The 141,997-nt window shown below is 43.3% G+C and overlaps 3 protein-coding genes and 1 long non-coding RNA gene across 11 annotated transcripts; 2 read left to right on the forward strand and 2 right to left on the reverse strand.

Annotated features, from left to right (window-relative positions):
- The first annotated feature begins 4,323 nt into the window (after window positions 1-4,323).
- Window positions 4,324-5,939, forward strand: MIXL1 (Mix paired-like homeobox). Its single transcript, XM_037405691.1, has 2 exons — window positions 4,324-4,899; window positions 4,970-5,939. Exons 1-2 carry the CDS (start codon window positions 4,588-4,590, stop codon window positions 5,366-5,368), a joined length of 711 nt encoding a protein of 236 aa, XP_037261588.1. The 5' UTR covers window positions 4,324-4,587; the 3' UTR covers window positions 5,369-5,939.
- A 2,123-nt stretch (window positions 5,940-8,062) lies between these two features.
- On the reverse strand, window positions 8,063-48,063 carry LIN9 (lin-9 DREAM MuvB core complex component). Of its 6 annotated transcripts, none has more exons than XM_037405755.1 (15): window positions 47,961-48,063; window positions 38,476-38,508; window positions 37,385-37,479; window positions 33,589-33,693; window positions 31,534-31,667; window positions 27,385-27,510; window positions 22,480-22,637; window positions 21,219-21,352; window positions 20,103-20,222; window positions 19,828-19,929; window positions 15,044-15,124; window positions 11,519-11,644; window positions 10,973-11,155; window positions 10,765-10,862; window positions 8,063-9,458 (listed from the first exon to the last, which is right to left on the reverse strand). In XM_037405755.1, exons 1-15 carry the CDS (start codon window positions 48,037-48,039, stop codon window positions 9,353-9,355), a joined length of 1,680 nt encoding a protein of 559 aa, XP_037261652.1. In that variant the 5' UTR covers window positions 48,040-48,063; the 3' UTR covers window positions 8,063-9,352. The 6 variants fall into 6 exon arrangements, with proteins under 6 accessions (XP_037261652.1, XP_037261651.1, XP_037261656.1 ...); XM_037405754.1 differs by lacking the exon at window positions 47,961-48,063 and adding an exon at window positions 45,336-45,535; XM_037405759.1 differs by lacking the exon at window positions 47,961-48,063 and adding an exon at window positions 41,081-41,167.
- Window positions 48,064-53,512: 5,449 nt separating this feature from the next.
- On the reverse strand, window positions 53,513-118,758 carry PARP1 (poly(ADP-ribose) polymerase 1). Of its 3 annotated transcripts, none has more exons than XM_037405386.1 (24): window positions 118,663-118,758; window positions 92,060-92,214; window positions 83,064-83,226; window positions 82,125-82,243; window positions 80,836-81,050; window positions 75,252-75,348; window positions 73,527-73,643; window positions 72,388-72,564; window positions 71,803-71,944; window positions 70,118-70,258; window positions 69,188-69,430; window positions 68,102-68,170; window positions 67,214-67,346; window positions 65,496-65,691; window positions 64,083-64,211; window positions 60,717-60,800; window positions 59,792-59,914; window positions 59,233-59,361; window positions 58,392-58,490; window positions 57,691-57,843; window positions 57,298-57,425; window positions 56,856-56,917; window positions 55,833-55,947; window positions 53,513-54,344 (listed from the first exon to the last, which is right to left on the reverse strand). In XM_037405386.1, the coding sequence occupies exons 2-24, from the start codon at window positions 92,075-92,077 to the stop codon at window positions 54,263-54,265; spliced, it is 2,934 nt and encodes a 977-aa protein (XP_037261283.1). In that variant the 5' UTR covers window positions 92,078-92,214; window positions 118,663-118,758; the 3' UTR covers window positions 53,513-54,262. The 3 variants fall into 3 exon arrangements, with proteins under 3 accessions (XP_037261283.1, XP_037261284.1, XP_037261282.1); XM_037405387.1 differs by lacking the exon at window positions 118,663-118,758 and adding an exon at window positions 116,771-116,859; XM_037405385.1 differs by lacking the exons at window positions 92,060-92,214; window positions 118,663-118,758 and adding an exon at window positions 86,971-87,160.
- LOC119156062 lies at window positions 87,833-94,299 on the forward strand. The gene is made up of 3 exons (XR_005106962.1): window positions 87,833-88,041; window positions 91,526-91,638; window positions 92,682-94,299. It is a non-coding gene; the product is annotated as an uncharacterized LOC119156062 (long non-coding RNA).
- Window positions 118,759-141,997: the final 23,239 nt, after the last annotated feature.

Consider the following 141,997-nt stretch of genomic DNA (forward strand, 5'->3'; position numbering starts at 1 on the left):
CATTGGGAAGACCTGATAAACCTCTAAAAGCATTCAGAGGCTGTAAAGAGCTTTGTCACAGTGACTAGAAGCAATCACAGGGAAATTAAGCATTCACCTAAAGATTTCCTCTTAGGCAGAATGCAAAACCCTCAAAACCTAAGCCTAGCATGCATTAATGATCTTTGCTATCGGGGCCCTGCTAAAGGAGCTGGAAATTATACAGCATTTTCATGCCAGCAGAAGCTCTGGAGCAAATGTAGTTATGTATAAAATCATAAAAATGTGTCTGGTCTGCAATTAGTTTTATTTGTGAGATAGTTATACAGGCATTGCTTCTTCAATATAGCTTAAACTTAAGCTAAGTCTTAACTGCAAAAATGTGGGTTTGTTTTTTCTTAAACTTTCTAGTTAAGGAAATCGGGGGTGTGAGACCACTGTTCCCTTTTTGGTCAGTCTCCCAGTACAAGCTTTGAACCTGCTGGCCAGTTTCAATTAAAAATGATGTAGGAATCGAGATCTCCAAACTACCAGGTCTTTGCAAGTTTAGTCAGGTAGACAAGAGACCACTAAATTTGTGCTACTAAAAGCTTCAGTCTTGGGTTTAGACACCAGAGAATTCACGTTAAAGACAAAAATAATAAGCTTTGCTGGAATGAAAAAACCCTGTGCAAGAGCTGTCTCCCTGCAGAGTCCTAGAAGGAACGGAGTGCTGTGACAAGCCAGAGGAGTTTGAACACAGCGAAGGCCGTACCAGTGGTTACAAACCACTGCGCAGTGAAACCCCTCGTGCCTCATCCCCTCTGGGACTGAGCAGCAGAACTGCTCGCATGTGTTAGTTACCTAAAGGGGTGCGTTTGTTTTGGCAGCAAAGACACGACTGAATGTCACACTGCCGCCCACTCTTGCCATGCATTCTGAGATGCTTCCCAAGCCCCGGCTCCTCTAGTCACGTAAGGCAGGATCTTAATCTGCACGTTTAAAAGATGATGTTGTGGCCCCCAGCAGCCTGAGGGAAGCTCCCTGGCTTGATATGCGAAGGGCTAAGTAGCCAGCAGGCCAGCAAACTCTGCACAGGGCCCATCTCCCCTTTCTACTCCAAAACTTACTGTTTCAGAGCCTGTCTTATCCTCGCTGGATGCTCAGAGCTGGCAGCGGTGACATGATAGCGTGTTCTCCACCTGAAGCTTTTAAAACTGTGTTCTCATTGCAGGTGCAAGTACATTTCGCATTGTGAGAGCCCCTCGGCACAGGCACCTCAGTGTAGAGGTACCCCCAGCATGGACAAAAGCACAAGGAGTTTCTCTTGAGAAATAGAGCGAAGGTCACTGTGAGCAGCTCCTGAAGCAGGCAGTAAGCTCTGCTATCCGCACAGGTAGCCTGCTCTTCCCTCGGAGGCAGCTACCTCAATTTTCACCATCTCCATTTCAAATAGCAAGCCACTCCTGGACTTATTGGCTCTGTGTCTTGAGGGAAGAAGTAAAAATCCCCCTTTGTGCCTAGACAGGACACAAATAAAAGCAAGTATGCAAAATAGGAAGGGACGAAAGTCTGATTGTCTTCCTAAATGCCTCCAGCCCTTACCCAGGTATAACTCCATGCAGATGCTGGCACCGGCGAGGCACTGGAAACCTCCTTGTCAGACTACAAGGGGCACAGCAGGATGCAAAGCTTCTCGCTAGGGAGGGGAAACTCTGCCAAATCCAGACACAGTGCTTTTTTCTTGCTGCAGGAGGCATACTGCAGTACCTCGCAGGCATTGCTTTTAGCACGTCGGTGGGATGACACTCTGTGGGAGCTGCAGAGAGGTGTGCCAGCGTTGGGAGGGGGGAGAACTGGCAGAAAGCAAAGAGCTGTCTTTCATGCCGTCCTGCTTGCCTAGGAGGAGGCAAAAGCCTCCTACTCTGATCTCCAGCTAACAGCACACTCCTTTACGATTAGAGAGCACCGTCCCCCTTGCCTTTCTGCAACGTTAGATCCCTTTCAAACCAAGCCAATACAGCAGGGCAGCCACCAGGATCCCACAGAGGAAATCAGCGTGTGATGCTTTGAGCAACGGGAAAGGGAAAATAAGATTCCTGGGCTCTGGTCTCGCCCCAGAATTGCTCTGCTTTCGTGTCCAGCACATACTGCTAGTATGCAGAAGAGGACTCATCACCAAGATATGTCAACCCGCCCAATTAGCCAGCCAGCCCAGGAAAGGAAAGCGGAGGGAGCGGAAGTAAACAGTGGCCAGCACCAAAGGTGTGTGGTCAGGCAGCGCGGCCAGGCCTGCCCACGGCTGCCTCAGCCGCTCGTGCGTAAGCTGCAGGAACGTCTGCTAGAAGATGCAACCATCTGCAGATGGGTGATGTGGTGACTGAGCGTGAACCCCATAGCCTGAAGCCCATGTGTGCAAATACTGGCTGCATTAAGGGCACCGACTGCTTTGTCCACGTGGTTCAGTCACAGTAGCACAGGTGTTCCCAGCCCGTTTGATAGAGCTGCAAAACACAGGCTTCCTTCTCCCTTCGCAGAACCGGAGGTCAAACTGCACCCATACACAAGATGTACTGCAATGAAGTTTAGCGTGCAGAAGTTATGTTTCCTCTACTGTAACATAATGGACTTTTTTTTCTCTTTTTAATAGTCTAGGAATATTACACCCGTATCTCTTAATAAAAGCTTCCAGGCCTGGGAAACATCTCCATTCATTTCCTCACCAGGGGAAGCACGTTAGGTGCTGTTACAAGATCCCTATTGGAACACCTCTGGTACTGTAAAGTGCAAGGGAACTGAGGCGGCTTTTGGCCCACAGAGATCAAAGAGCCAGCCCATTTCCAGATTTATGAGTTGGGAATAGGTCTGTTAGCTCCCAGTACTCACTCTTTCCTGAGTATGGATTCAATATACATTGATAAAGCCGTTGCCCTGATGGGAAGTCTGACACGGAAAACCACCATGCTCCTGGGCAGCCTGTCCTTTTCGTCCCCATCTAGCTCAGCGTCACATCCAGGTGGTGGCAGCCCCAGATGGGATTCCCCAGTTTCCCTCCTGCTCCACCTGGCAGTGCCCTGTTGCTTGTACAGCTGTCCCAGGGTTGCTGGTGACCCATGGGCGAGGAATCCCAGATCTGGATAAAAATAATAACCGTTACTGTACAGTGAATTTAATTTGGACTAGTTCCCTGATCACACTGCATGGACTCGCACGTGGCTTAGCAACCCACTCAGCTACTAGGAAAGCAGCAGGATGGGGGTGAAGAGTGGGGCGCCTGCGGTGCCAGCAGCTACTTGAGCCTGGGGTGCTGCTGCTGTGAGTGGCACGTGTACATGTGTGAGAATAACATGTTTCCCTGAAAAGCCGCATGCTCTGTCTGGCGCACTTAATCCACCTCAACCAAATCCTAGGAACTAAAGTCAACATCCCTACAAGGGCATCATTCAAAGCAGGATTAAATCCTTCAGAAACCTAAAGGATGTCACATCTCTATCCTGCATTACACAGGAAAGAAACCTCTGCTCACGCTTTTCAGCAAACATTACGCAACCTAAAACAGAGTAAAATAGTTGTCACGTAAATGTAATATGGACTAATTCTCTTTTGGTGCCACCTGTGGCATCTTCTAAATCTGTACAGAGTCTGCAGAGTAATTCAACCCTCCCCAAGTCTTTTATTAAAAAACTGAAAATAAGGCTGCCCAGGCTTTCTAGATCACCGCTCACCTGCGCCCTTCCACACCAACGTGCCCTCCCATTATGCTGCTGACGGAGAATGTGCCCAGGGCTCGTGTCTCTGACCAACGGCTACAGGCTGCGATTTCGGGAACAGATGACCTAGAAACTTCATGAATGACAGCACCTGGATCGCTGCGTGCGTAAAAGCAAAAAGGTACAAACACTTTAGGAATAAAACCTTCAAAAATGGCTTTTAACAATCAAGACACCGATTTTTGTACAAAGTCATTTTGCACAGGAGACAGTCCTGTGGATGTTACCAGACGGTAAGGCCAAAGGAGGACGGACCCTTCCGAAGGTGTATCCTGTTGGGGCGCACAGGCAGCGTTCTGGCGTGAGGCCTCCTCAGTTACGGCAGCAGCATTGGGCTGGCGAGTGGGTGGGAAAGGTGATGGCTCCAGCGCCTGCCCCTGCCCCGAACGAGCCGCTGGGGCCCTGCAGGTGCGGTTAACCCGCATCTTAAGGAAGGTATTTCTGCAGCAGCCGCCGGCGCAGAGGCCATGCACCGGCCGCACAGCCCGCAGCCAAGCGCCGCAAACGGGGCGGCCACGGGAAGGGGTAACTCGTCTACCTGGAGCCTGACGCTGTGCGAGACCCCTCAGCGGCAAAGCGGGCAGGAGCTGGCCGACCCCCCTCCCCGTGCCAGCCCCGGTGCTGCACCGCGTCCAGGAGCGCCCCAGCGGCGGGCCAGGCCCCTGCGGGTGGCGACCTGCCCCCACCGGCCTGGCCCAGGGGCACGCGTGGGGCCGGGGCGGGCTGCGGGGCGCGGCGGGGTGCCCGCAGCCCCCTGCCCACCTGCCCACGGGGCCGTGCCGCCGCCCCCGGATCCCCCGCCCCCCGCCCCGGCTATAAAGGGCGGCGGGGCGACCCGGGCCCCTCCTGGCCCGCTGCCATGGCCGCGCTGCGCTTCGGGGGGCCGCCGGCGGAGCGACCCGCCTTCCCCGCCGGCAGGTGGGCGGGGGGCGGCGGGGGGCCCGGGCCGGCCTCGCCCGCCCTCAGCGCGCTGCCCCCGGCGGGCCGGGCCGGGGGGGCGGCGGAGCCGTCGGAGGGGGCGCCGGCGGCCTCGCAGCGTCGTAAGCGGACCAGCTTCACGGCGGCGCAGCTGGAGACGCTGGAGCTGGTCTTCCGGGACACCATGTACCCCGACATCTACCTGCGGGAGAAGCTGGCCGACGCCACGCAGATCCCCGAGTCCCGCATCCAGGTGAGGGCGCCGGGCCGCGCCGCGCCCCCCGGGCCGCCCCCGCCCGCCCTCACCCGCCTCTCTCCCCCAGGTCTGGTTCCAGAACCGGCGGGCCAAGTCCCGCCGCCAGCGGGGGCCGCCCCGGCCCGGCCCCGCGGAGCCGCCGCCCGGCCACCCGCGGCCGCCCCGCTTCGCCGCCCCGCAGCGGCCCCGCTACGCGCTGGCCCAGCGCCTCCAGCCCAAGGAGGGGGGCTCGGGCCCCTACGCGTGGCCGCCGGCCGCCGCCTTGCCCCCCGGCCCCGGCGGCTGCCTGCCCGGCCAGCCCGGGGGCGCCCCGGCCGCCTGCGTGGCGGGGGGAAGGCCCTGCCCGCCGGCCCGCGCCCTCTGCGGCCAGTACTCGCCCGTCTCGGACGCCGAGGACACCAGCGGCTACTCGGAGTCGGGCTCGGAGTGGGAGGAGACGGGCCTGGGCGCCTTCTGCGCCCTCTGAGCCCCGGGGGGGTGTCAGAGCCCCGGCCCCGCCACCTCACCCCGGCTCGGCCACTGTTGCACTTTATCCGGTAGTAACTGATTTTTACCTATTTATTGGAGGAAGATACAGGTCAGCTCCGTCAGCTGCGGGCATCTTTGTACACTGTATGTAAAGATTCCCATATGCGGGTTTTTGTATTTCTATTTAACCTTCTTTAGCCAAAAAGCTAACCAAATCCACCGTGGGGGTGGGTCTTGGGAAACTTGGGACAGTTGGGGTGGTCTGTTGGGACTTTTTGACTGAGGAGGAAAAAAAAATAAAGGTTTACATTTTTGCTTTACTCGTGTGCGTACCTGGGACAGGGTTTCTTACCCCAGCAGGGTAAGGGGCCATCCCCCATCCCAGCCGCAGGTTCTTCCCTGGAGAGCTGGAGGACAGGTGACACCAACTGCCTTAAGCCTTTAGATCTGCTCTAAACAACCACCCCCATCCCTGAAGGAAAACGCAAGTTCATGGCGCGAGGAGCACAGCCCCAGACCCTTGTCCTGCTCAGACAAAGGCCTCAACTCTGCCGCTTCAGCCAAGTTTAACCACAGACAAGTGGGAGTGTTTTGTGAGGGCGGTAAAGGTGTTTTAGCTTTGAACTCGAGTGTTGGGGACTACACCGAGGCTGTTACATGATAGGAGTGGGCTGAATGGCTCTCTACTGAGGATGAATATGGAATCATTTAGGTTGGAAAAGACCCTTAAAATCATTCAGTCCAACCGTTAACCCAGGACTGCCGAGTCCACCGCTGAACCATGCCCTGAGCACCGCATCTGTACGTCTTAAGTGTCTCCAGGGACAGTCGCTCCCCTGGGCAGCCTGTTCCAGTGTTTGACCACCCTTTCAGTGAAGAAATTTTTCCTAATATCCAACCTACGCCTCCCCTGGCACAACTTGAGGCCGTTCCCTCTTGTCCTGTAGGCTGTTACCTGGGAGAGGAGACTGACCCCCGCCTGCCCCCAGCCCCTCAGCATCCCTCTGGCCGTGAGGGGCCCAGCATTCAGCACGGGGGGGGACAATCGCTGGCCCCGCTGGCTCTGACACTAGCCAGGGCACTGCTGGCCTCCTTGGGCACACCAGGGGCAGTCAGTGAGCCCTGGGGACACCCCTGTGCCCAGTGCCAGCGCGTTGTGGCTCCGTGTGCTTTGTGCCCCATGCAGCACACGCCCAGCTGTCCACAGTCCTTCCCTCACCTGCAGAGTGGGTCACCCTGTCACAGGAGCAGGTCAGGTAGTAACAGAAGCCTCTCCTGTAATTCAGTCAATGAATTTATTAAGGAAGGATAATGTCACTATATATTTTGAGGATAAGGCCAATTCTTCCCGCCTACAAAACAGCCTTGCAGAGCCCATTCCAAGACTCCAGTTATAGAAGAGCACCCGAATGCCAGGAGGCTCCGATGGTTTGGAAGCACAGAAAAAGTGACCCATGCACTGGCAGCAGAAACACCCTGTATGAGCAGCCGTGTCCCACAGAATAAGGTTACCAACGCACTAAATCCCTCAGTCACCCTGTAACGTACCTGTGCTCGCAAGGTCTGGGACAGCTGCACCTCAAGCCTGTAAGGGTGGGGCGCAGGGCAGGGTTGCAGATTCATACTCTCCCTCCAAAAACCAGAGCCCCTCTTGAAAAAAACATAAAGCAAAACCCACCCACCCACCCACCACCAGGTCCCGTCCGCCCCAAGTGGGCACCGGTGCCCAAGGAGCTGTTGCGTTCGGGGTTGGGAAGGCCCCTGAGGAGAAGCACTTACATGAGGCAGCAGAAAATGAGACCACCAGTTCCTGGGGGTGCAGCGGGAATTCAAGGGTACTGACTGAAGCCAAACGAACTCATTCTACTCCTGCAGCCTTAAGTTGCAGCAGTTGCAGAGAGTTCTTCAGATTCCCACTAGGCTTAGGCCACGTGCAGCTGAAGCAGTCCTATTTGTTACTGTATTTCACCAAAACTGAGCACCATTAGCTCTGACCCAACACATCAGGAGAAACGTGGCCCCTGGAAGGAGTCAGGGATGTACGCCCACGTTGCCTGCAGCAGCTGGCCCAATGACATGTGAAAGCACACAGACAGGCTTATCACAAATCATGTATCTTCCTGTTATATGACATAACCCTGCAATGATTAAAAAAATCCCCCATCAACACAAAACATGTTGGAAAGAGCACACTGAAGAATCTACACGTAAAAACCATCACACCGATGGAATTGGAGTCAAGATGGGAGTGTGGTGGTTGAAACAATGTATTCTGTGTCCCGCAAGAAATAAGTTTGTCAGGAAAAGCAGGTTCCAAATCCTCTTTGCCGAGCACCATCCATGGTAGTGGTATCTGCTGGTGCCTACAGCTTCCCTCCCCCTCAGTTTGGGATGCTTGTTATCGACAGGGCAAAGTTAGCCTCCTGCTGTCAGATGGTAACACCACAAAATAACGGGTAACATAATCACAAAAGCAATTGCAAAGGCCACTACAAGATTCTATTGCACTATGAGAGGTAAATTTCCACAGGTGAGTCAGCAAAATTAGCATTCAGCATTATTTTTAATATCCCTTGCAAAGTTTCAAAATACCTTTTAAAACAGCTACTCACCTTGTCCTTACAATGTTTCATTTTCAGCAATTAACTTCTGTTGTTAAAAAAAAAATGACCTGAGACCATCTGCAAAAGAGTTTGCATTTCTGTGAAATATATCAATTCTCATAGGTCAATTTATTCAGAGTTACAAATTTCATTGAGAATAAAAGATTTATGCATTTCTCTTAATTAACAGAACAAGTTTAGCTAAATATAAACTCTGCACTAAAGTTTTGCAGTGGCACAATACCAACACAGAATACAGAAGCATCTTTAAACTATACAAAATTTTAAAATTGAAAATAAACCTGTTTACATATCCTTTATACATTAACATATAAAAAACCTCATTTAATGAGGCATCTAAAAGAATCAAAAACATCTCTACAGCTATCTCTGAAAATTCATATCTGGAAACAATTCATTACACAGAAGCTTTACAAGACTATTTAAACAAACCAATACACACTTTTTACAAGATTAACATTCCAAAAGGTACTCATAGGCAGGTTGTCACTTTTCATTTTTGCAGTTTATCTCACTGGTTATCTTTACTTATAAAAATCTTCATATTTATATATGTTGGGTATTGTTGGATAACCAGTAATCTAATTTAAAAGTTGTGCAAAACAAACAAAAATTTGGAAAAACAGTATGTTTAACCAGTCGTTTACATAAAATACCAACTAAAGCCTCTTTCACCCTGTTTGAAGGGAAGAAACCATAACCAATCTTTTTCCAGAAAGTTACCAGTTACATTTTTATATTCCTTCATTATAGTCCTTCTATAAGTTATGATAAATTAAAAGTTCCAACAAGACATTGACTGATCGATGGACCTGCCCAACATCCTCAGCTTTACAGCTTCTGTCCATACCCTGCTGCTGCTTCTCCAGATGAGGAACACTCAGCCTGCGTTGTCCCCGCGCCACCCGAAGGCAGAAAAGGCGACTCGGTGCCTCGGCAGGGGCAAGCTTTACATGACAAAGACCTGCCGTGTGGCTACTCATTTGAGCCATTTCCTCTTCATCACTTCTAACATACCAGGACAGCCAACAGCAAGAGGTGTGCAGAACTCATCTGAAATTTTAAAAACTAACTTCAAATTATAGGAAAGTATGTTTTCAAGTTTATTATAATAAATGCAATCACTATGAGATTACCAGTTAGCAAAACTACTGTATGTGAATAACAAATGGAGAAATCTAATGTAACGCTGGCCAGTAATGCTGGTTTTCTTGAGAAGCAGATATAATATATTTCAAAGGGTCCTTTCCGAGAGGTTTTCTTTTCCCTTATCTTCTGGCAGTTAGGATATTTGGTGAAGCCTATATAAAGGAAGAGGATTTTCCAGAACTACTTGCTGTACACTTGAAAGAAAGTTTTCAGTCTCTGTTGGTGTTATTAGCTGCAAAAGCATGTAAATTTCCCATCTGGCTCAGACCACTCTGAATATGTGCAACATGGATCTCAACATTATTCTGAAAACAACTACAGGAAGAAAAGAAGAAGAAAAAAAGCGTTAAACCTCACATTGAAGAGTTGTGTCCGAATATTTCTACAGTGAAAGTCAAGGTATGAACACAGCCGATACAAAAATTCAGAGGAATTGGAAAGTAGTAATACTAATGCAACTTGATTGAGACAAATGTGAAAATAGTATTTGCACAAGCACTGGACGAAATCAGCAGTTACTGACTCGGGTACTTTAAAGAAGACTTTAACATGACCAGAGTTAATGAAATTAAAATATTATGAAGAGATGCTAAAATGCCCTGAATAAGTACAGTGAAATGGAAACATCATCATCTTCTTAACAATGTACACCAGCCTTTAGCTGAATCCACTCCAACATGCAATTTGCAGTGTTGATTATCGTGAATTTTCACTAATATTCGGGGTTTATTTTCCGTTTTACTAATGAAAAATGCTATAAACCAGCATTTCTCAATAATAGTTTTTAAATCAGAAGGCCATCCTACTATCTTTGCAAAAAAAAAAAAAAACCAAAACCAAAAAACAAACTCATGTGTGCAGCCTCCCATTATTATGTAGCAATACAAGTACAGAGGATATAAGGAAACACTTAGCATTCAGGTATATTTTCTAAATTATGTAATTTAGCAGCATTATAATTATAAAAAAAAAATAAATCCTGGTCACACATTGCTGGAGGCTGCAGTGTACTCCAGATGAGTATTACCAAATTCTTGCTATTTTTATAATGCCTCCTCAGGCACCTGCTTGTGACAACTGTTAAAAAATGGCCCATCTAGACTAGATGGGCTTTGACCTGGCACAATATGGCTGTTCTTCTGTTCCTCAGTTTAAAATATTGCTAATGGAAGCTGGTCAGAAGCTATAATTGTCTCATGTGCCAACTTTTGATATTTACAGACAAGAGGTTGAGTAACTGTGTAAAAAGAATACTGAAATTGTACTGTTCTGTGGTTTAAAGAAATTATTAGTGGGATTTCAAAGTCTGAAAACGTTCTAAAATAATGTATTAGTTGTCATAAATGACTGAAGAGGAAGAAAGTCTAGTTGTTGCTGCATCAGTTTAGCACTTTGTTTCATTTTTTTAAAAAATCAGGTTACTTCACTAATAAGTTCAAACAGAAAACTGCTAGTTTCACTCCCTTTAAGAAGCTCTCTTTTAAAGAGGACCATTCCTGTAAGTAAAAGTTACCAGATTAAAACCCTTAATTATAATCATTGCTCAGCTTTAAAATACAGTAAGAATTGCTTGCTGGCACAAAATGTGTAATTAAGAATTAAATATTCATAAAAGTAATACCTGATATTTGAGGAGTCTATTGAATTCTTAATGTCATTTAATGAATCTGTTAGTGATTTAAATTCAAAGGAATTCAGATCACCTCCTTCTGCTAGACACTGTAGGAGAAGAAAACAAAAAGTGTTCTCACAGTTTGGCACAAAGAAACCGGCAGAGCTTTAATGCTATGCATTTTACAGGAGAAACTATTTTTTTGCAAGTATTTTACCTTAATTTGCAGTAATATTGCTGTAAGTCTAGAGATAAGATCAGTTAAATTTTCACTCTCAACACAAAGCTGTCCTGTTGTCGAGGAATTCGCTTGCCTGACGATCTCCTGAGCCTCCTCTTCACACCTGCGCCTCAGGTCTGTTGGCTGGTCAGCAGGCTGGAGGCCCTGGTCAGGAGCAAGCTGCATAGACAGAATGAAGAGAAATGAAGAATGAAGATCTCTTTTGCATTGGGTGTACGTGTGAAATGACAAACTATTTCAAAGAGAGTTCACAGGTACGTAGTAACACAGGGTTTTTTCTTCCTTTACAAACACATATGTCTATTTCAAAACTGGCCACTGGCATCAACGGAAGTGTCTACGTTCCAGTGAAAGAAACAGAGACAAAGGCTGAGGCAGAGAGAGAAGGAATCCGACAGCTACTACTAGTTTCATTTCAAAGTGACCCCCACCTACACCCTATTCCCAGGAAATTCTAATTATTTTTTTGTACTTAGGTTAAGCAAACCCAACAAGTACATAGTGATTCCAGCAAAACCTTACCTCATAACAATACTGTTGAACTTTATGCAAAACTTTATTTAAGTCTTTGTTTAGTTGCTCTAGATCTAGCACAATAGTTGCATATCTCCTCTGAAACTCGATGCCTATTGGCATAGAATAGGATTTCTGTGGAAAAGACAAAGCATATTAAAGTTAATGCGATACTGTACATTTATATCTCTTGAACTCATCAAAAGGAATTTTCACTTGAAAATAACAGAGAGATTTGAAATCCCAATGTTTTATAGAAAAACGTTAACATACAGAATATTAAAATGTAAGTATCGCTATTTAAAACTCCAAGTGACAACTGTGTAGTAACTACTATGCTTTTATTCTCTTTATAAAACACCATGATACCTGTGGTGGTAAATGCTACAGTAGAAGACGGTGGCCTGACCTGCTGATTTCTGCAGGGGTTGGTTAGGGCTTCTCTCTACTGTATGAACAGAAACCTGCCCTGTCAGAAGGAGAACAGGACAGGACAATATGGCCACAACCACCTCTGCTGCAGGATGGGAGGCGCAGTTGCCTAGTAAGTTAGTGGTCACCTGAGGATGACTCAGTGCTACGTACCCTTTGTTACAGCTAACAGTTGTGCCAAATAAGGAAGTTAGTAGAGCTTACATATGGTACCTTACGTATTTTGGGTAAGCACAATTTTCCACAAAAAATAAATGCCACAATAGAGTACTTTTTTCTTACACTGTTTTCAGAATGTGTGATATTTACGATATATTATAAAATTTCCTCCACAAATGGCCTCTTGCAAGATAAGCTGGATGTATTTCCACTGCTTCTCAGCCACAAGTCTGAGATACAGGTACCTTGTGCAATCAAACCTGTGGCTATAGGTTTTACACCATGAGATAAAGCAAACTGCAAAGTCAAGAGCCTCCATCAGGAGGATCCAAGTCAAAAACTCAAAAGCAAAGTTTCAGTTATCAGTTCAGTTCAGTTCCCATTAAACTTAATCACTGAAATGATCTCCAGGGATTTACAAGCCTGAATACCAGATTAATAGGGCTTTAAACTAACACTGTAACTTCAACATTCACCTAAAAGCAAACTGGAAACCAGCATAAATTTGACATACTTCCTGTAGCTCTGGAATGTAAGGGAAAAATGGGAACTTTCAGATCATCTTCGGTGAGCAGCCCCCCTAGAGCAGACTGTACTACTCCAGGTTAGCTGTGAAAGCCACAGACAATTGCGAATTCTCCATCAGAGACGACAGGCTAAGGGCATTCTATACTAGTGACAATGAAAGACATTTTTCTCAGCACTAGCACTGGTTCTGATCAGGGAGCAATCCAAGATCTGGGAACACTGACAAACAGCTGAACAGGCAGACAAAAGACAATGGCTTTCAGAAGATGGAATCAGGTAACATCTTTGTCACTGGCATCTACATGCTTCTGTGGAACAACCAGCACCACCTTTACCTTGTCTTTATCACAGGTTAAGTGAAAAAATGAACTACCCATCCTTTTTGTTTAGATTTTTTCATCCAAATGGCTATCAGAAAAGTGTTTACTGTTTTATGTACACAGTAGCTTGTTTATAGCCTGCAAGCAAGCTAGTATAGTGATGTCAAGACGCTTACCTACTAATAAGCTGTCCTTTCAGAAAAATGAAATAGAAAATGTGCAGCTGTGTGTACTAACAGCACCTCTGAAGGTATCCCCTGCCTCAGGTAAGCTTATTATTATTGCCAGATAATAATGGACTACATTCAGTAGCAGTTCTGATTTTGGTCAGTTCTGTTTATTTCTATATTGGATCAGTCGTTAAAAAGTCACCATAAAATGATTGGTTTAAACCAAACAGTGGTGTTACTCTAACAATTATCAAATCACAATTGAATTAATTATTATTAGAGTCTGAAAATGAAACTATACTTCAATGAACTCAAAAGATTTAATTTTCTCCATGTTCAGGTGTGTTACTGATGTTCAAGTGGGCTGGTGCTGGAAAAAGATTCTTGTTCAAAGAAAACACATTTTAAAGGAGAAACAACATATACTCAGCAGCACAAGCAGAGATGGGATTGCCAAGGGACAAAGAGGATTAGAAGACAGGCTAAGAATATGGCCCAATAGGAAGGTATCACATCCTCTATTTTTATCAGGACAGCCTTGAATAGTTACAGAGGTTGCTTTATGATTGCTGGTTTGCAAAGGAAACATCACAAGGGAAGAAACTGAAAGTATCTCAAAGTCCTTATCTAGGCTACAACTGAGCTAAAATATATCAAATTTAACGTTTATTTCTAGATCCCCTTCTTCCCTGTTGCTTTTTCGCTCTTTCAATTTTGTGGAATAAGAATATAAAGGAAAATAACAATACAGTTAATTTATGACTTAGTAGCGGAGCGACATGTTAATATCTGGATTCTTGTCAGAGGAAAGCTAATGTCATTCCTATGGATTTCCTTATATATGCAAAAGTACTAATATCTCAGTAAAAACAAAATGTTTTTTAGTTTGTTTTAGGAAGAATTCCTAATTTTTCAGTATCAGAGTTACAGGTTGCAATGGTGTGTCTTAATCCTGCTTCTTTTTGCATCTATTTTAATTATTAATATGCAAATTTAAAAGACAAAACATTTCATGCGCAGGAAAAAGAAGAATTAGTAATGGAAATGATAACAAGGTTTTGAAGAGCAGCATTGCAGCACAATAGAAGAAAATTACAGAAACATAGGGATGGGGCAGCAGGAAGCAGAATAACAGAACACACATGTGCACATGATCACTGAAGGGACAAAGAGGGAAATCTCACCACAATAAATCAAATCCGTCAACATTCAAATATTTAAAAAAAGCCCAGCTTTCTGGTTTCAAGAAATAAAAAGGACTCCTCTTCCCCTCCACAAACCTTTAGGCTTCTGTCTGTACGTTGTAGAGACAACTGTCTGAATGGATGCTAGCAGAAGGTTGAGACTGAGAGCTTTCCACTTTCAAGTTGATTGAAAGACAGGGGTGGTAAAAGAGGCATTCTTATCATTTTGATTTACTGACTGATGATTAGATAAAGCCTAGCAAGAAAAACTATTCTGCTCCTGCTAATTATGCTGTAGCTGCTCTGGTATTGTAATTTTAAATACCGGTCAAGGGCACTCAGAGCTTTATATAGAAAATCTCTGAAATGAGTTATTGTTTTAGCCAGAAAGCTAAATAAGTACTTACCATCTGCAAAATAAAATTATGATAAATATTTTACCATATAAACTTATACCTGAGATTCTCCAAGTACATAGTATTTCCTTACTTTACATGTCAACAGACATATGTTCTCAATGTTAACATTAATCAGTTTCCAAAGCATAATGCTTTCAAAGGAGAATCGTATTTGAAACAACTGACTTCTCTGGATTGTCTTTAAAAAAAAAATAATAAAAATTTCACATCATAGAAAGTGATAAAATATAGATTTTATCTAGACTCTAGTTTTAATTACGTCTACTTGCATTAGCTGTTAAAGCATATCCTGTTTTAAGAATTGAAAAGAGAACACTCTCACCAGCTTTTCTGCTTCTGTATTCATTTCTCTCAATTGTTTGATGTGTTCCTTCTTGATCATAAGGATTTTCGATAACCTGGTCTAAAACAAAGGAACTATTTTTAGAATGAATAGGTCCTTAAGCAGTTTTGAAATGCTATAGAAATTCAAGATAATAAAATGTGTGTTTCTTTCATCATTTTAAAATACATTTCTCGGTTGTTCCTCAAGTTAAGATGCAGAAAAAAATTTAATTAAAATTAAATGATGGATTTTCCAGAGATTCTTAAAGCATTTTCAAGTACCCTAGATTGGAGAATGCTAAAATCCACCAGCTGAAATTCCCTGTAGGAAGACTAATATAATTTATGGCCAGCTAGAGGCTGAAGAATCAAGAATCTTCTTTTTATGCAGCCTGAAGGAAAGCAAAGGGTGGTACCACCATGTGCTGCAGTTCCTATCGCTCACCTTACCCACACCTTTTTCCCCCCCACAGTTTACAGCTGTGCTCTGGACCGACACCAGCCCTCTGCGTACACTCCTGCAGTAAAACCTGGTACAGAGCCTGGGTCTATTTTATACAGAACAACTCTGGGCTTTCCATTTCCCTCTTTCATCATGGGAATACCCTGTTTCTCCTGCCCTTGGGAACTAGCAGTCTGAAGCGGAAATCACTGGGAGCGCTCTCAACACACACATCACTCCTGAAACCATTCATACTGCCTAGGGCCCCGAGAGAAATCCTAGCTCAGCTACAAACAGCAAGAGTTTTATTACTCATGTAAACTGAACCAAGATTTCAGCTTTGACACATTTCAAAGGGGGTTAACTCTGCATCCTAGGAGTGGAACGTGGGACTGGGAGGAAGAGGGACTCCTAGTTCAACATGTCTGCTCATATATAGTCCCCTTTACTGATTTTCAAGTTCAGTCTTAACACAGCCAGGTTTCTTGCCCTCACAAGTCCTAATGGAAAATTGTTCCAGGACCTCTTTCAGCTAATTATGAATATTCTTGGAATTTCCATGTTAAACGAGTTCTTGTTCACTTCACAGTAATCTGTTCTGCCAAAGCCGTTTTTCAGTTAAATACAGCCTCTCCTCTCCCTCTTTGTATTTATCCCTGTTTATTCAGAGACGGTAAACACATCTCTTCTCCACTGTTCCTTCACCAGACTAATCAAAACCCAAGCCTTTCCAGTCTCCTCTCCCATAAAAGGCTCTCCATCTCCTGAACTTTTGTGGCCCTTTGTGTGTCTTTTTTCTATTCACTATCATCTTTCCTGAACGTGAGCAATGGGAAGAAGCCTGTACCAGTATTTCAAGTAACAGATCTGTAACTAAACCTGTAAAATGGCATCAATACATCTCTTTCTGCCACTCATACTTGGCCAGATGCATCTCAGGACTGGATGGCAAGCCATGGTCAGACTCACAGAGGCGATAATTGGAAGGTTATCACTATTCCAATTGCAGCTGCTCATTTCTGTCCTTACGCCGTCCCCCTGATGCTTGTGCTGAGCCAGCACTTGCATTTTTGCAGCTATGTGAAGAACCAATCCGGGAACCGATAACAACAAAACAATGAATTCAGAAAAGGCAAGAAAAAAAAGTTTTAAAACTGTTACTTGTGGGCTGGATTTTCTCTCTGATCTAGTTTCTACCACCTCACACGAATGCTCATGCTGGCAAAAACACACCTGGGAGAAAGGAAAGCATTGTGCACCATCTGCCCTTGCTGCCAAAAAGTTACTCGTCAGGCTCTGCTGTCATCGCCATGCAGCAGCTGCCTAACAGGTCTAAGTCCTTCTCCCTCATGAAGGTGGTGAGTCCCCAGCTTAATGTAGAATATATTATTTGTTCCCAGAACTTGCAAGCTATTTGGTGCTTAACATCTACTTTGATGTCCAGACATACTCCAGGCTACAGGGCCCACATTTTCCATGAGCTTGGATTTTGTATTATAGTCACTCTATTCCCAGACATAGCCCAGTGATCAAGATAATCTGATTCTTTCTACACGAAACTCTGACCTTCCACTGTATCTGTGGTATCTACCAGCTTTCTCTCATTGGTACATTTTGTTAAATAGTTTCCCATTTTCATTTGCCAGTATCATCAGCAAATGCTTCCACTCAGTTCAACCTTATTTTCCTTGAGAAATTCTTGCCTAACAGTTCTATTTTCAGCACAACTCATCCTGTTTACTGTTATAATTTATAGTTCTCACTAAACTGGAAATGAACTTTTAGTACAATGCATTTCCACATTAAAAGACACGAAGGAACAACCCAACCAGTATGTTTAGATTCATACTTCAGATTTCATTTTTTTCAGTCAAAAGGCTATTTAGAAGAACACAAGCAGTTCAAACTAAAGTGTGCAATAACTTACTATGGAACATTTTCAGAATTTTCATAAGCAGGAAACAGTCAAAAATCCAGCATCCAATTGCTGATTTTCCCAAAGTCCCAAAGTTTACTTACAACTGCAAATTATACATAAAGAGAATATCCCTAACATTTATTTGTCAGTGCCTGCATGTGATTTTGGCTACACTTTCTTTTGTTCCAAATTAATTTCAAACCCCATAAAAAGAGAACTAAGGGGATGGGTTGAAATCTTATTCAAGGTGTGTTGCATTTTCCCCGTTTTGTCCAAAATAAAGTTTTCCCATTAAATTGTTTATTCATGGTATCACAAATAATCGCCAGGCAATAGCTCTCCAGAAAGTTTTTTCTGAATCAAACATTTTCTGACCATTTACTTCCTGAATCACCATTAAATCACAATGAGGGCTTTGACATTTTTACTGTACCAGTGTATAACAAAGGCTACAACATCTTTAACAGTCACCTTTAACATAAAAATACATCCGGACTGGTGAATGCAGTGCAATCAATAATCAGTATTCACCACTCACGTGTATTTCACAACACCAAATATTTCAGTACCATCCTTAAACTTCCAATAAAAAACTTGATGCTTAAAATGCTTAAGATGCTAGGCTTAAAAATAAAGCACAGTCCCTCTATAAATGTTTTTTTTTAAGCCTCATGATTCTTTAGCAAAAAGCTGGATAAAGTATTAAGTTGCTCATGTAAACAAATGCCAAAAATCTGTGGCTTGATTTTGTTCAAAATATTTCAAAAACCTTCAAGCAAAAATGCCCTTCAAGGGCATGTAGTGACATGACAGGGGATAGTGGTTTTAAACTGAAAGAGAGTAGATTTAGATGAGCTGTTAGGAAGAAATCCTTCACTGTGAGGGTGGTGGGGTGCTGTAACAGGCTGCCCAGAGCAGCTGTGGGTGCCCATCCCTGGGGGTGTTCAAGGCCAGGCTGGACGGGGCTGGGAGCAACCTGGTCTAGTGGAAGGTGTCCCTGCCCATGGCAGCAGGGTTGGAACTAGATGATCTTTAAGGTCCCTTCCAACCCAACCCATTCTATGGTTCTATGATTAAAAATACCTATTAGTGCGCTATCTTTGTAAAACGCCACCATTTGTAATACAAACAAGAGGCCTATACTTTTAAAACTCAGATTTCCTTATAACTAGTAATATACCATGAAACCTGACTAAGAAATCACACATTTTCAGATTTAAAATACGGAAGAAATATCATAAACTGATCAACTTGACGCACTAAACAGTTGTAAATCTCAATACACCTTAGCGTATACACCTCAGCGATCATGCTTAGCGACTCAAGTAGGATAGCTGCAGATACCAGTTTTGGTTATGCTGCTAAACTGTATCTTTTGTGTATTTCATTTTTTAACATAATTAATCTTATGGCAACTGCATTTGTTTTAATTTTTCTTAGCTAAGCTAAGATGCCAAGCCACTTTTTTCAAAATCAGCTTCATGCACTAAGTTTCCTCTAAAAACCTGAATAGATCATTCTGTCCAATAAAATTAATATACGTTGAACGGCCAAAATATTAGTGTCTCATGCGAGCTACAGACACAATTTGATTCTTTTGATCAATTACATACACTCTGAAAGTTGAGAAACTTTTAGCAATATTATTTCCTGGTTCTTCGTATGTTAAACTCTGACCATTCCAACTTCCTTTAGCATGTTCAAAATAGCTTTCATTGTTAAAGAATTCAATCACAGATCTCAAGCTAAGCCAACGTGAGCAATTATGTTCTTCCATCATCCTGAAAAGTAGCATGCTTTGATGAGTTTTGATATTCAATGAATCTCAGCTTCCTCACATTACTTGTCTGTGCTCTTCTGAACTGGTGGACAAAAATCACTTAGGAACTGAGGAATTATTTCATAAAGATATAGTCAAAAATAGTTTTCTTATTTATAACCTCTATGTTTGCTTTCAGGGAAAAAGAGTGCTTCTTTTCTTCTCCAAGAGGGTAGGTCATTACAGAACATAAAATACAATATATGATAATGCACATAGGCAAATGTTCTCTGTGTAATGCAAGTATATTTTAAATAAAATAAAAAAAGCCTTAACACAGTACAAAGTTTACAGGTAGAAACAATATCTTTTTTTAGACCATCTGGTAGAGCTGGGAAAAATAAAGACAGACTTCTGGAAACATAAGTTCCCCCTGCGGTCTCAAGAGCAGCATATTTCAAAACTTATGAACAAGTGAGAAAATTAAGAAGGATTGGGGTGGGGCAATAAACCCAAATATTTTTAACATATTTTCAAAAGTTATTTTGAATATCACCATATCTGTCATAAATCAACAGAAGGCCATTTCGCTGCAGAAGAATTAGAAGAATAAGCACAAAAGGACAACACACAACAAAGTTAAGAGCTGCAGTTAACACTTACCACTTGAATGAGGAATTCTACTGGAAAGCCTCCTAATGTTTCGCTATCTGTGCCTGAAATTTTGTTTTTCCACGAAGATTGTCCTAATAAAGGATCACTGTCCTATACAAGAAAGAACACTTAATTTAGTAGCTTATTTTTAGAGGGATTTGCTAGAATTTTTGTCTTGTTGAATAACCTCATAAAATTAATCTCAAAAAATGTTTAAGGTAACAGCTTCAACATGTATCAGAAAATATTTCAATGATTAATACTACGTGAAAAAAGTAACTTACTGTAATTGGAGACTGGAGTGAAGGTGTATAATGCAATCGGGGAGGGGTCATAAAGAACCTTGAAGGCCGTTGTTTCTGTCCAAAGGCAGCAATTGGCATGGTTTCATGAGGTTCATTGCTCTGTAAGACAGGAACAGGAAGGATATACTTCAGTTGTCAGATTAATTTTAAACACCTTTTGGAATACTTAATTTATTTCTGGAATCTGGACTAGCCATACCCATCCATGCCCCAACCCAAGAACATTAAAAGACTGACATTTTGCTTTTGGGTTAGCAGGAACTTCAAAACCATATTCTATTGCTGGAGTTTTCAAAGTGTTATGGCATCATATCCGATAAAACCTGCAAGAATATTTCCAAAAATTCTATTGACAAATTGCAGACAAATAACTGGAGTTCAGCGGGGCTCCAAGATCAGATTATGAGAGAGACTAGACAAATTATGGGCCCTTGGTAGATTCAACACTACACAAGATACAAAAGAACGTGAAGTCCTCTGAAAAGCTTGCAGTCTAGGTCAGACTGTTGGGCAGGAACAATTCTGGGAGCTCATTAATTGGTATAAGAGCCTATGAGCTAGGAAATACTCCCAAATTGTTTGACCAGAGCAACACCCCCACAGGTAGCTTCATTACCATAAGAAGCTTAAAAACCAGGTTCAATCAACTCATCATACTTGCTGGCAACTACCACAGGCCTTTCCAGATTTTGGGAAGTTACAAAGGGCCAGGTTTTCTTTAACATTTTCTGCAAATCCTGGCAGGATCCCATAGCAGAATTTTTTTTGGATCTTACGCTACTCATTATATTTCTTCATACTAAACTCAGACTATTATAATAACCTGTAATAGTAGGTCTAGTAAATTATTCTAGCCCGAGCCATTATGTTTGTATCATAAAGGGTTATCCCGTTCTATAAAAACATAAACAGTAGAAGCTCATTCCCCCAGAATTTCCCATGCATCTGTTATGCTTGTTTCTAATCTATGACAATACTACCTGCATGTAATATTTTGAATTGATTTATTTTTGATTAAAGCATACAATTGTAGATTTTTTAATTTCATTTTGTTTTTCATTACAGCTATTTTAAGATTGTGTCATTAATACTTACAAGAACTTCATAATCTGGGACTGTGTGTGTTCCAAGACCTGCCCTGTCAAAAGTCACTCTGTATGTAGCATTGAGAGTATCTACAGCATCTATCTGTCCAGTGAACAGTCCATCATGGACACCTCGCAAACGTGCTTAAAAAAAAATAAAAGAAAGAAAGAAAAAAAAAAAAGAACAAACCAAACATTATAATGTTCTAATACTATTGAGAAAAATAAGCTTAATACACCTTTTGCAAGTAACCCTTTATATGTACGTTTTAAACCCACAGATTAAAGGGGGGGGGGGGAGGAAGTAAAACCAGGAAAAGAATTGTATACAATAGAAACACCACCCAAATTTTTGTCAAATTTATCTTTGCAAGTCAAGTATTTCCCAAACCTAATTCTTAGCACTACACTTATGTCTAAGTAAAACACTATTTAATACCCAATACCTTCTGATAGACAGATTTTGCAGGCAAAAGTCAATTTCCAGATGATTTTGCATACCATTTCTCTTTGATCACTTCCACTGATGACTGCATATTTAGCAAAAGACAATGAGGAATGCAGCTCAAGGATACAGCTCTAGGAGAGTGAGGAGAAGCAGTGTTGTGCATGCCTGCTCTTCAGCAAGAATTAAGGGCACTGTTGCTGAAGAATGCAAAAAGCAATGAACGGTAGCGGCTTTAGTGGGAGATACCATGCTTAAGTGAAAAGCATCTGGATCACAAACAGACAGGATGGAGGTTTAAAGTTTTTATAAAATCAGACAAAACTTGTGGAATGTTTTTAACAATATTCCTTCCTCAGTTACGTGTAAATTTTTTCAGCAGGCAATGTCATGTTTAGTATATATGTCCAACTACACTGCAATATCAATCGTGTGTCTGTTTCAAAACTGATGTATTTATGGAAAAACAAAGGACAAGTTTTATATTAGGTTAGATTTTAAACTGTTAGACAGCACTCAGCTCTCTGCATTTAAGCATCTCTCTCTCTAAGATTTGTCAGATATACTAGACATAAAAAAAACATTTTAAAAATCCTACAATCTGAACAGCAGAAATAATGAATCATACCAAGTTTGTACCTCAAAACTGTATCACTGTTTTAAAAATACTAGCTAATCCTCACAAGCACCTTCTCAGTGAGCTAACAAAAAAAATACATTTTTTAATGTTTTAAATTTAACTATGTGCACCAAGTATATTACGATTTACTAAAATCTTTGCAAAACACTTGGCTGTTTTTTTCTTTCTTTGTTTTTAAGGAATTACCTGTAACTTTTGTTCCTATTACAAGCGGTAATGGAATTTCTTCTGGAAGATCTTTGAACTGTGAAATATCTGCAACTTTCCGCTGCTGCAAAAGTCTTATTTTCTGCCGTTTCTGTTTTAATGCTGATCTCTCTTCCTCAAAGAATGCAGAGGAACACCTATGATACAATTAGGTAAAATTTTACTTAAATTCAGCACTGAAAACATACATATGTGAAGAGACATCAAATAAACAGGCATAGTTTACAAATCAGTGAGGGACAATGAAAAAACGTGGGGTGAAGTGTTCAAGACAAAAGGATTCTGTTGAATGGATTTAGAGAGTCTTACTCTCCAGAATTATTGCTCCTAAAATAACAGTTTATTTAAAAATACTAGTCAGGAATGCTAGTTGTTGCATTAGCATATCAGAAGAGCACAACTTTTTGTGACTTTTTCTGCTTATAGGGATCCACCTGGTGTCACAACAAAGCTAAAGCAGTCCCACATCCAGCCTACTCTGAATACCAGTTCAATGCATGTAAGGACTTACTGTGAGGTCCCTGACTGCCATCACTTAATGATACGTAGTACGTCCCTTCCACATGTGCTCATTAGCTCAATTAAACAAACTTAGTGTGAAAGAGCACCAGACTCAGAACATAAAAGGGCACTTCTCTGTCTCATATCTTTGCATCTGTGCAGAGTACAACTCAGCCACAAAATCTCTATTATGCAGATGAATTGTCTAGAGATCAATCATAGTAAAAGTACAAATTTGTTTAAACTTGGGTTATTGTGTAAAATCAGATAATCTCTATAGCATCCCCCATTTTGGGGAGGTCTTAAAATATAATCTAAAAGATGAAAGACTTACTCCCAAGGTCCTTACTTGGTTTTATTCTTTTTCACTTTTAACCTACTGAATAGGCATGCTGCATGAGAGAGATGCTGAAAGCATAAAGACATTAAGGACTTGATCTTATCTCTCATTAGTTATTAAAAAAAAAGTTTTATCATTCTTGTGTCAATGAAAGAAATTTAAAAAAGGAGTACAGATGCTACTGTAGCAGAATTAATTAATTGCAGAAGCAGTTATTTATCAAATGATTTACTACCTTTGTTAATTGCTTCATGCAGTCAAATGCAATTTAAACAAATTCTGTGGAACTCATAGTTATATATTGATTACTGATCAATAAAAAGTCCTATTTTACGAGGTTATTTTAGAAGACACTGGCAAGTCCTGCGCTGGTTCCCTCTTCTACACTGCAAATTATTTTCTGGTTTAAATCCCTTCAAGGTCTTCCTCAGTTATTTATCTTTCACTCAGTACTGAGCAGACAGCTCCTATTTCCCAGTCTGCTTCTACTAATCTCTTCTTATATGCCACAATAAACATTCTTATGTTTTCTTCTCTGTACCACTCAGAGAGTTCCACAAGCCATTTCACTATTCTCCAAAATTTCTCTTCCTTGCAGTGTGCCTGAGAAGATCCTAAGATCTAAGCTGCCAGGATGGATGCTGAGATCACTTTCTTTCATACATACATCATTTGCCTTTTACCTTATACATGGTTTCTAAGTTACATGGGGCATAGACCATCTGTTTTGTCCAGTGTCTACAGTATTAACACAATGAGATCTTAGTCCTGAGCAAGACATTAAAGAAGAAAAAAATAGGAATAAAGGAAAAAAAAAAAAAAAAAAGGAATGACCAGGAATGAACTGAAGCTGTGATGCACCTCTGTCAGGTATGTGTAGTAATGCACTGCACTGAAGGTTCCTTTCCTAGGTTTTCCGATCACTACCACCCAAAGTTGTCACTAGTCTTTGTACAGTCTAGGAACTGTGTTGTAGATGGAGCAACTGTAGGTGCATGTCCCACTCCTCACTCAGTTCGCTACTGAAGACCAGAATGTGGTTACCTGGAACTGTGTATTGCCTAATGATCCTCATTAGGAATTCAAAATATCTGGAAAGGGATATGGCAGAGTAAGAGTGATGGTGGTTGGGAGACATGCAAAGCTTATTTGAATACTCTCATTTAAAGATGTGGTTTGCTTTGTATTTACTACTGGGGAGGAACAAGTGTGAAATAATGCTTGCCATAGGCTGTGAATATGAAGTAGCAAAATGCAGGTCAGAGGTTTTCAGTATCATTGAGGAGAACAGAGTGACTAATCACAGCAAGACAAAAAAAAAAAAGTTAATATTAGTCCTTCTAATCATGTCCAGGGTCTTGCATCAGGAACATCAGATATTGCCTGATGCTCTTTGACCCATACTCTTAGAAATACAAATTCAAATGCTGATATACTAATCACTGACCTTGGAAGGTCCCTACAACAGCAACTACTGTTTTACTGCTAGCTCAGATGTTCTTAAAAAGTCTCTGTTCCGAATGCTGTAGGTCATGGATGTAGAAAGTATTTGCAACATGTTTTTGGCTTCTGTTAAAGGACATCTCCAACCCCATGTCCCCCAAATGTATTTAATAAAGGTTGTCCCATCTTCATGCCATTCCTATGAAAAAATGAAGATTAAAACTATTGTACAGATCACATTGCAACCTCATTAGTTTTCTGTAGAGACTTCTTAAGAGGTTGAACATTGTTCTCAGTTTCTACCTCAGTCATGAGAATTTGAACTAACAGAGGAATCATCACCATCATATAGTGGTAGGACAAGCATATCTGAGCTTAATTCATATCCATTCCTATTTCACAACCCCAGTTAAGTTTATACAGAGTACATAAGACTAACTATTACCTCTTCCTTTTCTTGGAGCATATCTTTCCCCACAGTCTACTGGAATCTTACAAGCTTTGCAGGTTCCCATGAAGAATACTGTTGTGCCAATCAACCACACTGTTGATGGTGTGATAGGACATTTAAAGTAGCAGCAGACATAAGAAAATATTACAATATATTTAAAACAAAATTTAAAAAAAGACAACCACGTGCACAGCTATCACACAGAGACACTATTATTCTTTGCCATCAACACTGTGGATGCAAAATGTCTTATTTTTTTTTCTTCCTTCATGGGAAGATATCAGTATTGACATAGTATCTAGCTCACATATGAGGACGACAGAAGAAATTTCTAACAGAATAGTAACATAAAAAAACTTTGCTCCAGAGGTAGATGAAAATTCTCTTGAAAAAGCATTCAAATTATTTAGAATAATTCAAAATTTTTCTGAACTAAGGCCAAAGACCGCTCTGGAATCTTGAAAAAGACTGCTAATAAATGTCTTTTTAAAAAACATTAAAGAAATTATAAGTAAGCAGGAATGCTTATTTTATGTTGATAGAAAGCAAGAACTCATGAAATTTGGGTTAGTAAACAAAATGAGACTCTATATCCAGTCAAATACTTGTACTTCAGATAAAACAACTTCCTGCCCATTTAGACCTGTGGTTCCCTAGGCACGAGCCTCTCTTTTTAAAAAGCTAACTATATAATAGCTTAACAAAAAAACCCAAACCAAACCCAAAAACACTCCCTCCCCCATCTCCCCCCCCAAAAAATAAGAGAAGGAAATTTTATCAGTGGTTCAACAGACTGCTGAGTAAGGCAAGCTGATCTTTTATAGCAGTACCCACTTTTGGCAAAAGTCAAATGAATAAGTGATGATTTAACCTCCAAATACACCATTTCCCTCTCAGTAGGAAGCATGATGATAGAGGAACGAAAAGCTATATCAGTTAAGCTCATGAACACCTTTCCAAAAGGAACTATTTTTAAGCTGGCTCTTCCGCCTTCCCTTGACTGGTATTTGTTAGTTATATAAAGTTGTTTATAGGAGATGAAATAGCCTCCATCAGACAAAATATAATCTGACTCAGTACAGCGATCTATGAAATGGATTCGGTGCTTTAGTGTTTGTATTTTCAGAAATAAACCAGGCTTTTATTTCTGCAACACTGCTTATACCTTTTTCTCCCGGTCTCACATAATAAGAGGATGGCTGAGTTTGGGAGGGACCTCTGGAGGTCACCTGCTCCAACACCTCCAGCAGAGTCACCTACAGGAGGCTGCCCAGGACCAGGACCCAGGATGGCCTTTGAGTATCATTAAAGACGGATATTCTACCACCTCTCAGTCACCCTCACAGTAAAAAGTGTTTCCTTATGTTGAGACTGAACCTCCTGTGTTTCAGCTTCTCCCCACTGCCTCTTGTCTTATCTCCAGACAATACTAAAAAAAGTCTGGCCTTGTCTTCTCTATAGCTTCCCTTCAGATATCTACACACAGAGATGAGATCCTCCCTGAGCCTCCTCTTCTCTAAGCTAAATTGTATTGGTTGTGTAAAAAGGCTGAAATGAATCAGTGGGTTTAAGAATTAAGAATTCTACATTAGAGAAAAAACTATGCCCTTCGTTAAATTCTGGCTTCTTCTCTACAACGTACAGTATTTTATGGGTGACTTTCTCCTCTATTTTGGAATCCAAGCCAGGAAAAGCTGAGGTTCTCTAACACAGTTTAAAAAAAAATAAAATAAATGAGATGAAAATGTGCACTTGTTTTCCCCATGAAGAGCTAGTTACAGCCAGGAAAAAAAAAAAAAAGGCAAAAAATTAGCCTGTCTTCCATACCAGGAAGAAATACAGCATAGAAGATGCAATAATGTCAACATATTCTGGCTTGGACACTCAGTCATCTAGAGTGGGAAGAGAACATTTCAAATATAGGCTTATGAGAACTACACGGACTGGATATATCATATAATGAACAGGGTGTGTCAGGGAGTGGGGTGTGTGCTCAGGGAACACCTTTTCAATAAAATACTTTTCTACTGTCAGCTATTACTTTGCTTTACTACTGGCATGCAAAATTGTTTTGGAAGGAACAGTTCTGGTAACATCAAATCTAGACGCAGTTATTAGTTGAAAAGATAGAAAGAAAACAAAGAATTACCTCCGTGGTTTTCCCATTAATCGCCTGATTTTCCCCCACTCTACTCTTGTCAATTTTCTCGTTTTCAAATTTGGAAAAGATTCTTTCAGGCATACACAGAAGTCATTATCTCCTTCAAATAGTGGCCTGTTGAAACATAATTGGTCCTCTGTTAACTACACTTAGTAAACTTTTGTCATGAGATTCCAAAAAACATCCATCACATGAAATACATTGAAAACAAAAAGTGTAAATTAGTCATATAAAGACGACACTCCTATTCAAAGGAAAAATATAATCTGAAATAAATTAAACTGAAAACAAAGACAGAAAGTTTCCAGACTATTGTTCTACTTGAGCCTTACTATCAGTGATGTTTAAAAATGTCCCTCTCTCTTGTTAATACAGAGAAACTATCTATTCATCCTCTTTTGTAATGTATATAAAAGCACCAAATGAAACTTCAGCAAAGCCAATGCAGTATCATGAGGATACTGCAACATGCTGAAGTAAACCATAAAGATATGGCGAGGTATTGAGAATAAAGGAAGGGACAATGTGATACTGAGAAATAGACAGACAGTACATTTTTCATAAATTCATTCAGTTATAACCCAGATTCTCAACAGAGGGTTCCAAAATACACAAAATTGAGCCAACATGTCATTCTCCACAGCTATACAGGTGAGACTTTTATTGTATCATACCATGACTCCATGACGAAGCAGAGAATCAGTACTATAAAAGTGACAGTTCAGAAAACTACCTACACAACTTATGAATTTCTCTTTGATGCTACGACCTGTCTGTATCTGTATGTTTTATGACTGCCTTTTACTTTGTAGCACCACATCCTTCTTCGGCTAAAGAGACAAGGGAGCCGTAATGGATATACCCATCTAATAGCAGGTTAATCATTAAAGACTATGTGCAACTGAAATAGATCTCACCTGGTGAGAACAAAAGAATAACTGCATCCTAGATAAAGCCACTCTTCTCCACTCTCTGCAGGGTGCTGAGGTTTAGAGGGGGAATAGCTCCAAGCACAGAATAAAGAGGACCTTGGAAGCAAGACTGCTCTCAGGCGAGTGTATGGGGTGTTGGGAGAGAGGAAAGGTGCATGGAGATAAGGAGACTTGGGCAAGAATGGAACAGAATATTTTTGCAGTAGAAAGATCTGCAGTTATGCCATGAAGTGAAAAGGAAGCCACAAAGAATGATCAATGAGGCTCAGGAAATGGACAAGGAAGCACATAAAAGAGTTTTATTTTATCCAGATTTACTGTCACCAACTTAAGATACCTGTGTAAAGAACAACCGTTTTGTTATTTTTGGAGAAAGAGAATCTGTATTTGATTGTTTTTACTATCACTCATCCCTAAGCAGGCAAACTATAAACTCACAGCATCCACAAGATTGGAAGCTCTGGGAAACGGTGTAGGCAAGCTACAGCTGCATCTGGTTCTGAGGGCCTGTGATCACTGTGTTAGTAAGTAGCTCTTTAGAAGTCTCTGGGTGTCAGAAGTCAATGGGATTTTACAGAAAATGGTCCTCTGCAGCACAACAGAGAATCAGCTTCAATAATCTAATAACCACAGATGATAGTTGTAGAGATTAAAATATTTCAAAAACTTACAGTAGACACGGCATTTAAATCAATGACTTCAATTTTAGATGAGACAATTCGATTAAAGTATTTTGAGACTCGTACAGTGAGCCATATTTTGTCAGTTGACAGTTAGCTCTATACTTGAAACCTTTTCAAGTTTCTCATTAAGTCTACATCATATCACTCAAAACAACATACATCAAGGATTTTCTTCCAAAGATACATAGCTTCTTAGTAAACTATGTTATAGTATCTTAACATCATCATACCTTACTAGCATGACAAGCTGTATTTGGTTTGCATGGCAAGGTTTTGGTAACAGGAGGGCTACAGGGGTGGCTTCTGTGAGAAGCTGCTAGAAGCTTCCCCCATGTCTGACAGAGCTGGCTCCAAGACGGACCCCGCTGCTGGCCAAGGCCAAGCCCACCAGTGATGGTGGTGGCACCTCTGGGATAATGTATTTAAACCAGGAAAAAAACCCCATGCACAGCAACTGCAGCTGCAGAGAGGAGTGAGAATACGTGAGAGCAACAACCCTGCAGACCCCAAGGTCAGTGCAGGAGGGGGAGGAGGTGCTCCAGGTGCCGGAGCAGAGATTCCCTGGCAGCCCAGGGTTAGTAACGGTGGAGCAGATCCCCACCTGCAGCCCATGGAGGACCCCACACTGGAGCAGGTGGGTGCCTGAAGGAGGCTGTGACCCGTGGGCAGCCCATGCTGGAGCAGGCTCCTGGCAGGACCTGTGGCCTCATGGAGAGGAGCCCAGGCTGGAGCAGGTTTGCTGGCAGGGCTTGTGACCCCACAAGGGACCATGCTGGAGCAGTCTGTTCCTGAAGGAGTGTCAGCTGTGGAAGGCACTGAAACTGCAGCAGTTCATGAAGGACTGTCTTGTGGGAGGGACCACACGCTGGAGCAGGGGCAAAGCATGAGGAGGAAGGATTGGCAGAGATGAAGTGCGATGAACTGACTGCAACCTCCATTCCCCATCCCCTGCACCGCTGGCGGGCCGGAGGGAAGGAATTTGGGAGTAAAGTTAAGCCTGGGAAGAAGGGAGAGGTCGGAGGAAGGTGGTTTAAGATTTGGTTTTATTTCTTGTTACCCTTCTCTGATTTGATTGGTAATAAACTAAACTAATTTCCCCCAAGGTGAGTCTGTTTTGCTCGTGATGGTAACTGGCGAGTGATTTCTTCCTAACCTTATATTGACCCATGAGACTTAAGTTATGTTTTTTTCTCCCCTGTCCAGCTGAGGAGGGCAGTGACAGAGCAGCTTTGGCGGACATTTGCCATCCAGCCAGGGTCAACCCACCACGTAAGCACACACTGATAACTATCAAAGAGTTTTTCAGAATTACTTGCTAAACTCAAATTCTAGTCTACTGATAGACCTAAAGTTCCATAGACAATTATTGAGAATAAACTAAAAGTTCCTGGACTGTAGTAAAAATCATAATTATAAATGTCACATTTTAAAATTACTACTAGAAATAAGTAAGGTTTGGGTTCTTTGTTGGGGATTTGTTTGTTTGTTTTTCCCAAATAAGGAAAAAAAAAAAGGATTTAAAGACTACTTCTTTCAAAGGAATGAAATCCTACAGATGATGAATTTAAAACTAAAATGGACATGTAATTTTTCTATTTGTGATGAACATATCCTAAAATGTTTTTCTGTTGCTATGACTGCCTTCTCAGTTAAGGAAAACAGCCACAGGAATCGTGATTAAAACGGGAAGGAAAAAAAGTAATGACTTTGTTACGAATAAATTCTGGAAAGTAATGCTTGTTAACTCTGAAGCCATTCTTCAGAACATTAAGTAATAGTGTTTCATCTATTAGTCAACCAGTGTAGATTTTCAGATTCCATTTATCAATAATGATTTTTACATTTTAGAATTTTTAGTCTTCCATTATGAGGGACTAAATTAAAATGGTTCTTTTAAACAATTCACATCACCTTGCTAGTGGCATTAAGAGAACAAGGGCCAAAGACTCCGAGGCACAAATTGCAGAAACTGCCTAAGAGATAGATTGGGAGATCCAAGGAGGACAGATATCAAGACAACAGCTGAAGAGTCACAACGTGGAGTTCTGTTAGTGGTCACAATAAAAACAGGATGATAGGAAAGACACAGCCAAAATCTAGATTTACATCTTTCAGGGAAGCAGCACCTTATAAAGGAGCAGTCTCCTTCCCATTCCCCATATGTAACACTGATCCAAGGTTTCAAACAAGTTTAAGTGTTCTGATAACTTCATGCGTAACATGCTAAAAACATTATGAATAAAATCTTATGTCTGGCAGAGGCAGAGGTGATAAAAAAAAATTATTTCCATGAAGAAAGGCTTTCCATAGAAGACTACCCAAGGAACTACCCAAGTAGGTTGCTCATTTTGAAAAAAGAAAAAACCCCTCAAACCCAACAAAACAACAACATAATTTTCAATAGCTGATAATTTAAGAATAAACTTTGGAGTATCTAACAAATATATGGAAATTTGCAGCTCAGTTTCAGAAAATGACTTGTTTCTATACTAATAAGAGATAACTATATAAACCAAACATACTTATCTATATTTGAATAGAACCACTCGTATATGCACCACTTGTGAGCTTTGGGAAGTTTGAGCAGGTTACGAAGCCGTAAACCAATCTTCTGCGATGCTTTCTTGTCTGGTGTTGGCATTGTTGTATTAAACTTCTATGTGGTAAAAGGAAGGAAACAGTTAAACACAGTCTAACATTATTCAATATTCAAAAAATTAAACTAGATTTTCTTGATAAAATATTACACATTAATAATTGTTACATTTTAATCACACATACTGTTTCATGACAATTTCTTTGTTGCAGATCCGTAATAATCCTTACTGCATTATATCAGCAATGCAATCAAACAGAACAGATGGCAAACTTTAGCTGGGTCAATACAACAAAATATCTCCATACAAAGCTTTTCTAACAGAAACGTTTTCCAACACTGAAGCTACATTATTGGTAACAATAGCATGGCGCTAAAGTACACACAGACTTCAAAAGTTTGAGGCACTACTGAACATGGTTTCCAGTGAACATACATGATGTTGCAACTCAGATGCCAGCAACACCAACCGCCTCATTTGCACTAGTGCTTCTACTCCTGCTAACTCTTCTTAAACGGAGGATGAAGCTAGCACAGGAATGTAATATAGCCAGAGCTTTGAGCAGAGCACCTGCTTTTTAGAAAACTGCAAGAAAAACTAGCATAGACATAAGCCATCAAGTTTTAACTACATTTGAAAGTATTTTATAAATTGCAGAAAAGATACTGTCTTGGATTGCATGCATAATACATAGACCTGTGTTTAATTAAGACCATAGAGAAATAATTCTGTAATTTTGTTCCAGAGATGGCTGTCTTAACAGACAGAAAGAAAAACTTATTTGCAAAAAAATCCAGCTTTTTGAGAATATTAGTCTAACTGGGTCTCCATCCCATAATCAGGTGTTATCCTTCCCCACCCACTCAAAAGTACTTTGACCTTTAGTATCAGCGGTAATAGGATAAAGCGTAAGGTAGGCACCTTGCTGGCTCCTGCTGTGCTTAACCACTACTGTCTAGATACAGGTCCCCTTCCTCCCACTGGAACTCCAGGAAGCGAAGCAGGACAGCAAGAACTGTCAGCTAGGGCAGCCGCAGTCCCTCACAAATGTTTATCTAACAATCACCAGACCTCCTGAACCAGACATGAGCACAAACCAGCCAGGCTTTAGAACACTATACAGGCCTTTCTACTGTTAAGAAATCATGGTAATGAATACAGAGAAATGTCATGGTCCTCATCTCCCACAAAACGGACCCAGCAAAATGGCAACTGCTAAGTCCTCCCCATCTGACACTGCACAATACAGTTTAGAAGGCAAGTAAGACCAGTATTCAAATAGTACTTTTTCAGTGTGGCAAATTCAGGCTCACAAGGTGATGGTAGAGAGAAGTGCTTTGGATGACAAAGGTACTAGAGAGCCAGCTCTTTGAGACTAAGAGATATTTCCCTGTCTAACAGCAAATAAAAGCCAAGAGGAATTACAGCTGCTCTTTCATACTCTATCAAGGAGTAGACAGTCAAGTGGAGGAGTAGAAAAACAAGCTGTTTGAATTGCAGGACATTATCATTACAGGATCAAGAAGGTATAGATGCCCATGAATACATTTAGGTTACGCATCTAGAGCAAGTTCCTAACTGTTGGAATACATTAAGTTCTATAGCAGCCTTCTAAATGATGCAGTCAGTGCAAGAAACCTAGCCAGTTTTTAACTGAAGCTGAATAAATTTATGCAGACTACAGGATATGATTGTTTGCAGAAGCAAGATGGGCAATTAGTCTGGAATCCTTTCTACTCTGTATGCTTATGTCCAGGATCAAAAAGAACAGGTACTCCCGTAAACAAACTGAGGAACCCAGTTGTGAGGAAGAAAAATAAATCTGTTTTGAATTGTGGCTTACTCCTAGCAACAGCTTTCCTCACAAGAATATTCAGAAACTGATAATGCAACTTGAAAAGCAAATGTATTCTCATTTCCAGCTAACACAGATAGGCTTGTTCCCCTTTTTGGTAAAAATATCTGCATACATGTAGGTACCTGTGGAACCATCGCAACCTTCTGATTTCTTTTGGGTGACCTTGTGTTTATTTGTCTGTCGTCATCTTCACAGAAGAGTCGACTCCGTTTTGAATTTCTGAAGGGCTGCATGTATCAAAATTAAGAATGAATTACAAGAAAAAAATAATCTGATTTCTCTGTTCATGCACAGAATTCACAGTGAGAGAAATGGAATGCCTTTTCTCTTGCCACCTATTGGGTTTAAGGCACATGGTGCACAATAAGTAGTGCCTCCTAGCAGTTAGAGATCTAAGGGCTGAGAGAAGAGAATAAGGAATTTAAGATTCCAGGCTTTCCAGTGCTAACTATAACCCATTACTATACTGCTGGCCCAGTTCCACAGAAGTATTTAGATCCTTACTCCCACTTGTTTCCAGAGGAGTTAGGTGTCTAAACACTTGTGTATCTAAGCTTGCTTTGGTTATAAGCATATCTGCTACATGGTTTGCTCTGAATTGTGGGCCAAAAAAAAAGTTTATTCAAACAGTGCATTTATTTTGGTATGTTATCAGTAAAAATATTAGCTGGATATAATTTTTTGCAAGGATTTCTTATGAGTCTAATAAAGTGTTGGGGGTTTGTTGTTTTGTTAACTTACTGAAAGTGCCTACACTGCAAAATGCTAAGAAGCTGAAGTCTAAAGAAACTAAAACTTGAGTAAGTTATGTGAAAATACCAGAAAAGAGAAGAATTTAGAATTTATGCTACCTAAAATTTACCTGTATGCCAAGATGCCATAGCTCAAAGAGAATTAGAAGGCTGATTGAAAACAAGAAACCATATTGCAAATACATGTAATGAAAAAAACACTTCCATTTGGTTATTCCTCAACATTCTACACTATGACAAAACGCTTATGCTTTCAGGACAAAAGAGCAACTTGTGACTGGCTAGTGCTGAGAGCAAGCAGCCTTTCCTTCCATGAGGACTTAGTGGCTCAGCACCAGAGCCAGGCACAGTTGAAAAGTGTCTCCTTTGCAGAACCCCAAGACTACATACACCCTGTAGCATGCTTCATACTTCAAACTATTTACAAAGGTGATGAGTAAAGGCAGAACAAATGCAGATTTCACTTCTTTCAGTACTGATGGTGAAAGTGCTACAAGTTGATATGGGTATAAAATCTATAACACCCACAATGTGAAGAATAATGATGATAAAGATAAGCCCTTAATAGGAGTCAGGAACAAAATAAACAAATAAAGTGAAATAAAACTTCAAGCATTTACACTTAAGAAGGCATTTAATAAGTTTATGACTGATTAAAGTATCTGTTTGAAAAGAGATATTCTCTATTAATCAGTGCTGTCTGTCCCATGCCATGCGAACAGCTGGAGCTTTCCCAGGGAAATGTGCCTTTCTTACTCTAAATCATATATATTTTATACATATAACTACACAAGAGTATTTAAGTAACGATAGTGCCCTGTATGTGCTAGACACCTATGCACATTCAGCACACAGAAGAAAACATCCATTCCTTGTAGATGTTACAAACCAGGAAAGAGACACACACTGAACAGAAGAACTACATATTGGCAAGGTAACTGAATGGTGCCCGCATCATATTAACATCGTCATTAGTTTGTTACTCTCTTCACATCTTCCAACTCACTAAACCTTAAGAACAATCTTAAAAATTTCAATTACAATGTCTTTATGTTCTTTTATAACATCTCTGCCATCCTTGACAAACTATTCATCCTCAAAAAGAAAGGTGAGAACTATTCTAACTTTTGAGCAAGAAAACAAACCCACAATCGTGTTCCAACAATAAGAACTGTTACATCGCACAACTCCAGGACTTTTTAATCACAGCATTCTGCCCACAGGATGAAGAGCCAGGTTCCTATTGAATATTTGCAACTATATTTTAGTCTTGACATTTGAGATGCTGGTTCCAGAACAACTTTTTTCTCCCAAATGTCTATATAGTTATTGATTTTATGACACTATACTGGTTGAAAAGCACGTGCCAACACAGAAACACAAACAGTAAAACAATCTAGACAAAGCTTAAGAATTCCTTCAACCTTATGCTAAGGCTATGATCCAAACCATGAGAACTGTTTTACAATCCTCAACAGAAGCTGCCAAAGTCACTATCCAAAACTGAGAAGCATTTCACTGGTCTGGACTGCCAGTGCCTTACAGGAGAATAAAATAACAAGCATTGCAAAGAGGTATTGCCCATGTTAGCTAAATAGGTCAGGCATTTTTTGAAAGATTTTTCAATCAACGGTACAATGTCTGCAAAACTTCCAGTGTTCAGGGAACTCAGAGTAGTGCAGAAGACCACATCACACCTCAGCAACACGGGCCACTGCTAACACATCAGACTACCCTCTGGTCTTCCTCCCAGCTTTCTACAGAACACGGAGCTACATTCAAAGTTTGACTCATTTTTATTACCTACAGCCAGCGTACCTAAAGATTGACAAAGTTTTTGGTCAAATGTTATGGCTAGTGACTTTGGTTCTTCAGCACATGCGATCTTTTAAGTTACCAGTAAGGCTTGTTGCTGTGAGAAGGTGAGCATTCCTGAGGAACAGCAGAAAAATGTGACATGAACTCCTGCAGGAGCTAAGGGCCACCACAAAGTTCTGATCACTGGAACTGCACTTTGTAGACCTTATGTTCTCTAGCATAAACACATAGCAACATGTATGTATATATACCTGTGTAAATCCTACCAAAATAAACACCTTCTCTATATAAGTTTCTCTCTGCAGGGAGAAGATCACAGAACAAGTTACATATGACAGATGTCAGTCACACTGCTTGATGCGCTGCTGGATGCTGCTCAGATATTTCTATTACGTGCAGAGCAGGCAAGTGTGATACATTTTCAAACATAATGCTTTGCTTCCAATAAACAAACAGTTCACAAAAACAGGTGATAGTTGGCAAGCTGATTGCAATTGCTGTAGAAGGTGGCAGCACCAGGAAAGTATGGGAGGAAGATCCGTCTCGCAATTGAGACAGCATTTTGTATACTCTCCAAGGTGTAGTAAAAAGAGCACACAGTATTACAGGTGTAGACAAACAAGGTACTGGGTGCAATATAGCTGGTGGCAAAACCAAACCAAACCCACATTGTTCGGTAACGTAGAGGAGGTGGAGAATAGCTCGAATGTGATACAACCGGGAAAGAAACAACAATGGAATATTTAAAAAAGAGAGAGGGCAAGGGTCAACCCAAACACCAGACACGTGCCCTTGGAGGCTGCAGGCTCATTACTTTTCATTCCTCCACCCCAAATTACTCTGTAATGTAAGGTCTCCTATGAAACCTCAGAACACTACATGGCATTTCACTGACATTCCTTTTTTTGGGTTAAAATCTGGCCCCCAGAAGACACAATGGTGGAAGCTCATTATGACATTTTCTCTTCCTTTTCTTTACGCATCAGTTCTCAGCCATAATTAGATGTGAGATATTTCATGAGGTAAAACAAATGGTTGATCAGAACTGGTGATTCCCAAGTTCAAGGTGGTAGAATAAGTACAAACATTTCACACAGCACTTGCTTTACAAAAAATGAGGGGAAGTTATTACAAGCTACCTTGAACAACGTCAGCAATTTAATTTGATTATTAATTTATAAAATATGTTTTCATCTCATATCAAACTGTATAGACTGCTTGTGAAGGACATAGCTTAACATTTGGAAATTATGAAACTATAAATCTGAGCCAAATTTTCTGATCCTTAGATTTGATTCATTTTGTGGCATTTTACCAGTGCTGAAACTGTCTTTTTATTGCTTCTTACCATTTCCACTGCAGAACCAGCATTCTTGCTTTTCCAAATCGGTGTTTTCTGCAGAGAATTATACTTTTCATTCCACGAACTGGATAAACTTCCCTCTGTTTTGAAGAAATCATGTCATTAAGATACATATACATATATGTACGTTATAAGATAACTACTGACCAAAAGCTAGCATAACATAATTAACTACTAATATAATTTTTTGTTACTTGCAACATCATCTTTGGATTCAACTACAAATGGATTTTAGTTTCAACATTTTTATTAAATAGTTCTGAACACCAATTAAAAAAAATTTAAGAGATTTTTAGTACAAGGAGAAACATGAACAGAACATTTTTTACTCCTGACACCATTTAGATTTCTTGAAACCTCCTTTACTGGAATCAGTTACTTCCACTGCCAGGTTGACCCACATCTAGACAGCTGTACTGTGGCTTTAACTGAAACCTGGAGATGGTAAAGCCCTACAAGACCTGGCTGCCTTCTGGTTCTAAAAAATTATTAAGTGGGTGCACACCAACAAGCATATAAAATTTTATTGAAATAAACCTATATTAGTTACACACACAGATTATGTCTTCTTCCTTGTGTAAAAACCTTGTAAAATATTAAGAAACTTTTTTTGTTGGGCAGATTATAAGTACTTGAATGTTCATGAAGACAACAACAAAGCAAAAGATATAAGGAACAGATTTTTGATTTAGCCCACAACTTGCTGACAGAAAACATGATGAGATTGTGAGATGCGTTCCTAATGTCAATTTTGTCATGTGTACAGGTCTCACTAAAAATCCTTCCCCTATCTCATCCTCAAGAGAGAAAAGATTATCTCAATCTTCTCATGAATCCTGATGCCTAGGCAGTACTTAGGAATAAAAAACACATTTCAGGAATTTCACCCAGAAAAGCAGTGTCTAAATACACCACAACATATATAGTTTCAACCACCAAGGATTATTAGTCTACAGCACTAACAAATATCCACAACAAAACCAATCACATTTCAACAAAAAACCTTCCTCGGTGTTATTTTCTTGAACTTTTTGAAGTCAGACTAGGTACAAATAAATAATACATTAATTTCTTACCTTTCAAGCTCACAAGTGCTTTTGCTGAAGAACCTGCAATATACCAAAAAGTCCACATAAATCATAAGTTATTTCAAACCGTAGAGCCTATGCAGAGTCTACTCAATTCTTAATTAATTCTTAGGCTGAATGTGGAATTTAATATTAAATACTTCACAGCTGAATGAGTGAACCCAGTGCGCCCTCCACGGCAACTAAATATAGCATTGTATGTTTATTACCCAATAAATCTTGAAAAGATATTAATGTTTTTTTTTCCCCTTTAGTTTCACATCTACAAAACTGCTCCAGATGCCAAGCTCTTTTGTTTAACACAGCAAATTCTGAAGAAGCTTTATGTCCAAACTACACGCTTCTATGTGGCTGCTTGTTTGATGCAGTCGCAAACGTATTACACAATTGACAAGGAAACTGTAATGAACACTACTACTTTTTTAAAAAAATTATTTCTAGCAATTAAAAATTCTTCAATGCCAAAAATTTCCACAAAAGCAGTAGCCTATGCTCTCTAAGCTTGGTTCACAAGTAGGGAGATGGATAGTTAGTTGCGCCCTGGTGGAACCTCCTAATTCAGAAAGGCACCAGGTTCAGATATAAATGCAGACAGGATCCTTAGTTTGCTTGAATTGTTCAAACTGTGTCACACATTCATCAGAATGTCACTTCTCCCCTTCCACTGCATCTGTAGGACCTCTGCAGCGCTTCTGTGCCAGGAAGGACAAAACTGGGCCTATGGCCTTCATGCTCTGGAATTTTCAGATGTCTAAGAATGAGCTGTTTGAAGCAAGTACATTAGCAGATGGGAAAGATATTTCTGCATAATAATGCTTCCACAGATTCATGCTTTTCCCTCAGATCAACTTTATCTTTCCAGTTACGTTCCAGTGTTGCAACCACTCCTTCTTGCATGCATCCTGTTCTCCCCCTCACTTTCCTTGCTCCCTCTTTCAGCTTCTCTTTAGTTCTGTTCCAAGAACAGTACTGACTCTGAAGACTCCAAGAAATTCCTTTTCTTGTGGCTGTTCTGTATCTAGGTCCTAATCCCAGTAACTTCACAGTGCCAGAGAACCTTGCTTCTAAGAGGATACATTCCAGGAAATATCACAGAGACAAAAAATGAATTATTGCCCCTTTCCAGGGAAACAGCATTTTGGTTTGAGGTGGACTGTTGAATACAGGTGCAGCAATGGCACCCCCCCACATTCCTTATTTTTTCATCTTATTATTTTGTTTGCTGCCATCTTATTATAACTAGTGTTAAAAAAAGTTCAATAAGCGAAGAAAAAGGAAAGAAAATTTCTATTATTTAAAAAAAAAATAAAAATATTTAAGATAGGAAATGGAATCAGTTTTGACTCACTGGTGGTTTAGAGGGCCTCCACCCAGTATCTCCCACGCTGTTCATATCTACAACAACTAACACTTAAGGGATTACATGTCAAAAACAAGGTGATGAACCTGGGCTATACTCTTGCCCTTCTTACACATTTCTTTTCTGACATATCACCTTTGTTGGGTTGGAGACCTAACAGTGACTGATACAGGAGCATGCTTCTATGATGATCTGATTCACAGTCAATTCAGCTCTTGTAACTAAGCTGTACATTAAAGGTAGCACAGGATTAAAGCCTTTCTTTTCTTATTATTTCATACTAACAATCAGATACTGTACACTGTGCATGCATAAATACATGGGTACCCTGCTATCAACCAAGAACACAGTCCTGAACAGTAACAGCAAGAACAGCGAAGAACTAGTGTCCCCCTAAATTAACACAAGGGATGGTGGGAAGTGTGTGCAGAGATCAGTAAGTACAAGCAGTTTAAGAACATGGGGAAAGTACATGTCATTGGGGATGGAAAGGCAGAAGTGGGGTCATCAGGATCGTCCAGCGGAGATGCTGGCTTTTCAGCATGAATCACTGTTCTGAAAGATCTCAGGCACTGCATCTGCAAGACTGATTTTACAATCATTTTCCCCTTTTTCTGACCATCTTGCTCACATGAATCAAGTTCAGTCAATTCAGTCAAGGGTAAGTATGTCAACAATGGAAATGAAACAACTCAGCAAGAGGCAGCAAAGCTTTATACAGGGAGTGGTGGCAATCTCATAGCTGAAGTGCCTGAGATCCTTTGCTAACCATGACACTCAGGTGCTTTACCTGTGAGACTGATGATGGGTCAGTGGAGCAGGGCATTAGATGATTTGCATCAGAAACAACAGGTAAAGAAGCGATGGACAGAAGAATGTTGGTGTGCTACATTCTAGCTTTGTAAGACTACCACTCCAAAACAGCATTAGTTGCCAAGGATTTTTCCACATGGGATAGTTAATCTTCAACAGACGCATGCTAGAATAAGGCTGCTCACTTGTTTTCACTTAACCTGCAACCGAAGTAATGTAACCAGAAAAGGCCATCTTTATTTAGGAATACAAATGTCCAAAGAAGAAATACCTGATCTAGGCAAGTTCAAAGTTAAACTAAACTATTTTAATGTAACAAGTTGCAGAAAATTATTAACACCAACATTTCTGTAGCTTAAAGCATTAGAATACATGTAGGGTAGAAAATTACAACGGTGATGTCCGTAAGCTTAATTTTACCTTAAAGGCAACAATATGCTACAAGGGTTTTCTTGTCAAGTTCTTCTGTGTTGATTTTAGGGACTACCTGCAACAACAGCAAACTGCAAGGTACACGCCTTGTTTAAGTGAAGAAGGTACACCTCCCTACTTTTTCCATTTAGATTGGCAATACCGGGCCAGAAAAACAGAAACTCGGATGACCCTCTAAGTAATAATATGTTACAATAAAAACCAACCATATTTAAGCATTTCAGAAACTATAAAAAATGCAAAGTGATTTAGGACAGATTAAGTTTATTAAAACTATCCAAAATTTTAGTCAAAGTAATTATTAGATTTATAATATCCCAGTCTGACATTAAACGCCAGTAATTTTGTACACTCCTGTTCTGAATAACAAATTATAATCATAGGCAGTCTTTCTAACCTGCATTTTAATTATAAACACAGAGATTAAAGTAGAATATAGAGACATGCTTGAATGTAAACACCTATTATGACAATGACACAGATTTCATTTCTACAAACACCAAACACTAAAAAAACAAATGGGTGGAAAGGAAGAAATGAGGCCTATGCATCATTTAGCATATTATGGCTAAGAGCTAATTCCAGATCCTCCCGGTTCAGAGGATCATGGAAATGACCTTTTTAATACAGAGAGTAAAAACCCCTCAACCTAGGGACGAAGCACAGCCAGCTCACCACAGCAGTGGCTTAGGAACTAGGCCTGCTTTCAGTAGCCTAACTGGCATACTATTCCAGTGCAAACTGTACGATTGCCTTAGTCTTGTCTTAGTATCCTACTGAGTATTGCTTTGCCTATGTTGTTAGTAAATTAATACTGGAACACAGTGTTCATACTTGACTAAGTCTGAAAAATTAGGAAAGGATTCAGGACAGAGCTAGGGGAAAGATTTGAAGATCTATAAACATGCCTTATTGCGAGAAAGTCAAGACACTCCAATCTTGTTCTTCCCAAAGAAGGTCAAGATCTGCACTGATCACAAGTATCTACAAAGGAAGACAATTCAGACAGTAAATAGCTCTGCAGCCTTTTTTTACATGGAAAGGCATAACTACATCTGTTTGTCAGAAACTAACATTGGATATGTTCAGGTTAAACAGATTTTATGTAACTATACTACAAAAGGGCATGTCGAGCTCCCTATCATTGCAGATCTTTAAACCAAGTTTACATCTATTTTTAAAGAGAAAACTACGGCTAAAAAGGAAACATGGAACCAATGCACAGAAGTTCCAGATACCAGTATCCTAGCATGTTTAATGAAGAATGCAAGAGGATTACAACGGCCTTTTCTGGACCTAAAAAAAATAATATCTGTAAAATATGTGCAGCACAGATGTGCAGTAAAAATAACTGCACGCTAGATTATGAGGCATTTAATAGTATGGTAACAGGAAGCTCATTAGTAACCCAGAGTCAGGAATAAGTGTATTTATGTGTTTTAAACATTTGCAAGAAGTCATTTTCAGGAAGTCCATGTTAAACCAAATAAAAAAAATTAAATAACCTCGAGTCCACCAAGTCTAGCATGATAAGGACCTTGGTGTTTTCATGCTAGGCTAGCTAGAGGCTGGGCCAGCTCCAGTGGCTGCCCATGCGGGGTCCAGCAGATGGACAGCTCCCCTAGTCCTCACCCACCACCCTCCCTGCACCAGCACGGCCACCAGGAATCGTTCCTCTAGCTCCAGCCTCCTTCTCCCAGCACAAGGGAGCACACACAGAGGATTGAGGATTACATGAAGAGAGCCTAAAAACCCTCCTCTAACTGCTCTGCGAGCAGTACACACAGATTTAAAAAGGAACTCTGACAGTTTGCCCTCCAAAAAGTATTGCTGATGTGGAAATGGGCTCTGAGGCATGGGAAAAAAGAACAAAAGCTTTTCTCCTTTTCAAAAGTTAAAGTTGGGTTTAAGTTTAAAAACAAGCATCTATGGTCTCCCCTCATTTGAAAACACTGTAACTGAAGAGGTGGAGTATGACTGCAATTCCATACGGGCAGTTGTGGATGCCCTGAGGTGTATTTTCAGTACTAACATGAAGCAAAGCAGTTTAAGTACAGCTTCCCAACAGCTGATGTTAAAATTTGAACAGGAACATAGACAAGCACATTACACTTATGAAAGTATTTTCAGATTTTTTTATAATTAATTCATAATGAGTGATTACAAATTTGAAATTAAAGGTTACAAGTAACCACAGGGATGTACCATAGCTACTGATTTTACTAATGTGTAGACACAAGGGGCTTATCTAAATTAATCTAGAAAATTCTAGGATCCAAATAAGCAGTTAAATAATGTAAAACCTTTCCTCTCCAGATCATTACATTATTTTGTCTAAATTCTGCACAGGTGAGCAGTTACTTTAACATTGGTTGCACGACTACCTCAAAACCCCTTGTAATTAAACTACATCACCAACGCTAAAAATGGTGTTACAGAGGAAAATCATGGAGAAGGGAAAAACATGAGCATTTATTATATGTTGAGTCATTAACCCTCCGAGCGATCATTCATCTACAAAAGCACGGCGCAAGCTGTTCCAGTGGAGGAAGCATCTCAAACAATTGGCCACTAAAAGGATGGCTTATTCAGGAAAGTTTAGAAAGTGAAAAACACTTATCAGAGGTTTCAGGTAGCTTTTAAGCTCCCCCAAAACTCTGGGCTTGCTGAAGAGGTAAACAAATAAATAAATAAATGAACAATAACTTTTCGCTTCAATCATAAATCAGTATTTCCTTCATGCTTTGAGCCCACTAATAAACTGACATCAATGCATTTCCAAAACCTAATTTAACTACTGGATGGAAATATTTTTTTCAGCCATGTAAGCCCTTTCACAGAACTTGTGTAGACAATACCCACAATACCAAAGCCCTCTTTTTGAAACACTGTATTCTTATAACGGACAATACGTTGATACCATGGTAACATACAATTTTAAAGGTATGCAGCACAAACGATCCCAAAATTATTAGTTGTGGGTTCTATTTAGCAGCCACAAAACTAATATCGAGCTTTCTTTCAAATGCTGTAATCTCATACAGTTCTGCTGATTTTTGCCTCAAATGTCCACAGCACAGTGGTGCTAGGGCTCACGGCCTCTTGGGACTAGAATGTGCCACATCCTACGTCCAGCTATCCATGAAAGTGTCAGAGCAGAGCAGGGGCAGGGTGCCTGTGAACCACAGCATAAGGTTGTGCTGGGGGTAAGGACAATGACTTGCGCAGCTCCATCCATGGGATAAAAGGCCATGCAGAAAGATGCTTGTCCCTTTCTTCTGCCTGTCCTAAAACACAAGGTCCTAGAAACACCACCAGCAATGTCTACCAATATGATATTTGGCAATATATGACTGTTCTCAGCTTTCATACTGTAAAAGGTTAATTAATGCTTTGACACCCAGCACTGCTTCCTTCCCTAATTCACCTGCCACTTGTTGGTGTTTGCCTACGTACAACACAGAAACACTGTGCTCCACAGCAGCTCAGTGGTTTACGGCTGACGGCAGCACCATGCTGATGACAATTTAGTTAGCTAAGCATGCTTTCACTTCTATCAAAAATGAGATCTCACTCTCACTTTTACAGAGCTGATTTCAGACGTCCTCCTCATTCATACTGACTTGTGCAAAAGAATGCACCAAGACACAGCTTTGCCTGTGGTGGTGTCTGCAGAGCTCTGTCTCTACTGGGACTAGGTCGGTCTTGTAGTCACATTTGCACATATTGTCTGTTTTATCCAAGTCTCACCTCAGCTTCATTGCATGTATTTTATAACTGAATAACCCATAAATAAGATGGTTATTACTAGGAGCAGGAGACAGGGCAGCATTATGTACAGCCCAATACAATCAACTGTTTTCCTCTTCTGAGACAGAGAGAAATAGCCATCTGGTTTGCAGCAGTAAAACTGCCCACCATTTACCTCCACTGCAAAACTCCCAGGAGATAAGACGGGTGAAAAAAATGCATTGACTAAAATTAGTCACTCATCTGGCACCAACCCAACAGTCTGCAGAAATGAATTTTTTCTGCAAAATATAAATCCAATTACCAGTATTGGAAGTACTTCTGCAGTTGGGACCTTTAAAATTCTGGAATTTTTCAGCTAGAGGGTTTGCCACAGAATCTTTCTTTCTTCACAGTACTTTGCTCCATCCCAGTTTACCAGATCCCTCTCCCCTGGCAGGACTAGTAAGAAAAGGCCTCAACTACAAGAAATGCACATAAACTTACGCATTACCATGTTCTTCATTTTTAAGGTGGCCAGTGTGAACTCTCTTATCCATTCCAAAAGGACAGAATGTCAGCTTTAGAGAAGAATGGAACAATAGTAACTTTAGCAGATAAAATAAGCACACATTATGAGAGACAACTATGTGCATTATGTTCATCTCCCTGCTGGGTTAAGGAATATTCACTGCCCAGCTGCATAACACCTACTTGCTCTCCGGCAAGTTCTGTAATCAGAATACTCTGGGACAAATTCCGCTTAATCAGATTTCCAATTTGAAAGTGAAACTACATACTCCTTACCACACTGCAAAATGTCAGTTTTCTTGTCGCTGAGTATGCTGTGTTTACTTATAATTCTTTTAATGTGAAAACTCAGTTATGGTCTACTACTTTACTATAAACTATGCTGGAGAAAATTCACAGGGGTGATACATAAATCTGAAAGCCTGTTTGTTAGTCATGAACTAATCTAACTTTTTTAGTATCATCTTTGTACTGCACCGTGGAAGATTCCAAAAACAATTTTGCAATGCTTACCGTTATTATCCCTTATACATCAAGCTGCAGACCAAAAGCTGCACAAAGTCAGTATTAAATCAGTCAGAACTGAGTTTACATCTTAAGTATAGGACTGGAAATGAAACAATTATGTGCTGTGATAGTTAGTGTAACTTGAAATATGTGCAGCAATAGTTACAGTGTAATTTGGAAATATCCAGTGCACCAAAGTTGGAAAGAATAGGAATGGATGCACAAGGCAAACACTCTTTGAAACTTTCACATTTCTACCTGTTTACCAACACCAGCACTAGAGAAAACATGAAGCTTCCTATCTGATGAAAAACCAAAACATCCCCTACTTGTGCCAAACTTGGGTAAATACAAACCTTAGAGGGAAGGTCAGCAGAGCAGAAGTCTATTACCTTCATAAATACATGCACTGTGTGTCTGCTTCACCTGCTCAGCAGATACCATAACGACACTGCTGGCAAGGGTCTGCAGTATAGCACAGTCCTAAGCGAATCTGAACAGCACACTCTATTCTAGTATCTGTGACAGGTAAAGCAACAGACCTGTCAAATCCCCCTAATCCCACTGTAGGCAAGATAAAGGTGGCAGAGACAAAAAGTTACTTTTCATACTTTTGTTAACTTCTTGAAAAACTTCCAGGTAACATAACCTGGGAGACAGGTAAAGCAAAAGGAGAAACAGTAACTTAAACACTGTCCATTTTAGCGAAGAAAGAAGGTTGATTCAATAAGCAATAAACCATTGCTAATTGTTAATTACAGTTGTCTCAGCTGGTCCATGACTTGTATTAATCAGACTCTAATGTGGTACAGCGTACATGACTGAGCTGTACCAAAATGAGTGTCAGTTCTATCCTTAATTTATGATGATCCTTCATAAATCTGTTCAGTTAACACCATGACACTGGCCACGTATGCATATTAACCAATTTTGCTCTTGACAGTTGTCACGAGTTGTAACAAAGACCTACACAGAGTAGTCAGAAGCAAGATTTCAACTCTGAGAATCTTCTGATATAGAAATAGTTGGTACGTTTGTGAACTTGCATGGCAATGAACAAAATGGTTTCACCAAAAAAGTCTACCCTATTGTGTGCACATTTATTGAAACCACTAAATGCCCTAGTTTTAGCTTAGCATATATTTACAGTTTGTAAGAAAACATGTCAAGATAGCATGTAGACATGTTTTACGTTGAATAATTTCCTCTTCTGTAACACTCAAGTACCTCATGCATGAATCCATATACACAACACCACATGTATTTTTTCCATCTATACCCAACTTTTTATCTAACCCTCATGTGCACTGCAAATGACATCCACACAAACCCTATGCAGATGTATAGGTCTGTATGTACATACACAAGCAAGCATGTATTTTCATGCCGTCTTCCTGTGTGACCAGCTTTCATCTACTGACAGACAATACAGGGTCTTTGAGAGATTCCCTCCGCATTTATCAGTGCCCCCTAGATGCAATGTGCACACCCTCCGCCCCCAGCCCTTCAGAGGTGCTCCCACCGTACTGCGATCACTAAGCCCTCCTTCCCCCCTAGGACGAAGGAAGGGACAGGAGCACGGGGCTGCTCCCGCCCGCCCGCCCGCCAGCCCGGGGCAGGACGCCGCTCCCCCGCAGCGCCCCGGTGCCGGCGGCAGGGCCGGCTGTCAGGTGCGCCCCGCACCCCCCGCCCTCCGCGCCGCGCCCCTACCCCGCACCCCGCCCGCCAGGTGACGCCCGGGCAGCCCCGCCGCCTCACCCGGGCGGGGCGGGGGGCCCAGCCCCGGCACCCCCGAGGGCAACGGGGGTCGCACCCTCAGGGGGGAGCCCCTCGCCCGCCGCCCTCCCCGCGCCACCGGTTGGGCCGGAGCCTCGCCCGGGAGGGGCGGCGGCGGCGGGGCGAGGGGGGGGGGACGGGCCGGCCCGGTTGCCAGGGAGGAGGCTCGGGCTCCGGCCCCGCACAGCGCCCACGGCGAGAGGGAGGGAGGCGGGCCGGCGGCGGGGCGCGGCGCGGGCGTCCCGCCGGAGCGGGGGGGAGGCGAGGGCGAGGGGGCGGCGGTGCCGGGAGGGCGGCGGCGGCAGGGACACCGGTCGCTACTCACTCTCGTCAGGCAGCTGATCGAGCTCCGCCATCTTGAACGAGCCGCGCCGCTTTTTCAAAGGCTGCCTGGCGCGGTGCATTCTGGGGGAGGAGACGGGGCCTTGCGCGAGGCGGCGCTGCCGCGCGGGGACGGCACTCGCGGGCCGAGCGCGCGGCGCGCGCGTGCGCGGGGCAGGCGGGAAACGGGGGGGGATGCGGCTAACGGGCGTTCGCCGCCCTGAGGAGCCACCGGCTGAGGGGAGGGGGACGGGCGGCGGGCTGTTCGCCCCGCGCTCCCGCGGAGGGGAAACGGGCTTCGTCCCGATCCGCTTCGGTACGAGGGCGAACCGCGCCTGTGACAGAAACTGTACGCTCCCCCCCGCGGGCCTCCTGGAGCCTGGCGGGATGAGGGGGAACGGGCGGCTCCGGGTGGTAGGCTGCCACTGGTCCGAAGGGGCTCCCTAAAGGAGCCGTGCTAGCTTAGTGCCTTTAAACAACCTTTATATTCTGTCCATCTTCCTTTGTTAAATACTAATTTTTTGCTAAATTCCACCTATTTTCCTTGTCTCTGCTTTTCACCTGTCCCATGCCTAAACAAAATGCCTGCAAAGGTGAGGCTACAGGAGGGGTGACCGATAAGAACAAAAACCCCAGCATAATCAGTCCTGGTCTGTGGCACTCCTCCGCAAGAGCCAACTGAAACGCTCACCGAGGCCAAGGCCTGAAGGTCAAGGTCTCGCTTGAGAGCCAACAAGCCTACCGTTGCCTAACAAACTCCCTGTCTTGGTCTGCCCTCTAATGCAGCCCCCGGCCATCACAGCTGACAGCTTTCTGCAAGCAGCAGAGATGGTTTCCTTGGAATAGCCCCCCCCCCAGGTCTCTGCATCAAGGAATCTAAGCATGGAGATATTGAGGCAAACAACAAGCACCAAAAATGCTTATGGACCACGCTCTTTATGTATGTTGGGCTTTGACAACAGCACCTACTGCTACTTAGAGCAACCAAAATTCCTTTGCCCCACCCTTTTTTTAATATATGGAAATGCAAACTGAAAAATAAACAATGTATCTCAGTCAAGGCTACAGCTGTATTACATCTTCAGTATACTGCCAACAGCACCGTGGTGTAATGCAAAATGGACACTATGCCTGTTTGCATCTCTTTAAAAGCATCTAGGTTAAACCAAGGATTCTGCAAAACACAGAAAATTATATATATAGTTCTTAAATTGCTAGTGAACTCAGATGACTAGGCGCTCTGGCAGGTTGAGATGGGCAGGATATAGGTCATGTTATTAAAGAATTTTAAAAAACAAACAATAATAATAAAAAAAAAAAAAAAATCAATGCTGCCCTTGCGCTTAAGAGGAAAAAAAGTGAGTTTCTAAGAGAAGAAACAAACAGAGTAGAATCCTTTAGAAATTCCCCAAGGGCTTTCTATATACGTTGTAGCAGAATTAAAAAAAAAAAAAAAAAATGTAAAAAGAGAAGACAAAGCCTAGCACACATTTCCACCCGCTTTTCCAGGTCACTTTGAAAGGCTGTTGAAACAGCCTTCCTTCCCTTTAGCCCCCAAAGGGCCTAAGACACTTCAGCAAGAGCTTTCTGTACTGCACAGCACTAAGCAAAGCAACTACAGCAGAGAGATGCAAAGCAGCACAGGCATAACACCAAATAAACTAGTAACAGAAACCAACAAAATAGTAATCTGTGCTATCTCAAAGGCCAAAGCTACACATTAAACCCTGTACAGCTTTCTCCTTTAATAAAACACCTCCACCACCCAAAAGACCTGAGGTGGACCAGACCTTCCAGGCTCAGGTAAACAATAGTGTGTTAACACTAATCCCGTCCCTGTATTTCAGCTAGGCTCCCCGTGTTCCAAGGGCTGTATGCTAACGCTCAGCTAAGAGTGGCGACACCGAGACTTCCACAGTTGACAGAAAACACTGATCTCCAGCAAGACTTTCACAGCTGTGCTTTGTAAACCTTGTCATCACATCTCGCTGTGCTGAGAGCAGCAGCTGCCCCGTGCCACCCCGATGCTAAGAGCTGTCACCAAGGCAAGAGCTTTTCAGGGGAGGGAAGAGAAGTTTTTTTCTACACCACCATCACATTTTGCAACAGTCTTCAGAGCCTGAATTTCTAGAAGAGGAAAAATGAAACCAAAAACCCCAGTGCCTCTCAGGGCTTTTTGTACATTGTGATAACCCTAGAAAACACATGAAAAAACTAAGAGAGCTTTCCCCCTGCCCCCAACACCTCCTGCCGACCACCTTAAAAACTACCAGGTCAGAAGGTAGAATTCAGCTCCCAAGAACATGATGCTGGGTATTCCTTCATTTCATTCCAACAGCTGCATTTGGAAAATATTTAGCAGAAACTGCTACCATTCACTGTGCTGAAAGGGTAACACCACCATATTACGACGATTCCTGCTACAAAAGGCCTCTTACATCTTGGCCTTTTATGGCTGCTGCAGTATCCCTATATTCTGATTTTTCATTTCTCCTGTGCATGCTGTTTCTGAGTCACACAGATGCAACCCTGTTTGACAAAGCCACAGCCGGTGCCATTTGCCAGTACGCAGACCAATACACAATGTTTCCAGTGCGTCCTTCTACCATTCTGGCAGATTTGCCGTTTGCACTTGAGTGACACAGAAGCCACACAACTATTCCGATAGGCAGGCACAGTGACAGAGAACACCTGCGCTCATTGCGAACAACCTGCCATTAGGTACTGCTGGTCACCTGCCTCGCACAGATGGAGGGAGATCTTTAAACTGGCTTCACTCAACCCACGCCATTCCCTTTCCCAAAGGGTCGCGTTAGGAACCTGCTCTTAACGGTGTGCACCCAAATACTGCAGAAAGCACCTCCGCACTCCTGTTTCTTCTTAATTTCTGCAGATGGTATTAAGACATGGGTTACACCACCTACTAATCAGTCTTGTAAGCACAGTGCAGGTAGCACTACATCCCGGGGACAGGAGACAGCTAGGGTGTCATTTTTCTCCTCCCCTAGACAGGCCCTGGTAGTAGGAAGAAAAGCACAGACAGCTGGCAAAGAGCATTCTCTTCAGTCACCAAAGCATGTTCTTGTAAAGTCTGAGTCCTACTGCATTCATCACATTATGAAATTAGAATTTGTAACGAGGGGGCGGGAGAAGCAGTAGTCTCCCCTTTCAGTTGTTGGGAGGCCATTCCTCCTTCTTGCTTTCAGACTGTACTTGTGTTTCTCACTTTCCGTGAAAGTGACCCACAGTGCCCACTGCCCGCATGCTACTTTCACACGGGAACAAATGAAAACCAGCAAGTCATCTTGGCTGGGATCTACATCTGCATTTCTTCTCATAGATGCCACTGCATCTCCAAAATGGATTTCTGGAGAAGTAGCCTGGCATTTACTTGAAAGTAAAAGCACAAGCTCTTGGTCTGATGCCTGTGTTCCACAACAGTGGAAACTATTTTTTTTAATGGTCATAACAGGAGTGAGAGTATAATGGACTAAGTTAGGGGGCTCACCACATGTATAAAAGTAATTAAAGCAAAATAGTAAGTGGGATATAAATTGGCCACAAAAACACTTCAGCAGAAAATCACGTCCCCAGAACTCATAGAGAGAGGCTGAAGCAGTCTTCCAGAAAGCAAGCTGAAGCAAAAACCTCAATAGTTACGAACAGTGCATGACTCATGAGTACAACTCTTTACGGTATTGAGAACTTGATGTGCCCAGAGGTCTTTTTACATATATAAATTATTTGGGTTGGTGATTTTTTTTTTCCCCCTTTCCTCTGATTAGAAACAGAAGGTGAGGTGTGTGGATTTCATTAAAGGCTGTACCAAGATTGTTCTAGGGCTAAAATACTGCATTGGGTGACCTGTATTGTATTTTTTTTGCAGCCACTTCTTTCCTGCATGAACTCGGGCAAGTCACAAACAATTCACGCTGACTGCCAATCAGTAAGCCTAGGCTGTATTCCTTCAGTTTACCCAATTCACATAAACTGCATGGACTATCTTTAACATTTGCAAGCTATTGTACAACAGAGCCTCCAGCCACGCTAAATAAAGATAAAATGCTTAAATATTTATAAATTGCTGCTTTTTGCAGTTTAGTGTTTGTATCAGAAGTCATTCCTCAACATCACTTCTCTGAAAAAAGCAGAGGATGTCATGGGACCTACTGTCTTGACAACTCATTCCTTTCCAGTACTTTTGACAGAAATGGGGCTGCCTATTCATTCAGCTGTGCTTCCTGCACATACTCCAGAACTAATGCCTTCGGTGGTTGTCACCGTGCTGCTCTTCCCAGTGTGGCCCCGGGGAGAGGCCGTCTCTATGCTGGGTCACAGCGGCACCAGTGCCTGTTTTCAGGAGCAGGTCCGCTTTGCCGTCAGACAAGCTGGTAGCAGATGCAGCACCTGAATCCACATTAGATCTCCCTGCGGGACAGCCACACCAGGGCTCTCCTACAGTCCCCAGAGGGCACATGCTGCCGCTCCAGAAGGTCCTGTCCCACCGTACCTTTTACTGCTGTATTTGCGAGGCCAGAGACAGCTTGCAATATACCCGGTTGTGCTACAATTATAACTGAGCACTGCATACATGTAAAGCACTCCTTGTGCTGCTCAGGTTGGAACAAAAGGGAATTTTGAGCTGCCTGTGGTACAGGTGACGGAACACTGAAAGCATCTACCTTTAATTCCTGCGGGTTTTTTTGTTTGGTTGGTTTTTCGTTTGTTTTGCAAGGGGAGGAGGAATCCACCTCACAACTAAACAACCACTTCCCATGCTGTCTTTCAGAGACTGACAGGATTATACTTAAGTGACCAACCAAAAGTTTCTGTTGGAATCAGAACAGTAATTAGCCACTGGTTAGGCTACAGAAGAACCAGAAGACAAGGGCCACTCTCCTCAAAGCCCACTAGCACCAACCTCAATTGATTCTCTTGTGTTGAGCTGTCCTCAAGCCATACGACTTACCCAGTCCTTCCACACTTCCTTCTCTCCCAGCAGCAGCTTTGTTTTCCATCACTCCTCATCCTCCTCTCCTTTCAGGGGTCCTGGGAGCAGCTGCACCGTTAGCAACCGCTTTGGCTTCAAACTCCTTTTTTCAAAGGGCACTGGGACATGACAATGCTTTAGGAATCTAGTCTGCTGTTTCTGCGCAGGTTACCAAAGACCAAAGCTGCAACCGTCAGAATGAGCTTGAACTGTCTCTTCTTGGGAAGGGAACTGTCAGTGGAAGAGAGAGTGAACGTCCTGCTAATGTCCCTGGGCATTAGCCAACTTGCCCCAACAGGTCAGGGAGATCAGTCATTTTTGACGAGAAAGAACTGATGTTGCTCTAGCACTCCCATACTGCTCAATGACTTACTGAAAGTGAAAAGTAGCAAAACATCACTAAACATTGAAATTATTAGTTTATATTGACGTTTCAAGTCAGGGAATTCAAGACTACCCACAGAGTGGCAACAGACCTCACTAAGTCATGACGAGTGAAGCTTGAGCCCAAATTCAACTTATGGCTTTGTTAGGACATAAGTCTACAACAACCAACTTACATCACATTGAAGGTAGATATTTAAAGGAGGTTTATTGGGGCTAATACTAAATTCAAAACATCCACAAATTAATTTTCCATGTTTATCGCACCAACTGTTGACAGATGAAGTCTCAGTGGAAAGTCCAAATTTTCATTTCTCCATGACTTCCTGAAACGTGACTACAGATCTCAATATTTGGCATTTGATCTTCAGAGAGATATATCATGTTTAAGAACATTCTACCAAATACATTTAAATCGTGACTCAAAACCAAAACAATTTGGGAGTTTTGAAACATAAAGCTGTTAGTATGAAATTAGCTTTTATTTTTTACCTCAAAATAAATGCACATTTATCATTTATTCAAATGAAAACTGAAGATGGGCATCTTAAACAAGAGGAAGCCTTAACAGAGCAAATACCGCAAACATCCTCAAGTTCCTTCTCTGCTATTGCCCTGCTCTGTTTGGCTAAAAACATAACCTTGATATTTTTTTCTGTCAGTTTGGTCAATTAAAAGAAACACTTGAAAACCCCAAAATTACAAGTGGTATAAAACAAAACCAGGTACTTGTTCTCATCAGAATTCAGGTCCATGTGTTGCCACACGTTTATATAAAACTTTCACTAAGTGTTGTACTAAATAGGATTTAGTAACCTCTTCTGCAGTTTAGCTCTTGATATCTTGGTAAGAGAAGTCAATGCGTAAGCATGTCAGAAGTCAACGCTATAGTGTAACTACAGTATAAGTCTAACAGGGCTTCTAAATACTGTTCACCAGAGTGATGTCTTATAGTTGAACTTCAGTTTCAGCAGGTACTTCAGGTTTACCTGAGCAACATCATACACAATATATCTGGGAATAATGTTAAGGAATAATTACAGTTGCTGATATCAACACAGAAAAACTTCAAAACACAGTCAAACCTCACCTTTGAGCTGAAGTTACCATAGAGATGCCTGTGTGATTAAGCAGTTCTAACAGATCAAACCATAAATCTTTAAATCTGAATTTTCTTTGAATCCGAATATGTTTTATGCAATAGTTAGAAACAAGCAACTAGCAGTCATATGGAGAATTAATGATGGTGCAGCAGGAATCCTGAGTGACAGGTAGATGAACTGACTTTAGATATAAGGCTATAGCTCTTGAAGAGTATTTTTTGTCAGCCAGAGCCGTAGCACACATCATCTGTCCCACTAACCAAACAGTGGAGCGATGTAGTCTAGATGGTATCTGCAGTTACGGAGCTGGCATCTACAGTTGTAACTGCAGTTCTACTGCTACCATCTAGCACAAAGTCATTAAAATCCTCTTAATTTCCTACTAAAAAATCCAAACTGGAATCAAAGAGAAGAGTTCTACAACGGTTAGCAGTGCTTGCACATCCTATGAACACACCATTTTTTTCCCAGAAGACTGTCCCAGATCACCTACGTGTTTCTCAGTGCTTTAGGCCTCAAACTTACCTCTAATCCCAGTTTTAGATGAAAAGCATCCCCATTAAACACGGTGTAAAACAAAACGAATGCACATGGTACCTCAATTAGCTAATAACAAGTGTATTCTAGTTTATTCTCTGACCAAGACAGATGCTATATTTAAGAAAATTCAAGATAAAAACACCATTGCCATGAGTTCTGTTGCCAAAACTGCTTGTAAGAGGAAAACACCTTACCAAGCGAGAAGACAGCTTCTATGCAACCCAGAGGGCAGTGAAGAGACTGACCTGGAACCTTAGACATTACTTATTCTTGTGACCTCTTGTGAATGTTGAGCACCCATTCATTTGGGTGCACTTCTGCCTAGAAAGAGGCTTAATGGCCACATCTCTGATGGGCACCTGAGGTCGACCTCAATACTTGCAAAGGGTGTGGGGAACACAAGAGAAGCTGTGTGATGAGACTCCATCAAGCCACAGCGCTGGCTCCCCCACCTCCTCCTGGCCAAGCTGGCCAGCCACAGCACCACAAGGAAGAAACCAAACTGGAGTGAAGTGAAACCACAGGCTGCATTCCCCACCCCTTGTCCTGGCATGTCCCTGGGCCAGACACTATTGGGCAGCATTGTCTGGCCACTCCAGTGCCTTCAGGTATCGAGTCCTGTGGGGGCAACAGCTAATTGCTACATGTATTGTTTCCCTTTTCTGCAGGATGACAATTTAAGTGTTACAACTATAAAATCATCCCCCTTGGAGAAGAGACTAAATTGTCTCCCAGTATTCCAAAGCATATCTTAAAGAAACAGAACAGTGTGCCAAAACTCCTGACTGACATTAGCGAGATCCTGCTAAACTCAGCAACACTCAAACACAGTGTGCAGCCAAATAACAGCAAAGGATACTCATTATACAGAAGACAGGTATCATTAATTCCTGTTGAGATCCCATTCCCTAAGGGAACCTCTACACCACCAAGGGTGGTAGTGGCTGTGGGATCAGGTGCAGTTTTGCCCAAGCCTAGAAAGGGAAAAAACGTTAAAGTTACAAATCTAGAAGGCAAACACAGATTTTGCACATAAAGAAATTACTCAGCCAGCCAATTATTACTTCACATATATTTTTAAATGCTGACCAAGTGCAAAAATATATTAAAAAGAACACAAAAAATACAGTCTGTTTATTCAATTCAGCACCACTGTACCTGTTGTAGTCATATGCTGCTACACTAAAAGTGAGAATTTTAAGACTTTTGGCTGTTAATTAGATAATCTGTATGATCAAAGCTAAACCAGACCAGACTAATAGCTCTAATATCCTAGGTCCATTAATGAACACATGCACATTCACTCATTACTGAACGTTACTGTTCTCCACTCTCCCATCTCAGTACAGAAGATGGTAATGATTACCATTTCTTTTGCTTGAATTAGAGAGCTGAGTCTTTTCTCTCATCCTTTGTCAGTGCCAGATACTGATGCTTTTTGCAGAGGGAAATGTAATGAGAACAGCTGTTCCCTCTGAACTTTTATTCTTAGCTTTTCCCTTTTCCCCAAGCTTCTAAGGCACTTTGAAAGCTAAACAATTATTCTTCTGACCTATCAAACCTCTCATCTTTCTTCTAAAATACACAGTATTGTTATGATGAAAGCGAGTAAGGCGGCACCTTACATTTTCTCTTGTGTAATATCAAATGAAAGTTTCCTCCTTAACTTCAGGTAACACATTAACTTCAGTATGGACATACCAAGTGTACTAACTCCTGCCTCAAAATGCCACATACACAGATGCAACTACAGGGCAACATTATGCAGACTCTTAAATAAAATACAACTATGAAATGACTACAGTTCTCTTTGCTAAGCAGAGAGACACAATGTGAGTTTGCCATCAATAAAAGATTACCAACGACAACTATTAATGCTTACCTTTCACACTGTGTTTTCCCTTGGGCAATTTTGTTATGTGAGAAGCATTCTTTAGCTCATACCTGGCCAGCACAAAGAACACACAATAGCATTTCATATTCATCTTAAACTATCTTGATGAAAAATCACATTTTTTACAGGCTTCAGTTTATGGTGAGTTAATATAAAGTCAATTTAGATTGTAACTTCTGAAACTTAGCTGCCTTCCCTTCTTTGTTTTCAGTCACTGATTTTAACAATATTGGCATTTAGTACAAGATTCTAGACCTGAAACACTGATATTTTTCCCCCCAACCAAATAGCTCTCATTTTAAGAATCTTGTTTCTAATGAAATACCACGTGCTCTTTCTTCACACTGAACAAAAGGCTTGCAATTTTAGCATCGCCTTGTACCACGATATATTAAGCTTGTTCAGCAAATACTCTTCATAAGTTACTTACATATTTCCAAGGGCAACTTCCCCCAGTAGTATTAAGCCTATGGGATCAGCTTGAGATGTGTGACAGTAGTTGGCACTCTTGGATACCATGTCTGCAAAATAGATGCCCTTCCCGAACATGTAGCCAGTCTGCAAGCAGCAAAACAAAAAAAGATTGAGACAATAACACAAAGGCAGCATTGAATCCACCTGGCTGGGCTCCCAGGGGAGCAAAGCTGCAACTCAAGCTCTCGTGGACACCAGTCAGCAATCCACTCTGGACATACGATGTTGTCTGCATGCTGAGAGATAACACTGCCCCCCTCCCCCCCAAATTCTCCTATTTAGGTTGTCTCTGACTGCGGCAATCTCTGGGCACAGGGATGGAGGCAGCCAGAGAAGCTGTTTAACGTACCACAGGAGCCTCAGGAGGAGCTATCCGGAGACCCTGCGAGAGTATACCAGCAAAGTTGGTGGTGCGGGAACCGTGCCACAGCAGCTGGCGATTATGAAGCTGCTTAAATGGCTTGTAACGCTGACTCTCTCCTTCACGCTCAATCCTGAAGATCTTAAATTAAAAAATGGACAGGAGAAAAAGAACAACCAAGCAAATAAACCATTACCTTCATGCAACTAATCAGATAAACAAAAAAATCACCCGATTTGGAATATGCACTAATCTGCTAGGAAAAGTGATCTGGACGGTTTTTAGTATTTGCTGTTTGCTATGTCATGCTAGCAAAAAAGTAGGTAGCATTGATCACACGGTATTTCTTATCGATTACTTCTCCACCTTCCCTTCTGCATTTTCATGAGATCATAGTTTTCTGAAAAATCATTCAATAAACTTAGGCTTAATTCTAGATGATTATTACCCCACCTCCATTTTGAGGCCAATTAAATTAAAATAAAAACAACCTCAAAGACACCTCATTAAGCTTAGATTCATCTCTGCCTAGACTTTTGCTATGCTATTAAATAGCAATTGGTCTATCAAACCACCCTTTCAACAAAGGAAACCAGATAAGCCACTCAAATATAAAAGGAAAATGCAAACAAGGAAGTCAACTTAGAGTCCATCTTCACAAGCATAAACCCCAGTATTGCCCAGCTTACATCCACGACTTTGAGATCATATGCATTGTGAGTAGCAGCATGAGTATTTTTCACATATTGTTTAATAATCTTGGCTTCTTCTGAATCTTTGTCAACAACCTGCAAAGAGGCAAATGAGACAAGTTTCTTTAGCATACAAACTAGCAGGCTTCTTACAAAATGTTGACATCCACACTATGCTGGCAACTCTCCAGATTAAGCCTCTTTTATCATTTAGGCGGAAATTTATTCCCAGCTAGAGATGGTGTACAGGCATACAGACAGCACTCAGTCACAGAATGTCTGAGATGGGAAAGCACCTCTGGACACTGAGATGATTTCCAGCTCCCCTGCTCAAAACAGGGTCAGCTGGAGGAGGCTGCCAAGGGCCGAGTCCAATCGGGCTTCCGACACCTCCAGGAGTGGAGCCTCCACAGCCTCTCTTGGCAACCTCTTCCAGTGTTTTGACAGTGTTTGACACAGTAAACAAGCGAAAAACCCAAAAGCAAACACCGTCAAGAAAAGCTTTTAATTTTGCTTAAATACAGTTCCCTGTATTTCAGTTTGTGCCCATTGCCTTTTGTCACTGGAAACCACCGAGAAGAGTTTGTCTCTGTTTTCTTTACTCCCCTCCCCCATCAGGTACTCATAGACATTGATAAGATATCCCTTGAGACTTCTTTTCTCCAGGTTAAAGAGTCCCAGCTCTCTCAGCATCTCCTCATATGCTCCAGTCCCTTAACCCACTCAGTGGCCCTTCTCTGAACTCATGCCAATACATCTGTCCACTTATAGTTTAGGTGACTTGTTATACTCCGAACTAAACGGCCATCAGCTTGTATTCACTCGCTCATTTCCTTACCTTAATATCAGTACGAAGTTTTTCATAGTTAATGTCAATTGGGTCTTTATCTCCATCTTCATTTCCACCTCTGAGAAGGCTGTAAGCAACCTCAATATCAAGTAAGTTGTCCAACATTTGCACTTTAGCCTGAAGAATTAAAGAGCTTATTTTACTTGCGCCTGTGACATGTTCAGAGTAACTCTGGAATATCCCGAATTATAGAAGTGTATGTGAATCACTGGCCACACACTGCCATCTAACAACATAACATCATAGCTTTTTTTTTTTTTTAAGAAAATAAAATACATACACATAAATATATTAAAATATAAATACACGTATGTACATATATATAAGTAGACCATAATATATACATCTTCTAATAACTTATACATATAATTATTTGTATGTGCATAACCACATAAATAAACAAACAAGAAGATATTCTTAAGAAAGACAAGCTTAACCTCATGGAAGCGTGAGGTTAAAGAAGTCTTAAAACCTCACAAATTCTCTGTGTTAGATGTCTGGTCTCAGACCTGCTGCCTGTAGACAACATACTACTTCCAGTCAATACCTGAATGTATTCCAAGTTATTTAGGAGAGGTGGTTTCTTCATCCCAAAGTCATGAGGAATCAGAGTATAGAAGCGATTGGAGAGGTCCAAAATCTGGGATTCTGAGCCACTGTCGGAAACCGCCTGGACAAGACAACAAGCACCAAAGAAAATTACTGAGTAAGATTCAGTCTCCATAGCAATAGACACACACAAGATACTTGAGGACTAACAAGCAGTAATGCTGAAACTCTCACAGGACTAAAAATGGCAATTCTATTTAATTGTTTTGCATGTAGGAAGTCACAGTACTTGCACAGAAATACACAGGATTTCTGGTATGAGAAAAATCTATTTGGGATTATGTTTCTGGAAAGCAAAATAAAGGCTCCTGGATATGGAAGGGGTACATGTCCTTGGCAAAGTTCTGGTCCTCTGACAACTAAAGTAAAACTTCCTGTATCTATGTTTTGCCAGGGAGCCCACGACAAAAAATAGGACATACTGGTACACTATTGCAAGCTGTTCAGGCATACTGTGTAGTCATACGTGGACTGGTCCAGATCACGATGTGTTAATACAGTGATGTCATCAAACCAGACCCTTTACTGTGTCAACTCAACCTTTATTCTCATCCTCTAACAGACTTCTCTGGGGTGGAAACCCAGCTCACTACTAGATCAAGACACTGGCTTCATTTACTCAGCTGCCACTTGCGCCTGGCTCAGCCTGAGCTTTGTGGTACAAAAGTGTGAAAGATACAAGTACTGCCCAAACTGGTACAACAGTGAAGAGAACTAATGAGTTACATGTGGAAGCGACATCCTCTTCCCCAGTAAAAGTGAGCACAGGTCTTCTTCATACACAGAGCTCAGCATTCACCTCACTCCAAGCCCAGAAGAACTTCTGAATTCCCCTCTTGCTCTAACATCTCTTTCATGCTCACCTGCTGAACCTCATTCAGGATGGAGTATGCGCTCTGGATCTGTCGCTTGCTCAGTTTTCCCAATGGCATCTTCTGCAGGTCAATCTGATGGAAGATTTAAATTGTTAACACAGGGTTTTGCTACACTGAAACCACTGCAGCCTTCCTTCTCTGGTTTCTAGGGAACCAGTATCTCCATCCTGGTAGGACTGACCACAGAAAGCATGGAAACACTTCAGAATTGGTATTAATCTCTGTGAATTGAGGAACGACATCAGAAGGACAGTGCACACTACTGAGAAGACATCCTATAAACAAAGAAATACTGCAACAGGAAACTAAGTATGCATGCTAGGACAATACAAAAATAGGGTACTAAGCATCTGGCTTGAAGTTGAATATTAACCTGGCAACAGATGCGTTCCTTAATCATTTCAGTAGCCATACATTTCAGGCTGGCAAAGAAGCAACCTCAATTAAGTAGTTCTTTTTCGTAAGATCATCTGTGTCTATAGGTACAGCCCAGACACCCTCTTCCAGCTTTACCCTACAGTTATCAAGGGTCAAATGCAAAGAGGCTTTAAGATGCTTCATATTCATTAATGAAAAAGGAACAACAAAAAAGCGCAACTAAATTAAAAGTGGTATCTTGGTTGCCTGCATTTATCCACTGACTTTATTTATATGTTGTTGTTTTGTGTATTGACAGAACTTGAGAGAGTTTCAGATTTGCATTAAATCCTTGCATAGTTAAGGATCATCCAAATGCAAAAACATTTGACAGAAGTGAAGTCCAATGGAGTCTTTAACAAAGATTATACATACACCCTCTGGACTTCTGACAGTACTCACCGTACACTCTGGAGGTCAAATTGGCTATTACTTAACTTCATGGGTTTAAGATTCACCTCAAAGACAGAATAGCCTACGAATCCATGTATATCACATACCATCTGGGTAAGTTCCATATTATTTATCCACTATGGAGCTAGGAAACCCAGCCATATGCAAATCTTCTCTGCAAGCTGAACTTGGAAGGCTCTTCCAAGCTAGAGACTGGTGTGAAAGCCCTGAAGTGATTTTGCATGGAGATTTCTACCCTGTACTGGGCTTAGGAGAACTTTCACCTTTAGCTGCAGCTAAGCATAAAGCCAGATACTAAGAAAAGTCAGGACGGATTGCAAGAGAGAAGGTGGGCTTCAAAACCAATCACGTCTTGGGGACACATGAGGCACAACGCCAAGATTAATAACCTAATGAAAAACAACCTGCAATACATCTGTGGCTCTCAAACTTTTGGGGCCAATACTTCCCTGCTGAGTACCAATCATCCGCATTATCTAATTAGTAGCTGAAAAATCATGAAGGACATGTAAAAGTAAAATGGGCCATTTAACTTGGGCGTGCAGAATAGCTGCAGACACCTATACTAACTGTAAGTTATATAAACGATAAAATAACACGTATAAGCACTAACAGCTAAACACTAACACCTATAAACTAACACATCCCCCAGTAATGTGATTTAGGAGCACATCTACTGAGCCCACAAACAGCCAAAGGGCTGGAGTTTGCGTCCCCTGTGACTCATGGGAGGTGAACAGATCTAACCTCTGATGTAAAGCTAAACTGCATCCAAAGCTTTATCATTAAATGCATCAAAAGAGCACAAACAGCCAAGGGGCTAGGTCTAAAACAACAGCACTGCAATTACTACCAGATGCACCGAGGGCAGCATGAAGAATCAGCTCCACATCACAGATGTGTGCACCAAGATTGTCACGAGAGGCAAGAGGGATGTTTGCCTTCCACCAAGAAAGAAAGGGTACAGCAGTAGAGCAGATTCAGCCCTCTAACTAGCAATTTCATGCAAGGCAATGTCACAGACAATTGTCATAAACTGTATGCTTGGTGAGGTAAAACCTTAAAAGCTAAATGAGAAGCAGGAAAAGAAATGCATCAGATTTACTCTACGACAGTAGATTTTTTTGCTACAGTTTTGGCAGAGTGAGAGCACCTCGATGGAACGAAATACTTGAGATCAGGCTGATTAAAGAAAGCAAGCAGCAGTTTTCAGAGGATGCACAGAAACCTCTAACTAGGAAAAGCATTATTTCCTCTAACGGAAAACAGCTGTTCAGCAGCAACAGTACAGGAAGATAAATCTAATAGGAAGACAGGCCCATCTGGACTCCTAGGTCTGCTATAGATCTGCAGATGGTGTGAATTAACATAGTTTCAACAGTTCTACAAGACCAAATGACATCAGATGATTATCAGTTCAGTCTTTAGCCAGTTGCAGTTACAAAGAATTACAAATATTTTAGCAGACTGATGTAAAGAACCATTGAAGATATACGAGAACACAATTAACCCAAGGTACTGCAAAATGTTGGGCAAGCCACCTGAAAGCTTTCAGATAAGCTCTATGAAATGGTGCAAAGCCTGTTCTGAAAAGCAGGTACACAAAATACTGATACAGAAAGCAAACAGCAGCTGCTTAAATATGAAGTCTTAGGGCAGGATAATTAAGGTGGCTGAAGAAAATTGAAATGTGTTATTTAGAACTAAGCCAGTTTGAATGGCTGCATTAAAACAAAATGCAGGATCTCTAAACATCAGTAAAACTGCTTCTATGCAAGGAGGGACAGACAATACTACCCGACCACTCTCTGAAAGCTTGTTAGAAATGTGGCTCAAGAAGTATGGAGAAAAGACGAATGGATGAAAATAGGGTATCATTAGAACAAATGAGAAATACAACCAAAAAAGTCTCAAGTTTGGCCCTGTTCAGAAGAAGCTCTGGACTCTGTCAAGGCACTTCATTCGCGTGTGTATCAACTGGCAGCACTTCTAAAGTCTGAACTGCAGGCCCATTTGCTACCTAAATTAGGGGTAGTGCTGCCCCGCTCAAAATGTGGTTCACCACTCACAAAACCCAGAAGTGCCTCCAGCCTCACATGGGCAGCAAGTTGGTTCTGCATTAATATTTTAAGAGCGTTCAGTGAACAGTGGTCACGATGCATGTTATCACTGGGGGAAAAAAAACCCCACCAACAAAAAAAAGACAACCATAGAATGATTACTGATCCCAGGACTGGCAGATGGGTTTCTCAGAAGTTTCTTAAATTGAAGATGCTAATACAGACATTCTACACTGAAGAACACAGAATGTACCCATGTTTTAAAAACTGCATGTGGCATAACTAAGTTACTACTTCCAGTGCTTGGCAAATTCTGGTCAGACTCTTGCCCTTATTTTAAGGCCAATCTAAAACTTGCACTGATGTCTGGGAAGTATGATACACCCTGAACTGCAAAGAACTTGCTTCTGGCTGTAAGTATGATGGAGAGTTAGCACTGAGAAACATGAATGTGTGTAGTCACCTCAAATTCCACCATCGCTTTCTTCATGCTCTCCACATCAAAGATCATCTTAATAAGGTCTTGGATTGGCTTAGCAAGTTTTGATTTCGTCCCAGCACCTACTGTCAGTTTCCTGACAGCTTCTTCATCCTGGGAGGTAAAAATAGTATCAGAATTAGCAAAATCACAAAGGATAAAAGTAACAGGCTGGCTGCCATGGTAACAACTGAAAACCAATTTAGTGTATGCATACTATGACTAGCCTTAAGTTCATGGGGAGCGTGGGACATTGCTCTGACATTTTGGAACAAAGGGGGTTTAAAAATCCACCTATTCAGTAATTTGGCAGACATTATTTCAAGAGGTGGCACTGTAAAATACAAGTAGAATTAAAGGAATAGGATCTCTCCATGTGTCTCTGCTTCACCTCAAGCAACAGTATGAATTACTTTTTCTGCAAGCTTTCTGCTGCATAGAGGCCTTGATACGAAAAAAATACTATTTACTTTGTTGCTTTTATGACAACATAGAGATGTAATCACTAGTTTCACTAAGTTTTTCTAATGAAAACTGTCACAGATGAGTATAGGAATCATCAATTAGCCATAGTACCATCTAGATGCTTTCATTGATAGAGCATTGCATGAATAAAGCATCTGCCAGATGCCTCAGAATATCACTGTACACTGCAGTGTGACAGATGCTTTGCCACTGCAATATTCAAATTTCCAGAAACAAAGCTAAGCGTCGAGTACTTTGCACTGAAAGATGAGATCCGGTAATCTGGCCACAGAAAAATGCAACAGCTTGAAAATACATTCTCTTGTATCTTTATAGCTATTAACAGCATTCAACTGTTTTATCTGAAAATAGCTTAAGTTATGAGTATGCCTTTAAATAAACACACAAACCCCCACTGGGCAGAAGGAAGAGAATTATTTAGTTTAGCTGTCTGAATAGCCACATCTCACTGGCAGCGAATAATTTCTCTTCCTCAGCCTGCTCAAGATATGCACTAAGCAGAATGCTGCACAGGAGCTGCTTCAGCACTTGGGAGGGTTTTGGATGCAGAAGACAGACGAGAAGTATCTATTTTAAATAAAAGAAAATGGTGTTTTCAGACAGGTTATATGTGAAGTAACTACTGAATGAAGTTCAAATTAAACTTAAGACTTGAGTGAGCACGAACAAGCACTAAATAGGACTTCAGACTTGACAATGGAAAACTACGTAGTTTTCCCAACACATCTATTTTAACGCATGCCACTCATGGATCTACAGCTTCTTTCTGTAGCACAGAGAAGATGCAATAGTCGCACCTGCACTTCGTTCCTCAGGTTTGGCAAGTGTAAGTGATCCAACAGCAAGCACAGAACAGCTATAGCAGAGCAGCTAAGCAATGCTCCACCTGGTACAGGGACATCGCAGAGTTACCTGTCCATAATCTATCTCCAGTGGGTAGAATTTTTTTGGATATTTAGTGAAGCTCTTGGAATGCCAAGAATTGCCAGTTTTCTCTTCATACAAATTCAGGAAGTGTTCAACGGCATCTTCTTTTGACGGCATCTGCTCCAGCTTGTTACTCCCAATTACAGTGCCCACACGACCCCAAGATCTGAACACCCAGTATCTAGAGAAGAGAAACATGAGAAGAGAACCGATGTAAGATACACTGGTTCTAGATCTTGGTCCAAATGAAATGCCCTGCAACAGCTATGCAACTGCATGCGAATCACCCATCTGCATACCATCAATTTTATGAAAGACATTCTCTTATCAAAGACTGTAGGAGAGCAACGGAAGAGCCACCACAGAGCATACATCAGAGAACTGGTGTGAAAAAATGCCTGGTGTTAACATGCCAGACCTAGAGCCCCGAGGATAAACGTTTGCACAGCAGGAAAAGAGAGGCTAATCTCTTCAGTCTTCATGTTTCACAAATATGAATTTTCAGACTATTGGGGTCGTGTATTTGAAAAACACAATGCATCTTTAAGCCTGAAGTCCTAAAGTTCAGATTTTTAGAGACATTCAAGTGTTGGTTTGTATTACTGACATCACCTTGGGTAAGCTTCCGTAGCGTTTACAGGGACACAATCAATCAACCTTCCTCATGTCACGCATGAAACGCAGGCACAGAGATGCTCCCATGCACTGAATTGCAGATCCAGATTCAAACCCCACATACAAGAGCCAGCAACAAAAGCTTATTAGGAACACCGTAAAGTGCAATAAATTCAGAGCTGAATGAGGTTTGTTGCTGACAGCAATTAGCTCCCCTGGATTTCTGTGCGCCCCTATGTGCTTGGGGGGCCAGTTTCATTTTAAGGAACCCTCTCAACTTCCTTATCTATTCAGTAATGCAACCACTGGACAGCTCTGCCACGTGTCTGATGAGCCTGGAAGGCTAAACCATGATTGTCCCCTGACCATTTCAGTACATTTTGTTAAGCCTCAGGGCACACAACACAGGACTAAATTCTGGTAGAACAGCCAGAATCTGGTTTTATTTCCCAAGGTTACAGCTCTGCAATTAGAAGAAAAGACTAAGCTGGAGAACACAGGAAAGATTCCCACCACTGCTGACTGTACGTGTGGGGCCTTGATGTTAGAACAGAGGAACCATCACCGAACTCTGCTTCTGTATTTTGAAGAGCAGCGATCAGTCACAGAGTATTATGGCCCTCACATTAGCCACTTAACCCAGTCCTAAAGGCACCAACTGTACAAGCCTTGGTCATCCCAGGATACAGGAATGAACACTACCAGGTGCAATTCTGCAAACTCACTCACCTCACAACTTATGGGAAAGTCACTGAGATCCATCAAAGGTCTCTGTAGGCTTTGATCTAGACAAGGTTTTGTCAACACCACAAAGAAACACCTCCACACAGAACAGAGATCTCTCCATGGGTGATAGGTTTGCTTGTTTTGTAGTTTTTGGTGCCTTTGGGGAGTTTCTTGGGGTGGTGGGGGGTTTTTGTTGCTGTTGTTTCTTGGTGGAGGTTTTTTTTCTCCCTTTTTAAATAAACAAACTTATTCAGATCTCCTCAAAGACATTATCACTCATGCTTTGCTTTTGTAGATGCCAAAAATCCAATGTTTACTGGAAAAAAGTGAACAGAAGTATTTCTAGGGAAAACTAAACTCACCTGTTCTCTCTGTCATCCTCTAGCAGCTGCAGTTTATAATAGGAATTTGTTCCTTTCACAATATCTACTAGTCCCAAGGTTGCACTGAAAATCTTTCCACCTTTTTCAAAGACATGAGCAGAGTCCTCCAAACCTACAGAGAAGAAACAAATTGGGACAGAGGAGGTTACCATTTTAGGCCTCCTTCCTGCATTTGCGCTCACCCAGATGTTCCATGAAGTAGCGTGACTCTTAAAATACCACAAAACCAGTGACCACATGCTCATTCAAAACTACATGAAGCGTATTTTCTTTTTGATAAATTGTGAGCATCTATCTTTAGATACACTGGAGTGAACATCAATCACAGCTAGAGGAAAAAAGATGGTAACTTTGTAAGCGACCATCTAAAATCTAGCATTTAACACCCTGTGACTGGCTGAAGGAATTCTCAAGAGAAATACAGGCTCTGCAGGTGTCACATCAGCAAACAGACTGAAAACCAAAAGGCTAGTCTTGGATGCAGCATCTGAACAATGTCCACGCACCACAAGTTTGGAGAATAGCATCAGCTGCCCCCTGAAGAGTCCAGGGGCAGATACTCACACCAGACCTGTGGCCTCTGCTGGCTGGGCCTTTACTCACCCCACCGACAGATGCTCCAGAAGCTGAACAAGGTGTAGACCCTAGTTTTAAGTGGTCCTTCTGAAAGTTGCACTAGAAAATCCTGGAATAGCCAGCTCTGGATGGATGCCAATCAATATCCTTCCTCAGATAGCGAGCAAAAATGGTTTAAAAATTGACATTCCTTTTATGGAACCTTTATACTGTCACAGAAAAACATTTTGCAAATGATCACACATCCTGAAGATTGTGTGTGGTGCAGGCACAGCCATTGTTATCACTCACCAGAATCAGGATCTACTGCTGCTCCACCCTTAACTGTTAGCTTCATTTTCTTTTCAGACTTGCTAGGTCCTGCAGCAAAAGAGAGTTCATTTTTTTCCTAGGCAGACAACACAGCCTGACTTGAATCAACAGTTAAATTTTCAATTTGCATAATTATCACCCTAAGGAGACTTCAAATCAGATTTCCAGTATATAAGCACAATGACTTCCATGGCTTTTTTTTTAACCTGGCTTTAGCAACCAATTCATAGCCCCCCACCCCACCAGCAAAACAAAAAATAAGATCTTCCCAGATTCTATCTCCTTCCTTCTGGCCCCAGGGCTGGGCTGTATCAGTTTTTCACCTGCACAACAGATAAAAGTCACATTTATGGTTGTGTTTAAGTGGTATTTAAAACCTCACAGGGCACGGGGGATGTTCAGATACTGCAGAGACGCTACTGCTGTGAGACAGCCTTGCAACAACATACCCAACTGTACGACAGAAACCTACGCTTGGAGGACATAGAAAATGGGTTCTGAAGATGCACAAGCAAATCCAATGGTTTTGTTCACCGTCCAGCATTAATAATGCAAGGCCTCTACAGCACTGGTGAGGAATGCCACTGGTGTTGGATGTTTTTTCTCCTCCGTTAAAGAAGTGTTACTTTCTAAACCACATAGGACAAAGACCCATTGCTCTGGACCTCAATTTTTTCTTACTTGCCAACACCCCTTGGGGGGACACTGCAGTGTTTGTCACATCTTGGTGCCCCAGTACCTCCCTGAGCTGCAACACCGACCCAAACTGGCAGATGAACTGATGTGTTACGAGGAAGAGCCTGGGCTGATGTCAGGGAGCCTGGGCACACACAGCACAGAAGATCTCTGAAGCAAGACTGAACTAGAGGAAACAAGAGCTAGCTCAGGAGATAACTTCATGTTTACCTAAAGCTATTCTTGACCTGAGATCTCATTACTTAAATTTATTTTGAGAAAAAGGGCAGAGAACTCAAGGAAAGAGCAAGGATAGACTATACCCAGGTTTGCTTTGTGCATGCACAGCACTGAACAGGCCTATGGAGAAACAACCACTTTGTTCTTCACCTTGTTCTTCTTTGACCTTCCCAGCACTCTTCATACTTGGGGGCTTGCTGCACTTCCCATCCACGGCCATTTCCTCATGCTCCATTTTCACCTCCGCACCCCAAGGTGAAAGCGCATGGAGAGACACAAGCTCCTGAAAGTCCTTGCTAGAGGACTTCACATCCTGAAGAAACTCCTCCGAGACCACACGGACCTTGGCCTCCTTCACTTCTTCCATCTTCTTGCTCATTTTCTCCACATCCTCTGCAGAGACAGGGTAGGAAACAAAGGAAAAAAACATCAGTGAGGTTTCAGACTTTAGCCCCTCCCTCTGGGCATGATTCAGGGTTCTGTAACACTTTGTGGAAACACAATTCCACCACATTTTAGATTGACCTTTGCAGGGGAAAATCCCCATCAGCTCAAAGCTGCAGCTTGCGCTAGAGCAGGAACACTCCCGTTTTATGCGGCTGGTCCAGCTCTCCCCTTCCCAGAGCTGGGCCTGTTCCAGTCCCCCTTGGACCTCCTGGCAGGTGGGAGCAGATCCACCTCAGCATCCAGTTTGCACTTCAACTCCAACAGGGAGCGAAAGCAGACCTAAAGTTGCCAGCAGAGAACAACTGCCCTCAGGCACCCACAGTCACTCTGCAGCTTCTCCAAGGCAAGCGTGGACGCAGCCCCAGCACCTGTCATCCCCACAAGGGTGGCCTGTGCACCACCGTGGTCTGCATACAGACCCAACAGAGCATCACTGCCCAACCCACAGGGTTAACTTGCTAGGTAAGTAAAACTCAAACAGCACCCATCTGTCTTTACTTTTCCAAGTGCACTAAGGCCACCTGCACACACAAAACACTCCCCCTAATCCAAACACTGATCCCCAGACAGCTCCAAGGACACGTGTCCTCTGTAATCTGCTCAGCTACCAGTAACAAAGGCACAGCTGCTCACTCTGTGTGCTGATGCACAGGGTGGCCTTGTTAGCTGTTGTTGTCATCTTTCCTCCCAGGTCCTCCACAATGCCTTTCACCTCCTCCTTGTTCTTTGACAGCTTTCCAAGAACCAGGATCTTCATGTTGGTCAGCGGTTTGTCTAGGGGTTAGGAAGTAACACAGTGTGTCAGCAACAGGCACAGGGCCCCCCAGACAAATAACAAGCACAAAGGGACAGCATCTCAGTAAAATCAGCCCAACTGGCAGGGAGACAAGGGTCCAAGCAGGTCTGACCCGTGTTACACAAGTGGGAGGAAGCTTCCCCTTCACCTAGGAAAGGCACCAAAGCTCAGCACCAGCCAACAAACAGAAGTGATGGAAGACAGCAAAGATGGATATGTAGGCACATTCATTTGCCTGGTTTTGTTTATTTTTTTTCCAACTAAAATTAAAAAAGAAAAATCAGTCTGCTTCAGCACTGTGCTACTTCAGGCTGTGCTCTGCTTCCCTCTTCTTTTGATGCCTGGACAGCATGGCAGAAACTCACTGTAACATGAAAGCTCCTGCCTCTTCAAAAGGAAGTCTGTTTTTGAGGGGCTGTAGAAAGGATTGCCTCTCAAGCAACAGTGTTACTACATTACAGTACATTTGAGTCTTCATCTTGCAGACAGTACAAGGTTGTATCTGATGAAAACCCCATAACAAGTCAGGAGCAAACTGGCACCCATCTGATGTTCCATCACATGATCGTGTTAACACCTTGCAATGCAAGCGGCTCCAAGACATGGCAAGTGTCTAAGAGCGCATCTGCACTGCTGAAGATACATGCTATTAACTCTGGCTGGCCAGTTGAGGGTGGTGTTTCCTCTTCTCCCCCCAGCTCGGAGTAGCTAGGCTGCTAGCAAACAAGGTAACCCGACTCTGGTCTAACTTTTGAGTTTACTTTCAGGGCACACTGGGGCTGGAATCAACTTGCCAATCAGAACCAAGGTCTTCATTGCTAAATTAACACGACCTGGCTAAAACTGTGCAGAATTACAACCTTTTCACCAAGTAACAATAAACCCCTGCTACCAAAACTATGGCCAGGGCTAAAAAAGGCTGAGTAAGAAAGAAAGTATAACTCTTTGTGGACAGGCTGTATCACTAAAGCATGCAACTCACTCCAACAGCCAGCCCAATCTTTTGCCAGTTTGCGGATGGGAGACAATATATCTGTTTTGCATAAGGGCAGTCAGCGTCAGTGATTGGTAAAGCCAAATCCCATTGGAGGATTATAAAAAAAACAACCACCTATTGCTCTTAAAAACCCAACACAACGTGGAATATCTGGCATTATGGAGGTCCCTGGATGTTCCCCAAGAAATGGAGCAAGAAGGTATTTTACAGCAGGTCTCTCCTGGGACACATTTTCCAACATCAGCCTTTAAGTTTCTGATTCATTGCAAACACCTCCTCACCATCAGCAAATACATATTATACCAAATGATTTGTTAGAAAACAACCAGGACCTCAATACCATGTCCCCAGACAACCCACCATATCAGTGTCTACCCGCACTAGGAAGATAAAGCATGTAAGACTCTGCTACACTGCGTTGTACCAGCAGAGCTCTGCCTGTTCGGGGTGGCACGTTTATCTGGCTGGGAATGGCATTATGCACCACCCTGACCTCCACTGACCCATGCCCAGCCAGCCGCTTACCTCTGGGGGCGGACACAGTCTCTGCCAAAGGAGCAGATGCGGAGGGAGGAGGCACAGAGTTCACAGGTGCAGCATCTGGAGGGAATACCCTGTCCTGCTTCTTACACTTAAATTTCTTCAGGTACGGAATTTCCCGGAACTCCTGTAGGGTGTTAAGCATAAGCAGAATTTAAAACCAACAAATCTTATAATAAGATTTAAAGGCTAAACTGCGTGCTGGCCAGATGTTAGCATTTACTGCAGGTCTTGAAAAGGATTTCCGAGACATTCACATCAAGGGAGGCAAATACCCACTTTACTGACAGGGAAAACCAAACTAGAAGAGGGTAAACGATGGATTTCAAATCAAAACAGCAACATCTCTTTCAGTTTAGTGTTACTGGAAAAAATATGATTCAGTTATGCGTTAGCTGCCTACCCCTGGAGGGATGTAGTTGTGACAGGACTTCCCCACTGTGACACCTGCTCAGCACTGCAGCACACTCTGGCATCCAACACTGACTGCTGCTTATTCAGTCCCCTTCCAAGAGGTAACATCAGTTAAGAAACATGCTTGAGATCATCAAATTCGCAGTAAACACCCACCTTTGGGATTACCCAGTCTTTCCTGTTGGGCGTCTGCGTTTTAGCAACACACTTGGTCCAGGCAGTAATATCCCCAGAACAGTAATATGCGTCGCTCTTGAACACAAACTGCCCCTTACACTCCTCGCAGGGAAGCAGAGCTCCAAATGCCATTCCATCTGCTACTCGGTCCAAAATCTAAAGCAACGAAGAATACAAAACAGGTCACGGCAGAAGGAGGCTGGAAACCCACACACTACACTACATTGGGCTGCACAAGGAAAGAACTGCCAGGCTGCTGGCACGCAGATGCTCCCAGCGCTTGTCATGCAAACATGACACATAAACCAAGACTCTTACCAGCACCGAGTGATTTATGATGCCTCAAAGACAAGACATGAAGCTTCCCTGGTCATACCATGTCTGCTCACACCCTCTCCTAGACTCAGCATTCAGGAGAGCATACCTACCACACAGCACCTGACCAGGCAGCCGTGCCAGAACAGCCAAGGAGGAGACCAGCTATGGCATCTGAGCACATGAGTAGGTAGCTGGGAATGCAGGCTCAGACAAATCCTGGTTTTCCTGCCTAGAGAGTATTTCTTGACCATTTTGAGTCTAGACACTTCCCACATCCCAGCCCACACTCCTTACAGTCTTAATAAATACAAATACTTGAAGCGATGTGTGGCTCCAAAAGAGAGAAGACTTTCACAAATTACACAGACTGAAAACTGACTGTTTTTAGAAAAGATACCAGGAAAGAATTTGTGCAGATTTTGCTTCTTTTTGCATAATTTAGCAGTTGAGGGAGGCAATGTGAAGTGCCATAAGTAACCCACTCGAAGAGCCAGCAACAGAAAAAACCCCACCAAAAACATGGACCAGTTTGGGCGTAGCAGAATAAAGGCACGTCACTGAAACCAAGGCGCCCAGTTCAGCATCACACACCACCATACAGCCCTTCACAAGCAAGCGTAACAGCAGTATCATCAGAATCCTGGGACAAAAAAAGACCGGGCTTTGCACTGAATTCCCTTCTGAAGCGTTACGTTAGAAATATGCTTCAGACTTGTGGACCTTGCAGCGATACTGGCTCAGGTCAACTTCACCAATTCAGAGACCCAGCACACATGCAAAGCAACTACAGGCAGACTCACAGCATTCTCCCCGGAAGGGACCTCCTGCTTGTTGGCGATTAGCAGCTCTTTCAGGTCGTTAGTGGAGCACAACTTCCTCAGCTCATCCTTGATGCCCCAGATCAGCTCTGTCTGCTCCTGTTGACAAAACCCAGCAGCTTAGCTACTTGCAGTCAATTGCTTTTTGAGAACAGTCCTGAAACTGCAGCATATGAACAAGGTTTTAGCAAGCCCGTGGTGAGGGCGAGATGAACATCACGAACCAGTAGTTTTACCAAAAGGGTCACACATTTTATCTGAAAAAGGAGAACAGGTCTTTAAAGCCACATGCTCCAGCTTTCAGTATGAACGCATGAGCACATCGCAGCTTCAGCGAAGTTTCTCTTCTCAAGATTACACGTGGAAGGACATCCCTATGGGATTCTGTATAAAGCAAGGCTTCTCCATCATGTATATGTAAAGAAAGGCCACAGAGTAACCTTTACAGCACTATCCCAAACAAGAAGGTACAAGCAATACCAACAAGACAGCCAGCATTTAGGTAGAGTGACACCTGTGTTTCTATCACACTTCTACCCTTAGTAAGCTCTCAACAAACTTTGCAAATATCACCTAACTAGCTGACACCAACAAGCAGGCCTTGCATTAAAGCAAAAAATCAGAAATGCTGATCTGTTCAGTTCATCTTTTAAGCTACCTAAGCGTAAAGAGGAATTTCTACCAGATCAGTCACCTGCAACAGCATGGAGGAACCTGCACATTCTTTTTGGCCTTTCTACAAATGATTGGACAGCAAAGTAGCATCCTAAAATATCTCAAGATAATTTAGTTTCTGAATGTTATTCACTGACTACAGTAAAAAATGCAGTCTACTCTGGAAAAACTGGTTGTCTGTGTTAAATGGTTTAATTTTCAGTTAACAATCATGCTTGATAAAATGCTGTTAAAAAAAATAGTATCAGTGAACCCAAAGTTAACCCTGATCCATCTAGAACATCTGCACCGCAGCAGTAAAACCTTGATGTCTTAGCTAAGTTTTATTGAAAATTAAGGCACTGCCACACAACAAAAAAGAAAAACTTTTGTTCAGAAGTAGACAGACCATCTTCTACAGCTCCATTACGATTTCAAACACCAAAAGCAGCTTGCTAATTTTTTCCTTCGAAAGTACCTATGCCAAACTTTCAATAAATACGAAATTCTTGATGCTCTATTCTGAATTCTTCCCACAATACTCAAAAAAGTGAAAGGTAGAAGGCTGTGATCTATCACACTTTGTACCCAAGAACTGAACACAGCTCCCCAGAGAGTGAAAAAAAGATATGATTTATCATTAATCTATTCTGCACTTTACCTCTGTTTAATTTTTATAATGAGTCATTTATCGGTTTCCAAGCTCTTCTGCAACAGTACTTGGGCTCAGAGCTTCAGCCACCACAGCCAGATGATACAGGAAGGACCACAGAACCAGCCTCCCCAAGAGAAGGCGTTTAACCGAATCTATTTAAATCCAGTAAGCACAAGCTCGAGAGAACTTCCTTCCCATTTTTCAGGAGAGAGCAGCAGGGTGAACTGCCTCAGGGACAGGGTGGGCACCTCCTGTGCCAGGTCCGGGCTGTGCTGCAGCTCTGCTTTGTCTGGGCATGAGGTACAACCCCTCTCTAGGTGCCACAGCTCTTCAGTTAGTGCCCGACATGGCACTCTTCTAACAAAGCAGTTTTTAGGGTGTGATAAACTAAAACTCACCTTCAGCTGTTTTTCCTGCTTTGATTCTTTCTCTTTTTCTTTTTTCTGTTTCTTTTTTGCAGTCACATTTCCATCTACCTCTTCTCCTTTTCTCTTTCTATTAGAGAAAACCAAAACAAAACGTACACATGAAAGGAAGTTATTTAAATGCCTGTCCAACAGTTACCAGAGCTCGGTTTACTGACGGCCGGTATCTGCAGAGGCTTGAATATCCTCAGTTTTGGCAGGCAAGCCCATTTTTCAGATTCCTCAGTGCTAGATTGTAGACATGTGCTTGGCTGTGCAACGTGAGCTGCCTCAATCAGGTCAGGTACACTTACAGCTTATCCACAGGGTAACTGGACGGTGTGGCAAGGGAGCACATGAAATACTGCAACATTTTCCGGCACATTCATCTACACCTGTATTAGCTGCACCAAAGGCATACCTAAGAATCACTGAATACAAGCACACCCCTCCAGTCTGAGGAGGTGTAGCATTGCAGGTTGAAGGACTACAGCATCTTTCAGCTGAATCAACAGCTTGATTTTTCAGCTTAGACAGTCTGTATTGAAATAAAGGACAGCAAACACGCTAACTCTAATAAGCTAACACACTGGGAAACCAGGTATTTCCCTGCTAGATTCTCTTCAGACTGGAATTAAGTCAGGTCTCTGAAGTCAGACAGGAGGGAGTTTTGACTTGCAAAGTGCTCCGAGGCTGACAGCGGTTTTGTGATGTACTACTGTGCAGTTATGTGTGAAGAAATTTATCGTTATTAGATGGGGCCTTAGAGCTGTGCAGGGAGAAGTTATAGAAGACACTGCTCAAGAGTGGAAAGAAGAGGAAGCCAAATGAAAACTGAGGGATTTTTGGCAGACTTCAGAACGACAAGAGACCTCAGAGGAAGATCATTTATGTTTCCAGAGTCATGTCACCTCCTTGTCTGGCTTCAAAATACATTAGTATCAGTAAATCAAATCAGTGTGTGCTCTCCCCATAAGGACATAAAGGGAAATTTTGTCCCAGTTGAGGCCGGATGGGCCTGCAGTTTGAGGCAGTGCATGAACACAGCTTGGATCTCACACCTCATTTTGACAGAGCTGCTGTTGTTTTGAAACGTCAGCCAGGTTTCTTTTTTAAGAAATCATCTGTCTTAACTTTATAAGCTGTGGCTGATGGTTAAGCTATAAAGCTGACATTCTCGATTGCTCTCCTACTTACAATTTTAAACACCTCACTTTCTAGTACTCTGCTACTGTTAAGACTAACCTTGTGTGACAGCTTATGAGCTATAAAGCTGCAGGAAAATATCAAAAGGTACTCTTCTTCTAAAGACTCACACACAAGACACCTGTAAGCTCTAGTAACTGTCCTGGCCCCTAAAATTGGGCCAAGTTCTCATTTTATTTGCAGTGGCCACCACTAGCCCCTCTGACCAACCCATGATTCAGGGCACTCTGCCAGTCTTTAAGGGGGCTGGTTTTGCAGAAGAGGTCGTCTTTCAGCTGCCCCCTTGCAAGGTCCCATCAGTCGAGCTGGGGCTATGCTATAAGGTGCGCTGCCTCAGGGGGAACAGCCGCACCGCACTATCAGCAAGGCGCAACGGCTTAGCTCGCATTTCTGGCTTAGCTCGCATTTCTGGCTTAGCTCGCATTTCTTGAGAAAATCTCCATACTGCGTTCTAAATCAGGCAAGCAGGAAGCAATGCGGCAGGACTGGATACAGCACACACAGAGCTGTGCCTTTGAATGTCCCCAAGCCAAACAAGTCCCCCTCTCTCCTCCCCAGCTGCACTCCCTGCAAGGGGCAAGACCAGAGTATTCACTGAGCCCCACATGAGGATAATGGCTTTTGTAAGTTTTAAGAGAGTCATGGGTACAACCACAATCTTGGAAAAGCCTATCAGGTTAAGTACAAGTGCTCTGCTGCACCTTCCCAAGCCAGAGGGCTTAATAATGTAAGTGCTTAGGATGGGTGCCCAAACACTGTGTATCTGCAATGCCTCTCCCTTGGCAGGCTGACAGGTGGGCTGCCTCCAGCAAGCCAGCGCTCCCTCCTGTGCCGTAACTTGTCTCCAAGAGGAGGAAAGCCAGCACACCAACCGCTGGAAGGCTATCACCCTGCTGAGAGGCCCTATGACCCAGGGAAAGCATCCAAATTCCAAAAGGGACTTACACTTTTGGCAGCTTCTCCTTGGAGCCAAGGGGACAGCGGATTGCTCTCCTGGACGGAGCGATTACTGTACCTGTTCCAGCCACTTGAACAAGCCGCAGAGCGGGAGGGATCATCCTGATTGCAGAGAGGCATAAAGCTGCCAGTCACCACCACCCTCTTGCCCCTGGCTATCCCAAGGGCTTAAAGCAAATGCTCATTTTATACAGCCTGGAGAACGGAATGGCAAAGCTGAATCCATCTTACATCTTCCCAAACCAGCAAATTCTAGAACAATCGACAAAATACACACTCACCGACATACATGTTAATTTTACTTTCCGTCCTTGGGACCAAACACTACGCGTTGCTAACAGCAGCTGGCTGCTGCTGCGTACACCCTTTCTCCTGCTGGGGATGGGACAGTCTTCCTGCATTCAAGAGGCAGGGCCCAACCACTTGCTTAGCAGCCAACGCAAATCACTCCTCACCTCCATGAAGGATACACAACTACAGGATTACAACTTTCATGAAGATGAAGAGGGAGGTGAACTGTCCCACTCTAGCCTGGCCCTTCCTTACCATCTACTCTCCATTTTTTCACATTCCCCTCCCAACAATGAAAATGAAGGGTGGGAAGGACAGTCATGACAACCCTGGATAAAGCAAGCAGCCTACGTAGGGAGGAGCCTACTCCTCTTTTCTCCTCCTCCCTGTAAAGCACCCCAGATTGTTGCTGACCTGAGTACTTATCCTCTGCCTCAGGCAACCTCTACGCTTAATCTGGAGCTGCATGACACCTCCAGAATTATGCTTTGCTCCTGTCCTGGGCAGCAATTCTACCCAAACAAGTGAGGCAGAAAATGCAGGGAAGTATTACAGCTCTGAGCAGGAGGGCAAAACACATGCCACTGAAGACACGCAGTCAAAGGGAGCTCGCAAGCTGCCGCTGCGTTTCCTACATCAGTACATGAGCACTCCTTCCACAGAGAAACTGCTGGGAAGGATACAAAATCCTTCTTCCCCAGGCCTGCAAAGTGCTGGTGCTCAGGCATGAGAGCCAGTAGCCCAGGGGAGGGTCAGCACGTCTCACCTGGAGCTGACTGAGAAAAGGAGCCAGGATCCTTGCAGGAAACCTTCCCATTTTTGCCCTTCAAAGGGAAGGGGTGTCCCAACCTATTCTTGGGAGCCCTACTCGGCACCTCATTTCCCCCATCTGCAAGAGCCACATCACACTGCAGCCCTTACAGAACCTGAGAGGGCAGTCCCAAAGCCTGAGCTCCTCCTTGAATATGGGCCAGGCACGCACAAGCAGCCCGCGAATCTGGATACATCCCATCTGACTTGCAGAGACATCCGAGTCCCAACATAATCTGGACACAGCACAATTTGGAATATCTTTAAAGATCACTTTGAGAATCTCACCTACAGCAGATACTGTAACATCATTTCTGTGAGATGCTGTAATTTCTGTCATCAATTTCTGTTACCTGATTGAATGCACAAGATGAATTATCAGAGGTAACTACATCTCATTCAAGCTTCTGGGGTGTTTTTAGTTTGGCTTCTCCAGAACTTTTGTGCTTTTGTGGCAGAAAATCACCAGGTGGGAAGCACACCACACCCCTCCACTCAGTCTGTTTACACTCTCACTCATTCAGTTTGATAGACAACTGTTTTTCCAATTGACCCTTAATATCCGTGGCTCAAGCACACGGCCCAAGCAGAAGAAAGGTAGTGAAGCGTTAAAGGCAGACAGCACCTTCAGGGTTGAGGTGCCTGTCCATGCAGTCCTTCGAAAGCAGGAAAGATGAGATCTCCTGCTGCTTTTCTGGCACCAGGTTGTGGTTCACGTTACCCTGCATCACCAGTTCAAGCTTTTTTCCACTGCAGTTCTAGGCTTTTATTTACACAGTGACTTGGCAAACGACTCTGTAGCCTATCTTTACAAAGCCTTCATATTTTGCATAGCATCCCAGAAGCGGCCCAGAAAAGCAGAGTCAGGGCAGACAAGAGAAACACTTACACAGTCAAATCTCTAGAGCTTTGCGGAAGACATAGGAGAAAACTACAAATAACCCTATTAAACTCACATGCTGTTCTAGGACAAAGCAGAACAGGCACCTCAGCACAAAAAGTAAAGGACTACTTGAAAAGCTGCAAGCACATTAAAACACTGTACTTCTACTTACATCCTGCAACACACACAGAGGTAAAATGTCTGCATGAAAAGACAGCAGGCTGCTGAGTAGATGCAGACAGCTCATCTTAGCCAAGTGAGGCGAACAGCACAGAATCTGACAGGGCTCCAGCAGAAGCACCTGCTCCTGGGGTACTGTGGGTCCCTCCCCACAGCACCCACACCACTGCTGAATGCTTCTGGAGCAACTACTTGCCAATGAAGAATAAAGCATTGAAGTTGCAGCCTGCTAAGAACACGTAGATCAGTTTATGCACGCTCCGCTGTTACCTATGGCCAAGGATGACATTCACATACATGCAAGGCTCTGAACAGTACACACCATGCCCATAGGCCACACATCTGGAGGACCAATACTAACAAAGACTGCACAGATTTGACATGGCTGCAGCTTCTCAGAACCCAGCGTCAGTCTCACTGCACAGTTTCAAGGTGAACCCTCGCAAAAGTAAAGCTGAATTCAGTCAACAAGCTACATGGAAAAGCCCAATGTTTTACAATGACAAGATCCGACTTGTACGACCCAGAAACACCTTGTGTTCCTTCCTCCATGAGGACAATGCAACACTGGCTTGTGTTATGAAGCATGACTTTAGGCAAGTCACTTCAAGAACAAATAACAAAAGCCTTCATTAAACAGAGAAAGATTGACCAAAGCTAGCAAGTCACCTGGAAGTGCTTCTCTGTCAGTACAAGATCTGCCAAGAGCCTCCACTAAAAATTTCCAGGCAAGGCAATGAAATTTCAGGCAAACTATAAAAGATTTAGCAAACAAAAGCATCCAAGTGTAAGCACTACGCAGCCAATAAACACCATTATCAGATTCAGTGCCTATCACAGATCAGCAACTCATAGATTATAACAGATGTCAAGTCAATTCTCTAACAAGTGGTTAGAGCAGAGAAACCATCACTGATAACAGCAACACACTAGGAGGTGCAGAGCTGAGTATCCATTTGTATTAAGTATGCATCGTTTTATGGCTGAAAGCCCTACATCAGTCCTCCAAGTCACAGCTGCTGGTCTCTGCATTTTCTCAAGGCAGTCACAAGGGGCAAGTGGACTGCATGCTCCCAGGGACAAGGAATTTGTCTGTTGTCGTCTGCCTAAGGTCACAGGAAGAACCAAATCCTCCTATTAACAGTATTCTTTTAACAGAGCCAACAACATCCCAAAACATTTACCATGGAAGTATCTGACAGCAAGCACTGGCTCCTCTAGACAACGCAATTTCTTACATTGCCGACATACCCTTCACTCTTGGTAGCTGGGAGCTGCTTCTTCAGAGTTTCTTTATCTTCAGCTTTCAATATGCTGAAGCCCAGGAGCTGAGTGGCTCCATATGCTGGGAGGAAGCCCAGCTCCGCTCGGCGGCTCACAAAGCAGTCCGGGTGGTACCAGTTATCTATCATTCCCAGCTGCGGCTTTTCAGGATGCACCATCTTCTTGGAAATCCGGATCTGGCCCTAAGGTAGATTGAAGTGACACAAGAGCAACTGTTAAGTCATTCTAGGAGGAGCAGGATGTTAACAAGTTACCAACATGATGCTTCCTAAACACCTGTAAAATAGCAACAGATCCTCTAGCAAAGCCTGCAACTTTTGTTTGAGTCCCTTCACTGCACTTCCTCTGCTTTCTTCAATATTTTTTCTAGGTTGGAAAAAAACCCAGCTTCTTAGGTAATGTTCTGTTCAAAAAACAGTCAAAACAGGTAATCCTGTAGCCTTTACTCCAACTCCCAGTAAGCTCGAACAACCAAAACTAACATGACCAAACCCCATACAGACAACTGAAAAAATTAACTTTATGTCCCTACCACTCAAGCATCTCTGCTAGCATGATCTCACCCCATCTTATTACAAATTACTTCCCAGATGCCCAAAAAGTAGTTGTTTTAGGTGCTTTTAGACTGCAATACTTCATGTTCCAACAAGGAAATGTCTACACAACAGTCACCAATGTTCCTGCAGATACAAGCATACCAGCACTGGTGTTTGGCCCTTGCCAGCTTTACCCAACTGGCAGGTCTATCCACATCTATCAGAGGCTCACAACCTCATTTGCCAACTGGCTTTAAATGCAGAGCACCAAGACACGTTCATCTACAGGGCTGCATTGTTAATTAGCTGCACCACTGTTTCTGTCTGCTTTCATGGAGTTAATATGGATGCATGGCACACAGAGCTGGCCTGGCTGAGGAGGAGGAAGAGGCCAACACTCCCGCAGTGCTGCAACAAGCAGGAAAAGCTGCAGTTAGTGGTGGCTCTCTTGCCACAGACATGCTGGCGAGCGGTGTTCCAGCCTGCTCTAAGACCCAAGTGAAAGGAAGCATCAGCAGGTTTGAAGCCCAGGCTACAATGCCTGAGGGATGCCTTTACTGTCAGCTGTCCAGGACGCAGCTGTTCCTCAGACACAGAAATGCAGCCCTGCAAGTGCTTTCCATATGCAGGACATAGAAACCAATTTTTAAAGGCACTGTTTGAATTGGAAATGGTGGGAGAGAATACAAGAGAGAGAGAGAACAAAGGAAAGCTTTCTACCTTTTCTATTTTCTGTTCACAGCCTTTGCAAGTACTTCTGTTAGACTTGGCATATTCTGCAGCAAAGTCATTTAGGCTCTTGTCAGGCTTGCCACCTCCTTCCTGTTCTCCTCCTTTTCCTGGAGTACAAAGCAAATACAGAGTTTGGCTTTTAAAAGCATTCCCTTATTTCTTATTCTCTGCCCCAGCAACTCATCTGCTGAGAATATGACCACAGAGCAAGACAAGCAGTCCATGCTCAAAAGCACTTTTAAAATAAAGAGCTCCATAAACAGCCAAGAAACAGTTTTATGGGACCACTTATTTCATGATTTTAAAAGACTTTCAAATGTGCACAGAACTGACCCTTTCTACTTCTTTCCTGAAAGTAGTGTGAAGTGCAATCTACCTGAAGACCTGACTGTAACAGGGGTCACAAAGAGCTCTGCTTCAAAGCAGAACTCCTCTTCCCAACTGCCAGTTTCCTTTTATTTCTTTTGTTACTACATTTCAACAGACAAACAATAATCTAAAACTGCCCAGCATCACCACCAGTGGTGAGTTTAGTCTGATCTGTACTTAGACCCTTCCCACTTGCTCCTCAACTCACTTGCTCATCGTGTAACAATTCCAAAGAGCCACCATAACCATACGTTGCAGTGAAGGTACCATTAAAACAACATATTACAACAGCATTTGTTAAAGAACAAAATACACCTATCATGATAACAAGAAATATTTGGCAATACATCTGCCACCTGACTTGTCTTTTTCCCTTGTTGATTTAACACGCTGGATCATACTGCCAGCATCCTAGCCCTGGAGTACCGAGATGCCACAAGGAATCCTTCTGACATCACTTGCTGAAGGGACACAGCAAAAAAATAACCACAACAATAGCTTGAGAAGAGGGAGCACGGTTGCAGCTGGAGCTCCAAACACCAGAAGACCTCTGCTTACCTCCTCCAGGGCCGCCAGTTTCAATGGCTTTTTTGATTTTCTCCTGATCTTCCCACCGCAGCTCAGGGAAGCCATCAATGTCTGCATGGGACACAATTCGAGCCCGCTTCCAGAAGCAGCTGTAGTGGTGCCAGTGAGGGACTTTGCCATCAAACATGGGTGACTAGGAAGAAAGCACATTAGGCCAAGATGAAGTGACTCAGACAGAATCAAGGGGAAAAAAAAACCCAGGATGAAACAGAGTACCTAGGTAAACACGAGTAATTTCTTTTTTTTAAATTAAGAGATGGATACTATTTAGGACAAAGTCTAAGAAGAAAATCTGATATGACAGATGAGCTGCTGGAGATAGCTCCCAAAGGGAATAGATGTGGAAGGAGCATTTGCCTAGCTTAACCAGTTCATCTCCTCACTGCTTAGCTTGTTTTACTCAAAACAGAAAGGTCACAGCCTCAGCGTGGCTGTATCAACCCTGAGCAGACAAGGAGAGGTTTATTCTCTATGAGAATCAGACCATCTGCAGGCATGAGCAAAGCAAAACAGAGGTTGTGGAAAGAGCAACACGAGTAACAGCACATGGCTCATCTGCTACAAACTCCTTTGAGACTGCTGCAGCGCAAGAGGCTGGCTTTGCTCTGCAGGACCTCCAAGTGCAACGCACAATCCCTTTGAGAGATGCCTCTCAAGCAAAACATCCATGCCCTCCTGGGTAGCGCATCACCAGGCACAAGACGACTGTGGTCTGAAGAGATTCCTCAGGAGACTGCAGGAGGCAGAAGCAAAATTTAAGAGAAACATCAGAGCCCAAGAAAGTCAGAACAGAAGCATCACCCACATCCTCCCCAAAGCGCAGCTCCTGTGTGCCCTGCCACACCAGCCTCATCGTGGAAGTGCTCCACTCATTTATGACTCAGACACATTAAGTACCAACCTGGCATCATTCCAGTTACCTATCAGATAAAATAAGTGTATAGTGGTTTGGCTCCAAGAAATGCATGCAAACAACCGCTGTGCTAATAATAGTCAGTATCGTATAATTATTACTACTGACGATACAGAACTAATGACCTAGGAAACCGTTCTACATATTCACCCACCAACAGGAGGGAGATCTCCAAGCTGAAAACAGCAGCAGAAAGTTTCTCACATGAGCAGGAAGGCAGAGGAAAGGGCTTTAAAGACCACAGCGTGCGACTAGGAGAGCTGGGAGCCCCAGTTACAGCTAACCATCAACCAAAAGTGTAAGAGAACATTTATATTTCCAGCTGGACTCATCCCACAAGCCAGGATTTGGATTGCCCAGTTACCCTCACAGCAACCACAGCCACACAGAAGCCACCCTGGGGTTGCTCACAACATGTCTGGAAGTCATACACAGCTCTGGCACTGGAAGCTGGTCACCCCTGAGCTCTGGGCTCGTGTTTGGAGTTTTCCTGGAGGCCTCCTCATGGCTCCGTCCCTAACACAAAGGCTTTGGGGGCACAAGGCACTGGGGTGCATGGAAGGGGGCAGAGCTGGCTCAGTCTTTAAGACAACCATGCAAGCAGTGAGTTAAGATCTCCGCTACATGCGGTTGTGCACCTGGAACATTACTTCCCTCTGTGTGGGAAACACAACCTCCAGGCAAGCTAGACCTTGTTTACACAACTTCTCTCAGTTCACCTATCTCTAGAGCACAGTTTCCTAAACAAACTATGGAGAGACTCACTTGCTTTCACATCGCACATGCAAATAACAGAAACCACTCAGTTCTACCTGGAAGCAAAAGTCAAAGCCATGCTGGTGCTACAGAGCCTGGGTGTCCACCCAGTGCTAAACATCGAGCATTGCATTGTCATTCAGAGCTCTTCACTTGAAGAACCATAACAAAAGGGCGGATTTAGTTTAAAAGGCACCCAGCTAAGGACTTGCTCCAGGCCTCCTTTTAATTTCTTCTGCATAATTTGCAAAAGACCTTGGTGCACAGAATGCAATGCAGAGCAGAGACTGCTCTGCAAGGGATTTCCCCAAGAGGAAACAAGAGGCCTGGGTGCTCAGGTGAAATTCAGACCTTTTTTGGGGGGATGCTCAGCTGCAGGGTACGAAAAGCACTCTGCTGGCACAAAAACTGGCAGTGAGGAGGGGGAGCCCTTTGCAGAAGACTGCAAATATAAGAGGTTGTGGGGAAAAAAAATAAAACTACAAGCATTTGGTGAAAGACCAGAAGTTTTGGGGAGATGGTTGGCTCAAAGGCAGTGGTTCCGTGAAGGATGCCGTGATCCCAGCTGTTCCCCTCCCAACCCTACAAAACCAAAGACAGTCCCTGAACTAAGTAAGGCAGGCTGCAGTCCCACAGGCCCCCGTGCTGGGGGAAGGCCAACCCGCCCCACACCAGCTTCAGCTGCTGGGGAAGGCAGGAAGGGGTAACGGACGTGAGGGAACCGGAGAAGCAGCAGCCGGAGCTGGGTGGGGGGGAAGGAAAACAGGCACCTCCAGAGAGCTGCCGAGGGCAGCAGGAGAAACAAAAGAGAAAGGCAACGGGAACACGTGTGAGCACACGCCAGCTCGGCCTGCACAGTTAAGCATCCTTCCTATGGGACGGAGGCTCCGGGGAGCAAAAGCAGAGGCAGTTATTTCCTTTCCACGGCACCAGCGCCTGTCTCCAGCCCTGCCCCGGCAGCCAGGCACCCCCTGCGGGGAGCCGAGCCCCGCGGCAGCCCGGGCGAGGGGCGGCTGCAGGCGCAGCCTCTCCCAAGGGCACGGCCGCCAGGGACTGCTCCTCAGGCGGCTGGGAGCCACAGCACCCATCTGCAGAGCTTTGCTCTAGCGTTCACACCCCACGTCCTTGCCAGCTTTCCATAAATAAACACATATGCATTTGTTTATCTTACGCGAGACACAGCGAGGCACATCCAGTCCAGCCCGCTGCCCATCCGCACCACCCGCACGATGCAGGTGCCTTTCCATCTCTCCTGCTAGAGGCTGGTTGAAGGCCCACAGCCTGGGAAGAAGACAGCTCTTCCCACCCCGAGCAAAGCCTCCGCTCCACCTGTCCTGCCTGCAGCCAGCCCCGTTCCCTCCCCACCCTCCCACTGCAGGGCAGGGTCCCGCGGCGGTGGGGTCTGTGCGCCCCCCGCCCTCCAAGGGCCCTTCCCTTCCCTCTGAAAGGAACCCGAGCAAGCCTCGACCCCAAAACGCAAATAATTTGAGGCCAGCTAAGAGCAAAACATGCCTCCGCCATCAGTTCAGCTCCGTGTCGCGCCCGCAGCGGGCAGCCAGCTCCGAGACCCCCAGCTGCCGCAGCGTGCCGCCCGCGGGGGGGCGGCGGGGAAACCGCTGGGCTGGCCGCGGCCCCCAGCGCCTCTCGGGGCTCGGATTTTCTGTCTCGTATGCAAAGCAGGCACCAAACGGAGATTCCCCTGCCCCGCCGCAAGACACCCCAGGTGACAGACACTTGCCAGGGTACAGACAAGCTGAGCCACCAAGCTCGCCCCCCCCGCTGCCCCGCTCCCTGCCCGCCATGACAACAAAGAGCCTCTGTGCGCGCCCCCGGGCCGCCCCCTCCGCTAAGGCGCTTGGCGGTGAACTTTGCACCGTCTCGCCTCCGCACGCCTGTACAGCCCGACGGCGCCGGCCCCCGCGGGGAGCAGCGCCCACCCGGCCGCCCCGCAGTGGGGCGGGAGACCGGGGGCGGCCCGAAGAGCTGCGGAGCGCCGGCGCTGCTGCACAGACCGTAGGGAGCGGCAGGCGAAAGCGCCGCTGCTAAAAATAGGCTGCGCTCGCCCCCGAGGCGGCGGAGAGACGCACGGCCGAGGAGCTCCGGCCCGCCGCGGCGGGCACAGGGAGCGGAGCCCCGTCCCGGCCCCGCCGCCGCGGAGCCGAGCGGCCAGCCCGCCCCGCTGCCAGCCTGGGCCCAGCCACGCGGTACCTGCACCATGAGGGCCAGGCGCAGCGAGTCCTTGGCGATGCTCTCGCCGCACTTCTTGCAGGAGGCGCGGCCGCTCTTGGCATACTCCGCCCGGTACAGCTTCTCCGCCGGCTCCGCCATCGCTGCCACCGCCGCCGCGGAGACACCCCGCGCCGCGCACCCACCACTCCGCGCTCCCCCCGCCACCGCCCGCGGGAGAGCTAGCCGAGCGCCGAGCGCCCACCCCCGTCTCAGCGGCCGGCCGGATCTGCCGCTCGGGCATCGATTCGGCACGCCTGGCGGCGGCTGGAACGTTCCGGTTTGGTACGGTGTATCAATGGGGGGCGGCGCGCGGCGGCGGATCACGTGGTGGCGGTGCGCCCGGCCCCGCGCGCTCCCTCGGCTCCCCGCCCCCGTCCCCGCTCCCGCGGCGGCCCGGGCGGGGAGGGGTCGCAGGTTCCCGGCCCGCACCGAGGACAGGCTGTGTCCCCCCCCGGAAAGCCCTCGGGAGAAGGCAGCCGGCGGCTCCCGGTGCCTCTGCTGCAGCAGCGCTGGTCTGAGCCCATCCCGTCCCGCTGCAGGGGCGGCCGCGCACGGGGGAATAGGGCCTTCGGTTAAACGCGGAGCGCAGCCGGCCCCGGGCCCGGCCCGCAGCGCCCCGGCAGCTGCCGCGGAGGGGCGTAAATCCCCCCCGGGACACGCAGCGCCCGGCGTTCTGCCCCGGCAGGTGGGCCCCGGGAGCCGGCCCCGGGAGCCGGCCCCGGGGGCACCCACCCGGTCCGCCGGTGGGCAGGGACGGGGTCCCTGTGTCCCCGTGTCCCGCCGCGCTGGTGCCGCTGCTCCCCGGGTGGCGCCTGCTGCAGAAAGGGCGGGGGGGACCTGTGCCTGGCAGCTGTCCCTCAGGTCAGCTCGCCCCCAGGCTCGGGATAATAGCACGGAGGCTGAAGACAAAAAAGAGCAATTCGACTAATCAGATCCTGGCTTTTTTCTCCTACAGGAGGTAGTATCCTCTAGGATCAGCAGAGGGCATTGGTTCTGTAGCTTCCCTGGAGAAAGGAAGAGAGCACCGAAGTTATTCCGAACCCTTGCTAAGTATTTGTCATTAGTTTTATAGTGATTCTCGAATTGGGGTCCCACTAAAGCTGGATGTTCAGTCCCGGGTGGGCTTGGGACACTCACAGGTGTCGGTTGGAGCTGCATGCCGGCATCTCGGCAAACCTGTACGGGCTGGGATGTTACCACACCTCTCGTCTGGTACTCTTTCCATCTCTCAGGCTGTCACACATTTGCTATAAAGCTACGCAGCGTTTCCCTTTACAGTGAGCCCTCCAAGAGCCTACAGACTCCCGGTGTGCCAGGGATGAAAGGCTGCGCCCTGAATACATCAGTCCAGATTTGGGGAAGGAGGAATAAAAAAACCATCTCCCTAAAAGCACTAGATGGTGCTGCGTACACACGGCTCCGTACTGATGCTCAATACAGTGTGGTCTTGGCTCCTAATTACTTCTTACAGGAGTTCTTGAATCAGACATGAGTGGTTCAGAGGCAGATCAGTGCAACACTAGAGAAAACCGAAAGATACCCCCACCCCCCTGCACCCTGAGAGCTCATCTAGATGGTCTGACCAGGAGCTGGAGATGGTTGCACCCCTCACTGCCTGACGTGTCTGCTAGGGGTTTTGCCCAATTTGAAGGTGAACAGCAGTGAAGTGTGGCGTTGCATTCACCCATTTCAACAAACCTACTGCCACCCTGCTCCAACTAAGGTTTTCCAAGAGAAAAGCAGATTACACACAAACGAGGGTTGAGTTGCAAGACTTGTCCCGAGTCAAGTCAATGGCCTGTTTAACTTTGATCCTGCCTCTCCCAGTGACTGTCTGCCAGGAGCTGACATAAGAAAGGCCGAGCAAGCAGTACTTGCTCTCCCAAACATTTTCCAGCCTCCCGAGATTTGTGGCTTAGGGATTTCCTGCATGCCATCATCCTGGGGGGAATTTTTATTCCAAGAATTTTTCCAGTTTCTCTGAAAATACTCTTTTGTTTATATGGTATTTATTTATAGGTTTTGAGCAAAAGAGAAAGGGCTTCTTCTTAGTATTTCATCCAGCTGGGGCCATTTTCACTTCTAAGCAAAGGCTGCCCTGTGTAAATAGCAAAGCACTGCTCCATAGCCTGCAGCCTAGGGACCGGCACAGGATCTGTAAGACATCAAGTAGTAGTCTACAGAAGCATACACAGACATTCACAGGCATGCAAGCGTGAAAGCGAGCAAAGAAAGTGAATTAACAAATGGCTGTTTAAAGTTTACCCTATTTTTTTTTTTCAGTTGTGAATGCAAATCACGAATTAATACTGTACAAAATGGTGTTGAGTGAATTTTCCTTTTTGAAATGCATAGGTGTTCCTTCTGTATGAATGAGCTCAAACATGCTGCTTGGAAGGACCAAGCTCAAAGCTCTGGGTGCTTTGCCTTTTCAACCTTACTTTGAAAATTTGTACAGGAGTTTGTATGATTATAACCAGTGTAAGTCTTGCTTTGAAATGGGAATGTCTGTACAAAAATAATTACATTGTTATGATTCTTTTTACTGCAATGTAATTTCCTCGGTAGGCAAACTGTCATCTTGATTTGTGGTTGTGAGAGCTGCCAAATCACATTAATCCCTTTCATGAATCCATTGATCTCAACGGATCTGCCTCACTCTGCATCTTTGTTTCCCAGGTGTGACATGTGGATCACAACACATCCCTTCCCCTCTTCCTTCTGCCTCTGCAGTGGGTGGCCAGTGAGTTAGTGCTCATGCAGGCCCCTCAGTAGCACAAACAGTGCTGAGGATGCTGTTTTGTTATGAAACAGAGAATGCTCTGGCAGCAGCTGTGAGAAGTGGCATCTGCAAGGCCAGTTTCCTGGGGGACCATCCCTTTAAGTAAATCTGGTATTTCAAGAGCCCTGGTATTTGGCTGCTGGGTTTTTCCACAGGCTGCAGCAGGAGCAGGGGCAGTTAAAGAGGGAAAGCTTTTTATGATCCCATGCAGGCTGTCTACCTCCCTTTCTAATAATAATCCCATCTCAGTGGACTGCTGACTTTTGAGATCCTGTTGGACGACAGGTGCTGCACAGACATGTGAGACCAATGGTTTGGTTTTCCTCTCTGTTACCAGAGCAGAAATCATGGATTACGGTACCAGGATGCTTAGAGATAAGGTTTGTTTATCTCCAAATACTGATGCTGAGATGCCAGACTGGTTGCTGGTGCTTGCCAGGAAAAACACGTATCACACATGCGACCATGGCTCCCATAGCTTGCTGTGCTATGGACAGGAGCGTAGGTGAGGAAGGGGATATAATTCAAGGGTCTAATTTGCAGGTTTCCCCATAATGTTAGGACATTTGGTATTTTTCTCAAAGACTCTATTTCTGGAGTCATGTGATTATATAGGAATCTCACTTATCTTTAGGATGCCCCCAGTAATTTTTGATCTCTAGAGGCAAATCCCAAGAAAACAGCAAAGAAGGAAAGAGCAACCCAAGAAACGCCAGCTCTGACAGTTGTGTCTCATGATGTGAAACTCAATGCCAAGCATTCAGGTGCCTGGCTTGTGACTTCAGGGCACCACAGAGAATTGTCTTTTCTTTTCCGGGCCATTTTGCATTAGATTCCTCTGAAAGCCAGAGGGAAGCAGGTCAAACTCCTGGTAGCAGGAAGCCATAAGATATCTCTTCAGTGTCACAGGACCAAATGCTTCCCCTCACATTGTGCTGACGGTACCCTGAGCACTAAATCTTACAGACTGTGTTGCTTTGGGCTCCATTTCTAACACATACTTGAGATACCTTCCTATAAGATTTCTACCCAGCTAAGCATCTCAGAAAGGGTGAGAAAATGTTGGACATACATAGGGAACATTATTGCTTATCACTTGTAGGGAGGAGAGTCAGAACTGTTCTTGCTCAAGTCTGGATTGTTGCTGGGGGAGGTTTTATATTATTTGATGTTTGATATTGGACAGCTCCAAGAGTTTTGCAAGAAAAACCTGTTCACTGCTGGGTTATCCTGTCCATATTGATTATCCACTTATTTCATGCCACTGCACATAATCAGTATGGCTGGTATCACTGTTTGCATTTAGGCAATGGGCTACAGGCAACTACTGCTGTGGCTCAGCTGTGCCTTCCTTGCTTATGTAAACGATCATCTCACCAAAACCAGTAAGACTATGCCAATGGGAAAGGGATACAAGATCATGTATCCCACATCTAACTGGGTGTCGTATTGTCTTTTCTTTCCATTGAAGAAAATCAGAGTGCTTACCTTCCTGTCTGAGGGTTCCAAAACCTGTTTTGAATAGCTTAATAACCTCCTATGGCTCCCCTCTCCTGGATGATAATTAACATATGCAATCTGTTAAACTGAATTTAGAGTGTTCCCACAGGGCAGAAGTGAAGTTTTGGTGCCCAGACCTGAGCCTTTCTCTGCAACTCTGCATTACAGACCAGCACAGAGCTCTCTGAGAAGCGGCTCTGATGGTTTCTCCATTCTTCAGAAAAGCTTCCTTAAATAAACCTGTTTTTTCAGCTTTCCAGACGCCTGGAAAAATAGATGTCAGAAGAGGCAAGGAAGGAGGGGGTGACAGAGCAGAAGCAGCACTTCAGACTGACTGGGAGCTTAACTGAGGAGTAAATTCAGTGGTAACGTAACAGTGGCATGAATTACATATCCTGAATCTGGGGAAGATTGGAGTCTGAAGTCAGTGGCAGAAGCTGAGTGCAGCCATAGTTAGTGCTTGCCATAGTTAGTATCTGGCTGCTTGCCAGGCTCTGAGGTTATTCACTCTGACATTATCCCAATATAGGAAGGATTGCGCCATTATCCCTGTTTTACAGTCCCCATGTGGCAACCAAGACACAGATGCCTATTTGATGAAATTAGAGAGTGGGAAATTAAAAAAGGGTAAAAGGAAATTCGTTCTTATGGCAGGTTAATTAAACCACCGATTGGTCTACAGCCAAAGGCAGATGTTGTGACAAAGTAATACTGCATTTAGAGTTCTCCTAACTGCAAATGTTAAAAGGGACATAAAACATTGAGCTTTGGAGATTAAGCCCATACCTCATTAATGATGGTCATGAGGAGACCATCATTTTGGAAGAGAAGATCCTCAGTCTCAGCATGGGGCCCTCCTTTGAACTGCTCAGTCCAGTGAGTTGCAGATGGATGAGCACTTGCCGAATGGGCACCTGTAGTCCGTTCTTGATTTCTGCTACCTGCCAACAAGAATAATATATCACATCCAAGCAAAAAGCAGATCTCAGGTCTCCCAGATCATGGGCTAATCCCACAGCCATTTGGTCAGCCTTGGGCACAGTTCATGAAAAATTATGGCAAACTCTTTCTTGGGCCACTTTGTTACTTTTTTGTGTGGATGCTGCCCAGAAGCTTGTTCCCTAACCTGGGTTCCCAAGCACCATCTTTCCCCTATGTGGTGCAGTGTGGCTGTTAAGCATCCTGTCTGCATGGATGCCACTGGCAAGAACCTTTGCTGCCAAAAGAATGAAGCACCAGCTGCAACACTGGAAACATTCAAGAGCAGGAACCAGGAGAGAGAGTTGTAAGGTTCACAGATCTGTATGTGTCAGTCCCAAGCTTTAGCATTATGGAAAAGGAGTTTAGTTGAGGCTGTCAGTTTCCCCATCCAGAGCTCTAATCTCAAATACATCTTGTCTCCACGTAGGCTTGAAACCAAGCTGTGACTTGTGACTACAGCACCATGCTGCTCCGGCCCCATGGCAGATGACCCCGTGCCTGGGGTGGCAGATATCTGCCCTACCTGTATCAGCAGTATGGGCATCCTCTGGCCCAGCACAGCTGCCAAAACACATACTGGGCAGTACGAGATACCAACTAGAGAGTCTGGATATGGGTCCCAGTCCGGGTTCTTGAAAATGAAAAAAGAAAAGCAGAAAAGAAGAGCCAGAGGGCTAAAAGGGACAGAGTGGCCAGTGACACCCTCAGCAGTATTGCACTATATAGGCTACAGAAGAAAATTATATTTCCACTGTCTTGTGCATGCTTTGTGGTGGATTCAGGCTGCACAGGTCAATAGGCCCCTTCCACAGATACCACCTGCCTCTGAAACAAATCCATCTTTGAAACGGCAATTTCTTACAGCATCCTGCATTCTGTTAAAAAGCAGTGAAACTGCATATGGAATTGAAACATGCCAAGTTACTGACCCAGCTAGTCCCTCCCTATAAATTATGGAAAATCTAAATCCCATCTGATTTTGATGGACACAAACAGTTGAGACCTTGCTTTCTCAGCCCAGCTGGAGACAGACTTGACTTTGCTTTGCTTGTACCCACGCTGGCTCTGTCAGGCAACGGCCAGACATGCGTTTGTTCAGATGCTCTGTAGTTCTGCCCAGGTGAGCAGTAGGATGTTTTTTCAGGTCTTTAAGCACCCACTATGCGACTGATTCCAGTAATTCATTAAGTGCAACAAATGAGTGGTGACAGTGGAGGTTACACTGCCCCATAATTATCTCCCTTGCCTCTTGATGAGGGGGTTTCCTGTTACACTGGACAGACCTGTCCTCATGGCTCCTCTTACAGGCTCACTTCCATTCTCAGTTGCCTTCAGACACAAACATGTCTTGTTCCAGAAACTTTTTATGCTCTTTTTCCTCAGTTGCCAAAAATTTGTAAAATGCTTCCTATCTACAGGATCCCCCCCCAGGTTTAGCCAAGAGCTCAGCATTGCTTACGCTCATTTAGAAGATTTCTGCCTGGGTCATAACTTGGTAAAAAGCCAGTCTAACTCCTCTGTCATCAGCTGGTTTCAGAAAACTGTGAACTGCTTGTATAAAATGCCACAAAAAGGAGCACTGACCATCTATCTAATCAAGTTTGCTTTCTGAAGTATTTCTCAGTTCTGACTACTACAGTCACACAAGTTCATGTCAATAAATATCTCCAAGTATGGATTTTATCTTGACAGTTTTCTTTTAAATTGTGTATTCCTGATAGGGAATCTTAATCTTCCTTTGTGACTAACAACTGTTAGGGGGTTGCTTAAAGGATAATTGCTTTCTTTGTCCTAATAAAAATTAACTTTTTTAAGGGCATCTGATGCATTCATGGATCTGCAAAATATTCAGCCACTAATTTAGGTGCCTTGCATTTATTCGGGGTTCTAATTCTGGAAATCCCATTTACACAATTTACTCTGCAGTGATCACACAGAGAAGGAAGGCTGGAAGCAGAACCCAGGAGTCCTGATGTCTGCTCTCCTGATCTGGGAGAACAATGTCAACACTGAGTACCCATGCTTCAGTGTTGCTCTAATTAGAGCAAGCCAGGTGCAATCAGATTAACTTCATTTGCACTGTGTTTGTAGAAAAAATACATAAAGCACATCAGAGAGCTAAAGCATATAGGACAGTGATAATATATGGCATAAATTAAAGAAAGCAATGATGCAAGTGACTTGATAAATACATTAGTCCAGCCAAAGGCAACACATTTCAGAGGAAGATGTTAGTTTTCAGTAAAGCTGCAGCAATCTCTCCAGCTACTATGTGAACTTTACAGAGGATTAGCAGCCCTAGAAACCGAAGTCCTCTCTTCACTCATAGAAAAACTGCATGAGGGCAGTACAAGGCCAGTTTTGCCATCAGCACATCTTATTTCTGGGCACACTGACCTCTTGATAGGGGTAGGAGGGGAACCAATCCACTTCTTTGCTGAGGTTGCAGACAGCCAGAGCTGGCTGTGCCATTGGTGCCCAGAAGTGGACACATCCCTTCTGCAAATGAGCTGAGGCCAGGTGCCCACTTCATGACGCTTAGTACATGTTCAGCTGCTGGTGGCTAATTTTGGATACAATCAACTTTCAATTACCTATGGGGAGCTTCCATGGTGCTGACTTCCTGCAACACCGCTGGCTATGATCCAGTGCTGTGGAGGGTGATGCAGAAGACAAGCAGCTCTTGTCTGCCTTGATGCAGTGACAGTGGCTGCTGTGGCTGCAAAGAAAGCAGCTTTGGCGTTTCTCAAAGTAGAAGGTTCCAAGTTTGCTCACCGGGTCTTGTTTACAGGTACTTTGCTTTATCCCTGCTTTTGCTCTGTCTGAATAAGGGAGTTATTCCCGCCTGCCCCAGAGTCAGCTTTGGCAGAGGTCTCATTGCTATTCTCAGCCTCCTCAGGTCATGTCCCCTCTGCTGTGTCAGTCTGATCGCATGGTCTACAGTTACATTTCAGAAACTGCTTTTGGAAAGCATGGTCCTCCTTTACAGTGTCTCTTTAACAGGATCAGCCAGTTGCAAGGACCAGTGTCAAGGCTGAGGCCAGTAATCCTCTGTTTCATTAAAGGACCAACAAATCAATGACCTCTGTGAGAGATCCTGGAGCCCTATGGTCTTCCTCTTTCGAGGGCTGCATATGTACTTGCTAATTTGTTGTCATGTGCATGCTTATCTCAGTGGCTGCTCATTAAGTGAGACCCATTATGATTACTGCTGATGGGAAAAATGCTCAGACCCCCCACTGAACTGAGTCTGTAGGAGTGAATAGGATATGATAACTTTTGTTATCTCCTTTCCTAACATCAAGAATTCAGTGACCAAACCCAGCAGGGAACATGTAGCAAGGAATTTGCATTTCCTAGCCAAGGCAAAGCATATGGAAATCAATTATCTAGGGCATGAAACGCTCATGGTTCTCCCAAAGGAAAATACTGTTTAGTTTAATCATTCTGCAACTAGTCTTAATTAGTTATCATGCGTCATATTTCTAGTCACATCCACAGGAACTAAAATAGGCCAGTATATGACAGCGTATGCTTCCGAGGACAAAGTTAAAAAAACCCTAAAAATAACAGCACTATGGTTTACACCAGCTTTCATATAGTGCAGCTTTCATACCGCATCTCTGTTTTGGCCACCTGACACCTTCGAGGTCAGAGAATCCTGGCCAGGAAGGACCCTGTCATGAAGCAGCCCCACACAGTTGCTCCTACTGCACAGTCCAGTTAAGCACACCGAGCCCAGAGCTGCTCCGAGGAAGTTTGGTGTCAGTTGTGCTGGTCACAGCCAGTCTGCAGTGCCTGGCACATGGGTGCAGAGAGCTCACGCAAGGGCAGGTGATGGTGGTGCCATGGTGAAGCAGCCAATGCCATTGCTATATATCAGCAGTTCTGCTGGCCGTACTGCTGCTGCTGCGGTACCATTACTGAAACCAGATGATGAACTGTAGCCCTGCTGCCAAAAGAGGCACTGAACTTTTTCTCCAGTGCCTGTGTGGTTAGTGGCATGTACTTTTTTATCTGCTATAAGGAAAATTAAGACCTTTAGACTGATGTATCCTCTAGTTTTCAAATGTCACTGTTAAAAAAAAAAAAAAGGTGCTAGCAAAGCTTTCTGCCTTCCCTAGTTCTGACCCAGCAATGTTTCTGAACTCATTCACGTGCATGGGTCTTATATGCCTGTCTAGAGTTAAACATACACTTAACATGTCTTGTTGGATTCTTACGTCTGATGCCCAACACATATTTTCTCCATAACTTTGTATTACACAGTTATCTATTGAGGTGACACTAGCACCCAAAAGTGTAAGCTTCAACAGATGAGAGTTTCTATAGCTCTTCAGACAGTTGAGGGGACAGTTCCCAAGAGACCTCTTTCTTACAGTTCTTTAAGGTTTCCCGTTTCACAGAGGTTACCTATGATCCCACATTGCTGCCATTGCCATCAGGTGACCAATGCAGTGAGCCAAATTCAGAGCTGACCTTGAAGTCTGAATACACTGACAGTATTACAGCCTTTTACTCTGTCTTTGGCTTTGAATCATTACGCAACCAGTTTTGAGGGGATCTGTATTCCTGAGGGGATCAGCACATATCAAATCCACCTGAAAGGACAAAGGGCCATCTTGGATGTGACCACCACAAAGTGTTTGGGCACTCACAGGCTCTTCAAAAGAAAATTGGACAATTTATTTGGAAACTTGTTGAAGGGGGTTTTCCCTTTGGCTTTTCTTAGTGACAGATCTGTGCAAGGCTCTGAACAATTTTTGACTCTCAGATCAAACATGATTTTTGAACGTTTTTGTTCCTCGCTTAAAGGTTATCTGAACCAGTAGCTCAGACTAATTCCCCTGGAGTTGTAATATTTGAAGTCTCAGTCTGGGCACACATTCTGCAACTCTGCCCCCTTTTTTTTAACATGTCCCTAATTATTTTACTTGGGAGTGTTTAAAGAAGATGGAGCCAGACCCTTCAGAGAGGTGCACAGCACAAGGATGAAAGGCAATAGAGGCAATCTGAAACACAAGAGATTATGGCTTTGATAGCAGGGAAAAAGGATTATCCTAAGTGTGATGAAGCACTGGAGCAGGTACCCAGGGAGGCTGTGGGATGTCCATCCTTGGAGATACTCAAAACGCAACTGGATGAGGTCCCGAGCAACCTGCTCTTGCTGGACTTCATTTGAGCAGAGGCTAGCAGTGGCCCTCTTCCACTCACCCCAATCTGTGACTCTTATGAAGCCTATTAGCAGTGCATGGAAAAATTTTCTTTAAAGGAGCAGTAATTCTTATGTTCCTGGTGAAGAACCAATGGAGTAACATGGCATTTGACATGTTACCAAGGAGAGAGCCATAAACTCCACACAAGCATAGGGACCAAATCCTGACAGTAGCTGAGCACAGACATCGAGCTTAATGGAATCTGAGGTTATTCATCATTTTTTAAGATCCATTTTTAAGAAAGGGAATGAGTATGAGATCCTTTTCACACTAAATTACATGTCAAAATGTCCAGCAAGTTCAGTGAATGCAAGCACAGATGCCTCAGTTTTCGAGCTCAGAATCTGTATTGTAGTGGAGTCTAATAAAGATTCGTGCGAAGTGCTTCACCCCATCCTTTTCTATAGCAAAAACCAGAAAGCACACTCAGAAAGGTGATATCATGGCTGCTTTCTGAAGGGAGACTGAAATCACAACCATCTCCCTTCAGTTCCCTCTGTGGTGGCCTCAGCTATTCTGGATGGCTTTCTGACTTGCAGTGACTTTCTCAGCAAAACCTGTTTTCACTCTGGGTTTCAAATCCCACTCAAGCTTTTCTTCATGGAGGAAAGACACAAACACCGGTTCATCTCTTTCCAATCAAAGAACATGCAGTGCCAGACGATGAGGCACCAGATTCTTTATTCTTGATTGAAGCTAATTAGTGTTTCCTCTAAAGAAGATTAGAAAAAAATCCACCAGGTCTTCAAAACAGAAATTGCCTGAACTCACAACCAGAGCAGCGGTGCCTGAAGGAACTGGACTGGCTCATACAACTCCACAGGTTTACAAATGCTTGTTTGGACATCTCATCCATAGGTGAGGAGGAAAGCCCATTGAAGGCAGTTCCTTTAGCTTGCTTTACAAGCAGCAGAAGTCTCTGCTTATAAAAAGCTAGCTACAAAAAATCCCCACACTTGGAGAAAGTATGTTGCTGCCCTTTTGAGCTCCTCTAATCTTCACAGTAGGAAACCCAACCATATAAGGCTCAGGAATTCCTACTGTAGGCTGCAGCTATGGCTGTAGTCAGGATTTTAACCCCATCTCTCTGTGCAGGGGAGGCTCCAGGACTGTGGCCTGGTGATGGCTCCAAGAGGTTTTGAGTCAGAAGGCAGTGGAGGCTGAAGTCCTTCCCTTTCTTGAGGGTTGTGTTGCCCTAGTCCTTAATTCCAGGCACAAGAGCCCTCCAGCTGCCCACACGCTTACTGTGGGCAACAGGCACAGTCCTGTTCTACAAAGTCCTGAGCTGGGGGCTTTCCCTTATCAGGCAACCTCAAAAACCACAGGGTCACCCCACTCTGCTCACAGTTGGCAGCACAGAGAAGGTGTCCTGAGCCCTTGCCTGGCTCCTGCCTTTTCTGGGCTTAGATTTCTGCACCTGCTCCACACAGAGAAAAACATGGTGCTCCTCATGGAGAGCCCATGCATCCTGCTGGATGGATCACATCCTGCTGGATTCACAAGGTAGACTCTGCACTGAAAGTATTTTGTAATACACAGTCTTACTGCACAGGACACTGAGGCTCTGCGCAACATGCACTGGGATGAGCAAAGCAGCCAAAGGAAAAGAATAAACCTCCTGGTGTTTGCTTGTTCAAAGTAGCTATTAGCAGGCACAATTAGCCTCCCCTGCCCTGGTCTTCAGAGCATGCACAGAGATCTTGGAGCAGGAGACACGGTAAGGCTGGGAGCCAGCCATCTCCCAGGCCCTGCACAAGCAGATGTGTTGCCCAGGAAAGACCCTCGCGGGGCATTTCCCTCTGGTTCCTCACAGCTGACCAATCTCACTTTTCTACTGGGTGTGGATGAATGTCTCTCTGCTGTTTCTACCTCTGGGATCGGTTATGTTAGAGCTTGGATCTTTGTTCTCATCCTTTCCCACCAAAAGTTTGGTTTCACCAGTACCCACCGCTGCAAGTCACAGTGGCTGGTGCACAGTTACAAGACTCTACCCTCTCTGCATTTCAGATACCACTGTAAAGTCTGCTTCCTCTTTACCTATTCAAACTGAGGAAGATATATGCACCCACTTCATAACGAGTCACAGTCCTGGGAGAAACTTCTGTTGTGCACACACTGCTGCACTAAATCAACCAGACAATTTTTCAAAGCCTGATTTGCTGGGCAGCAGCTGAGGTCTGACTGGAAAAGACAAGTGCCAATACAGTGTCTGTGACTGAAAAAGAGGTGGCTGCCAGGCTTGAAGGGGTTAAGGATGCTGGTGATTAGCCCTCCACCCCCCAGGTCTCTGCTTACTATCTGTGAGACAGGAGGGCAGCTGGTGCACACTGCAAACATTTCTTTGCATCCAAGTGGGGTATGGAGCCCACTTAGCCCAAGAAGCAGCTTCACTTTGTGAACCTGACCCCCATCCGTGCCAGACGCTGTGCTCTGTGCTTTACCTGTTTGCACATAACAAGTGTAACCAAAACATCCCTGCTGGCACCGAAACAAGAGATTTGAATTCTCTATCTAGTGAATCTTGTCCAGAAGACTCAGTTCTAATACAGCATTCCTCCTACGTTAGATGCAATGCTTTTTGGAGTCAGAAATTGTCACCTTTGACTCTTAGAAACAGGTGGTTTAGTATTGGCAATATGAAATAGTGAAAAAATAAGATGCTGCAGAAAAAAATATCAGCAGGTATGTAAGAGGAGAACTAGAAGGAGCATAAAAAGGAACAGAATAGGAACTAGAAGACAAAGAGGATCCTGGATGAAGAACAACCTAAGATTCAGAGCTGGGCTGCAGAGTGGCACTTTCCCTACCTCTTAGAGACAAAATTGAGTTTGGGGCTCAGGCTCCAGTACCTCCTCAAGCGCCAGATTTATGGCTAGTGACTAATTTTACAGTAGGCCAAAACAAACTCTGTATCTGAATGTAGCTTTACTGTGGGGAAATGTGCCTGTGAGCCCAGGCAGAAAGCTTACGGCCTGGCACAATTCTCATGTGCTCCAAGATATATATATATATTTTTTTTTTTTTGCGGGATGAAGCTAAATTCCATTGCTTAATGGTAAAGATCACATGGATTTGTGCTGAACAGACGGGAGAGGTATTGCATAAGGACTGGTTCCTGTGTTCTTTGATTACTGCCTATTAGCCTTTATCTCAGACTCTTGGAAACATCAGCTTTCTATCAAAAGGAAATGTCACTGATTTAGCTAATATACTTTTTTTCTTTCCTTTGCAAGAAGATCTAATTGACTTTTTTTTCAGTTCAGTACAGTTTTAAAAAGGGATATTTAATGTCAGGCATTAAAGTTTCCATATTGGCTTGCAGAGAAAATCTCAACTCACAGATGCACTTGTCAAGAGGAAGAAAAGGCAAACCATGCCTCCCTTCCCTGCCATACATAGGAAAGGATTTGTCTTGGTGTAGCTCTGCTATCCAATTGCATAGGTCATTTTATGTCTGAAAAGAGCTTTTTCCACCAAGTTCTTCCTGAAGGGCTCTGATTGATGGGAGTGCTGCCTCCGGTGCCTACTACCTCCAGCACCTGTATGGCTTCATTCAAAGAAACACTGAATCTGGCAGGCCTGCGACTTGCTCCTGCCCAGAAGTCAGGGAAACCTGCCAACTGCATGCAACCAATGTTTTGCATTTTCCCCAGCTGAGTAATTCCCCAGCTTTACAGATCAAGCAAGAGGCATTAAAATTGCTTTGCAATACTGAATGCCAGGCCCTCTGAAGCAAACTGAGGAGTTAAAATTGTAACAGATCTGTTGAACACTTGTTTAATTTTGTGTGTCTGGCTTAAACTCCTTGACTGCAGACTTAAAGCATAAGCATACGCTTTGCGCAATAGTCATTCAAATATTTGCAGAATCAGGGCCATCTGAGGCACCGTTCGTACTACATGACAGTCTATGCAATAGCTAGATCACAGCCATCTCCTGCCACCCCATGGCAGCCTGATGGCTGATGTCAGACTTGTTTAAGAAACCAGTGTTAATTTTAGTGAAGTGCCACATATAATACAACTAGTGAGCTCTGAGAGGTGACCATGTGTTCAGAACTGCCTGCAAGCCACCCTGGTGCTGTCTCTGCCACCACTCTCACAGCAGGAGATCTTCCCCAGATGCCAAAGCACACACTGACGAACCCATGGCACAGGCTATGGCAGGCTCTGCTGCAGACAGACACACACACGCTTGTGCCTCTAGAAAAGCCAATTAAATAATAACCTGACCTGCAAAATGCCAGATATTTAGCATCAAAACCTTCCTTTGTCTTTTGCGTATGGGAACAGGAGAAAGCTTTGACTACTGCAAGTAGAAAGCTGGCTCTGGCTGCCACTGCAGCATCAAGCCTTGTTATCAAAGTCTGCTATGTTAATCTGAGACTACAGCCAGTACTACAGCCCTGTGCCTCCCTGGGAACTCCGCTCAAGTGTGTTTTTGTGAATCCTAGAAATATTAATTGGTTATTAACAACAACACAGTATAGTTTATGGGAAGGCACAGACTGCCACATACCAGGAAGCTCTAGTGGATTTTATCGAGGACTACATTCAACAGTCAATTTGCCAGATGGGAACAGATCACACTCACCTACTGAATATCTCGTCCACCTCCATGATGTTTCAGGGGAAGGTCTGAGACTACGAGCTGAAAGAAGCTATAGTAATGCAAAGCGCTATCATGAACTAGGCAAGACAGATGAATAGACAAGTTCTCAGAAAGTGGGCAAATAAATGTTAACAGGATGCCGCAAGGTTATATTCCTTCCCCACCCTGCCTCAGGGTCAGTTGACACTGTGAAGCGTGAAGATTTCCATCTGTGTGTTAAAAATGGTAACCACTGCTTTTATCCAGAGGAATATCTAATCCTTTCTGGTAATCTACTAAACCATTTGCTGGCTATGCAAATCATGAAAAGAACATTTGAATACTGCTAATTGCTAAAAATAGCCTTATTTTCATCAGCAGAAGAGCTGGCAGTTCTTTCAAGTCATGTTAAAAATACTGCTTTGGTATGACTTCAGCAGAGAGCTGCCACCTGTGTGTGCTACGAGAGTAAGCGGGTCTGCCTTGTCCCTGGACGGGATTTCCTCCAACACGTCACACTACTTGTGGGTCCCACAGCTCAGAAGCAGCTAAGCTACAAGGTCTAAAACCATGGCCGCAGTAGCAACCCAGTACCTTGCGTCTGTGGTTTCTTCTTTGCAGCTCTGCACATTTCGAGTCCAGTTTAAGGGCATATCTCTGACTATTGGGTTGAAGAGAAAAAAAATGTTACTTCTTATTAGGCAGGAACCTTCTGGTTCCTTTGGTGTGCAAGCCTGGTGGTCTGAAGCCACAAAATGACATGCTGATTGCTGTTGATACCTGCTAATGAAGAACAGCAGCAAGTGTTGGAAAATGACTGTGACATACCAATGAGTACCATTTTAGTGCGTGACAGCTTGGGACATTTTGCTTATAATAATATTTAATAAATATGTGGAATTTCTTTGGATTTTAGAAGGTAGCCTGCTACAAAACCAATTTTCTAAACAATGCCTTCATTTCTAATCTGAAATAAAAAGATCACTGGTGTATTTTTGGGTAGAAATGTTTTAAATGTTGGGAGGACATGATTTTCACTCAACATTAGCAGGAAGCTTTTGAAAACAGCTGGTTTCTTCTACTCAGGATGAGAGAACTCATGCAAAAAGCGCAAGTGCTGTGCTTTTAAACACAGACCCATGATGTAGCTGTGTTACAGTACTGAATCCCATTTCTGAAGTTACTCTTAAGTCAAACATTTTGTCTTAGCCCAGCTGTGCTTTGAATTTATGAATGTGGAAAGCGGAGGAAGAATGCACAGCTCACAGAATATTTAAGACAGTTCAGCCAGAATAGGACTGGAGACATAAGAGGTGCAAATGTGTCTACCCACTGCAGGGGAGTGTAGATACACTGATAGCCCTTTTGCTAACCTACAACTATATCACAGTATTTTTTTGTTTCTCTTTGAATCGGCACATGTTGGGATGGAAATACAGCTTCTGCTGTGCTATGAAGAGCAGCAAATTGGGCCCAGCACCACAGGTGACCCATGTGCCAGAACTGTCCCTGAAGAGTGGGTCCTGCAAGCCCAACACGAGGAGCTGTCAGTGGAAGCATGTATGTTAACCTCAGCTGCTCGGATGTGGCAGCCAAAGAGACACACTTATCAAAATATACTAGACCCCCGAGGCTATGCTCTGTCCTGTTCAACTAGATCTAATTTTGTTTTGCTGCCTTTCAGAAGTACAGATAGGGGCCAGCAAGGCAGCAGGGTGTAACCACCTCTGGATTCTTCCCGTGAAGCAATGGATAACAGTTGCTTCCTCCAGCATGTGCTAGTTCACAAAGGTACATGGAAAGTGCTTAGTGGGACCAGGCAAAAAGCAAAAGTTCCAGTCAGACCAACATACCTTGGTGGCCCAAAGGAACAGCGTGTCCTTTACAAATAATTATACGTATTGCTTTTTTTTTTTCTGCTTTTTTTTTTTATTTTCCCTTTTCCCTTTTATCCCCTAATCTGATGTTTTCTTGCCTTCATTGCTTCTTCCAGATGTATTTGTAAATAGGATATCACAATCCAACATCTAACTAGAGAGTAAATCTTTAGGGGAAAAGAAAGAAAGAATTTACAAAACATATGCTACATGAACGAAGAAAGAAATTCTTCGCATTCTATCCAGTGCAAGTTCCAGCTAGGCACTCATATCCATGGGACAAATAAAGAAATTTGAAAAGATGCTGTCTTATAAATAAAGACCAGATCCAAGGTTCTGTAGGGGATGGAGGGAAAGGAAGAAAAAGGGTGCTGTTCATGAGCCTAAAATGAGAAATCAACCACACTCACTAAAGCTCATACTGGATGTGATGATATGACACACTTGCTACAAAGTCACACAGTGACATTGTGCCCGAGCTTTTGGAGAAAAGGATGCACTCACAGTGCTGTGACTGTGGCCAGCTGGCATGTAGCTGCCCTCCCAGAGATCCCGCCATGAGGACCACGTGCAGTGCATGCCTTGCATGCAAGATCAGGAGGAAGAATGGCTCTGACAAAGCAGGGAGCCTTGCTGGAGAGGAATTTCTGCTAAAAAACAGGCTAAATTTGTAGAGGCATCATGTTTCTAACAGCGATAGGCTAACTATATCTGCTTCTCTATAGGGCAGATGAATAGCATGTATTTCAAAGAAAGAAACCCCAACAATTGAAGGAAGTCAGAAAGCTAACAAGCAAGTTTCCTGAGCAGTAGCAGAAGAGGTTTGGGAGCCAGGGACTGACAGCTCCCACCTGCCCCTGCACTGAGGCTGAGCTCCAGTGTCACAGTCACATCCATCCCTCTTTCACACCATGAAGGTAAGCCTGGCCTAGCAGCAGCGTCTGCTTGTTCTAAGGGTTCTGGAATACTTCCAGCCCTTGTGTTGCTCTGAGCAAACCCAATACATTCTTATGTGGCAAATTTTCTCCCATTAGTTGAAATGACATATTGATCACCAGTTAAACCTAATGATACTTGTTGCTGCTAGCTGAATACAACAGCTACCCAACCTGGGTGCTGCAGGAATACAATATCTGTTCCTGTCTCAGGAACTGCTTATCCAGATTTAATATACAGAAATACAAAGAGCTAAATATTAAAGCTCAAGAGAGTAATTTACACTGGAACTGTAGAGCAGGCAATATTAATTCTGCCTTCCCAGTCCTGACCTGTTGCACAGAGACTCTGCACACACTCTCTCCCTCCCCTACTGTCCCTTACATGCTCTAGTAGAGTTAACAGCCTCTCCTTATCTGGTCATAATCCAGCCATGTGGCACTGGTGCCCGTAATTTAACACTCCCATTGCTGCTACACAGATGCAAAACTTTTTATAAATGTGTTCGGCTGACCAGCTTCCTTAGCCCCCTTTAGCCAAGATTACAGGAACATCTATGGTGTTTTGGGGCTGAATAAAACTCTGTCCAGTCCAGTTTGGGGCTGTGGTCCCCTGTGCTTCATAAGGCTGCTGATGGAGCCCAAGAAAAGTGTCCCAGCATTGACATGTGTTTTAGGGGGCAGATGGATCAGCTTCCTTGACCCACTAAAATAACAGACATGCATCATGCACATACAGATGTTAAGCATCACTCAGTGTTTCCTCCCAGATGGGACCTGTTTTTTTCATATTGCCTAATTCTTTCTCCCTAAAAATACCCACCCTTTACAAGCCCATCCCACCTGCTGCAGGCTACCAGGCCCTGGTGCAATACAGCAGTGTGCAGCACCAGCAGAGCTCTGGTCCTGCCACCCTTTAGAACTCCAGCACTGCCTCACTCTGCACACCTAGGAAGAGCTCTCTGAAGGTCAGGGGTTTTATTTTGCTTGCTGAATGGCATACTGTACCCTCACAAGGGAGTCTCATTAGTTAATTGAAAGAAATTTGATTATTAGAGAAGATTCCATTAATAAATTAGTGAGTTCCATCAAGGGATCTCAAAACATTTCTCCAACATAAACTTCATTTCACATCAGCTGCTTTTTGCCTTGCCCACTCAGTAGGATCTCTTTTGCAAAGAAGAAAACCAAAGCCAGCTGCAGAAGTCAGGACCCCCAACTCTCAGTCCCTTGATCCAACTTCTGGTTGAACTTTCTTCTGGTGACAAATCAATTGCATATGCGCTATATGAGATGACAATGTTATGTAAGTACAAAGTAGTAGGATTATGGGTGTGGGGGAGAAAGATCTCCTGGGGAGAGGGGACATTTTGCATCAATCACTCCCTCCCCCACAGCCACCCACCGACTGCAGGGATTTTTCAAAGCACTAAAGATTATACAGTTTGGTACGTTTTAATCAGTTTCTTACCCCATAGAATTATGGTAGAAACATTGCTTAAAAGAAAGTAGACACACAACAATTAGGGGCTGTGTAACCTGCAAAGGAGCTACACATGTGACAGCATGTGCACTTCAGACACCACGGAAGAGACCATAGCTACTGCCTGATGCCTCATATGACACCACTGGACAATAACTGTGCCAAGTACTAGGACTGCAATTAAAAAGTGACAGCATATTTCAGTGCAAAGTAGAGCAGAGAAGCCTGGGAAAGGGCTGTGGCAACAGGAGATGAGATACCAGGATACACATCTTGCCAGAGGTAGTGAGGAAAACCAGATTCTGTTCAAGAAGGAAGAGTGTAGGTTGGAAGCGGGCTAGAGGATTGATGCTCTGATCCTAGTTTGGCACTCTAGAAAAAAATCCTTTGTGCTAGAAGTCAAAGTTGTGAGCCACATCTTCCTCAAAATAACAGTGAAGATCTCTGTCCCTGTCCTCATTTTTCTTTCAAACCTTCAAATATTTTTCCTGTCCTGGGCCACAGACATGGAGAGGAAAGGAAGGTACTGAGGCAGCTCTCTGGGCCAAAGGCATCAGAGGAGGAAGGGAACAGCACCCTGGGCCTGCTAACATCATGGCAGCTACGGCCCAATGTGGCAGCCTTTGGGCTGCTGCTTATCTCTGCTTATGTTAGAGTTGTGCCTGAAGGCCTCATCCCTAGAGGGGAGAACACCAGTAGCGTGGAAGAGGGCAAACATGCCAAAATAAGAGAGGGAAGTCTCGTCTGCAACATGCGGTAGTAATCCCTTCTGGGCCATAAATCTACCATCTCTAATTTTAACAAACTGCCTGAATCTGACAGTCATGGAATATAGTATCATCAAGGCTATCTGTTGAACCACAAAAAAAGTGTTTTATTTCTCCTGTTCATTGAACAGCCCTAAGAATAAAAGAAACACCTAACAGGCATCCAGACTCTCCATCCTGTCTCAGATCACCTGAGCCTGGCAACTTTCTGCAGCCTACTCTCTGCTTAGTCCAGCAGGATGCACAGCTGTTGCTTAGGGATACTACAGGTTATAAATCTGCAGAAGTTCACTCCCTGCTGTCTAGAGGTACACATTATTTCTCTGTGAAACCCATTCCCTACAAGCTTCATCAAATGCATCTTAGTTCTAGTACCGTGCGATTCAGTTGATTACAGCTCTGTGTTCATTTTAACCCCTGCTTCCTCGCTGGCCTAGGAGAAATGCTGGTACAACGCCTACGGAGGGCTCGTACCAGCTGGAGGATGTGCTCCCTGAACGGCAGCTGTAGTCAGTGCTGCAGGGCCAGATAATTGTTGTGAACAGGGATGCCTGTGGGCAGAGCGAGCCAAGTGCCTGTAGGGTGACCCGCCACGAAAAAGACTGCTGGGGAAAGATGCTTTGGAGGACCCGTGCTTGGTGTAAGGTCCTCTGTGTGGATTTGCCCCGTCTAAGACATTCGGCTGAGGCATTTATGGTGAAGACTAATATCACTAGGCTCCTCATCTTGTCTGTAGAAAGGCTCAGCCTACCCTTGAGAGCTATCTTGTCCATGTGAGATCACCTCAGGGTGCCTCACAATACTGCTTGCTCCCCTGAGCTGCCGTAGCACGGCTGCTTTATGCCTATATCCTCTATGGGCAGTGGTGTGGGTGGCAAAGGAGGGATCTCACCCTAGCAAACTGACTTTTCTGCTAGGTTTTCCTCCCACCTTCCGTGCTTCATAAAGAAGTAGCCAGAGTGGGCTTAGATAGCTACACTGTTAAATCCTATTGATATATTCCTGCTTATGCTAGTGTGAGTCAAGCAAGGCAGAAAGTTCATCTCGTGGAAGCTAATCTTGAGTACCTATTTCTGTTACTTTATGAATTTTAAAGGTTTGAGGTTTTTTCAGGGGCAGTGCTTATTCTTGTGAAAAATCATTATCTGCCATACATATCTGCACAGTGACAGCACTGTGCAGCTGGAAGGAAGCAAACACAACAGCAAGGCAAGCCCTTTCACAGGCTGCACGTGAAAGAGCAAAGAGCATGGGATAAATATGGATTTAGTGCCATTCCTCCAGTGATGCTGACAGGGACATCCTGGCATCCTGTGATATAGCTGCTCCTGCACAGCTTTTCACCCTTCTCCCTCCATTTGGGCACAGCAGCTTCAGCTCACAAGGCACATGCAAAGTCGTCGTTACTGCTGACCAGCAATCCAAACACATGGACAGCACACAACGTACCTCAGTCTCTGCCCATGTCCCCAGGAGCCAGAGTGAGATTTATGTAACTCTGTCTACTCTCACGCTGTGGCTCAGTCTGAGTCACGGGGCCGAGTCAACGCTGCAAACTTGGCTGCAGATCTGCAGCAAGCACTAACCTTTTGCCAGGGGCTGGCCCCAACAGAAGCCCAGCAAAAGACCAAGCTGCCAGCACCTCATCCCCTGTGACAAATACGCTATGAGGGGAGGAAGCAGACTCAGTGACAAGCTTAGCCCATCTGCTCCTAGCACTCTGGTGCTGCAAAGTTAGGAAAACATCCTCCCAGCCCCTGCCAACAGCACATAGCAAAGGGGGGATAGCAAGGGATTGAATGCAGGCACTTAGCCTCCAGCCCCACTGACCAGAGAGGGGAGGCTTCCTGACCCACCAGAAGAGAAAAGGAATCAGGCAAACAGTGGCATCCGGAGCGAACACAAGCACTCTGGCATCAAAAAGCTTCCCTGGTTCCACCCCAGGTTCCTCTGCCAGTACAAACACCAGTGTAAGAGTGAAGCACAGACTTGAGAACTCAGCATGGCAGGGTTCCTGGCATGAGAGTGGCTGGCGAGCACTGGGCCAGAGCAGCTGGCTGAAAGGAGTGGGTGCTGCAAGCCAGTGGGCTAGCCCCAGCACATGCCTGTCATGTAAAGAAGTGGGGATACAGGGGAGCTCCTCTCTGTGCTCTACCTCCATGTTGTTAATGGGTCAGGAAACCTCTCCCAAGGACCACTCAGCACTTCTCCCAAGCAGCAAGGCCCTGCTGGCTCCTGACACAGGTAACTAGTGACCCATTAACCATGCACATGCTGGAGATGGTGAGAGAAGCAAAGGTCCAAATGCCCTGTTTCTCTCAGAAGCAGGAAAGAGAACATAAAAATGATGCAGACAAACTTCTCAGCCCATGCTAAGCTGGACCAAAAAGCCAGGGCAGTGAGGAGGCAAGACAGTGGCCCCTGAGGCAGCTCCTTGCTGTCATCCCTAGGGTTAGACACAGGCCCTGATAATGCATACCATGAAATGCTGTCCAGTATTGGTCCTGCGGTCTTGTGGCCTTGCCAGTTTGGAAACTCAACTCCTATCCCCTCTCTCAGCCATCACAGAGCAGCAAAGCTCAGCACTCCTCTCAGCAGATCAACGTTTCTGCCTGTAACCCCCTCACCCTGCAAGTGATGCAAGTGTTTGAGCTGTTATGAATGGACATTGAAAATATGCCAAGAAAATCTCCTGGTCCAGATTTTGCCTTCCCTTTTGTTGAATAACTCCAAAAAGCCTTCTGAGAAACCTGCAGCTGTTGGAATGCACATCTTTGCACAGCAAGATGAAATATCAGTGTGTGTTTTGGGGTTTTTTTAGCAATTGCTTGCTTTCAGTAAATGGAAGAGTAATCTAGAAAATGCTTGACGACTAGGCACATCCTTCCTTAGCATATTGGTTTACATCGCACAGAAAGCTAGCTTCATAATTCAGTTAATATCAAATGTGTGACATCTTGCAGCCTCTGTACAGCTACCAGCAAATGGGCAAAAGCAAGTCTAATTTATCCATTGATTGTAGGTAGCATGAAGGGGAAAGTTGCCTTCACTGTAAGACAGAGGAGGCTGCAAGTCAGACATCTAGAAAATATATTGACATTTCTTCATATATTGAAAAGGTCCAGGTTGTAAGACCTTTTATGTTTGGGCTTGTAAAAAAAAAAAAAAGTACAAAGAAACATATAACTTGGAAAAGGACATTTCAAAGTTGAACAAAACTTGAGAGATACTAGGAATAGTCAAAAAAATCTTGCACCTTAAATCAGATTCTGATTAGAACAGGGTGAAAGTTGACATGAAGCTTAAACGTATGGGCTCTCAGATGCCCGTGGCTCACCACCACTCCTACAGTAATCAATGTCTTCTTGATAAGGACAGCCCACAGGGTATTACCTCATTTATTCCAAACTGGCCACTGGATCAGAAGTAAGTCCTGGAATACTTTAATTTGCATTGCTTGTCCTCTGTGCTCAGTTCTGTCAGCAGGCCTTGCTCTCTGCCTTGTCTGCACTTGGCTTTTATTTTCTTTCTCCTCCCAGACTAGCGGGAGCCTGGGCAGAAACAAGCCTCTGGGGCCACGGAGTTTATAATATAGAGCTGTTTCTGCTCTTGGTAAAAATCAGCACACAGAAAGCAGCTGTAGGATGGTCTGTTTTTAGGCTATATCAAGGTACAATCTCTGCAGGATGGGGAAGAGTTTGTTCCGGGAAAACACCTGAATTTGCATCTGAAGCCCTCTGGGCAGGCTCTAATGAGGACAGGGTTCAAGCACTTCAGGAGAACTTCTGAATGGTGTTACCCTTCACTAACTATAGGTCAGCAGCATCATTTCAGCTTGCTGCCCAGCTAAGCAATTGAGTCCTCCCAGATTGGGAAGCTGAAACCAAGGGTCTAAACCAGGTGGATGTGCTGGGGGAGGCAGTGGAAAAAAAGGACAGAAGACAACCCTCTTAATCCTAGTCCTCCTGCAGTGAAGCTGCTCTTATGAGACACATTTTTGCATTAACTGCCTCTGTATGCCTCACTTGCTTTTTCCTCCAGTAATCCACCAGTCCTGACTGTTGTTCTACTTGGGGATGCCCTCCTTTGCCCTCACCAGAGAACTAATTCAGTGCATATTTCTGAAAAGAGACACCTCCACCTAGGACTCCCTGTTCAACCCCATCCCCATCCCTCATGCTCAGCAGCACCTCCAATGCTGTGGCTACCTCCTCAAAGCCATCACAGCCTCTTGCTCTTGTCCACTGCCCCAGATCCACTCAGGTGATTTAAATCTCATAAGCAAGACTCCATGTGACTCTTAACAGATTGTGGTAACTAAAAAAAAAATTACAAAAAAACCCAAACAGAAAAAGCCCAAACCAACAAAACAAAATCCTTTCTCAGGCCTTTTTGTTTTGTTTGGGGTTTTTTTAGGTTGTTTTTTTTTTTTTACAGGGCAGCCTCAGGCTGAAGCTTTGTCAATGTGGCTATTTCCCTTCATTAGCTGACAAAATGGCCCAAACTTCACTGTACCTGAAAAGGCCTGCCCTAGTAAGTTATTTTCCATCACTTGTCAGCAGGCAGTGACAGATCTTCCCCACAGGGCTCCTCTCCATCCCTCACAGCTGCCAGCTGCTCTTTTTCCTGGATGAGCAGGGAAAACAGGGCTAGAACTGCCTTTGCTGTGGCTCAGAGCTCAAAGGTGGCATCACTGGAAAAGCTGGAAAGCTGCCAATTGAAGTGTTTCTGGACACAGGGATTTTACTGTAATGCTGTAATCAAGGTTAGTGTACCCTAATCTACCAGGAGGGAAAAAAAAGCCCTTTCCCTTCCACCCTTGCACTCCCCAGGTAAATCAGTATTTGTTGTTTGTTGTAGCTCCTGCCAAAGGCCCAGGCCCCAACTTTCTTTACAGTGAGTTTGGAAGGTATTCCTGGCACTGTACACGTGGAGATGGTCATCTGTGCTGAGTGAAAAGACATTTGCTGTCTCTGATTGATTACTCCCCCAGAGACAGCAGTAATAGCACTCTTCCCTAATCGTTAAAGCAGCCATTGCAATACCAGCTGGCTTTCCCAGGCGCAAGTCAGCCACGCAGCTCTGCTCCCTACACCCTCTGCAAATGACTGAGCAAAGAAAACAATTTCATATGGCTGGTCCCCAGAGACTGACAAATCTGCACCTTCGTGCCATCACACAGCAGGAGGGAGCTGGAAGTTATAAACATGTAGGTGGTTTCTACCCATGAGCAAGAGAGAATAGGAAAGCCAGTCTGCCCCTAGAGTGATTAATCCTGCAATTTAACCAGCATTTGCTTCATCCTAAACAGGAATGAGTTTTCTGTAATTAACATTGATTTCCATTAAAGCTGCTGGCCCAGATTAAAACCAAGAGCTTATTCTCCAGCTCCCTTGTCTCTGTGGAAGGAACAAGGTGGCACTTCTGTGCCACTATGAAGGACAGAAGAGGCTTCCCACTCTGCAAAGGGCTGACACATGCCTCCTTGAGGAGGGGCTGCACAAATAGTTTGTGCTGAATTTTAGGTGCTCAGCCAACTCAAGACCTTCTGAAAGCTTGACAGCAACTACTAAAATCTCCCCAGGCAGCTCAGCTTTGACAATCACAAAACTGCCAGGTCTTGCACTCTGGATTCAGTTTAGTGTTTTTATAGTGCCCTCTCATGACAGCAATGCAGGTGCAACAAAGTACAGCTGCATCAGGTGAAGTGCTTTCACCTAGGCTTCTTTGGTCCCAAATCCTGTAACTGCTCTGGGCTGAGCAAACTGGTCACACGGGGTCATATCATATCAGGAGTGTCCATAAAACAGAAATGAATCGGAAGTGAGCAGAGAGAGATTCAGAAAAATTGAAAAGATGGAAGGGTGTGCATGGGGAAAATGCAATAGGTAAAGACCGACACACATTCAGTTAATAGTCACACTCCTAGTAAAGTAAATGGGAATGAATCTGGGCCATTGCATATCTTGACATATGATCTTGCAAAAGAAAAGGAGAACAAAGTTTGAATTGCAAAAAAGCCCCAAACAATAAAAACCACTAAACCAGCATTTGGTCACACTTTGGACACTTGATGGAAATACTTCCTTTTGAATTATCAAAACAAAAGAACAGAACAGCAAGAAATAATCACAATATGAAATGAGACTGAAGATTAAACTAGCGTGATTGAGAGGCAACGCTACCAGCTGGCCAAGTCAAATGGCTACAGAACATGTACCCTAGCTAACAGTAACAGAGCTTAGCCAAATGTTGCAGGTGGAAGACTTGTAAGTGCAGAACGTCTTGCTTTATTAGAAATTGGGTCTTTACAAAGTATTAGAAGGAAAGTTTGTGCTTTCTTTTTCTCACTTTTTTCTTTTCCTTTTCTCTTGCAATTATAACAGAAAAGTTACTTGATTTCCATATGCATTGCCAGAAATGAAATCAGTAACACACACAGGAGAATAATAATGAAAAAAGACTAGAAGGCACTATGCGCACAGTGTCTTATTGCTGAGGAACAAGTACTGCTTATAATGATGCATCCTGACTGTCTCCCCTTTGTAAGGCCATATGCTCAGTGGCCTCCAACCTGGAAACATTTTCCTTGAAGCAGATTTAAGATTTCCATGTCAAATGCCTACCTCTGCGTCAAGTTATGGTTCAGACAAAGAAATAAGAAGGTGTCTGAATAAAGGGGTTGAATTATGCTGTGGGCATAAACTTCCCTAAATAAGATGCATAGGAAATAACCAACCACACAAAGAGGAGCCTGAGGAAGAAAAGGCCAGCCACATGAGACTTCACTCAGCTCCAGCATTTCTTCTGGGGTGAAAGAACACACAGCATCACTTTGAATATAGCGACAACATTAATCGCAGTTGCTGTTATACTGCTGTGTCTCTCTGATCTGCCTCTCTGTCTTAGCCACCTTAAAAGTCTCACCTTTCAGATTATCAGCTCTCTGCAGCATGTTTGTGCAGTGCCTCAGACAGCAGGGCTTGACCTGCTAGACTTCAGAGTGCTATCACAAAATAAATGTTTAAAAATAATGGTAGCTATTATGCTGCAGGCTTTTTTCAGCTAACCCCCAAGCAGACAGAGACTTAGGTATGATCCTACAGTTGTACTGTGCATGTGTGAAGCAGCTGCTTGGCTGCACATCTTTATTTACAGGTAATCATTCACCTCCTGATCTTCTTAACATTTGAGTTGGAGTTTTAGATGTCTCTTCTTCAAAACGACTGGGGAGGCAGAAGCCCCTGCTGCACAGTGGCAGACTCCACCTTTGCTTTGCCATATGTATCAGCATCATGGTTCATAAGATGAGTATCTTTAGGGCAGCAAATTAACCTGAGATCTTTCTCGCCTTCCATTTAGCTGAAGTATATCTAACAAACTAGTACCTGAGTGGAGAAGCATTGAATTCACCATAGAAGGAAATCAGCAGGAATAAATACGAGAAAGCCTTTGTATTTTTCACAAAATAATGGAAATCCTAACACACACACACACACACACAAATAATCAATCTTTCCTTCAGGAGCCTGTTGCTGCAGTGGCTTTTCTGTCACTTCCTCCTAACAAACATCATAGGTTATGTTCCAGTGTAATACAGAGAATAATAAAGGTCTTTTAAAGCTTTGTGTAATTAGGGGAGATGAAAGAAAGGGAAGCTGTATCTTGATATGTCTCAGGCAATTGTCTGTCACTGATTAACTTAGTCTCTGCACTCTTGTGACTTTTAATTCCCTTATCCTCACAACTTCTCTGCAAAGGCAGACAGCATTGCTATCCCAAATCCCAGGGCCCCCAAGGAGCCACAGCACAGAGAGACAAGGGGCTCTGCACTGCCGCAGCTGAGCTGTGTGCCCCTTCCCTCAGCACTGAGATCCTGCCCCTCTCATGGGGTCAGTGCCGGTGACTGCATTTGGCCTGGCAGCCTTAGCACACCCTCACAGCACTGGTGTCCCGCTGCATGGGGCCAAAAGCTGGTGGGAGAGGTATCGGTGGTCCCTGCCACCAAGGCTGGCATTTGCAGCAGTGGGGCTGCAGAGGCAGGCTTGCAACACACTGCTTTAAGCAGCTCAAGTTCCCACGGCCAGAGCTGGTCTCTCCCACCCCAGCCCCATCAGCACCTCACTGACCTGAGCAGGCTCTGCCCATCTGGAGTCAGCAGGACACAACAGCCCCAGTACTTCTGTGGCTATGGGCCTACGCAGCAGCCTGGCTCAGTGACACAAGGAATCGGCGACTTGAACACTAGCCTCTCAAAGGAGAGACAAACGCGCTTGGGAATGCCTGGCTAGCTCTCTCTTTGCATTTTGCTATCCGATCCTCACCAGGTTAAAGTTACAGCAAAGTAGTACTTGGAACTAAAACAAAACAATAAATCTGCTCATCACTGTAAAGAAAGAACACAGCAAAATCCATTCTGCACTCCCCTATAACAGCTCTAACAGCTCAGCGTTCAGCCCTGCTCCTCTTCAAGTCAGTGAAAGCCAATGAATTTACATTGGCAGGCTTAATCAAGACAGGCCCAAGATCAGGGTCAGAAGTGAATCCAAATACAGAATTTCAGGCCTGCTTCAGTTTGTTTGAACTGGCTGATCTATTTCAGTGTTTTTGAAAGAGTTGGTCCTCTTGGTGCCAGTAGGAAAGGAAATAGCTTCAAAACATTTCCGCTCTTTATGTAAATAAGGTGCAGCTGCAGCAGCTGCTGGAAGCAGCATGATTGCAACTCTATTTTATTTCAGTCCATGTAATACATATCCCTGTTGGTTATTTAGGGTATATATAGTGCTATACGCACTTGGCAGACTAAGAGAAGAATCTATGATTATTAGTCCCTAGATATATGCTTAGTTTAGTGTTGAGTCATTTGCTCAAATGCATTACCGGAGTATTTGCTTGGATGAAGGTGTGAATTTAGTATGGCTTCATTCATTCTCCATTCACTTACCAGTATTCTAGAAAAGGAAATTCTTGATATATGTTTGCCCAGACACAGTACCCCTTAAATTAACTCATCCAAACAAATCCAGACCTAGGACAAATAACTAAATTCCATGATCCATGAGGGTAACCAAAATGGAACAGAGTTACCCTCAGATCACCATGTTCCATCAGCTTCGCCCCCTCCAAAGTTCAATCTGAGAGCTGACAAACCACCTGGAGATCAAGAATCACACTAGAAGAATAGCCACACACACACAAAAATAATTCTTTACTCCCTCCATGATTTTCCTCAAGAGGACCACTTATTCAATTTGTGGAAAAGAAAGCAGGAATTGCCAGTTAAACTAGTAATTTTAAACCAAGCAGTCAGCTTATTAATGACATAATTCATATCAGAATCAGCATAGCAGACAAGAAGAAATTGGTAGGCTTATGTAGAAGGCAAGATTTGCCTTAATAAGAAGTCAACTGTATAACCACACTAAACTACATACTGAAATCTTTCCTGATTTGTACAGCTTTCACTTATACTTTCCAGAAGTTAATAACTTTTTCTGGAAACGTATGTTACAATTGCATTCCAGCACAGTTCATATTTTTTTAGTTACATATCCAATTAAAAAAAAAACAAAACAAAAAGTAAATGAATGCCTCATTTCACTTGCCCACAGAGCACCTATGAAGGCAGGTGAACGTTTCCATACTTACATGCAGTGAGAGCTCCTTTTTCTTTTCCAAGCTTGCCATTATAATGATTCAAGAGGCTCAGACTCACTTCGTCAAAGTCACCCCATAGATCTCAGAAGACAAGAGCTGCAGTGACTGCTGCTTCAAGCTGGTGGTCTATCAGCAGAATAACTGAAGTCCCATTTCCAGTCACGCATGCTAGTTAGTTAATTAAGCTCTGCTCTTTCCCCAGGATTACGCAGTTCATTCAGAAAAGGCCATTTTGCTAGTGGTAAGCACACACAAGTAATCTCAGTTCCACAGCACTGTTTCTTCCCTACCCCCAGGAAAAGGTCAGGGTAGGAAATACAACAAGAAAACTATTCCCAGCACGTTGCAGCTGCTGGGTCACTAAGCTCCATAGCCCACGCTAACATCTCCTGTGATAAATAATTGTTTGGGCATGTCACTACAACAATGATCTACACTTAAGGCATAGCTTACTACAGAAATTATTTACTCTTTGCCAATCGCCTTGTTATTATTGAAACTAAATTGTTCCTACCCTACAAACACAGTGGTAGTTGAAGACTTTCTTTTAACATTTCTGTAGGCAATCTCAGCATAACAGAAGGACATTCATTTGAGCATTGCAGGTTTCCATCAAAGACTTTAGTCTCCTGAAAATGGATTTTCAGAACATATTTCCAGCACAGCTCTCTAACCAGGGGGTTGCTAGGGGAAGTAAAAAGAACTTTGCAGGTAAGGCAAACAGGACCTGACAATCACTTCTGTTAGAGCGAAGTATTTTCAAATTTGAGTCAAATGCAAGTATTTTTCATTAGATAAAGGAATTACAAAAAAGAAAAAAAGGAGTCCCAAGAGCCTATCTTACAATTGGCCACAGGTCAGAGCTGGACCTGCTCCACTCCTTTCCCATGTCTGCTCTACCACTTGCCTGCTGCCACTGCAAACCAGATCCCAAAGCTCAGCCAGTGAAAATCTGTTCCTCCTCTTCTGTGGAGCTCAAATCTCTACCAGCTTTGCTACCTGAATTTAATTTCCCTGGGGCTAGATAAATACCAGAGCTGGTATTAGGAAAGTCACAAGACTACATAGGGGCTGGGGGAAGAACACCCCCTTCCCTAGCTGGCAGCTGTTAAATCACTGTCTGATGAGAAACTGCACCCTGAAGTGCCATTCACATTTCCACCCTTTCCTCCCAGCTAGGGCCCTACTCAAACAGCTTAGCCAGGAATTGGGCTCAGCTGACTCTAAGCACCTTTGCAGTAGAAAAAGCCAGCTGCTTGTACAGGTCTTTAATGATGTTCTTTCAAGTCCATCTGCCTAAGTGCCTTATTTAGATAGCCCTAATCATGAAATTATGCCCATGTACCTGATAATAACCTTTTTTTGTTGTTAGTTTAAGATGAAGAGGCTACTTGTGCATCGATATTCCTTAATATGATGATGGCCAGATTCTAGTGTCTGAAAGAAATAATGCAGCAGTTCCCCAGCAAGCTCTCTAGCAGGAGCAGTCAACCTACCCCAGCTACCTGCCAGACTTCTCACCCAGCCACCAGATATATGTCACTTATTTGAGGGTCATCTTCACATGCAGGGAATATCCATAGCCTATCAGCAGATTACACTGGATGATGACACTGTAATGAGCATGTAGCTGGAGTCTGCAACAAGGTGTGAACAGGAGCCCAGAGCTGCCTGGCTCCCTCTCTTCTCAGGGAAGAAGAATTTCCCAGCAATGTCTGGGCATGCACAGTCTCTGTGGTGGTCATGGGATGCGGCTGGGGTGCATAAGAGGCACACTTCAACTGCCTGAGTGTAGCCTGAGTCTTGCTGCAGAGCTGCTCTGGTAGGGACTTTTCTATCTGTTTTACCTGCTTGGGAATTTTGAGTAACAAAGTATACCTAACCTCTTCCAGGTGCACAAAGGACATCAAGACTCCAGGGGTCACAGCCTCTCCTCTGCTGCTTTCTAAATGTATGATCTCTTCCTTTGCAGTCTGATGGAGCTCTGTAAAACAGAGAAACAGATGCTATGCTTCTGTACCACAGGAATGCTAGCTATTGAGATTAACTAATATTTATGAGGTGCTTTGAAACTAGGTGTGATGTATGTGTAAGTCTGATTATTTTAATAGACTTTCACATAGTACTAACATTGCCATTTACTAACGTTATTTTTCCTAGGCTATTTTCAGCAGCATTTTCAATATGTAACTTGGATTTATTCTCCCTTTGCCTATTTAAATTGTACCCACTGAAAAGGCAGAGGGCTCAATATGAAATCTGAATATTACCAGTGTATTTTATCCGAGGTGGCAGATTTGACACCTGTGAATTAGTACAGTGCTTTGTAATACAGTCTACTAGCAAGGGCTGTGATCTTGTCAGATCTCATAAACTAAACAAAGTCGATACTTGCATGGAAATCTTAGAAGAACACCCACATGCTATGTGAGGTAATATTTCACCTTCTGAATCATCTCTCATACCCCTGAGTCATTTCTAATGCAGGAGTTCAGCTAGGTGTTTGGGGTTCTTTGCTGATAGCTATTATAGTTACTACGGTTATTATGATTCAAAATATGTGCAGAGGGACTACTTACCATCTGTGGTCATTAAAGAGCTCAGAATTATTACCCCACAAGAACAAAACTATGCATATAGGTATTTTGCACAGGTAGAAGGCTGTACTTTATCTTGGGAAATCCTGCCAGCAATTTCATTTGGATTCAGTATTTTTATCCTTTTTTTTCCTGCCTGGAACAATAACAAACTGCTACAGGTTTTGTTTCTCCCAGACACCTGTGAATAATGGCTGTTACAAGAGAATAAAATGCTGAACATCCAGCAGACTCCTACAGTTCCTAGAGAACGTGGAGGGGAGCTGCAGGACATACCTCTGAATTTGGCCCAAAAGATTCTGTGTTTTGGACACAGCTGAGTGCTACTCACATAACACTAAGCATCTTCTCCTCCTCCTGAGTGCATTAAGATCAGAAGAATATGCTCTCAGAAATACACACTTGCATACCTAAATGGGTGCTGATGCCTGCAGTGCTTGGGCACTCTGCACATGCTCCTGTTATTTCCTGGGTTTGAAGGCCTGGTTGATTCTGAGAGTGGGCTGAGTCCTTGGGAGCCCTTGCTGTTATCACAGAGGTGGGCCTGAGCTGACAAATTTCAGCATGTGCAATTTCATGTCTGGATCTCAATACCCCCATGAAACACCCATTTGTACCTGGAATATGGATTTAAGGATCATCTTTCTTTTTCCACACTACTGGTTTAAAGAGTCTTAGTTGCCTTTCTTGTCTTGCAAAGAGTAATGCATAATTTGGCCACAAATACTACTTGTTATTGCTTTAGAAAGACAAATGGTAGCCTTCTCTTCTTAAGCGTCTCTGTAAGCCATAAGAGACATGTTCTCCTCAGTCCATTCAATGCTTTGATGGGAAGAATTACATTTTTCCTGTACAGAGCCATTTATAATTTATTTTTAATTTGTATGTATGGCACAGTTTTGTCTGGGGAGCCTGCTACTGCAGCTCTTGTAATTTAATATTTCAGGAAGATTAGGATAAAAAATGGTTTGGAAAAACTCTATGACAGCTTCATTACTTAGTTCTCTTTCTAACCATGGACATTAACCCAGCCTCTTGCTTCTCCCCGTAGATGCAATGACCTTTTTTTGATTTGTTTCTGATTCTGTCAGGGGATCTGCACCGAGTGACTTGCTACTTCTTTCAGTGACAGCTATTTGACCTATTTCAAGTGTGAGAGTGTATCAGCATAGATACAAAATGTAAGCTATTTCTGCAGGAAAAGTTGGTGATCAAAAATATGCTTGCAGTAGTGACTGCTTATTTATCGTACTTCCCCTGAAGAGCCTCAAAGTGTTATCAGTGGAAAGCCTGAGAAAGCTGTGTTTTCAAAAACTTGTGAGACTGAGAAAACGTAATTGCTTTGTTATATAAGAACAGCTTGTTGCAGCTTGTTACCTTGCTAACAGAGACAAAGCTTGTGGTTTTAGCTTCTCAGCTTAGCTTTAGCACTATAAATTGTTCACCAATATTTTTTTAATTGCCTTTTGTACTCATCTGACATGACTGGTATCATCAGATGAATGTTTGATATCACACTAAACCGGCTTAAAAAGTTACCATGCCTGAACCAGAGATCCCCACTGCAACAAACACAGTAACCAGCTGTGTGCACGCGCATACTCTGTTTCAACTTGATGTAAAACTAATACAGGTAAGTCACTTTCAGCAGGTCACTATAGAAATTAGGAGTGTATGATGACCAGCTATTGCTAGAAGAAGCTGGGAGTTGGAACAGTAACCTTCCAGCCACCTGATCACAGCCAAATATTGCCCCTTTGAGCAAAATGGGGCATTAGGACTGGCACAGAGGAAGCCAGGATTGTTTAGGTATAGTTCACAGGTTTATGCCAAAATTAGGTCCATACTTAAACTGTCTGGGACAAGGAATTCTTAGTAGCCTCTATTTCATGTGTGTACTTAGTACAAGGCACCCCGATCTTAGTGGTTCCCTAGAGATTAATAAAATAATAATGTTGTGACTTCTAAAGATCTGTTGGTCCCAAGCTGAGAAAAAGAAATTGCCAGCTCACAGCCCCACTCCATGAGTCTGGAATATAAAATAACAACGATGACGGCTCACCATCTGCTCAGCAACTGATAGGAAAAGGATGGAGGATCTCAGTTCAGTCTCACCTGTGTGCAGTCAGCTATATGGAGAAGGGAAGATTCAACACAGGGACTGCCTACACATTACTTTTGCGCACATACATCCCTAAGTCCCTCCTTGGAGTGGCAACTTCATTTTCAAGCTGCCTGTATGCCCGTTTCCTGCTGACACAACAAAGAGCATTATAGTAATTTGGATCAAAGATAAGCCATATAGCAGATTGTTCTAGGGCCCCCACTGATATGTATTCACCCCTTTAATTATGCCCATGACAAGGCACTAACAGGGAAAGCTCTGTAATAAATTATTCCTATTCTAACAGCCTATTAACACCACAGCTGACAGTGTTTCTGCTGGATGCATTCTCTCACTCCAGTTACATGTTCCTTTGCTCTATCCATAAGCTGTACCAACTTTTCAATTTCACTTTAAAAAGTCAAACAACATTGCACCTGCAAGTCTTGTTTGTTTCAGGGTCTGCATTCAAGAACCTCACCAGTCTGCCAGCTGTACAGCAAATTGTTATTAAGTCATAGAATCATAGAATTGTTTAGGTTGAAAAAGACCTTTAAGATCATCAAGTCCAACCCTTAACCTAGCACTACCAAGTCCACTACTAAACCACATTCTGAAGCACCACATCTACATCTCCTTCTTTAAATACCTCCAGGGATGGTGACTCAACCACTTCCCTGGGCAGCCTATTCCAATGCTTGACCACCCTTTTGGTCAAGAAATTTTTCCTAATACCCAATCTAAACCTCCCCTGGCACAATTTGAGGACATTTCCTCTTGTCCTATTGCTTGTTACTTGGGAGAAGAGACTGACACCCACCTCATTACAACCTCCTTTCAGGTAGTTGTGGAGAGTGATAATGTCCCCTCAGCCTCCTTTTCTCCTGGATAAACAACCCCAGTTCCCTCAGCTGCTCCTCGTAAGACTTATACTCTAGACCCTTCACCAGCTTTGTCACCTCAGTGTTTCTATGGAAACAGAAAAATGGCTGTTAATTTTAAAATACACAACAGGATATGCCTTCCAGATGAGTTACTTCATATTTGATTGGATGTTTGTTTTTCTCATCTGTGCTACAAGGTTTTGATTGCCTCTCATCCTGCTGGATGTAGTGGCCTGGATCAAGCTGGCTCAGACCTCCTGCACAGACCTTATGCAGTCAAGAGCTTTACAGGAAAACTGTACTGGGAGGTCTAGTTATAAACACACAGATACTTTTCCCTGGACTAATTTCACAGGCAGTGAGATTCCCAGCTTCAGTCTTCCAGCCTTAGGGAGATCAGCAGTCCTGTGGGTAGGATCCTGTGGAACCTGCTCCTGTTCTTGCCTGAATAACTGTGAGGGCAGCTGGCTCTGTGCTCCCTCATTGCACATTACAGCCAGCCTGGAGGTGTGTGCAGCAGAGGAGAAATAGTTCATCTTTGCCTAATGAGAGAATAAGAAACAGAGGAGAGCCAAGGGGTGGTGAGGGAAGAGTGGGAGAAAACTGGTAATGTATCCTGAACAGAGGGGCAGCTTGTATTTGGCCAGGAACAGACAGTCATGAACTGTGAGAAGCAACAAGATGGAGGACAGGAACCACTGCTGTCCTTATGTTACACAAACTACCTGGGGAACCCAAACACGTTTTCTCCTTTGAGCACTCCATGGGCATCACTAACAACAGGCATATCTCGGGATCTATAAAGCCAGCCATGCCAAACACTCTTTTCTTTCCCTCAAATACCAAACAGGAGTCTGTTAGTCTTAGAAAATGCACCGAGACAGTAAGACTGGAAGTTCCTGAGTCACTGGCAACTGAAGGTTGGAGCTGTATTCTGAAGAAGAATCACTATTGATTTTCCTTGTTCTTATACTCACCCCTAGGCATCCTTTCTTGGCCACTGCCCAGGGACAGGATGCTGAGCCAGATGGACCTTTACTCTGAGCAAGCATGGCCTTTCTGATGTTCCTGTGTAAAGTATGACAAATTTGCCGTTACAAAAAGCAACAGAACTTTTAAATTTACTTGCTGACAGAAATGTCAGTTTAATACCTATTATCTCAATTCTTAGAATTCCTGAAACATGCTTCTGTTTTTGTAATGAAAATAAATACTCATTAAAAGCAAAAATACTTAGAAAAATGCTATTTACTAGCTCCTTGGTCAGCTATTGCTTCTAGATTTTCTAAATTTTCTTCTAGTTTTTTAGATTAAAACCACAAGAAAAGGCCTAACTGGTACTGCAATAAGAAGTCGATATGACAGCAATTCCTACCAACCTCTGTGAAGAGTTTGGAGAGCAGCCTAGAATGGCTGCTTTCCCTGGATTATACAGGCTTACTGGGAATACAGATAGCTTGTCTTCCTCTGAGCACTCCATGAGGGTATCAAACCACAAACATGTGTGTTTACTATTGTGGTTGAACACAGCACCTGATAGGGAAACAGCTTCACTAGCTGCTGTCTAATCTGTCTGTTGGCTGGTGTTACTTTAATAAATGTGATGTCTGCAATGCAATTCCCATCTGGCTTCAAGTGAGCTCACCATTTCTTTACAGTTTATCCTAAAGCGTTACATAGTGTTGCTATAATCAATTAAACTGACGTCAAGAGTGAAACGAACTCTATGTGCTACTCACTAACTTCATCCAGGTGCTTTCAGATTTAATTAATTAATATTCCTAGAGCACATTTTAATCTTTGAGTGAAAATCTTTATAACACCCAAATGGAAATGTGTTTGCTATGTTAACCTGCCTGACAGCTGTGTGAAATAGGAATACTGACATTAAAGGACAAGAGTAAATCGTCTCAAGGAACACATCAAGTAGAGAAATGATGTGACAGAGCACAAAAAGCCAGTAGTGCCATTCCAACTGAGTGATGAATCTGGCTTACTCATTGATGTCAATAAGATTTTGTTGTCATTGCCTGAAATGGTCTAGGTCTAGGATTGCTGAAGCCCCCCATAGACAAACAGTTGAACATTATTGGTAGATTTTTTTTTCTAGAACAGTACTGTATAGTTAAAAGCTGCCAGTTAAAGACTGTTATTTTTAATCTTTATGGCATCTTTTCAAAGACTTTTATGGATTTTTAAGTTACTTTTTTGAGGCACAACATACAAAATTACATCCTCATTATTTCTTTGAAAGAAAATAACTTATGGCAGGTACCTGACATGGACAATGACCCAAGCCCAGAAAAGACTAAAAATTACCTGCTTGGGAATATGATGGTTCATAGCACAGAACAATACAAGGTAAACAGCAGACTGTCCACCTTAAGGAATAACTGAAATATGCCCTCTCTCTGGTCTCTGGGTTCATTAACTTCATGAGCAGGTGGGACAACATTGTTATAAATTAAGTACTAAGTCTTAAGTACATCACACTCGATGTAAATGAACACAAAAGCTGTGAGTCTCTGAAACTGCACCAGTGGCTGTGTGACAGTGAAAACAAATGGAATGAAAGTCACAGCAGTGATTGAGGGTCAAAATCTTGGGGTTGGGGCTCAGCTCCATCCAATGCACCATTTTCTCTGTCCTTTCAGCTGGAAGTGCACACTGAATCACATTTCTTGCAGTAAATGATTCAAAAGCTGCTGGTCCCTTGGCCTTAGATCAACTGGCTGAGAAATCCACACTTGAGCTTATTGAGTAAGCTGTTGGAGCTGTGTGCTGGGATTGCTCAGAGAATGCCTTCTCTGAGGGATAAATAACAATTTATGTTTGTGTATATAGATCCTTTAGGTAGAACTCATTGTATGGCCTGCAGTTATGATGTCTCCTTACTTTTGATGTCTTACGGCTTGGACACATTTCAGTGAAATTGGTTGATCTTTCCTATGTTGGCAGTTTGAATTAGTTTTGAGAGTTCATTCAAAATAGAAAGATACTAAAGAAAAATTTATTTAGTCCAAATTAACAGACCTTTCTCCTGCTTCTGAAAAGCTATTGCACATCCCTGTCACAGGGCTGTCACCTCTAATAAAGAATGTAGTTGGAATACTGGATCCACTGCAGTAAAAGCAAAGTCATCACTAACTTCAAAGGGAAGAGCATTTCATTGTACAAGTAAAATGCACTCTTTCATGGTAGTGCAGTTTTGTTTTTCTTAATAAAGAAATGGGCACTAAATTACTTGAATTCAGCTCTACTCTTTTCACCCAAACACAGATAATCCTCAAGCATTTTCCTCAGGACTGTTCAGTACAGTTCATTGCTTTCTAGGTAAAAAACAAAACGTAAAGCTTTAAACAGGGTTGAGGTTTTGGGGGTCTTTTGTAAATATACTTTTGATAAAAGCTTTTGGTTTTCTAATCCAAAATTAAAGCTAACAGTGACCATTTTTAAAACGAAAGCCTAACTGATAATCTTAAAATGGACCATTGTCACACAAATATTTTCAGAACAATTTTGGATAACATGAAAATGTCACAAGGGTGTTTCAATTTTGAAGCTGTTCTTTGCTTTAAAAACACTGACCATTTTTAAAGTTTTATTCAGCTTGTATGTAAGATGTCGCCCCCCTGAAAGCTACATCATTTCCTAAGTCTACCTAGATGAAGTTTTGATAAGAACTTTCCCTTCTATTAGGAGGGCAAACCTGATTCCGCAGAAGCCAGCGTAACCCCCTCCTCATTACTGCTAACTGTATTTTAAAGTACTTATAAAAAAGTACTCTCCTAGCGAGGCAGTCATGTTAGGAACAGTTTTGGGTTATGCCAAGTACTGCTAGAGAGATAAGTTAACATTACCTTGTAAAATCTCTTAACAGACAATCACAAACCACTATTTTAAAAAAAATGTTATTATTGCTTTGCTTTTGGGGATTGAGCCAAATAATGTTTAAAAAGCAGATGGGTCTCAGCTTGGTCCTTTTAATGTAAGTTGGATGTACTGTGTTGAGCCAATGCCTAATAACTCTGTGGGTGTTTGCTTAGAAATGGCATTTAGATTAAACACTGCTTCAGTGTCTGTACTTTAAAGGGTCAAGTGGTGGTGTTGAATTTGAAAGAGAATGAAATTCAAATGCTTGTGTTGGTCATTTAGACAAGGCAAAACTTTTAAAATCTCCTTTTGCAGAAAAGTAAGGCCTCAGCAGCAATAAAACTCAGGAACATGGTCATGACAGTGAGCTTGTGCACTGATGTATATGAAGAGATTATACCTGATGTACAAAGAACTGCTTACATTTCTGAGTCACATTAATGAGATCTGTTGGCTCCCGAGATATTTGTAAGTTGGATTTAAGGCCAAGACAAAGAGCATTTGCTGTGTTGTTGAAGAAATACACCCTTGAACTGTTGTACCATGAAGTTCACTTTGTGATATTAGATTAATTAAACTGTTCTAGACGTGGTCCCTGGATGGAAAGTTCATATTTGGATTCAGCTTTTAGGTACGAATAGTCATGATCCAGAGTTCCAATTCAATCTCTGACCTAATTTAGCATGACACTGGGCAAAAGCCAAATCATTTCAGAGCATTCAAATGAGAAAACCAAATCCCTGGCGATGATGTAGCTTTGCTCAGTCAGGAGTGGGTCAATATACAGAAGTCTGCAACAAGTAGACCTTTGCGTTCCTTACAGTGAAACTCCTTTTCACTGTCCAGGTATTCCTAGATGTGTGTGGATTCCAGAACTGGACCTTGAATATAAGTGAAAGGCTATTTTCCATCTTGATACAAATATCAGCTGCAAGTCAATTTTCACATTCTCTTAGACCAGCTTCACTGAGAGACTCAGTTATGATGCTGTAATTCCTCTTTGCTTGTGACAATGCTGTGCAAAATACTGGCCTTACCTTCTCAACACTGCCTGAGCAATACAATAAACATAGAATATGACGACAGCATCTCCTTTAAACTCTGGAAACAGAGTTTGCTGGGAACACCTTAAAAAGCAAGTCAGAAATCTCAGTTTATAGAAGGGATTCTTACTCGGTTTATCTGTTCTATGTGTTTTTGTAAATCTTATCTTTACTAATGAAACAGCAAGCATGGAAGAATGAGCTGGATTCTGTCCTGTCTCTGGCACTAGTGGTAGAACTGTCAGATCAGCACTACTTGTAGATTTTTCTCTTGCTTGGGTAATGTGAGAGACAGAACATGTTTCTCAGGAAGGGGATGAGTCTGTGGGTCAGATTCTCTGCTGTAATACTGACTCCATGATTTCAAAGTGAGAATTATGGCACAGTCATACTCTGAAAGTCATGGTGAGCTTCCATACTCCTATGTTTTTCAGATTAAGCCCTCAATTTTTCAAGCTTAAAAGACAAATGTCAGGACTGTGGAGCCAAACTTTTCACCAATGTAGTTTGAAACAGAATCAATTTTTATAAAATTACAGGTCATGAATCTTGTTTTCAAAGACCTGCTGAATTTTCTCTCATTTTCTTATAGATTTCTTGCATGGTTATTTTTAGTTCAGGATCACACCTAGCACCTTCCAGTATGGGGATCAAACTGGCTGCTTTTTTGAAGTAGTTATTGATTTTAATGAAGGAGTGCATAGAGTCCTAGTAGGTCTGTGAATTGACCACGTGCTTTCAGAATTTTTTGACAAATATGGTTTGATTTTTACTGCCTTCACTTATACTAGCTTTTTCCAGTATCTCCTTTGACACATCAGCTTCTTACCATGAGTTAGTATTGCTAATTTAGATTAAGAGATAGCCCCCAAAGCTTTTCTTCTGAAGGTTCACACACCTACATCCTTTCTCTCCTTTTCAGTTCATTCATTTTCCTTAGTTTCTCCTTTTACTGCCTGACCGGTCAGTGGCACCAGCTCTGTGTTCGCTAGCTCTGTCTGATTCACAGAACAGTCAGACATGGCAACAACTGAGCACAGGACAATTTAAATCCAACAATGGAACAGATATTACAGTGGCTTATGCTGTAAGGAGCACTATAGATGTGTATCACCTGTAGCTGTTATGCAGGCCAATATATGTAGGAACACACCATGAAGTCAACAGTTCATTTGCTAGGGACAGTCTAAGTTAGAGGTCAGTGTACCCTCAATTACCTCTAGAATCAGTGGTGGGTGCAGATATGCTGTACCTGTATAATACTCCCTCCCCCCAAGAGAAATTAGATTTAGGGGACAGTCTATCAGATCACTGGCTGTCACCCCTGCTGCAAGAAATGAAGAATTTTCCCTGGTAATATAATACGAGTCACCTTAAAAGTATCTATTTCAGGCATATTTTGGAAGGGGAGTGGAGGCAGATACACCTTCTGCAGTTCTAAGTAAATGTCAACATGTTGAACAGGAAATTCGTGGTGTGAGATACATTGAAATGCTAAGAGCTGGATCTGGATGAGTTTTGAAAGAGAATTCGGGGTCTGTGCAGAGAAGCTGAGGTCCAGCTATACCAGCCAGTATCAAAACAGCCAGTCTAGAACTACTGCTCTGACTTCAAAATCTAGTTTTGATTTATGGAATACTTTGCATGTCATCATTCCCAATGGCATTACCAGCAGCAAAGACTAGTTTTAAAATAAGAGTGAGATTCTTTTTTCTTGTCTCTGTTTTATGTGCTAATGTGGCATTAGAAGAAAAGGAAACTTACAAAGGTAAGGACTAAATAATACTTCCATTCTGAAGGCTCTTAAATTCAGCATTGACCTGACACTATGAAAAAGAGGGTCTTTGGAAGCTACAGCTATGCTGTTTCGTTGCCATCACCACCTATAATGTTTCATAATGGCTTTAACACAATGCCTCTCCAGGTATAAAGAGGCAGGTGGCACAGTTCCAGAGAAAAGAACACACTGATATTTTTTCAGTAGGGGGAAGAAGGTTAAGCAGAACATTTTAACTTGTGCCCTATCTTCCTTTCTTCACCCCTCCTTTCCCCTCTTCGTTCCCATTATGGTTGAGACTTACATGTTTTATATATAAAAAACCTATTTACATGAAGGAAAAAACACAGCCTACCTGTTAGACAACAAACAAACCATATTTCAGAAAATCAAAGATGTTGGAAATGACTTAACGTGTGATTCAGCCTGTGTTCTAACATACATATTGGCATTACCAAGGTCGCTGTTACAGTGGATATAGTCAGCATAAAAGATCACACACTTGGCTGCAACGCACAGCTTCTACATACCTTGTTGCATACTAAACCCTCCAGGCCCAAGAAATGTAGGGAGAGAGACCCTTAGAAACCAACTGAGCAAGAGGTCGTAATGCAGAGGACTTAGGGCTTAGGCATCCGAGTGGCTGATGCACTAAAGTTCAGCATCTGCCTCCAGTCTTGCACAAATGGTCTTCCACGGTGCTGTGGTACTGCAAAAGGATGGAGTGAAGAAGAGGTCTAGTCAGGGCTTACACTACTGCTCTGCAGACAAGGCACAGGTGAGCCAGGCAATGTTTCTGGGATCAGGTAAAGACAGCAGGTGAGCTGCCTGGCTCAGATATTAATTAACGATATCCACCCATGTTGAAAGCCCCAGTGGGGATCATTAACAGGAAGGGATACAAATGATACCCAAGGCTGCACACGTGCATTTCTTTCTGAAAGCCTGGAGATACCTTTTGCTCACTGGCATCCCATTGCTACTGAAAGCACATTCATTGATGGTTGTGTCAGGTAAGGCATCTTTCATCATTGCTCTCCCAGTATGATATGGTTCACGCTCTTACTGACTCTTTCTCCTCTCACTTCCCCATTTCCTCTGTGCTAAATCTTCTCTGCTCTTCTTCACCTGACAAAGGGGACTGCACACCCCAGCAAGCAGTGCCATACCCGTTGGGCCTGCTGTTGCTAAGAGACTAAGTGAACAGCGGGAGAGAGTCCCTGCCTACACGATTTCCCCTACGGATCCCAATATTCCTCCTATCGCTACTCTCCATTCCTACTGAGATACTGTTGATGCAACCTTGGTATCAACAGATCCAAAGGGGTTTTATGGGATGTTTTCTCCCCCCAACCAGCATCACCAAGAAAGTTCTGAAATACAAAAAGTACTACAGTAGGCAACATGTCATTAGGGAATCAGCACTGACAGCAGATGCAAACTACTGTTTTGTAAGAAACCACTAAGGCCAGAAAATGTAGGAAATCTTGCCATGGACTAGAAGGCATGTGTAGACCAAGAGTGAGGTTCACAAAAATATCCCTGGAAAGTCAAACTAGAAGTGGGCCATTAGAGGTTCCAGCAACTAGCAGAGTGCTGGACTGGATAGGTTCCTGCTCTACCGCAGGAAGTCTCTCCAAATCTTAAAACTATGATTTTATTTCAGTGTTCAGATTGCTTACCCTTTCTCTTCAGAAAGCAGAAGAGTTCACTCTGACAATATTACTGGCAGAAGTCTTTCTCATGCCTATAGAAAGGATAACAAGCTCCAACTGATAACAAATCTATTGACATGGGAAAATACGGGGGAAGTTTTTAAAAGTCTCCTGAAGTATTGTCATGTTGCTAGGCTGACAGAGTTATCAAATCACTTCTGTCCCTGACAGTAGCGACAGACTTCTGCAGAATCATAATAGCTCACAATTGTGAAGCCTGTTTGCTGCCTATATCTTTCAGGCACACAGCCTGCAACTTGCTAGATTTTTCATTCTCCATTAAATTGGGGTCGGTGATGAATATGCGCGGAGGAAGCTCAACCATCATACCAGGCCCGTGTAATATGTGAGTGGGTAATGTCATGACACCTTTGTACATGCACAGAAATAGTTAGGTTGGAAAGCTTTCCTGCTGAACAGAAGGCATATGGAAAATAGATTATGGAGATGGAGAGACTATCTCAAAAAATAAAAAAAAAAGGTTAGGAACTGGCCAGCAAAGAGCTCCTAAGACTATGAATTCATTTAATAGAGTGAATGGAGCCTGGGCTACAGCAGGGAACGACAAGTACCCTTGGGATTTTTGTTAACAAAAGGGAGCAAAGAGATTTGAGACCTGTCAGTTGGAACCTGGAATGTCTTTTCCACCTTGGCAAGTTTAACTTTCTGTTCATGAGCAAGACAGACAGACATCAAATAGGTCACCCTAAGAAAAGCACAACTAGATGGCACACTAGCCATCTAATTGTGCCTTTGTCAACGAGGCTGAAAAGCCTTACACCCTTGGATCACATCTCTTTGCATACGTATCTATATAAAGTGATCAAATCTTCTTTTGACCTTCCATGAAGGCCTGTTTTCTACTCTTAGATCACTTAATCACTTTAGGATTAGATCTATCTGTCTTGGAAAAATAAAGGACTAACTCCATTGTGTTTCAGCTGGAATACTGCATGGCATCTGCAGTTTACTGCAAAGTTTACAACTGCAAGTATTGCCCTTCCATGTGCTAGCAGGCAATTTGGGATTAAAATCCCAAGCAGACTACTTGAGGTGAGTAGAAACCTATAACGAGACACAAAGGAGAACTGCATGGGAAGCTGATGAGCAAAGCAGCAAGTAGAGACTGGCAGAACTACTGCACAAATGACAAAGAAGAATTATAGACAGCTGGAGAACATGGCATGTTTGAGGGGACAGCTCCTCAGAAGGGCAGAAGGGTGAATTATATACAGAAGAAGCAGGAACTGATAAAACAAATTTTCTGTGCAGTGTTTATAAGGAATGGGGAGTGTGGAGATGATGCCAAGAACAGCCATACATTTTCTAGGGAAGAAAGCAGAAACACTGTCAGAAGTTGAGATCATGCCAAAAATAGTTATAAAATTTTTTAGAATGTCACAAGGCTGACAAAACATCAGGGCCAGATGGGATCTGTCTCAGAAAAATCAAGCAATTAACTAACACAAAATACAGCATTGTATGAATTAAAGGAGTGAGGCCCATCATGCTTCACCCGGGCAATTTCACATGGGCAACTGAGTAAAATAAGCCCCACCTGGCCTCAGTAAAAGGCCAAGTTGAATGTGCCACAGGAAGGTAAGACTCAGGAGGATCCAGCTTCTCATGGGGGAAAACTTCACTCAGCTGCAGCCATTTTAAACCTCTGTGTGCAAGGTGGCTATCTCAAAAGGCAGCGTGTACTTTTGAGGAACGCTGCTTCCACCGCACTTTCTGTCGGTAGTTAAATAAGAGGGATGCGGACACTGTCTCTGGGACAAGAGCGTTAACAAACAGCCAGAGAAACCACAGGAGAAAAGGACCTGGTGGGTTGGAGAGGTGCTGGTGCATACTGCAGTTTAAGAGGGATCCAAGAACCAGGAAGAAGCCCACAGCTTGACTTCCACAGTGAGGGGGTGGATACAGAATGGAGGCACTAATTAAGGACACGCAAAAACCACTCAGGAAGTGATGACCTCATTAATGATAATGACTAGATGGAGAATCATACTTAACAAATCTGTTGAGCATGGATTTTCCAGTTTAATTGGACATTAGAAATGCTCTTTTAAATGCAGTAAAATCTAATACAGAAGTCTGTTCAACAAGGAAGCACACAGGGGCAAAGGTTCCCAAGCAACTAGAGTAAGGGTTTCATAAGAGAGAACAGAAACTTTGGATGTGTACTGGTCTTGCAGATAAAGTACGAGGATGCTTAGGGTGAGATCATGGGATTGAATCTCCCAGTCTCTGGTGACATGACTTGGCAGTTCCCTACAACCACATCATAAGTAAGTATTCCAGCTGGCTCAGCCAGCATTCCTATAGAGCCCTGGAGAAATGTATGCTGGAGTGAGATTTTTGCCAGCTATTCATGACACAGAGCCCAGTGCATGGTTTTTTTTTTTGTGTGTAGACCCCTAGGCCTCATTTAGCACAGAAAATTACTTTGGGATGGAGAGAGCCACTGACAGCTACAATCCCTTGGGGCGGGGGGAAGAAGTTTGGATTAAATTGGGCAGTTTTCTTCAGGGTTGGAAAACTGCAGGCTGTTTTCTCTCCCTCAGCCTTTGAAACCCCAAAGCAGCTACGTTGTTTTCTTTCCCTGAGCTCACCACAGTCCTCTATACAGGATCTATCTACCTGCTACCCATCTTTGCCTGGGAAAATCAGAAATGTAATAATCTCCACAGCAAACACCCCTTTCAGGGCTCAGAGAATAATTCCTGTGTAATCCCCATTGCACTTGACTCATCTCTCTCAATTACTGTACCAGGTATACTCTTCCTGTGGGTGAGAATAACTCACAAGGAGATGAGCAAATGCAACATTAATCCCGTTCTAGTTTAAAAGTAATTTAAGCAGGTGTTTTTTCTATGCTAAGAAGTAGTTTAAAGTAATCTTCCAGTTCCAGCAGGAGAGACAGGGAAGAAGTAGATGGATCTCAGAAAGAAAACCTGAGCAAGCAGTGGTTTAGACTGATAGTGCATTGATAGCACAAGAACTCTTACAGTTAGATGAATTGCAAAAACAAATGAGGAACCAGCCTCCCTCCCCACGATTCATTCCTTGAGTCCACTTACAACAGGATATTCAGTCCCTCTGCATGCTGCTAATACCAGCTCCCATTGCCTGAGAAGAAGCCTCTGTCGTTAATTCTTTCTTCATTATGACAATCTTCACTTCCCAACTCTTGCCAACATTAGTTGGGTGCATTATGCTTCAAGTGAAGCTTTGCAATTTCTTCTTTTGATGAAAAAGCTTAAAAATACCATTTTTCTCCTATTTTAATTCCTAATAGCCATGGAACATAGCTACAGTTAGTAGCACTCTGTGGTATGTCAATGGAGTATTTACAAAAAGACTACAGTCTCAGAAAATTATGTCCCTTACTTGCTCATAAGAACAACTTGGTAGCATCAGAGAAAGTTCCTGTTGCAGTAAGTACTTGACAGTGCATAGATAAAAGTTCTCGCTCTTGGACATAACAAAAGACCTGCTGAAGCATTTGTGAACAGGCTAGTCTCCAGTGACAGGCAGCAGAGGACGTAGGTTCTACACAGTTTTTTACACACCAAAGAGAAAGATTCCCCTGTAGCTCACAGGATGACTGCTCACTGAGTCCCATCCCTGCTGGAAAGCTTGAAGTCTAATGGGTTATATCATAAAAAACCCCTGAGATCCTCATGTTTCACAGCCTGTCAGTGATCTCAAGAAAGCACTCCTCAGGCAAAACCCTTAATCTGTTCTCAGCAAGTATGGCTGAAACTGTTGAACTCCTGGTGAGGATATCAGCACCTTGGAACAGACCAGAGACCTACTGCTGTCCCACAAAATGCTGGACAAAAGCCTTCAACATAGACCAGAGCCCAGGCAGCCATGTGTAGGAAAATAGAAACCTTCTTATACTCTGTGCATAAAACTCCCCATTCCACTGGATGTGACCTATGTCACAGGAGCTGCTGATTTCCATCCAACTAAGACTACAAAGCTATGGGCAACTGTAGCAGAGAAACAAGGATGAATAGCTCATATTTTTGGACTTCTAACTCATTTTTAAAATTGGTCCCTCCAGATAAGAGGTAGAACAGTATGAGAAAAGCATGCATTTCCACTGTTCTTGTGTTGGTAAATAGAGGATTTCGTTCCTCACAGCTGTCAAATAGATGGGTACCTTTCTCCAGGATCAAAACTTATGTATGCTGGCAAATGAGACTCTGTCGGCATCACGATTCAAGCAAATGTCAAGAAAGGGGAGCAGCATATGTTTTTCTATCTCACAGCTTTCTGAAAAGGCTGTCTTACAATACATAACATTTAATCCTGTCTGAACCAGCTTTTATTGAGAAATAAGAAGTATTATATAAGTTGCAAGAAATTTGATCTGAAGAGTAATTTCATTTAAGGCAGAACGTGATGGCCTTGCAGTAGTTTACTTGATAGACTGATGTTGTTCTCAAGTCACAGATCATATTTTGACTCCCTCAGACATCATCTGAGAGAAACAGTCTGCACATGAAAGGCTCCTGTCTCATCTCACACTCATACTAGAAGACGTGTCCAAGAATAATGACCTTGAGGGAGTCAATCCAAGTGTACAAAGAAAGGAATCTGATCTGTCTAAACATTGCTTGAAGTTGTAACTCGGATACCCTAAGGCCACCGAGATCCACCCAGTAATCCATTCCTGCTTACCTTTCAGGATTGCTTAATCTTTCAGGCACCTAAATTTAGAGGTGCTTCACTACACAGTCAGGATATTTCCTTATTACATAATTTTAGTTGCCCGTTGCTCCTCATTGGTGCTCCTCTACAGAGACTGGTATATCTCCCCCACCTGCAGTTCTGCCATGGCTTCTGAATTCTGCCTAGGTCCCTCAGAGAAGCCATGATCAGAGCATGAGAAATTTCATCTTACATGGTGGTAGCAGCATTAGCTTTTAAATAATACTCTTGGGCAGAATATACTCACCCAGGAAATTGAGCACACAGATACTGGGTTCTATTTTGTGTGAAATGTACTGAACCATTAAACGTTTGTCCTTCAAAAAGAAAGAAGCAGAAAGGACGCCAAATGGATGAAGAAACCTAATACTTCCTACTGGTTCTCTCAATCTTAACCAGATAAATAGATGCTCAACTTAAGCAGACTTGAGCATTCCTGGAAGACCTGAGGATCTTCCTCTCCACTGACTGCAACAGGGAACTTAAATGGCTATGTTAGGTAAACTGGATAGCTTTGGGTGAAGTGCCTTAAATGCAATGTACCGTTATTGTGGCAGTTTAGACCCAAACAGAATATGGGGAAGGAAAAAAAAGGTGACAAAATTGTGCCTGTCTGTTCTGTGTCCTCCTTCTGCAAACTATCACACTGCAAGGATGAAAAAAGTTTTTGAAGGGGAGAAGGCACAGGGTCTCATCTTGGCAGACAGCAGAATCTGGCAGTGTTTGAGTAAGGCTGGTACTAGAAGCTGTGAGGCAAAGCAGAGAAAAACGTATCATCATGTGGAGACACAGGGACTGTTTAGGCAATGAGATTGTGGCCAGTGGAAAAGAGGGGAAAAGGAACACTGTATTTGTGAGGTGTAGGAATGGGCCTGGAAAACACAAACAGTTTAAAACAGCAAGCCTTGGGCATTTCCAAGCACAGCAACCAATCTACTGAACTATAAGAGGACTCAATAATCCAGGATACTAAATGTCACAAGAGTTAACTCCCAGAAACTTTGTGCTGACAGCACTTACAAAAACAGAATGCCCAGGAGCATCATATAATGCCTGCGATCAATAATTTGTTCATGCTGGAGAGAAGACTGCTTAAATCAAAGAACATGATGGCAGTGCACAGGAATGCTAGATGAATAATAAAGAGGTTTATGCTATGTTGCAAGGTAGAGTTTCACAGAGAAAGGGGCCATAAAAGGGGAAATGAGGTTACATTAAGAGAAAAAAGAACTTTTCAACAGTTAAAGAGCATCTCCATAAGTTCAAACGAGGATAGAGACATTAAAGACTGCTAGAAAAAATATAATCAGCGGCAAAGCAAATGGCCAGTGCCACAAGATCACTGCACGTGACGCTGGCAGCTGCCGGTGTAATAGTGGAAATCTATAGCCTTCCTGATGCTTTCCATAAGTGTGTTTGTTTCAATGACAGAAAAGAAATGAGAAAAAAAGACAAGTAGTATGAAATTAACAGAGCAAGGACCAAACCAAGTCAGTCCTTTTCTTCTGTACAGGTTTTGGGGGATGTTTGGAGGTGAATGAAGATCTGCCTGTAAATTTTGTCATTGAGGTCCATTTCCACCAAGACTTCATGACAGGGAAGAAGAAAAGAAAGACAAAGAACATTATTTCAGTGGCATCAACAGGATATGATTCAGAGTGAAGGACTTCCATTTGACAAGCAGTTGGTGTTAATGGACAAATAGGGTAGAAATTTATTCTAGTCAGGTTGCTTGCTTTATCTTACATGATGCAGCTGCCTGATGCTATTGCAGGTTTCACTGCAGGTTAATATCTGTTAACCTGTAACAGTCAGAGGTAAATTTTAGAATTCATCCCTGAACCTTTAGAGATTGTGCTAGAGGTGCTGCCAAATAATTTAGACAGAGGCAGTCTGACAATAAGCCTAAGCCATTCTAGCCTAAGACAGTAATAAGCAACCAAACTGGGGGCAGACCCAAACCTAAAGCCCAGATGCAATCACCAAGGGATTGAAATCCAGATTTCCATTCATATGTCACATTTCTTGGAAAACCTGGAATGCGGGAAGGCTAAAACTAGACAATTTAACAGTACAAACCCTGAACTAACTGCTCTACATTAAGGTCACCCCTCTTCTCAAACTCTAAGACAACTGAAACTTAACTTGCAGCTAGAAGGCATTTTCCATAGCAAGACAGTGCTAGACAAGTCTGTTGTGCTTACGTGGGAGAAGCTCTTGTGGGTAGCACTGGGCTTCAAAAGTGAAACACAGGAGAGAAGAACCATGTGCCTTTCAGTATCATTGCATACTTAGCGGATGCTGTTTTGTTTGGGCTCCTTACACTTGGATTTGCAGCCACTGTGACTGGGGTATCTGCTCTACTGTCAGGGCAAGTGTGCATGACTCAGAATGGGGTGGGCGTGTGTGTTTCGATGTGTAACAGTGCAAAGCTGCTTGGAGGAAGAACGACTTGCATGAACACTATGAGCTGGGAAGAAAGAAAATCGCTACATGCATTAAAACATGAGGAGGACTGTCAGTGATGAGATCCTCATGCTTTCTAGAAAGGACTGTAATTTGTTGCGCAAAGGCTGTAAAGATGAAGGGACGCTTTAGCTGAAGCCATGAAAGGAAGGCAGGAGCCAGGGAACAGATTTATCCTGCAGTCCAAAACATTTCTTGGTGATCTTGGTAGCATCACATACTCTCAAGACACAGCAGGACACAGCTGCAAATGCCACCATTGAAAGTTTTAGGCTAACAGAAATTTATGGAAAGAAAAAGACTTCCTGTTGTTTTGACAAACTCATGTAACAGAAGATGAGTTAATAAATATGAGGCTACTATTTCTCCCACTAGAACCCATGCAGATTTTCCACCAGACTGGGCACAAAGAATCCACTTCAGCTTTTTTTTTTTAGGTCCCTCTGAAGTCTGTAACAAAACTAGTCTGGAATCTTGTGTGTGCAGGTTATAACTGTGTACTATGTCAGCAATAGGTGTAGCTCTCATTTGCACCAGGAGGAGCACACGGAGTCAAACTCAGCCTTACGCGACTGACATCTGTCAGATGGAAACTATTTATAAGGTCTCAGTGCTGTGACGGTCCTGTCAGAACAGAGTCTACATGGGCCACAATCGGTACTGGTGAATAAACCATTCCTCTGCACAGAGGTACATTTGTCTGAAAAAACCAGGGCTCCCCAGCCTCAATTTCAACTGATACAATGGATTTGTTAATGACTCTGTCACATCTGTGATCCAATAACTGTATCTCTTGTATATGAATGGAATTTATTGATTTTTTATGTTAGGGGAAATCTAGACTCCTTGAACCAAACTGTTTCCAGTCGCAATAGGTGGAACAATGCTGGATTTACAGTGGTGTACTGGAACGCAGACTTCAGGGCTCCTCCTGCCCCCAGGGTACTGTTAGTGAGCAGTAGCTCTGCTTGGCTCCTTACTGTCTTTGTTAATAACACTTCTAATTTGATTTGTGTTTGGGTCTATTTTTGTATCTCTCTTAACATGCTTGTATGATACCTAAGAAGATGGCTTTGGAAAGGATCCAAGCGTGGGAGTGGGGTGTATTTAAAAGAGATGGACTCTTGGTTAATATAGGTATGTCATTGGTATCCAGTTTGCAGGTTTTCTTCCTTTCTAAAGACAGAATCAAACTGCAGCGTGCCCAGTCCTCAGAACATTGTAACAGAGAAGCACCAACCTTTCCTTTTGCAGGACCTCTAGTTTTCCATTGACTGCATAAGAACTTAAATACTAGTACAAGCAGGGAAACAAGCGAAAGATATTTTACAGCACCAGGGCAAACTCATACAACCAGCTCAACTTGAAGTTCCCTTTGTCCTAAGGGTACTTCCCTTACACTTTAGTGTATAAGTAAAAAAGCCCATACCTGCAAAATGTTTGAAATACAGCTGTGGAAACCCAACAAAGGGAAAATCTCCCATTACAAAATCTCATATCACGCTTCCTTGAAAGTCAGCTGGTGACCATAACACAAATGTCTTCTGCTCTCAGCCAGGAGATTAGTCTCCTCTGACTGGGGATTTGGTGGCCATGAGCCACATTGGACTTCTCCAAGCCTTACATAAGAAATGCTCAGGATACTGATCAAAGCTCCAGCATCTACTTCCACAGCAACGTCCACATGCAGTATAACTAATCACAAAGGCTTCACGGTAAGACCATCGGCTTCTGTCAATCAGGAGGTCCAGCTCAAGTCTTGTTGGCACTGAGACAAGGCTGTTTCACAAACAGGTTGTCTGTTCAGGCTTGCTTATCAAGGAGCTGGCAGCTATAGGTACTCTTTTCACGACTAGAGGAAGTCAGAGGCCAGACTTCTTTGGTGTTAAGAGCTACAACAGTGTGGAAGACCCAGCCATCTGCGGAGGTCCTGCAGTTTTGTTGCCACCTAGGCCAACTACAACACCTACTCTTCACCAAACACCCAGGAGATTAAGCTGTCTCAACTTCTTAAGACTACTGTGTCCACCCTTGATGCACAGCTGCAATGCTTGTCTTCAGTTTTACAGTGCTTGCCTCCTGCAGGAACTACTATGGAGAGAAGTCTGGAGAAGGCTTGGTGAGGATGCACCCCCAGTCTTGTGTGTCAATACACTGGTGCTACAGGGGTGTGCCAGGGGAGCTCTGCAATCTGAAACACCATTTTGAATTCAGGTGTGTTTTGTTTGTTTGTTTGAACCATTTTTCGTCTCAACGGCAGGCAAATAATGTTATGTATATTGGTTCTGTGAGTTGTTTTCATGCTGAGAAGTGAAACGAGTATTTGAAAGAGCAAATCTGAAGAAATCTTAGTATTTTTAATACTCACAAATATTACTACTTTTTATAAGTGATAAACTTACTTTCCTCAAAAAAAAAAAAAAAATCCACCCTGGGTCATACTTTTTTACCTAGGTTCCAGCATACTTTTTCATTAACAACTTTCTTTCCTCACTTAAGCTCTCCAGGACATAGAATCTTTGTCTCCTGAGTAATGGTAAAGCATGCAGTGCACGGGTGCTCGGTATGAGATGGTTTGTATGGTTATCATGCGCCACTTGAGGAGCGCGAAACAATCACAGCAGAGTAATGTTGCCACCTATTCTTTTGTTTAGAGAAGCTTGGAAATGTCACAACTTGTTACATGATGGTATGTTTAATATACTCTTAGTCAGTCATAACTTTTGCCTTAGGCGCCTGAGAATGTCCATGAGCACTGGCAGCACAGAATTAATGATGCAGTTAAGCCTAGAAGTGCCTGCATTTTAATAGTCGGTACAGTAAGCCTTACGTACTGCCAACTAATCTTAAAGAAGTAAATGAATTAACTCACATTTGTCAAATGCTTTGAGATCTTCCAAGGAAATGTTCCATAAAAGTACAACCTGCTATTAAGAATTTCTGACAAAATATGGTTTTAATAAACCTTAGTCTTTGATTTTATCTATTTGGGCTATTCTCAGAACGCCCTTTTGCTTACTTTTAGTGTAGGTAATGTGGGCTCACCCACACGTAATTTCCAGAACCTTTATCAGTTCATCATGCGGTGGAGTCTATAGAGAATTATAACACTGCAAGTTACTGATAGCATTCCAACTGTGGATTCTGCTTTGCACAGACTAATGAATATTAGTCAATATTCATATCACACAGATTTCTGATCTGACTGTAGTTTGGTCAGCCAGCAGAGAATGATAGAATTCACGTCAGTTACATCAGATCTTTCCAAGAGAAAGTTGTTTAATAAAAGTCAGAAGATTTTTTGGATGAAAGGCATTCAGAAGATAAGCAAAAAAAAAAAAAGAGATTTTACAAGGGATGCCTGTGGTTTTAAGGTTCAGAATGCAGCTATTAGAAATTTAAAATCCCTATAATCTAGTAACAGGATTTTGCATCTGCGTCATTCAGTTTACCTAACTTTTTCATTGTACTAACTTAATTGTACTAATTGGTACAGAAATGATTGAACTGTTGAATCATGTATTTGTCAGGTGGCATTCCAGTGGCATATATTCAGGATTTTGTGCTGTGATCTAAACTCCTAGCAGGAATTCCTCATCAAAAATGCAGCTTTGAAACGGACAGTAAGACACTGTGTACCCTCTATCTCTTATGCAAAAATCTTGTATGTGTGACACACATTTTATACCAGGATTAATGCCTTTAATATCTTCCCTGTTTTCTCTACTGAACCCGACCTGCAATGACAGCCTCATTATCACTTTTAGCTACAGGCACGTTCAAGCTTTATCACCTTTTCACTCACTAAACTGTTCCGAACAGCAATTGCCAGCCCTACGAAAGCCGATTTCATCTAGTGGCACTGATGTGAATTAAGATACATTTTTACAGTGTCCCAAACTGCGATTAGCTTCTCAGGGGCGCATTTTTCTTTCCTCTCCCTCCTAATTCTGGTGGCTCTCCTCCCTCACGGCAGGGTTTTTCAGACAACAAATGAGTGTGGGTTTAATTTACACCTTTCCTCGCACCTTCGG

Source organism: Falco rusticolus, chromosome 12, assembly GCF_015220075.1.
Source record: "Falco rusticolus isolate bFalRus1 chromosome 12, bFalRus1.pri, whole genome shotgun sequence".
NCBI lineage: Eukaryota > Metazoa > Chordata > Aves > Falconiformes > Falconidae > Falco > Falco rusticolus.

What these genes read in the sequence shown, in the direction of transcription:
- MIXL1 (XM_037405691.1), top strand. Translation starts at nt 4,588, where the DNA reads ATGGCCGCGCTGCGCTTCGGGGGGCCGCCGGCGGAGCGACCCGCCTTC. An exon ending in TCCCCGAGTCCCGCATCCAG is followed by an intron (nt 4,900 to 4,969) that starts GTGAGGGCGCCG and finishes TCTCTCCCCCAG; the next exon opens with GTCTGGTTCCAGAACCGGCG.
- LIN9 (XM_037405754.1), bottom strand. Translation starts at nt 45,486, where the DNA reads ATGAACATAATGCACATAGTTGTCTCTCATAATGTGTGCTTATTTTAT. An exon ending in TCCCAGATTATGAAGTTCTT is followed by an intron (nt 20,223 to 21,218) that starts GTAAGTATTAAT and finishes CCTGTCTTACAG; the next exon opens with AGCAATGAACCTCATGAAAC. An exon ending in ATAGACTCCTCAAATATCAG is followed by an intron (nt 9,459 to 10,764) that starts GTATTACTTTTA and finishes TTCTTCCTGTAG; the next exon opens with TTGTTTTCAGAATAATGTTG.
- PARP1 (XM_037405385.1), bottom strand. Translation starts at nt 87,090, where the DNA reads ATGGCGGAGCCGGCGGAGAAGCTGTACCGGGCGGAGTATGCCAAGAGC. An exon ending in ATAACTTGGAATACATTCAG is followed by an intron (nt 59,362 to 59,791) that starts GTATTGACTGGA and finishes TTAATTCTTCAG; the next exon opens with GCTAAAGTGCAAATGTTGGA. An exon ending in CTCCTCCTGAGGCTCCTGTG is followed by an intron (nt 57,426 to 57,690) that starts GTACGTTAAACA and finishes TGCTGCTTGCAG; the next exon opens with ACTGGCTACATGTTCGGGAA.